The following is a 144,179-nucleotide window of genomic DNA, read 5'->3' as shown; positions in this document are numbered from 1 at the left end:
GAGAGATGCTATTCCTGGACAACATATTGATCTTGGTATGCTGAATATGCTAAACATTTGTCTAACAGAGGTGTTTTGAAATTGGTGACGGTAGCTCCCCAGAATACCAGGACTCGATCTGTGGGGGACAGCATTAAATTATACTTGTAATAAAGGATGCAGAATTTTTATAATCAAGCATTTAATCATTTGGTCCTTTACTTTTGTCACAAGCAATTACCATGTTAAATAAGTCCATGATTAAAATTTTTAATTCCCTTATTATTAATGTTTGCTTTTGTACTGAGCAGGTTTTAGAATGGCTTTTCTCCATTTCTCGCTGAGACATGTAATCTCCTCAGAGTGAATATATGTGTACACGCATCCTACACGCGCACACACACACACACACACACACACACACACACACACACACACACACACACACACACACACACACACACACACACACACACACACACACACACCATCACATCCTTTTTAAACATGAGATTCTTCTCCTTTTTTCTTTTTTTTTTTAAATCTCTGACTTCTGACCTTGTAGATTTTTAGCAGCATAGAAAACTTTACTTAGCATTTTATGTTTTGTATAGCACATAACTTGTGGGTGAGAGGTATATGTACATAAATCCATCGAGCAAATGTTTGGCTCTTCCAAAAGCACCTGTTCCAGCTGTCAGTCCTGTTGTATCAGCAAAATGTATAAAAACTGACGTTAAAGAGTGTTAAACAGTGAATGGTTCCTTTTTTTTTTACACAACGAGCATTGTATTCTAGCAATATGGACTCTTTTCACTAGTCAGAAGCTCTGCAAGGTAGCTTTTCTACAACTGATGTTAGACTTGTTGCATGTTGATTTCAGTGTTGCCAACTCTGTAGCCAGAGATTTGTCTGAAATCAGAGTGAAAATGTTCCTCAAGATCCAGGAGTGTGAAATCAAATGTCTTTAATATCAATTAAGTTACCTCCAGTTTCATCTGAATCCTTTAAAGAAAGTGCTTCAGATTGGCCAATGTGGCTTTGAGATTAAGGTTAAATCCCCACCAATTTGTTTATCATTCTTTTTACAGCATATTAAAAGTGAATGAAAAGAACAACCAGTTTAAAAATAGACAAACAAATTGCAAAAGAAATTGAATTAACAGATAAAAAATTCAACAGGTAGCAAAACATCTCCTGGATTACAAGCTAGAATTTATGCCATGTCTACACTTTCAATTTTCTATGTGGGACTCTAATCTGGTGCTGTTGCCTCCCAGTGGCTGATATTGCTGTGGCCAGTGTATCAAGGTACAAGCTCCAGAGTGTGCTGTGAGCATAATAGGGAAACACAGAAGGTATCTAACAGTTTTGGCCGGGACTGAGATGACCTTGGGTAGATTTTTACTTCCAAAATTATATAAATAAATAAAAAAATTCACATTTTTGAAATTATTCAAATTCTTATTAAGAATATGCATCTTTATAAGAAATGAACTGGACTTTTAAAGCTTTATTGCCTAATTTTTATGAGCTTTTTTAGTAACATATAAAAGCCAGATAGGCAGGCGGTAGGAAAAACTTTTGTCAGAATCAGAGTTAAGATTAAATGACTATAGCTACTTCTTGAAGGAAGTGCACACCAGAAATGCGAGAAAAGGTTTTGTCATTTACTTTACAGTATTCACAAAGTCACATACATATTTAAGAAAGCCAATGAAAAGGATTTCAGCTTTACCCCTTTTGTAAAGCACAACTAAATATGCAATCAGAAACATATCCTGTTATCAAGAACATAGATGTCCTAACTACTGAGTCATTGTAGGTTATATGTTAGCTGATCGGAGCACTGAGATTAACAAAACATAAACACAACATTAAGCTACCCACTGCAGTATTAACTGTGTTAATGGTGAACAAAAAGAGAGGACAAATTCTACTGAAGAGAACAAAATAATTCAGGTAATCAAGATTTAGCGAATGGACCCTTCAGTCAACTCGATTTTCCTAAATGGGTCAGAATCAAATATCTGCCAAAAAATGCACACTAACCACCCAGATCAGTGTGGCAGTACTTTGTCTACTAAGCCTTTGAGACGCATTTTTAGCTTTATAACTTTGAACTGTATCCAACTCAGAAATGTGCACAAATCGAGTGGAAATGGAAGCAAATTTGGAATAAATTGTAATGATCCCGTGTCAGTAGAAATATTGATAGGTATACCAAAATATTACTATTTATTTACTCAAATAAAACAATAATTTATTTAATTTGGCGGGACATAGCGGAAGTGCATTCTTCCTTTTTAATTAAAGTTCCAAAATTAAGTTGAATTTCAATGTCTAGAGTGACAGAAATCCATGCAGAATTGTAATTGCAGGATCTCTGTACTTTTATTTCTCTATCCTATCCCCCCCTCTCCTGTTTCATTATTCACTGTGCGTTCCAATGACTACACAATACAAACCGACCCGTCCCTCAACTAACATTATTGTCATGCAGCAGCTCCCAGTTCAGTCATATTCTCTCCTCACATCTCCAAACCAAAGCCCCCTCAAAAAGCCTTATAAAAATCTGTGCCCCGGGAGAGAGCAAACTGCAGAATACCAATGTGTGCCAGGTGCAGCATTTAAAAAAGCGTCACTCTGCTTAAACAGAGATGCATTATTTAAAAGACAACTGAGAGGCATAAATAGAGTAGATGCATGACAAGGCCCTACAATCTGTAGCCCCTAATAGGCCCCCAGTGGTCTTGGTGTGGTCTTCTTGTGTGAGATGAGTTGACTCGGTCCCCCTCTGGCTCAGGATAACATGCTGTTTGTCTTAGTTTGACCTTGAGCAGCTGTTTCTCAGTCAAACCACGATAATTTAGCCCAGTTGGACTGCTATGTGAAATCACAGAGAGTTTTGAATGACAGTAAAAGCTACAGCAGTTTTCTATTGTATTGTATTACTAAATGAGCTGAATGCCATGTTGCAGAGGAACTTTGTTCCTTTCCCTTCAAGACATCAAGGACAAGAAAACACACACACACACACACACCTATATATATATATATATATATATATATATATATATATATATATATATATATATATATATATATATATATATATATATATATATATATATATATATATATATATATATATATATATAGCAGTGTGTGTGTCTCAGTCTGTCTGTTTTTGTTTGCACCAATTATATGAATTATTCTTTTTTTATCCAACAAACATTCCTTCATTAACATGTGCAGAATCGTTTAAACCTCCATTTAAACTGTTCAGCATCTCTTGTACTGTACCTCCCAACAGTTCCTGGCTGCCATCTCTTTATCATGTGACACAGACAATCCAACAGCAGCTATGCCAAGCTGCAAACACATGGCACAAATGAATTGCTCAGATTCTGCCATGTGGTAGGCAAATGCCTAACTAGATGCAACAGAAAAGAAAGCATAGGCTGAGTTACAGACACTGTGCACTGTGAGTCACAATCCACTTTGAACCATATCGAGTTTGGACAGAAAACCAAAATGACCAACAAACACATGCTAATAAATTAGGGGTTATACCTGATTAACTTTTTTTTGTTGTCGTTGTTGTTTATTGTGCAAAAGGGAAAATCTGGAAGTGCTAATTTTCAGGAGTTATGCCTAAATCAATTAGGTTAGTGGATTTGCTATAGTTGATGAAGCCAGTGCTGCATTTTAAGCACTGGAAGGCTTTTCTCTAACACTTAACTAAGGCCTTATACCTCTCTAGGCTCTAGTGAGCAATCTTCACAGATCGCTGGAGTGCAGGTGTGCCACAGAGACTCAAATCTCATTAAAACGTGCATTACCCCCTTCCTGTCTTCTTTTCTCCAATCCTACCCAACCCTGCTGTAACCATATGGACCCCATACTGACTCTCATTATACGACATGAAGTGAATTCATTCCCAGGAAGACAAGGAAGGGGCAGAAGTGTTTGTGTGGTTAGGGTGCCATGTTTATAATCTGATCCACATCTGCGGATGGAAAGGCTGTTATGCTGGCTCATTAATTCACGTCTAAAAAGAGGATGGTATTTCTTATTATAGGGAGGTGGAATGTGTGGAGGCACAGATTACCTTACACTAGAGCCACACAAAGTAACCGTTATTAGGTTATTCTATTGCGTTACAATATTCTGCACTGGGAGTTGTTAATGGTGGAAATTTCAGTACCACTTTCACTGTTGCCATGAATATCATGACTGAAAAAACAACAACATTTTGCTTGTGGTCTCAATTTAAACAAAGGAACTCTGAAAAAAAAAACTAGACAAAAAAGGACAAAAAACAAGCAAACCCATCAAGCATAAATTGCCTTAAATAATTTGGGAATTCAATTTGATTTTTCCCAGGCAAAATCATGCAAGGGTTCAAACTAATATTATGATCTATCTATCTATCTATCTATCTATCTATCTATCTATCTATCTATCTATCTATCTATCTATCTATCTATCTATCTATCTATCTATCTATCTATCTATCTATCTATCTATCTATCTATCTATCTATCTATCTATCTATCTATCTATCTATAATAGAATCAACAGAATAGGTCCTCATCTTTAACATTTGGTAAATGTCTGGAAACTGAGAAGACAAGTTGCTGGACTTGCAAGAGAAATGTGGTGCTGAAAACAGGCCAAATGATTCTGAAGGTCACATCCATCCTACCTTTGTCAAGATCTTTGGACTTGATCCTTGCACACAGAGATTTCTTCAGATTCACTGAAGCCTTTGATTATGAGATATTTAAAGTCTTTGTATAGCTCCAGTCACTTTACCTTTTCTTGCCCAACTTCTTTGAGACCTCTCACTACTATCAAATTCAAAATGCCACTTTAAACATTTCATATGTTTACTATGTTCCATTGTTAATCAAATATGGGCTTTTGACAATTGCAAATCATTGCATTCTGTTTTACCCATATTTTATACAGCTTTCCAGCTTTTCTAGAACAGTGGTTGTAATCTAACAGTATATTTACATTTTTTACTTACATTCTTAAGTAAAACATATACTTGCAAGATGTGTGTAAACAAATTAAAGAAAGTCACTCGTGGACATATAGCACTCAGTCCACCCTCCTTTTAATCCATTATACACACTCAGAAGGGGTATATTGAAGCACTCTCAACCACCGTCATTAACCCCCTTTCCATCCGCTGACATAACAAAGTGAACAACCCCATAATCAGATGACAAGTGATGGAAAGAAATTAAGCAGGAGGAACAGGGAGGGTGGTGGAGAAGATTTCCTAAGCTTTCCTTAAAAGACAGCATGCAGGAAATTGGGGTGTCAGCTAGCTGTCAGGGTGCATTGGCCTAACAGGCGATGGTGTGCCGGGCAGCTGTCGTTGACATGTCAATCTTTCTCTCAACCAATCAATCTTTGACAGAAAGCAGAATAGTGGGGTAAAGAAGAAACTGCCAAAGCAATCTGCCACTGATCCAATTATGCACGTTTAAAATACTGTCAATTTCTAAAATAAACTTTATTTACATTTACTTTTAAAACACAAAGATAAGGCTTAGCTCTTGACACACAAGTGAAAAAAAAAAGTTGATCCTTTTCCTTCTTTTTTGTCTCACCTACCAACCCCTGTTGTCATCCAAGGTCGAGCAAGTGTTTGGGAATGTCTGTGTTGGTGCATCAGAGGAGAACTGCTGCATGTGTTCAGTGCCAGCTCTGTCTGGGTGACCACCAAGCTGCCCATCTCCCCCTACTGCTTCTGCTTCCCTCTGCCTGGGCATGTCAACTTTCTGGGGCAGAGCAGCCTGGCTCCCCAGGGAGGGGAGACACAGCAGACCAAAGGGGGTGGGGAGGGTGGTGGGAGTTGGTTAGGGCATAAATAAAATAACACTTGTGTTTCACCTTGACGAGGCCAGTTGCCTGTTGTTGTTTTCCGCTATGCAGATTTAAGTCCAAAAAAATGAATATCCAGAGGAAATGTGACACCCTCCCTTGGGCTTACATGTCTTCAAACCATGTTTTGGTCAATGTTTAGAAGTTTTGCATTGTGACTGACAAGTTATTAACTTCTAATTGGTAACATTTTTCACAGTTCACATGGAAGCTTGCTAATTGAATTTTCATGGCAATCACAGAGAGCAAAGGGGCATTCTTAGTGGAAGTGCCTGACTTTAATGTGCGTTTTCAAACTAATCGCCATGCAAATGTTAGCATAAACCTGATAGCATGTTCACTATCAATATGATAATTAGCACTAAACCGAAGTATCGCTGAGTCTAATAGAATGTTACTCTTTGCTGTTAAAGATAATTAAAGTTATTAGAATGAATTAAAATAGAGGCATTAATGTCAGTTCCACACCAATCTGCCAAAACATCTAAATAAAAATAAAAGTGTCAACCTCAGGTTTGTTCTCAATGCCAAAAACAGACTTTAAAGAATTATATATTTACACATAGGGGATCCGTGTGATATGTTGCAATTTGTACAGCAAGCTATAATAAAAAGTGTTATTTGCCTTATTTCCACTTTCAGTATTTGAAAAACACAGATGATTTGCATTCTCTAAATTATCAACATTCTTTGAGCTAGTTTTGACAGATGGCTCATGTTTTTTCAGATCATTAAACTTTTCTTTTTCAGTGAACATATGCGGTGGTGGTGCAGAAGCAGTTGTTGTAAGCTGATCGTTAAGCATGCCGAGTGTTAAATATTGATGTAGAAACTATAGAACTTGATAGAAACAGGTTAATCTTTTCCAAATTATTTTAACAGGAAACCACTTTAGTTTGTGGTTTTATGAATTAAACTGGTAGCACGGTGGCAGATCACTGGGCTGGCAGGGTCACATAACAGATTCTGGCAACTCCTGTCTAAACCAAATCATACAAGTTTAATGTTGTATGTTGCCAAGGGCTACCATGTATAATTAAGCTGTTTCTGTGTGTCCCCCACCCACTCCAAAAATATCCAGTACCTGGTAGACAGATTGGTATTTAGGATGATAGAGTGTTTTTCTGTAAAAGTGGAAATGTGTTCTGATAGGAGGCAAACAATAAAACAAACGTATTGGAATTTATGAAATAAACTAGTTTGTATGTGGTCAGATAACTGATTTTTAACATGTATATAGTGGTATTCAAAGCTTTAGGAATGTCTGCGCTCTTTAAGAAGTCATTGTCCCAGTATTACTCTGTGGTTAGTATGTCAGAGTAGCAGAGGCGACCTTGATGATTCTGCCACTCTGCAAAATCCAGTGATGATGGGGGCCATCCAGCACATCAATTATGTGAAGCATTTGTTGAGGTAATGTGCTGCACGCAAGGCAATGGGCGGGGGTGGACGAGACCTGCTGCACTATTCATGTCACCATCTGCTTCCTTTCACAAAGTCTTGCTCTACAGGTCTGTGGGCTCTAGAATCAGGCTTGGAGCCACTGCACAAACATGTGATTTAGACCAGCCAGTGCTGTTGCCCTCATTGTTTTGGTGTCAGCTATACTACTGCAATACAAACAGTCAGGAAGAACACCCGTGTGTGGGAATCTGCTGGAACAGGGAGAGAAAGGAGTTAACTTATGCAGCAGGAGACTTCCATAGAATTAACTATAAAGAAGGGCCAAAAGGGTCATAATGTAAGTTCCCAAAGCCAACACAAGAAATATGTATAGTACTGAAAAAGACCTGATTTCTTCTTGGAATTAATTGGCAATGACCAAATGTCTATTGTGTTAATTCAGTGTTAAACTTTAATATAAGTCATGTCTTATGGCAACATGACCAAATTTGTTGTGAAGATGATTAAGACCTGGCAATGGCTTAATTGAAAGCCTTAGTTGGCACTTCTCCGAGTATGTTTGTAAAGTAAATCCATGCTCTGATTAAACGTAATATCCACAATGAGTATCTATGAGCCAGAGCTATTTAATCTGATGGAGGCATCTTATCAGTATGCAAATTGAACAGCTCACTTTGCTCATTATATTAAATGAGCCATGACTGAATGAGTTTGTCTCAATTATTTCAAAGTTGTGCTGGGCGCCTGTTTCACGTAGTGGTATTTTAGCTTCATATTAGAGTTTCGGTCTAAAATTCAAGGCTAAATAGGGCTTGTCAGGCTCTACATTTGGGAAGCCTGGGGTACAGACCACACACACACATACACGCACCACACAGACTAAATATTGGCCACCCTGTGGGGTGTCAGCTATAAAAGATGACTTAGCTAGGCAATGATATCATTAAAGACTAAAGCAGAAAATGCATGAGGACACAAAAGGCCAACCTTCACATTGCTCTGTGTGCTGCTGCATAATCTGTTGGTGGGGGGTATGAATAAGCTCACTGCAAGGACGGCAGAGGTTTTGGAAAAGGGTAACTGTGACACACATCCATGTACTAATGGATATTATAGATTTAAAGCAATAACTGGCAAGTGTTTTTGATTTCTTTGCACACAGAAAAACATTTGATCGATGCGATTTTATATGGTTAAATTATTAATGTATATTTGATGTAAAAACAATATAATATGCATAAATGTATAAATAAAGACCTGTCATATACAAGTACTGCATAGATATATTTAAGCATACTTCTTAAAAATAAGCAAGTTTAACTTTTATTGTAATTGTATGCTGATTACAGTTTTTATCATATGTGAATTATGGGCTAGAACACCTATAAGTCAGCAGTAATGTGTCAGTAATGACAACATGAAGCATTACTAATGAATGTATGCTTATTCAATTCATTTACTTGTTTCTTGATTCAAATTTGCATTTTTTAAGACAAATGTGGTAGACAAAAATCATTTTTGCATTTATAAGATAATAAAACTGTCATATCATTAAAAGGTAGTTTAAAATATATCGACTCGTCTTTCCCAGGAGTAAGACTGATATAAAACATACCTGCTGAGATGTTGAATGAATACAAAAAGGCACACTTGCATATGATAAATGTCGTGGTTTTTACCTATATACTATTGTATTATCAAATAATATGGCAAATTTGAATGTACACATTACCATTGTATGCTGATACTACGCAGAAATATGGAATGTCAGATATTAGCTGACTATAATGATCCAGCAGTGATCAGAATATGGTTGCCGATGATAGAAGTGCTTGAGATCATTAGCTTTCTACAGCTCTTAAACAGAGCGATTACTGGAAAACACTGGTATTAATGTCACACCAATTCACATAATTGATCTCTTACATGAATTAATACTACAGAAGGAGTTATGCTGTTTTGTGTGTTTTAAGTTTGTATGAACAAATGAGCAATGCCATTATATACCACTCACTTCTTTTACTTGGCCATTGACAGTGTATATAATTCATGTTCAATTTATATGATCCATCATGGATATTTTTTTCCATCTTGAATAATTCTGCACTGAATTTCATGAAATTATGAGATAAATCGCACAGAGAGCAAAATGTCTCCTGGACCTTTTCAATCTTGTTTTGGAAAACTTTGTCTCATAGTTTTTGCTTCAACACTGCCCCCAAGTGATAGGAGACAGAATAGTATTAGGTACCAAACTGCTCAGAGAAGCCTTTGTTTTCTTTTCACAAGTGAAAAGTTTGCTATGGAAATAGAAAATTTCAACTGAGCACCTAAACCTAAGCAAAAGAGTAGAAACAGAGCATGCTATTCAAAATTCAAAATGTAGATTTTGCTTTTACTGATTTTAAAATTTACATTGTTGAAAGTCTGTTTCATTTTCTTTATTAGAGTAAAAGATGGACATCAACTACACTGTATTTAATGTTCTCAGAGAGACCTGCACACTGTAGATCCAAAACTCAGCTGCTTCATCTTTAAGTTGATGACTGCCTTTCTCCTTGGGTGATGTGACAGGCAGGTCTGGTGCACCATATGAAATATAAAACAGGATGGGGACACCGTTGACAGCCATGTCACAAAGTATCAGTGAGGATGACAGCACCAAAGACCCTGGTCTACTATGCTGACAGCTCTGCAGCTAATCGGAAGGTACAGGTCCTCGCAGCTGCCGGACCAAAAGATGGAGAGTGGGTCAATAATTTAACAGGTGCAATATGTTGAGGCTAGTCTACCGCTAAGGTCGCCATATCCTTCTCCTGCACTCACTGTCTCACTGACATTTTGGCACATTTTGTGAACAAAGATTCATCACCTGCCATGTAGAGCTTTACATTAAACAGCATGTCACAGGTTTAGAACTTGATTCTCATCAAGCAATTCTAGTACCCAGGGTCGTACTCCTACCTTAGCCTGTGGTTATGTGGAAATTTTATACGTTATAAAAATATAATTATTTATAACTTTTCTTTAGTACAGTAACCAGAAAATCAATATTAGCATGATTTTACAGGTACATGACAACTATTTGTAAATTTCAGTAAATATTTGATTAAAACAGCCAAATTCAAATAATGATATAGTTAGTGGTTGTTTGTAACAATAACCACTAGTTATTGGAGTTTAGAATCTGTTTATAAGAATATTTATTAAACATGTGGTGTTGCCACTGGAGGTGTACTCAAGATAATCTGATGCGGCTGTGGGGGTACATCAGTCAAAAGGGGATGGGAACTACTCCTTTGTTAGGCTGCAAACAATGTAATACTTTTAGATGTCAGGAAAATTAAGGTACGCAATATAATAATATATATTATAATATTTAACATACAAAATTTAAAAAGTGGTTTCACTGTCTATATATTGTAAAGTCATCACTCGTTTTATTTAAAATCTTCAAGAATTCTGCATTTTCTCTGCTCATGTGCTCTGTTGCCATAGCAACCAAGGTGAACCAAGTTTTCTGGCAGGTATCACTTTTGCTGACATTAAAGTGTCACTGGTTCATATCTTCTGACTGGAACAGTAACTCGACTGGAAAGATGGCAATGGGTTGAAAGTGAGGGGAACAAAAGAGGACATGAGATGGAGAAAATAAGAATGGTGGGCCAACTCACTGGCCCTCTAGGACCTGGAGCTGCCCTAATGAGAGATGCCACCAGTGTTCTGTATATACTTTCTGTCAGTGATTCCCGGAATACCGTTTACATGAGTTAAAATCATAGCTGGCGTAAAAAGGATATTTGGGCCAGGATTTGGAAGTTGTTGGCCTTCTGATAGGAGAGCTTTTGAATGATCACCTAATGTGTCACAAAGGAATCTGCTGTGATGGTAATGATACTGCAGCAACTTATCAGAGATGTGCGAAGTGCTGAAAGAGGAATGTATTTTTACAAATTGTGTTATTAAAGTGTTTATTCATCGTAAGGATTCAGACTGTTCCTGCAGTTTCCCACAAATTTTGTTGGTTTATTCCCTACACTCAGGTTGAGGGGTCATATGATGATGATGATGAAGCTTTGATTGCACAATTCCAAGAGATGATGCATAAAATAGATATCAGCTGTTAATAATTTCCCGATTGCATAGCTGTTGTGAGGGCTGTACTCGTACTTGTGGGGACTGTGAGTGCTGTTTGTATAGTCGCTCATAAAGATCATGCTGAACAGTAATAACTGTTCTCTCCTACCTGTCAGCACATTGTGTTTTTCCACCTATAGCTAAATAAAAAAAATACTTCAAGTAGGACACCTATTATTAACAGCTGATATCTGTCCAGGTGGAGGCTAACCATTGGTGGAAGAGGGAATGAGGCCAGCTACAAATTGGGACCTGACTGGGCCGGCAGCCCCTCCTACTACTTCCTGTTTCCAGTGAGCTGCGCGTTTGGGGCCCTTCGTGGCGTGTGACAGAGCTGGGCTGCAGTAAAAACAGTTTAGAGAGTCGTATCTGGACATGGTAGCTGTAGGGGTGGGAAGCCGTTTCTTTTTCAACCTTTTTCTCCTGTTTCGGGTAGGGAGACAGGTTAGAGGTTTGTATTTTCTTTTGGGGTTGATTCACTATAGGTAAGTTAGGTCTGATTCATTTCCAGTGTGTTTTGTTTGTTGTTTTGGCCATGCCCACCCTGACGCTCGCTACCTGTCAAGTTAATAAAACGACTAGTCATTGTAAAGCTGTGGCTGTGTGATTAACTTCTTTTTATTATTTTTCTTGTGTTGCACTCCAGCCCCCCCCCCCCCCAGGCCGGTGTGTAACAGAGATATACCAGTTGTTGGATTTAGAGTGTCCCTTTCCCCGCACAAATAAACCAGTATATCCCCTTTGCATAAATTGCAAAGGGGATATACTAAGATTTGTGGCAGACAAGTTGAGTAAGAAGCCATGTCATTAGTGCTGTGACTGTTAGTTTATTTGGAACGGCCAGAATTACTAACAGTTTTAAGCACAATGCCAGAGCTTTGTGGTTCACTTCTACAGGAGCATTTTACTGACCTTATTAATCATCTGAAATATAAAGAACAAAGCACCAAATATTTCTGGCAGAATGAATGAATGCACCTCCATTACTGTTATCTATAAGCCAGTTGTTGATCAGGATTCCATCATGGTCCTGTCAGGGATGAGGGGGCGGGAGGATGATGGACAGAACTAGCACACCTAAATGTATAGTGAGGGTGCACTGGGAACCTGTGGCAACTTCCACCTCTGCCAGAGCTTCAACTGCATTCCAAGGGAGGTCCGAGAAATTTAGTCCAAGTGGACCATGTTCTGCACCTCCATCGATGAGACTGTTGCAAGGAGCTGTGGCTGCAAGGTTGTTGGTGCCTGTTGTGGCCAAAAATACAGAACCAGTTGCTAAAGACCAGAGGGAGTTGTCAGGAATCTTATCAGGCTTGGTTAGCCTGTGGGACTCAAGAGGCAGCTGACAGGTAAAGGCAGGGCAAGCACAATGTTGCTCTGGCAGTGGGTGAAGCATAAACACAGGTGTGGGAAGAGACCATGGAACAGGAATTTTGGTCAGCCTGAAAGTGGTTCTACCGAACTGTCAGACAACTTATGAGGGGGAAGAAGTATTCCACACACACTGTCTACAGCTGCGGTGGAACGCTGCTGACCTTGACTGAGGATACAGTAAGACGGTGGAACACTTTGAGGATCTCCTCAGTCCCATACTGAAACGTTCTATCATGGAAGCAAAGCAGAGCATGAGAAGGAAGGGGGATTACTCTCCCATCACTGGTTGCAAAGTCACTAATGTGGTTAAACAACTACACAGTGGCAGGGCCCCTAGGATGGATCAGATTTGCCTTGAGTTCCTGAAAGTTCTTAATCTTGTAGGGCTGTCCTGACTGACATGTCTCTGCAAAGTTGCATTGAGGTCTGGAGCACTGGCAGACTGGGGTGGTGGGGTGGTGGTGGTTTCCTTGTTTAAAAAGATTTAGGAGGAACAAAGCAGTTTTTAAGAGGAACAATGAAGTTTTTAAGAGGAGCAATGGAACACTGGACCAGCTCTTTATCCTCTCAAGGATATTCAAGGGTGCATGGGAGTTTGCCCAGCCAGTCTACATGTGTTTTGTGGACTTGGAGAAGGCATTCGACTGTGTCCCTCGGGGTGTCCTGTGGGAGGTGCTACTGGAGTATGGGGTGTCTGGCCCATTGCTACGGGCCATTCGATCCCTATACAACCGTTGCAAGAGCTTGGTTCGCATTGCCGGCAATAAGTCGGATTCGTTCCCGGTGGGTGATGGGCTCCGCCAGGGCTGCCCTTTGTCACCGATTCTGTTCATAATTTTTATGGACAGGATTTCTAGGCCGGAGGCAGCTGACGGGTATCGACAGGCCAAGCGGAATGCGGCTCGGGCAGTGGCTGAAGCAAAAACTCGGGTGTGGGATGAGTTCGGAGAGGCCATGGAAAAAGACTTTCGGACTGCCTCGAAGAGATTCTGGCAAACCGTCAGGCGTCTCAGGAGGGGAAAGCGGTGCTCTACCTGCACTGTGTATAGTGCTGGCGGAGCGCTGCTGACGTCGACTGAGAAAATTGTCAGGCGGTGGAAGGAATACTTCGAGGACCTCGTTAATCCCACTGACACGTCTTCCGAGGAGGAAGCAGAGTCTGGGGATGAGGGGAACGACCCGCCAATTTCTGGGGGTGAGGTCACTGAGGCAGTTAAACAACTCCTTGGTGGCAGAGCCCCTGGTGTTGATGAGGTCCGCCCCGAGTTCCTGAAGGCTCTGGACGTTGTAGGGTTGTCCTGGTTGACACGCCTCTGCAATGTTGCATGGAGATCAGGGGCAGTACCTGTGGACTGGCAGACCGGGGTGGTGGTCCCCATCTTTAAGAAGGGGGACCGGAGGGTGTGTTCCAACTACAGGGGGATCACATTCCTCAGCCTCCCTGGGAAAGTCTATGCCAGGGTGCTGGAAAGGAGAGTTCGTCCGCTAGTCGAACCTCGGATACAGGAGGAACAATGCGGTTTTCGTCCTGGTCGCGGAACACTGGACCAGCTCTTTATCCTCTCGAGGATACTTGAGGGTGCATGGGAGTTTGCCCAACCAGTCTACATGTGTTTTGTGGACTTGCAGAAGGCATTCGACCGTGTCCCTCGGAGTGTCCTGTGGGAGGTGTTGCGGGAGTATGGGGTGTCTGGCCCATTGCTACGGGCCATTCGATCCCTATACAACCGTTGCAAGAGCTTGGTTCGCATTGCCGGCAATAAGTCGGACTCGTTCCCGGTGGGTGATTGGCTCCGCCAGGGCTGCCCTTTGTCTCTGGTTCTGTTCATAATTTTTATGGACAGGATTTCTAGGCGCAGCCAACTGGCGGAGGGCTTTCGCTTTGGTGGCCTCAGAATCTCATCTCTGATTTTTGCAGATGATGTGGTTCTGTTGGCTTCATCGGGTGAAGGCCTCCAGCTCGCACTGGAACGGTTCGCAGCCGAGTGTGAAGCAGCGGGAATGAGGATCAGCACCTCCAAATCTGAGGCCATGGTTTCTCAGCTGGAAAAGGGTGGAGTGCCCACTCCGGGTCGGGGATGAGTTCCTGCCCCAAGTGGAGGAGTTCAAGTATCTCGGGGTCTTGTTCACGAGTGATGGGAGAAGGGAGCCGGAGATCGACAGACGGATTGGGGCTGCAGCTGCAGTAATGCAGACGCTGCACCGGTCCGTCGTGGTGAAGAGGGAGCTGAGTGTAAAAGCGAAGCTCTCAATTTACCGATCTATGTCCCTACCCTCACCTATGGCCACGAGCTGTGGATAGTGACCGAAAGAACGAGATCGCGGATACAAGCGGCGGAAATGAGCTTCCTCCGAAGGGTGGCTGGCCTCTCCCTTAGAGATAGGGTGAGAAGTTCAGCCATCCGGGAGGGGCTCAGAGTAGAGCCGCTGCTGCTCCACATTGAAAGGAGCCAGCCGAGGTGGTTCGGGCATCTGACAAGGATGCCCCCTGGGCGCCTCCTGGGTGAGGTGTTCCGGGCATGTCCCACCGGGAGGAGGCCCCGGGGCAGACCCAGGACACGCTGGAGAGATTATATCTCTCGGCTGACCTGGGAATGCCTTGGTGTTCCCCCGGATAAGCTGGAGGAGGTGGCTGGGGAGAGGGAGGTCTGGGCCTCTTTGCATAGGCTGCTGCCCCCGCGACCCGGCCTCGGATAAAGTGGATGAAGATGGATGGATGGATTTCTAGGCGGAGCCAAGTGGCAGAGGGCTTTCACTTCAGTGGCCTCAGAATCTCATCTCTGCTTTTCGCGGATGATGTGGTTCTGTTGGCTTCATCGGGTGAAGGCCTCCAGCTCGCACTGGAGTGGTTCGCAGCCGAGTGTGAAGCAGCGGGAATGAGGATTAGCACTTCCAAATCTGAGGCCATGGTTCTCAGCTGGAAAACGGTGGAGTGCCCACTCCGGGTTGGGGATGAGTTCCCGCCACAAGTGGAGGACTTCAAGTATCTCGGGGTCTTGTTCGCGAGTGATGGGAGAAGGGAGCTGCAGATTGACAGATGGATTGGTGTGGCGGCTGCAGTGATACGGACGCTGCACCGGTCCGTCGTGGTGAAGAGGGAGCTGAGTGTAAAAGCGAAGCTCTCAATTTACCAATCTATGTCCCTACCCTCACCTATGGCCACGAGCTGTGGATAGTGACCGAAAGAACGAGATCGCGGATACAAGCGGCGGAAATGAGCTTCCTCCGAAGGGTGGCTGGCCTCTCCCTTAGAGATAGGGTGAGAAGTTCAGCCATCCGGGAGGGGCTCAGAGTAGAGCTGCTGTTCCTCCACATTGAAAGGAGCCAGCTGAGGTGGTTCGAGTATCTGACAAGGATGCCTCCTGGGCGCCTCCTGGGTTGGTGTTCCGGGCATGTCCCACTGGGAGGAGGCCCCGGGGCAGACCCAGGACACGCTGGAGAGATTATATCTCTCGGCTGGCCTGGGAATGCCTTGGTGTTCCCCCGGATAAGCTGGAGGAGGTGGCTGGGGAGAGGGAGGTCTGGGCTTCTCTGCTTTGGCTGCTGCCCCCGCGACCCGGCCCCGGATAAAGCGGATGAAGATGGATGGATGGATGGATGGATGGGTGGCATCATAATGCCATAGTTGATGCCAATAAGATGGTTCCCATAATGAAACTAGCCTAGACTTTAAATTAAAGTCATCTGATCTTATCTTAAACTTATCTACAACAAGGTATAAGACCTGTTGTTGCAAATTCAATGCCAGGCCTGGAATGGGCCTAAAAAAAGTGGCCCTGGTATTGTTGATCCAGGTGACAAACCATGATTGTTGATCCAGGTGACAAACCGTGATTATTTAAAAACCAAACAAACAAACGGACAAAAAAAAGACAAAAATTATATTGACCCATCAGCCCAGATTACCAGTCCAACACTGGTTCATGCATTATCACCGTGGTATTTAAATCAGTTTTCTACTTAGAAAATAGGATGTTCTTATCACCTTATCTAAATAATTAGAACAATCTGACACTTAATTTAGGCACACCAGTAGAAACAACACATACTTGGTGAAAGACATTTTCTCATTGTTCCACTTTCTGAAGACAGTTCCCAGTTTGGGAACTATTCATTCTGATGATATTTCTACATCATTCGGAATGAAGCTGCTGAAAGAGAAGAGATCGTGTCTGAGACTGATTGATGTATCCCCTTTTTTAGGGTTTAACATTGTCTATGCTATTGTACTCAATGGATATAACCCCCCCCCCCAATAATTATGAAATGTGAGTGAAGTACTGCAGCTCATCCCACCCACAAGGGAAAGGAAAAATAAAAATGTATCATTACTTTATCTTAGGACCACCATTATCATGAGATGTATTTATTTAAAACATTGTGACTAAATATTATGAGTGGGTAATGACTATTTATTACAAAAGAACATATTCTGTGTGTAGAGTACATTACACTTTAAGTTGCAAGTATTCAGATGACGTGTGAAGTGTATTTACATGTCAATCTATTATGTAAATATAAACAAAATATTATGTCAAAAATGACAAAGAACATTTTCAGTTTTTAAAATAAGCTTTATTTGAATTTTAAAGATTCATTTGAAGTCATATTTCCGGGATTTACAGCTTAGAGTTTGCATGGATAGCGATGAAGGGGTCCTCATCTTTGCCACTGATCGAGAAGGTGGCACGGCCATCACTACCAACACTGACCTGCTTCCCAGTGCATCTGCTTCCTTCCTTCTGACCAGAAATGACATCACAGTAGGTGCCACCAGGCAAGCCTGTGTTCAGGGTGACATTCAGGTCCCTGAAAGCGAAAATAAAGTCGTAAGAGTGCCATAATTAAACTTCATTGCCTTCTTGTATTTATTCTGCTTTCAAGACAAAAAAATAAAATAAAGCAATATAATACCACCTGGGCAAAGGAAGGCATTACATATCTGGTAAAAAAAAAAAAAAAAGAAAGAAAAGAAAACATAAATAAAAAGGGATGCAGTTCATTTTTCTCATTCTCTGTTGAGAGAGTTTTACTGACTCAGCAGTCCAATCTGCTACCAAAATAATACAGTGCTGGTGTGGAGTAACAGCAAAAGTGTACTTTAAAGACATTTCATTTCCAGATGTCTTTTGTGGATAATATGATAATTCTATAGATCCTATAATAATAATTATATAATAACTAAAATTATATAATAATACTTATTATTAATATTATTATTATTATTATTATTGTAGTAGTAGTGTAGTAGTTGTTGTAGTAGTTTTTATTTATTTTTATATATAATTAATAGTGCTCTTTATGAAACAGAGTTCCCTTTCTAATAAAATAAATAAAGGCTTGAAAAACTACAGACATTTTTGAACTAAGCTTTTTTAAATTACACACACACAAACAAAGAGAACATAATCCTTACCAGTTCTCATTGTTAAAAACGATGAAACCACGGTTACCACGCCCAAAGGCAACCTGGTTGCCCTGGTTGTCCCACCAGTTGGAGTGAGGCTGTCCATTGACCACATTACGGAAAGTGACCATGTTACTAAATAGGAGAAAGGACAAATTACAATCATAATACATGATATCTACAGTTTTGATGGTCTAGCTGACAAAGCAGAACAATGTGAATTTGCATAAGGTCAGTGTGCTTTCTCCTGATTTCTGTGGACTTACGTGATCTGACGCCATCTATGCTCACAAACCCATCCATTCCCACAGGTCTGGTCAGAGTTGATAGTAACAGGCTTGGTTGACCCATCACCATTGCTGGGGGGTCCAATCCAGTCATTCTTATCCTATTATACAAGCATTAATGAACGCATTCAACAAAAAAGCATCTAATACACACTAGATATTGCATTATACTTGTGAACATACTTGTCCGTTTACAATGTTGCGGTCCCACCGATAGCTAGACATGACCCTGGTTACACCGTAAGGGTGGGCAAGCATGTAAGCAACAGCCATCTTGTAGAGCCTGGGGTCCCAGAATGTAAGGATGGATGCACCGCCAGCACCATGGCCTCTTTGGTTATCATGGTTGTCAGTGAAGACGAGAGCATTCCCGTTAGCCATGAAACCCCATCCTTCTCCCCAGTTCCTAAACACAGCAAAGAAAAAAAGAAATGTATTTTATTATATATATATTTTTAAATTATAGCTGATCATTACAAAGTCTTTGTTCAGACCAGTACTTAAGATAGAGTTTGCACTGGTTACTCTAACTACACTCCTGTAAAATTCTCATTCTCAAAAAGTCAACATATGATGGATGTGAAATTGACTTTGACAACCAATTTGTCGGACCCTGCACCTTTATAGTAGTTTTTATCTGTTTGTTTTTCCTTTACAAAGAGTATTGTTAACAATGACATATCTCTGTTATATCTTTAAAGAAATCTTTTATATTAAATTGTGTAATATTTTCCTTAGATATACCAGTAGAAACAACACATACTTAGTGTAGGAAAGCTTCTGGTTGTTCCACTTTCTGAAGACCTCTCCCAGTTTGGCACCATATTTAAACTCAGTCACTCTTCCAAGGCCGACGTACTCATTAGCTGTAATGGCCTCACCTCCCAGATCAATAACCTAGAGTGAAAAGCGCGAAATTCATACCCCAGGAAGCTGATTCAGTTCAAAATGTATATCATCCATAATCTGTAAATTAGAAAGGGTTTAAATAAATAAAATCACTTTGCTTCTCTTTCTTTCTGTCATTACCCTAATCTTCATTTTGTATACCATTATGTGCTTTTGTTTTCTTGCCAAATAGTAGTTACTTTAATGTTCTCCTTGAATGTTTGTATTTGTAAATGCTTCTCTTCCATCCTGTTTGATGGCTGCTCTAGATACAGTTTGTCCAGAAAAACTGACCTCCTGATAGATGAAAGGTCTGGCGCCACCGGGGAACCACTGGGTGTTAAGGTTGTTCAGACGACCATAGACAGCACTCAGATCACCAGGCCACATGTGCTTGCAGGCATCCACTCTGAATCCAGCCACACCCATGTTAATCAGCTTGTTCATGAACTCGGCCACTTTGCCCCTAACATAGTCTTTCTCCAGGGCAAGATCCAGCAGACCCACCAGACGGCAGTCACGTACCTACAGCAGTTCATATTTATTCAGATTGTGGAGCTAAGAAGCAAGACATTGTACACTGTGCTGGAATTGATATGTTTCTACTATAGTATTCTCAATTAGAACGTTTAGCGAAATCAATGTAGTCATTCTAAAAGAAAGATGAGAAGGTAGAGACAAATGTCTCTTCTCTAACTAAAGATGACTTTTTTTTCCAACTTTGCCTGTTTTGAAAATTTAGTTCAAATTAGGAAATTCAATGAACAACAAGGAATATGCTCTGGTTGTGTTTAGCATCTGAAAGTATAGACTATATTATTAGAATATTTGGTAATAGAAAAATCAAGTATAAAATATATGCTTTAAAATTTCGCAATTTATTTGATCTTAATAAGATTTGCTATTTCAAAACAGCATGTTTAATAAACTAAAGCTTCAGTCTTCCTGGTGTTGTTTACTCCCTTTTTCTAAAAAAAAAACCAAAAAGTCAGTAATGACTAAAATTAAAATGCTATCATAACCGTATGTGTATTTTAAGGCTTATCTTACAAATACATTTTTAAAAATGTATCATTTTTTTCATGCTATTGTTTTCCTTGGTCTTGTCATGTGAAAAGTCAGACAACAGGGATATTATTTGCTGTTTATATAATTACATAGACAACAAAAAATTTGGATCCCCTACAATGGTCAGGTCCTACTCGTTTATATAATTATTATTATTTTTGTAAGGTGATTGCCAAGCAATGTGATGGCATCATAATAATCATAAATTATTATATTCATGTTTTTATTGACACAATTAAGATGCTAAATTGTTCATTTTAGCCTGTTAAAGGTAACTGCTAGACAACATAATTACGTCTAAAAAATTGTCTAAAAAATTAAATTAAAGAAATTAAAGAAAATTTCAAGAGTTTAAGATGTATCAGTGTATATAATTTACTTCCTCCTCTCCTGATTCTGTAGGTAGACTTTGCCAACAGTCAAAAAAGGAATTTGGTGTAAAACAGCCAGAAAGGTCAAAATAATAGAAATCAGTATGAAGAGCTTAAGTCAATGTTTAAATGAGTAAACTTTTAAAATAAAGTTTGACTTGTCTGTGTGACATTTCTTACCTGATATATATCACCATAGTTCTCAATTTCACCACTCCCAGTCTTGCATTTATTGTCATTGAAGTCCAAGTTAGAATACGGGACACTGGGGAAGTCTTCTTTGCCAGCATCAAACCAGCTTCCACATGAAGAGTGGGTTCCTGCTCCGCCACCAGATCCACACATGTGGTTGATAACAGCATCCACATAGATGTTAACCTGTTAGTTAACATAACTAGGTCAGTTTTATTCATTTTCTTTGCATGGTCATTTCAAATCATGCTAATTCGTTAAATTGTTGATCTTCATGAATTTATTCTAGCCCACCAGGTACTGTGTCTATAATGTTGTTCTAAAATTCTCATAAAAGGAATCTGGTATTAACTTGTTGTCAAATGACGTCTGTCAAATGAAGAAGTCTGAAATACCTAACATTAAATGTCAACTGTAATTTAGTTTACCCCAACATTGTTGCAGCGGGAGATCATGTCTTTCAGTTCTGCCTCACTGCCAGATCTTGAGCAGAGTTTGTAGCTGATTGGCTGGTATCTCTGCCACCAGGGCCTGAAGGGATTGTTCACCAGAATGTGTTCATTTGGAGGAGAGATCTGAGGAGCGCAAAGGAGAAAAAAAAACAACAAGTGTTGTTGTTATTTGGCGCTACAGTCAGGACTTCCTTGCAAAAAAAAAAAATTCTCAGTGCTAGTGAGTCAAAACATTAGTAAAAGATAGTTTAGACGTCATTCTAATGAGAAAGTAAAAAGCATAGTTTGATAATATTGATAATAGTTTTGATAATAATAGCAAAAATAAACACACACAGACACATAACACACACGTGTCTGTGTATGAAACAGGAAAAGAAAGGATTGTCCAATGTGTCCCTTAATGCTCAGCTATACAGACCTGAACTCCGCCAAAGCCTTTGGGACCCAAGAAGCGTTCACACTCTTGAGCAATGTCAGTCCAACGCCATTCAAACAGGTGGACGATGGCAGTCCTTCCATTCTTAAATTGGGGGTTGTGCTGGGCAAGGCCAAGCCCGAACAGAGCCACCAAGACAAACAACTTCATGCTTTTGATCGATGAGAAAACCAAAAGCAGTCACACTCTGCCGCAGTGTTTTCAAAGTATTTATACTCACTTTTTCCTCTGCTGAACCAGTGAGAGAATGGCATATATCATTGGGTGTGGAAACCAAACAGGTGCATTTTTATCACACTTTCTTGCTTTTGTAAAACAAGCAAAAAGGGGGAAAATCCTTGAGGCAAGATTAGAAAGGCAAACATAAGGTACATAATATCCAACCATCCACCCATTTTTTTCCACTTATCTAAGTCAGGGTCAGAGGAGGTGCTGGAGCCTGTAGAGTGGGGGGCAGAGTATGTCATGAACATGTCACAAGTCTGTCACAGACAGACAAACATTAATGATCACATTCACATATGGTCATTTTAGAACTGCCAGTTAACCTACCCCCATCGTCATATTATGACATTGCTCAGCACGAACTTAATCATGCCTCAAAAGAAACACTTTTTTCTTTGCTTTATCTTGTGTTGTTATTGTTTTTATTTTGGTTTTCTTGTTCATGTATGTGTGTGTGTGTATGTGTGTGTCTTGTGATAGCAGTCATTTGTGGGAAAGTGAATCACTCTGAGCACTATTTACTCTGGGGTTTAAAAGTGGAAAAGTAAACAGGGATAATAGCGCCACTGTCCTTGAAAATTCGATAGATATGTTTAGCTGTGTTCAGCAGGAAAAATAGCAGACTGTGTTTTGCTCACATCCCCTTTTAAAAGGAATGAAAATGTATGAATTTTACTATGAAAATTAGAAGAGTACTTTGCTTTTCTCAAAAAATTAAGAAAAATATAATATTTAAAGATGAATATTACTCAGTAGTTGTGATGTTTTATCAAAAAATACTTTGATGCCATCTGTAAAACAGTCAGATTAAATGTAGATGAGGTAAGGTAGCAGTACCATTTTTAAGTAGATACTTCAAACATTTATGCATATATACGCTATTGTAAAACTTAGTGCAAAAATAGTTTTTGGTTATTTTTTTTTAGTATTTGTTCACCCAGTTCAGTAACCATGCTGCATACGGAAATCGAATTTTACTTACAAATCTGGAATCTTGGGATGAAGCAAAAAAAAAAGCACAGAAAGGGTTTTTTGGTAATAAAATACTATGACTGTCCTTGACAGTTTGATATTGTTAGTATTTAGCAGGAAAATTAATGTGGAGTCACGTTTGAGATCAAGCAAATAAAAAGCAGTGTGTGTGTGTGTGTGTGTGTGTGTGTGTGTGTGTGTGTGTGTGTGTGTGTGTGTGCGTGCGTGCGTGTGCGTGTGTGTGTGTGTTGATTTCCAAATGTGACTAACGTGCACTTCAAATATAGCCACAGCATTATAGCCCATTAAAGATTTTTTTTAACCACTTATTCTAGCTCAAGTGATTTTGTGAGATTTATCTTGCATTTGCTAAAATATGGTGACAAAGAAATTGTATTTTTAAAACTTCGATTTTTCTTCACTCAGGTCAATAACCAGATGTCATATCCACAAATTTAATTTTGGTTTTCAATCTGGAATCTCTTTCGGGATCAAGCAAATAAAAAGCGCAGAAAGGTGTGTGGAAAGGTGAATGGAAAATGCAGATTGGTAGAATTGCCTAGATATACAGTAAGTTTTCCACAGTAACAAAGTGTTTTACAAACTCAACAGTCTTATCTGAAGGAGTTACCAATAGAGTGTGGTTTCTTTGGGAGTAACAGCAAAACTGCAGTTTGTGGCATTTGCAGATGTCTTTTTTGCATTATATAGTAGCAATAATAATAAAATACAGTTAATAGTGCTCTTTGTGAAACAGTTTTCACTTTCTGAGTAATGAAAAACTAAATGCTTAAAAATATAGATGTTTTTCTTTTTACACTTTTTCATAATTGTAGAATAAGTTTGATTTGGAAATTGTTTGTCTTTTTGGTAGATTATCTGCATATCAACTATATTTTGATATATTCTCAAACAGTCTTCTTCTAAGACATTTAAGCAATTGCTTTATTTAGATGGGTGAAATTATTTTTATTGTAAAGCAGTAAAATATTCGGAAGCAGTCAGACACAAAGTCCTTAGAGAAGAAAATCCTTATCAGTCATCAATGTTAAAAATTATAAAACCACCTTTTCCTCATCCAAAGGTTGCTCTGGTTGTTCCATCAGTTGGAATGAGGCTGTCCATTAACTACATTACATAAAATGTTAGACAGGGGGATAGGACAAATTGCAAACATAACACATGATATCTGTAGCTTTAATAATTCAGCTGACACATGAAGAACTCTGATTTTAATTTGGATAAAATCAGCATGTTTTCTCTTGATTTCTGAGGACAGCATCTATGCTCATGAAAATCATTTTAAAAAATCGTTAAAATCATTAAATGGCAGCTGTAATTTAGTTTACCCCAACGTTTTTACATCAGGTGATCACGTCTTTCAGTTCTGTCTCACTGCCAGAGCCTGAGCAGAGCTTGTAGCTGATTGGCTGGTATCTCTGCCACCAGGGCCTGGAGGGATTGTTCACCAGAATGTGTTCATTTGGAGGAGAGATCTGAGGAGCACACAGGGAAAAATAAATACTGATTCTACTATTAGGGGGAAATCAAGTTAGTTTACAGAATTTACTATAAAAAGTGCTTTGGGCTTTTCGTTTTAAAAGTTTGGAAATGGTAACCTTGGCTATGTGACTTAACATTGTCCTTAAGGTATAAGTTTTTACTTAAAGACAAAGAATGTTTTTAAAGACTTTTAAATACTTTTTCTCTTGTGACAGTCAGCATTTTTTTAAATAGAAGTCAGTATTAGTGAGTCAAAACATTAGTAAAAGTGAAAAGAGTTAGTATACTTATAGTTAAACATAATTTCTTAGAATACTGAATGAGCAGTGTGATTAGATTTACATATTAAGTAAGTCCTGTAAATGTCATGCCAGAGGCAACACTGCCAGCATCTCCAATGGTAGGTTGCATTTTATTTTCTTATTTATATATACTTAGACACTGACGATGCAAATATTATTTAAATCTGCGAACAACAAATTAAAAATTACTATAAAATCACTTGACTCACCTTTTTCTACCCATCCTTGAGTCATCACACTGGGCTTCTCTGAGAAGTCAGAAATTTAGCAAGCATAACCTTTATCCATTAAAATGTATTTTATGTATAAACAATAAATATATTTTAGCATTAACAATAGCCAGCATACTGATGGATTAACTATTAGAGAAACAATTAACAGACACAAACACATAACATACACATTTATGTGTGTGACAAAGGAAATGAATTTTTAAAAGCTTCTTTTTCAGTCGCTTCAATATGCCATATACACAAATTAAATTTTGATTACCAATCTGGAATCTCTTTCTGGATCAAGAAAGTAAAAAGCCCAGATAGGTATAGGTTGTATTTGTGTGTGTGTGTGTGTGTGTGTGTTGTGGCAGATATTTGTGGGAAACAAATCACACTGTGCACTATTTACTTTGAGTTTAAAACGTGGAAAAGTAAACATCTGAGTAATAGCTTCACTGTCCTTGACAATTTAGTAAACTTATTTAGCTGTGTTCAAATAGCAGGTTGCATTATGTTCACATCTTTTTTTTATATAAAATCTAACTGTATGGATTAAAATAGAAGAGTGTCTTATATTTCTCACACACAAAAAATATATAATATTAAAGAGGAATTTTGTGACCGTACTTTAAAGGTGCAGCTTGGAACTTAAGTCTCTGTATCCACAATATAAATTATTATTTTCAATAGTTTTCATGTTTTATCAGAAAACACTTTCATGCCATCTGTAAAATAGTCACATTAGACAAAGATGAGGCATGTCAGCCCTGACATGAAGATGGAGGCTTGAATGGAGCATGAGTGATGTGTGGGGGAGAGGTGGTTTGCAGGAAGGCAACTGCATGGAAGAATGACAGATGTGCAGTGAGATTTAAAGTATGCCAGGTGAAGGCTGATTGGCCTGAAGAAGGCCAATGATTGGACTAGACCCATGATGTCACAATCAGCTTGACAGCATGGGAAAGTGGAAGTGATGCCAACACTTGGGAAGTAGACAGATGAGTGACTACAGATCTCCCTTATTAACCTTACACATAAGCTTATGCACAGGAAGTTACATGGTGTGTAATAGTGTCACTTTCGCTAAAATGTGATAGAGTTATTTAGTTGTGTCTAGCAGGAAAATAGCAGGTTGTAATTTTCTCACAACCCAGTGTCTGAATTTATGTGTGATAATTAGCACAGTGGCCGTGTTTCCAGCTTCCTAACTATAAATTTAAAATATTGTTGTATGTAAACTTTTTCGTTTCTCGCAAAGAAAAAATGAAAAAATTTAAATGTAAACCGCGAATAAATGGTGATCACACTTTAAGGGTTCAGACTAATAGCACTGTCAATAGTACTAACAATACTTTCATCCCTGAGGCAATATAGGCTACTAAAAATCTCAGATGAGTTTGGACTCGTGGACTCGACTTTGTCGGGCCACAGTAAAGTTATGGATAGAGTGCTGAATCTCCTTGATCAAATAATATGAGCAGGTCAAAAATTATGAAAAAAAAAAAATATATATATATATATATATATATAAAAATAATCTTCATTTGAATTTTAAAGATTTATTTGAAGAAATAATGGATTTACAGCTTAGAATCAGCATGAATAGCGATGAGGGGGTCCTCATCTTTGCTGCTTATCCAGAAGTGGGCACGGCCATCACTGCCTTCAGTGACCTGCTTCCCAGTGCATCTGCTTCCTTCCTTCTGACCAGAAATGATGTCACAGTAGGTGCCACCAGCCATGCCTGTGTTCAGGATGACATCCAGATCCCTGAGATGAAAAATAAAGATCAACCACATGTTAAAGCCACAACACTGCCACAATTAAACTGCAATCCCATCTTATTTTTAATTCTGTTTGCTACAAACGTAAAGCATTAAAATAACATGTTGGCAAACAAAGGCAATACTTATTTGGCAAGAAAAATAAAAAGAGAGAGAGATACAGTTATTAGCTCTATTTTGATATGTGCCTGCTTCTAAGATATTTAAGCAACTGCTTTATTTAGATTGGTGAAGTTATTTTTATTGTAAAACAATATTGTATTCGGCAGCAAACACACACAAACAAGGAGAACATAACCCTTACCAGTCCTCATTGTTAAAAACAATGAAACCACGATTACCACATTACGGAAAATGACCATGTTATTAAATAGAAGATAGGACAAATTACAGTCATAAAACGTGCTGTTCACAGTTTGTATGATCCAGATGACAAAGCAGAACTTTATGATTTTAATTTGGATAAGGTCAGTGTGCTTTACAAAACATGGGTTTGTATTTATGGAAGGGGGTGTTACGGCCCTAGCAGGACCTACTCCTGAAGTTGCATGTGTGGGCGTGTCCTATCGTCTCTCCTGCTACCTTTTTCTTTTGAACAGCTGACTCCCATCAGCATTTAAAGGTATTTACGGCCAGAGAAGGATGAGCTCTGGTGCCACAGAGCCATGTTGGAGGTTGCAGCTAGTGAGCTGTGTGTGTGTGTGTGTGTGTGTGTGTGTGTGTGTGTGTGTGTGTGTGTGTGTGTGTGTGTGTGTTTGGTGGTTTCAGGTAGTGAGCTGTATTTTGTGATTGTTTGCTCCTCGGTAGAGAGGAATTTGTTTGGTTACTAATCTCTTTTTGACGTACTTTTCAGTTTACTGACCAATGCTTGAGTTTTGTTTTGTTTCTTTAAATGATGATGGTAGCTTGTCCGTCTCTTTATTTGAGTTATTAATAGAAGCTTTAATAAAACTCTGTAATTTAACCATTTTGCCTCTCTGTCTCCTTTATCTGACCCAGACACTTTTTGTTATTTTCCCTAATCGCCTGGACCGTTTTGAGGGGAACGTAACAATGACATATTGTACACATCATATACAATACTTGATTTACGCACACTAGTAGAAATAACACATACTTAGTGTAGGAAATCTTCTCGTTGTTCCACTTTCTGAAGACAGTTCCCAGTTTGGCAACATATTTACACTCAGTCACTCTTCCAAGGCCGACGTACTCATTAGCTGTAATGGGCTCACCCATCAATAACCTAGAATGAAAAGATCAAAATTCCTACCATAAAAAGCTGATTCACTACTACATTCGTACCATCCAGTGGCTGTAAACTAGGAAGGTTTTAAATAAATCAAATCACTTTCCTGTTTGATGCTGTAGTGTATATATGCTGTTGAATTTCATGTGTTTCAGAAAGAAATAACATGATGCTAAAGTATGTCTAGGTGACATCTGTTACTGAAACTTTCTTTACTGTTTTGTTTGTTGCATACCTTAATCTTCAATATGGTAAATGCGAAATGGCCTGTATTTGTATAGCGCTTTACTAGTCCCTAAGGACCCCAAAGCGCTTTACACATCCAGTCATCCACCCATTCACACACTGGTGATGGCAGCTACATTGTAGCCACAGCCACCCTGGGGCGCACTGACAGAGGCGAGGTTGCCGGACACTGGCGCCACCGGGCCCTCTGACCACCGCCAGTAGGCAACGGGTGAAGTGTCTTGCCTAAGGACACAAAGATCGAGACTGTTCAAGTCGGGGCTCGAACCGGCAACCTTCCGATTACAAGGTGAACTCCCAACTCTTGAGCCACGATCGCCCCAATATTTTATACTATTATGTACTTTTGTTTGGCTTTGTTGCTTTAATGTTCACATATTCTCCCTGAATGTTTGAAAGCCTACCTCCTGATAGATGAAAGGTCTGGCGCCACCGGGAACCACTGGGTGTTAAGGTTGTTCAGACGACCATAGACAGCACTCAGATCACCAGGCCACATGTGTTTGCAGGCATCCACTCTGAATCCAGCCACACCCATGTTAATCAGCTTATTCATGTTCTTGGCCACTTTGCCCCTAACATAGTCTTTCTCCAGGGCAAGATCCAGCAGACGGCAGCAGACCCACGTACCTGCACATATAATACAGGTTGAGATATTATCCATAGAATTTTTACTTTGTTTTTGTTAAAGTTTCAAAAAAAAAAAAATTAGACATTGCTGAAAAGTTTAACCACCAGAGACACATATCTGGAGTCACTCTAAATGGATATATTTCCAAGAAAAATGAAAACAATAAATGTTGAAGGAAATATCTGTTATCCAGCTAAAAATACATTCCTTTACTTCCCCATGTTTAGAAAGATTGTAGAAACTATAGACTATGCAATACCGTAGTATTAGAGGGATAGAACAGTTATGGTAAAACATTTTACATAAATGTAAAATATTTTAGTACCTACAAAAAATGAAGATTTCTCATATTTAAAGAGGAATTCCTCAGGTACCACAAGGTTAAGTCCTGGACCCTAAACTGTTACTTTGTCATTTTTATTTATTTATCTATTTGATTACACAAATTCATGGTTCATTGGTCATGAATTCATTGGTGATGAATTTTGACAAAATGATAGTCAAGGATTTGTAATATTTGGTAACAGAGAAAAGATAAAGTCAAAAATCTTGATTAGTGATGTACTAGAGTATATTAAAGTTTATGGGCTATTGCAGTGTTGCATGAAACTAAAGATATCTCACTGCCTACTTTGTGGTAGCATAATGAAACGCATACACAACGCACAATAATCCAGTTTATGTGATTCCAAAGTGTGGGCTAAGGCCCCCTGGTGGGCCATTAAGATACTACAGGAACAGTAATAGAAATTCAGTTTGAAATTACTCACTCCCAGTCAAACGTTTGGACACACCTTCTCATTTAATGGATTTTCTTTATTTTTACTACTTTCTACATTGTAGATACTGAGGAAAACAAATTTATGAAGCAATGTATATGGAATTATGTAGCAAAGAAAAAAACTGATAAATAACTCCAAATATGTCTTATATTTTAGATTCCTGCAAGTAGACACCCTTTGCTTTGTTGATAGCACTGCAAACCCATCTCTCAATGAGCTTCATGATGTAGTCACCTGAAATGGTTTTCACTTCACATGTGTGCCTTGTCAGGGTTCATTTGTGCAATTTCTTGTCTTTTTAATGGAGTTGGGACCAGTTGTGTTGTGCAGAAATCAGGTTGATACACAGCTGACAACCCTATTTGACAATTGTTAGAATTCATACTATGGCAAGATGCCAATCAGCAAAGTAAAGAGAAATGACAGTCCACCATTACTTTAAGAACTGCCAGAACATCCTGCAGTGGCATGCCATCCCATCCGGTTTGCATTTAGTTGGACCATCATTTATTTTTCAACAGGACAATGACCCCAAACACGCCTCCAGGTTGTGTAAGGGCTATTTGACTCAGAAGGAATTTGATGGAGGCTGGGTTACTCCGGGTAGAGTGCCCACTCCGGGTCAGGAATGAGACCCTGCCCCAAGTGGAGGAGTTTAAGTATCTCGGGGTCTTGTTCACTCAATATAAAGATTGATGGCTCCGGCTATGAATTTCAGACAGATCAGGCCTTAACTTAACAAAAAAGTTATCAATAGTTCTTGTCATCTTTTCTCATTACCCACAGCTACATCCACTTCTGTTGGGCCTAGGCTACTCACTAGGGCTGGGTATCATCGCTGATTTCTATAATCCATTCGATTCGGATTCACAGGGTCCTGATTCGATTCGATTCAGTTTTGCCTCAGACAGTCAGAAATGTTATAATTCTGATCATTTATCATGTACTGATACATGTGAGACTTCATTTTCATTTTCATTTTCCTGGCCTGGCTTTTTATAGCAGATAACCTTAAAAATATTCTCCAATATAAAGTTTAAATTTCTTCAGTATTGAATAGCAGAAATTAGGCCTGTCCGAGGTCATTTAACCTCCTAAGACCCGAACTCTTCCACGGCATGCATTTTTAATTTCTCTTTGATATTTGGTCACATTGGGACCCGATGAATGTAAAAACAAAGAATTACCAGATTTTTTTTAACCTTATTTTTGTTTCTAAGAAAAATGAGAGCCACATATGAGGATATTTGTTTACAATTTTGATAGAACAGTAGCAGTATAATGTCCTCGTAAGTGGATATCAGGCCCTTCTACAGCAAAATTGAGTATTTTAGTCTAAATAACCCAAAATGTGATGTCCATATATGTGGACGCCAGGTCCTAGGAGGTTAAGTAAAAAAAAAAAAGAAAAAGAAAAAAGACAACGGGCGATAGCGCTGCAAACAACGGTAGACTGGTGGGTAATAAGCAAATGAATAATGCAGAAACAGAGATGTCAGACAGGAAACTGTTCTTGAAGTACACACACACACACACACACACACACACACAGAGCAGTGCATGAAGTGTGATTTTTATCGTGGTGGAAGCAAAACAGCAAAAGTAAGGGAATTCCTGAGGACATTTATCAAATGTGAAGCGTAGTTTGCTCCTTCTTTTGCTGCTGGTTCAGTGAATTTTGGTTGGAGAGAGACAAGAGCTGCTCAGAATCTAGGGCAAAAAAGACGTTAACACAGCGTGGAATTTATGTACATGGGAGATTGTTGGTCATATCAACAGGTTATATTGATTATACTGTTGAGGGACTTAACACGAAACTTTGTAAAGTTTGAAGTGATAACCCTGGGCATGTCACTTAATCTGAGGTCCATGTGCGAGCTACAAAGTTGTGTTTAAAGATACAAATTGTTATTATTATTTTATTTTTTCATGTGATAATGCATATGTTTTAAGACAAAATATGTCAATAGCAACAAGCAAGCCAAACATAAAAAAAGTGACTGAAAGCAAACTAAGAAAATGAAATTGTTTGTAGTGTGATGTGGGATTTGAAACTGTAGCCTTTCAAGTTATTCCCATGAATCATGTCACATTGCCAACATTATATACTTGTTATATATATGTTTTATTGTTTTATCTTAAAGCATTGTCAGCATATATTGCCTGCATTATTCTCCTTAGCAGAAGCTACATAAGACATTCAGCTAAACATACCTGAACACCACCAAAGCCTTTAGGACCCAAGAAACGATGCAAGCAATGTCAACCCAACGCTATTCAAACAGGTGGACAATGGATGTCCTTCCATACTTAAAGAGAGGGTTGTGTTGGGCAAGGAGAAGCCCAAACAGAGCCACTAGCATGAACAACTTCATGCTCTCAATCAATGAGAAAACAAAAGACAGGCACACTCTGCCAGTTTGGTGTACAATATTTATATGTAGTTTTTCTTCTGACAGGTCAATGAGAGACTGACATGTATCAGTGTGGAAACCAAACAGGTGCACTTTAATCACAGTTTTGTGCTTTTTCTTTTTATCAAACAAGCAAAACGGAGGAAAAGAATTCTTGAGACATGGTAGAAACACAGAAACATAAGGTTCACATCATTTCTTAATCATAAAAACACACTCAAATGTGCCATAATGATTGCAATGTGTTGCAATAAATTCAAATTTATTTGCAATACAGTAAAAACATAAGACTTGTGTGGTGTTCAAGCCTGTTGCAGCCATTTTCAGTGTTTATCAAAATAATAATTGTAATGTTTGTCATTGTTTCAACCTCAGATTCCTTGCTTTTGAGTCATTTTCTAGGTGCAACATATGAATTTATATAACACTTTTACTGTTTGGGTCCACTCATGCTTAACAAAAGTACTGACCTTCTGTGTCACTTTACTCTGTCTTTGACCAGATTTAACTCTGTGTGTGTCTGAGAGGTAGTGAGGGGGAATGAAGTTCAGTTTAGAGTCTTTAGCAGCAAGCAGGGGAGAACTATGGATGTCAAAAAAATGTGAAATTGATTGGCCTTCTTGCCCAAGGAATGAGGCGCTCTGCATGGCTGTTTTATGGCACAGTTATTCCCGTGCAGGACTTCACCATCAATCTCCAGAACCACAAACTTTGCTTGGTTCTTTTTAGGAACACCGTCTGCAGGTTTCCCAGTATAAACCTGAATGTTCCAGGCAGAACTTGTCCTGGGATCACATGTTGCCCATATCTTTATGCTATATTTAGACTGCTTGCTTGGGATATACTATCTGAACGGACAGAATCTCTTAAGGCAACTAGGTGCTCATCCATTGATCACTGCCAATTTGGCTTGTTGGCAATGGCATTGTCTTGTATTACAGTTGTTAAAGCGAATCACCTGTAACAACATTAACATTTCTGGAGTGAAACGATGGCCCACAAAATCAGCTGACCAGACTGCATCCCATGAACTGATTTGGTAAATCCATTTCTGGAACTGTACACACCACTTAAATCAAAAGACTCATATATGCTTTGATGTCTTTCTCAGTTAGCTCCTTCCAATTGTCTTTGTAAGTCTCCCCTCCAAGTGGGTCAAGTTTACCACTATGGTTTTGATTGACTCAGTCAACAACAGTTCAAAGCAGGATTTGATGTCATCAGTCCAGGACAGGGAACATTTTGTAGGCCCCATGATCATCCTGATAATAGTTTCAGCTGAAAGCCTACCTAGATTCTCAGGTGGGTATAGGTTTCCATGCTTTGACTAGAATTCAAGAGCAGCCTCAGATTGGCTCTTCATCACTGGATTCCTCTTCATCAGTCATATCTTGGTCTGGATTATTTTCTATGCCATCTTGAGCTGAAACAATGTTGCAGCTGTCTGTGAGAACTGCCAACACATACATATATACTAACATCAACTGATTTAAGGTTAAAGTATCATAGAAGGAAGAGAATCATCATCAAAAACACACTTTTTGTACACATTTGCACATCTAGTGACTGTATTAGATTCAGCTGCAGAAGAGAGCAGTGAGTGTGTATCCATAAAGTTTAGCCCCTAAATCCAAATAAAATGTGTGTACCTATTACACAGCAGGTGCTTTTCATTAAAAAAAAAAGGAAGTTAGGCATTATTGTGTGTTAAAGCTTTTGTAAATAAGGCATGCTTCTCTTTTCCTCATCGCACCTGCTTACTGTCTGGCCCAGCTCCTGGCCTTTCTGCCCCCACCTGCAGAGAGTGTGTCAAACAGACATCTGAGTTTCGTTCTGGGTCACTCCTCCCGATGAGACTGTGGGTCACAGGCATGTAAAAATGAAAAGGCCCTGGCATGTGTGTGGTGTAAACGCACCCTAATAACTCATTTTGCTGACACATAAGGACTTGAGTATGAAGATCAAATTTTTCAGTGCATATTTTAGTTCTCATACTGTGATGACCTTTGTTTGTGTTTTTCTGGTATTAGCCAAAACTGCAGTAATTGCAGAGAAATTGAATGGATTTGTTATACTATTAATCTTATTGAGCTGCACCTCTGTGAATCATTAAATATAAAATATAGGAATGTCTTTATATGTGTGGTGAGGTAAAGCTGTTTGTTTCTAGCCAAAGTAAGAGCTCTTTGTTTCTCTTAATTAATTAATTTAATACCTTTCAAATTAGTTTGTTTATTGATTTATTTATTTTCAGCTGTTGGGGTCAAAATTAAAACCAGCCACTTGAGGGCAGTAAAAAGAAAAATGTCACACAACAGTTTGAAAACAGATGTATGACCAGATGAAACACCAGTCTTAACCAGCTCCTGGGTTTGACTGTTTAGTTTCTAATTTTTAAAATATTTTCACAGGCTTGACTGTCCCCTTGTATGTCTCTTGTTTAGTATTGTAGCTCTTTAGCTTCAGCTTTAGTCTTCAGGTTCGATAAAAACATGGGTTTACTGTGCCAGTAATCTTCATCCTTTTGTTGTTGGATATGTTATCATAAAAATAACAATTAAAGCCACATTTTCTTTGAATTACTACCATGTGGTTGTACCTTATACTCAGAGGGAGGAGATTTCAGAGGGCCGGTTAAGGCCCAAAGTCACTCACATTTTCCCGTGAGCCCCCAAAATTCCATCAAGACCAAAATACTTTTCCTGTATAGACAACACAGGACATACCTCTGGAGAGGATGAAGGGTTTGGTGGACAAAGCTTTCTTTCAGTGCTCAAGCTGAGAAACCAGGTGAAGGGAGAGAAGTTGGTCATTTGATTCCCACCCTTGGTTTTGTCATGGGAAAGTGGAAGAAATGAACGGTGTTGCCAAGACTTAGACAAAGAAAGAGGGAGGGAATGGTGTCAACAGGTTACGTGAGAAAGGGAAAAAGAGAGCGATAAGTGAAAGGTAGTTGCGTGGTCTTGAAATCAACGATAAATGAACAAAGAAAGAGGAGTGAGAGTGTATGAGACAGTGAAGGGGCTGCCGCTGCGGTTCGGGGCAAATGAGGAAAAATGCAGAGGGGGTGAGTGGAAAAAGAGAAGGGAAGCTTAAAGCACAAAAAAGTTGAGGAAAGGGTAAGATGTATTTGCCTCATCTTCTTACACTTCAAGTTTCTCTTTTAGCTAGACAGCTCAGTTTAACAGCCATGGCGTTGGTAAATGCATACCACATAGCTTATTGGTTGAAATAGTCCACTCCACTGATTCAAATAATTCTGCGAAATTACATTTAAAACAAAACTTGTGGGCAGCATTCGATGATGTTAGAAGCATAAAAAACTCCACCATGCTGGATGAAGAGGTGTCAGATGACATTTTAACCACATTTATGGCACAGTAATCTGATTCAAGATTCAAGATTCAAAGCGTTTATTGCCATGTGTACAAGTATTTCTCTGTACAATGAAATTCTTTCTCTGATGTCCACACGCAGATGCTGGTTAATATGTTGTTACATCCCCACGAGGAGTGTGTGTGGGGACTGGTAACAAATAGGTCCAGAACGGAATGAAAGGAAAACAGAGACAGAGGTATTTAGTAAATAAAATAGTTTTTATTATAGATAATCTTAACATAAAGAGCCAGCAACGGCGTTTTTCCAATAACACTAGAAAAAGAAAAAACAACAAAGAACACAACAACCAAACAAAAAACTCCACACCACGAGGAGGCACTTCCAGGGGCCCACAGGTCCACCCTGTCACTAGCAGCAGCTAGCTTTACTGCTGCTGAGTCCCACAAGCCCACACTACTCACATGAAGCAGCTCCCCACTGCTTCCACAACTCCACACCATAGGACCTCTTCCGACATCTAGGACATAATATGTAGACACCAGAGAAAACCACCCTCTCTCATCCAGTTCATCCTTAGCTTATATGACCTCAGAGAAGTTATTGCTGACTGGGCCCAGGTGGTAAATGAGGCCAATGAACAGCATTGTGTCCCCTGTGTCCTGGGGAGAGAGAAGAGTGAGAGAGAGACACAGGGGTGGAGCAAGGGAGGAGGAGGTGGAGAGAGACCACACCCCCACAAGGGAATTTCAAGAAGAGGCCCTAGCCTCTTCAAGAAGAGGCCCTAACATATGTACCAATAGATAAGTATTCTGATGGAAAGCATCTACGGGCCATGCCTTACTGAACATGGTTTCTTAATTATCCACCAATGCCTTCATGTGTTACAACAAGCGTTTCTGCTCTGACAAGATATATGTCACCGCATTGTCCCGCATTATCGCTTAAATTTTTTCAGTAAATGAAATGTAGGTGTCCTCAACTAGAAGTGCACATTCCATTAAGGAAAAAGCCCTATAAATTAAAAAATCCCCATGTTCTTCCAATGGAAACTTTCAGTCTAGTATCCTTTTTTCCCCATGATGATATGTTGTGCAGATGTTGAGAAAATCTCTTTCCATCAAAGAATAACAGCAGCGACGGAAGTCCCCCAGGAGAGATTCACGTACTAAAACTTGCTAAAATGCACAGACACCCAAACACGTCAGCACCTTAATGTGAGTGTGCATACAAGCACAAAATGTATTTCTTTATGTTTCAGAACATTGTGCCAACATAACATAAGATTTCAAGGTTGAACTAATGATTCTTTTAAAGCATTCTTTCGCCATTGTTGTGGAAAAAAACAACGGGGACAATGCTTCAGACCAAATTTTACAAATTTACCAGAGAGTTCATCAAATTGAAACAGTGAGGAGTGACTGACTTTTTAGCAATTTCAGCCACATGTTGGGTCTTACATTTCCCATAACAACCACCAGCATCCTGTCTTCAGATTCTCCCTGCCCCCTGCCTGTATGTTCATGTCCTTTAAATACAACACCTCCAATGTGTCTCCATGCTGCCAGTTAACTCTTACATAACTGTATTAGAGTTTCAGTTAATATATAATATACATTTTATATTAGAGAGGAAATGTTATTTTACTCTAGATGCACAAAGGACAAACTGTTTTCACACAGTGAGTAGTGCTCTTCTTCATATATAATTAATTAACACTTATTTGTTTTATGCATAGATTAGGAAGATTGGTTAAACGCAGCAATCATGGTGAAGTGAGTTCAGATCTCACGTATGCCATGGTTTTGCATTTATCCCTCCACCTTTGTCCAATGTGGCCAAACTGACTCCTTTAAAACTTCAAAAAAATCGCATATATGAGACAGCTATTCATGAAAAGCTTCTCAGTGGTATGCTATGCAATGCATGCCTTTAAGTGAATTTTAATAGAACTTAATCTTCTCGAGCTGCCGGTAACTGGAAAGTTCACCATAAAAATTACAGATGGAGTCAATTTTAGGATCCTCTTTTCCAGTAGTCAGCGGGAAATCAGAGCTTTGCTTTCATGCTCATAAGCTGAGCAACAGTTTTACTGAGAAGAAAATTCCTGAGCTTCCCTTTAGTCACTTTGTTGAAATGTTTGTAGTTTACCCTCAATAGACATTTGTTACCTTTTATACTACAATAACAGGGAATTTAGGTGTGCAAACTTTCAGTTCCATGGTTTTTGGGAAACACTTGAATGCTCGTTTGCCTTCATTTCTGTGATTTTTATTTTTTTCGTCTGGTATTTAATGACATCTTAAGAAATGCAATACAACACTGTGATGAAACAAGGTTTTTGATTTTATGAACAATTTATCAGGGAAAGATACAGAGAGTATTTTATATGAATTTACCCTTAAGATACATCAGTATTGGTAAAACTCCAGGAATTCTAAGAGCTGCAGGAATCCCTTTGAGTGTTTTCCACTCTTGGCTAACGTTCAAGCTTTTCCATGATGTCACTGCAGGCTTCAAGATATAGAGAGGATCCTTTGTTTTCTAAAGATCTGCTCTCCTAAAGCAAGAAGAGAAAAATATGTGAGGAGGCTTAGTGGGGGAGTAGAAAAGGCAAGCATCTATCAAAGAACATAGTATCACACTTTCATTTTTTTTTCTTTTTTTATCTGACCTGTGCTGAATAAATCCTCAAATATCTCTTCGTTCTTTCACTGTTGGTTATCTGTTTATTTGTTTTTTGCCAGTTTAATTTTATCAGACAGCAGAATTGATTTAAATTAGGTTGAGAGCAAAGTGGCACTGCTGTGATATTTGCAAACATTTAGGTGAATGGAAATAAAAGGTGCTGGCAACTAGGAAGCACCTCTAAATGCTCACCACGTGATGAACACCTTTGCAACAATGTGTGGGACAGATGTCCATCTGTGGCACGGGACGTGGATTAGAGCACTGCAATGATCTTTTTTAAACACTTCAATCCTTTCCCTCAAGAAAAAATAGTAACAAGTCTTAAAAGGAAAAGATGCTGTGCTGTAGGTCTCAGGCACATATTTACAGAGGAATAATCACAGGCTGTGTTGCTGGCATGAAGCTGGCTGTAAATCTCAACCCGATCTAATGCTAATGAGGTTTTGTATAAAGACACTGAGCACCGGTTATTTGTTATGTACAGCCTTTAATTGTTTTCAGTTGTAAACTTTGGATCCGGGTTTACAAGATCTGTCCAAGTTCCTGTCTTCACCTGGCTGCTTTTGTACACACTGCCATAACAGTAGCAAAGTATTACCTCTGTGCAAGCACTGGCATAGATAGACTGACTGTGGAGTGGGAGATTGCAGGTAGATGGTGTGGGTCTGATGTTTCACAAAGGTATCGCTTTCAAACATCACACAGGAACAGAGAGACAGATAGCTAGCATTTTCATTATTTCCCCTCTTAGATCCATATTAACCCATGTGTTAACTGAGTATTCTTCAAAAGTGACTATATAACCCTCTACTTCACACAGAACACCCCCGGATATTTTCAAAGTGTAAATACTTGTAACTCATAATTAATGGCCTATGTGGGGAATATCTTCAGATATTAATCTTCCCTACACTGCACCGCCTTTAGTCGTCTGTGCTCTGAACACATGGTGTATTAATCAAATAATGCCCTCCTTTTCAGAGAGAGGAGGTTGATAGAAAGAGGGTGGAGTATTAAAGTGATAAAGCACATCGTTGCTTCATATTGTAATGTCGTCAAACACTGTTTGAATGAGTATGGTACACTTAAAACTGCAAGTGAATAAATGTATGTGCTTCCGCAAAGAACAAAGTTTAATCAGTATGAAAATTCAATGAACATCTTTTCATGGCCTTGGCAATCACTGACTCTCAACTCAACTGAACACCCGCGGGAAGTTTTGGAAGGATGTCAGCTCTCTCCACCACCATAATCAAAACCTTAAAAATATGGGAATGTACCTTAGAAGAATGGTGAAGAACTGCATAGCAATGGGAATTTATGACAAGAAAAATTGAAGCTGTTCTGTTTTTTAAGACACTAAATTTAGCTTTTTTTATTTTCGTATGTTATATCTTTAATTGATCATCCTGCTTGTATTTTAAAGTGAAAACCCAATGACTTTCTCTTGGGTGTTTAAGTGGAGTTTGTTAAGTTAAAGAAAGGTAATTATAAGGCAACTACTTGTTTAAAACTGCTTGTGGACCAGTTTTCAATCATTTAAATGTATTAAGGTATGCATTTAAATACGCTCTATCCTGAATTTCCTATCATTCAGTGTTAGCCACATATACAGCTTTTCAAATTTGAGGATCATTTGATGCGTCTGGTAAATTCATTATAAACTGAGGAAATACTATAGTTTTTTTCTTCTGCCACACAAAGTATTATAAAACCCGTTGGACTTCGTAAAAACAAAACAAAACATAATTACAAGGCTGAAAACAAGGCTATTTTTCTCAAACAAGTTTGAAGAAAGTTAACAATTTAGGCACTAACAGTGTGTGCATGTACTGGTTCACAAGAGTTTGGGTACTAAGTTTGTACTTAGGACCACTTGTCATTGTTTGCTTATACTGATTTGCTTTTCTTGCTTTTCTCTTCATACATGTTTGGAGTCATAGAGAAGTACTTTACAAGATAAACTACAGTTCAGAGAAATCCCCCAAAAACACAAGTTTAACTTTGAGTCTCAGAAACATCACAATCTTGCAACTCCCACAATTTTTGTTACTTCTAACATGTTACCTGGTTGCTACCTTATTGTTAATACATGCTTTCTAATCCCCTTTTTCTGTTTTCAACATGGATTTCTCTTTCTCTTTTTTCTAAAAACTGGGACAAATATCTTTCCACACAGAGCCATCATAAAGTTGGCCCATGTACTATTCTGGTATGAGAATAGCTATAGACACAGAGGTTGTGTAGATCATTCAGGAAGTTAATTTTGGAGAACTTCCATGAGGCGTTCTGGAAAGATTCACCACCAGTCAAATCAAATTAGAAGCTCCAGATTTGTGAGTGTTTGCAGCTGAATGAGATTCACCCCGTATGACTTGTCTCTTGGTGTGCATTTACAGTCTTTTCTCAGCTTAGAACAGTTTCAGTAAAAGGAGATCATCATGTCTGAGTGTACTTAGAAGTTTCTAACACTAGGGGTCTGTCTTAGGATTTGCTGAATGAGAGCGAAATTGCTCAGTAAACAAACCCACAATTAGAACACCCCTTGGTTCCAAATTAAGCTCACCTCATCAAGCACTGGTAGGGCAAGTAGCTAATCTAGCACCCATGACTCCATCAGTGCAGCTTGGAAGTGGGAAGCAGATTTAATGACTCTTTAAACTTACAATGGAGACTTACATTGAGATTATCCCTTTTCTCTCTTCTCTCTCCTTGCTCTGTTTCTGTTGTTTGTTTGTTTTTTGCCAGCTTATATTTTGAAAAACGGTGCAAACATGTATTAAGGAAATATAAAGGCTACTAAAAAAAGAAAATAAATAACAAGAAAAATTCTAAAGATTAGTGGGAATGTATTTGATCAGGACTGACACCTGATCTATATACACTTTTCAGCTACACTTCACTTTGTTTCAAAATGAAATACTGAACTATATTTACTTTGTAATTTACAATTCACTTTAATATTTCCCATACAAAAGATAAAATATGTACTATAAATTATGTGAGCAAAGGCTTTGGAATTCTGCAGGTCAAATTTTCATTATTTTCACTGATTTGGTTTATGACCCAAGCAGATAAATCAATTCCATCATCATCAGCTGTACATTGTTGCTTGGAGCTAAAAGCAAATGATATCAGGCTAAACTAGGCCTTAACACCAGCAGCCTCATTTGACGTTGGTAAATATGGAGCTGCTCAAAGCTAACCGCTGTAGACTTTTAGTCTTATTAGAGCATCCAGGATATAGAGAGTATAAGTGACATTTGACCTGCTGACACTATTATGGAAACTGAATTTGAAGACTGCACATTTATAGCTGCACCTAATTTCATGACTACGAACCAATATTTAACAAAACATTTCACCCAAAAAATTTAAATCCAACCTTTTGATACTGTAGAGAAGATAAATGGAGTTATAACTAAGTTTTGTGTGGTGGTAAATTGCGAACACTGCTGGCCCAAAATGCTGAATTTCACAATGCTTTTCTTTAAACCTACAAAGCATACTTCTTCCACCACAGCAATTCTCATGTCAAAGATTAAAAGCACCAGAATTAATGCTGGCACAATCAAAGCCTCGTGAATACTTCAATAGGTCAAGCCAAAACACAAAACTTTACAGAACCTTTTTATGAGAGAGCTCATTTCGCGCTGAGGTTGTTGTGCAAAACTTCACAGTCACTTATCAATTTTCAACTCATCATAACTTCCGTGTTGTTAGAAGCGCAATAAAACATTGCAATAAAAGTGGTCTGTCAGTTAGTTGTATTTGCTGCTTTATTGAGTGTGATCAAGCTTCAGCCAAATGTCTGGAGCCAAACTTAAGCCCGGACGATTATTAAGTGTATGTGTAGCACACATCTAGAGCTTGTCAAACAAAACCACCCAATATAAGGAAATGTGGGTGACAGCAACTTCTGTTAAACAGCTGCAGCTATAAGACACTGATGTGACATCAAGTTTTCAATTTTACTGACAATATGAGGGGCTGAAGAGTCCACTTGTCACATTTTTCAAAGCAGTAAGAGCTTTCTATGAAACCATTTTTTCCTTGCTGACAAACAGAACATTATTTCTTCAATATGTCCTATATATAAAAGCAGAAGATTCTTTGTATGTACATCACTTTTTTGTGTGTGCAAGTGCCCTTTTCCGTCATTTCAATCTCTTAGAAAGCCCTCAATCTTCGAATCTTATTTTAGCTTTTTCTCCTCGCAAACTTTTCTTAGAGACTGAACAAAGTGCCCACATTTCTCACCCACTTACACCTAAACAGGAACTTTGAAAGTATAGCCTGTAACTTTGTGTGTATATGTATGTGTGTCACGTGTGCATCTCCCTCCGCAAATGTAGTAGCACATGGGTGTGCGTTTGCTTCATAGTTTACGCGTATATGTGATTTTCTATGTTATATTTGTTCCAAAGTATCAATTTGGTGAGCAGGGCTTGACTTGGTGGCCAGTAATAAGCTTCTATTCCCGTGCTGCCTGTGCAGTGGTATTCACCACAGGCAACTATGTGGCTAGCCGCCCATGGCACCACAAGGGGAGCCATGGATTTGACTGGTATGAGTCAACTGCAACTCTCAGACACAGGGCCACAAAGGGGTGCATCAGGTTGTCAAGCTTCAAAGCAAATTTTGGTTTTAAGTGGAGGTGGTTTTAAGTTAAAGACATATCTTTCACAAACTTTAATGTCATAATATGACGTTACTGAACAGAGATCCATGGGGTTCATAGAGGGCAAGTCTAGTGTAATATCATCCTCGATTAGATCAGACACTGAATAAGCTGGGAATTTAGATTTTGTTTTTCAAAGCTTCTTTAGAGTAAGTAATATATTTAAGTGGTGAGGGAAACATAGCCAGAAAGATAAGTAATGTAGATAGGAGTATTGGGAGGCTATGCATATGGCAAAGAGAGAGGTGTCAGAGACAAAGGCTTATAGTGAGTCGTATGTGAGGCTGGACGTTAAAAACTTGTATCTATTGGCTAGGGAGAGAGATTGAGCTTGAATTTTTGTGCAGCAAGTTAGAGTGATTAAGAATTGAGATGGAAATGTGCTAATGTGTGAAGAAAGTGCGTTGAGAAGGTGGAAAGAGTACATTGAGGAGCTAATAAATAAAGAAAATGAGAGAGATGACAGTTAGTGAGTCAGGAAGCACAGAGAACTAATAAGAGGAAGAAGGGAACTGTCCAGATGACCTGTGGAGGTATGGAAATGTCTATAAGAGGGCAGTGAATGTTTTAAAGGTATTGTTTAATACAGTCTTGGAGAGTGAGAGGAGGCCTGAAGAATGAAGAAGTGTAGTGGTACCGATTTTTAAGAACACCCTTGTTCTTAAAAATCGGTACCACTACACTTCTTCATTGTGCAGAGTTGAAGTAACTACTGGGAGATGAAGTTGATGAGCCATACCACAAAGATATGGAAAATAGCTGTTGAAACTATATTAGGAAAAGAGGTGATAATCAATGAGCAGCAGTATGATTTCATGGAGAGAAAGAGCACTACAGGTGCACAAAAGAGATGAAAAAGAGAGTGTAGTCAGGGTAGAGTGGGTGGAGATGAGTGTCAGGGGTGATTTGTGACAGAAGGATAGGAACAAGAGTCAAAATAGAAGCTTTATAAGATTGTAGTAATATCGAATATGATGTGTGGTTTGGAGATGGTGATGCTGAAAAAATATCAGAGGCAGAAGTGGAGGTGGCAGAGCTGAAGATGTTAAGGTTTTTTTTTACTTGGAGTAGCCAGAATGGACAGGATTAGAAATGAGTACAACAGAGGGACAGCTCAGGTTGGCGTTTTGGAGACAATGTTGAAGAGCCAAGGCTGAGATAGTTTGAACATGTGCAGAGTAGGGATAGTGGATACACTGGACAAAAGATGTTGAATATGCAGCTGCCAGGCAGGAGGAAATGTATACGATCACAGAGATGATTCATAGATGTAGTGAAAGGGAACGTTGCAGGGGGCTGGTGTGACAGGGGAAGATGCTGGGTGTAGGGTGAGATAGAGGCTGATGATTTGTTGTGGCAACCCATTAAAGGGACCAGCCAAAAGAATAAGATGAACCAAGTATGTTTTCCTTGCTGAAAAACAGAACATTATTTCTTCGATATGTCCTATATATGAAAGCAGAGGATTCCTTTGTATGCACATGCATGTTACTGAGCTTTGACTGTCTGAAGATAGATTGAAAGTAGTCCTGATATTGGAATATTGAACATGGTATTAGTCTTTTTATGAATAAGAGAAATATACTAACTATGACATGATCCTACCAACATGGATCATTTCTGCTGATAGTTATTGGAAGTTCCCAGTGAACCAGAGTGAGAGGAAACCTGAGGAATGAAGAAGTGTACTGATCCCAATTTTTAGGAGAGAGTATGCTGTACTGAATGACAGATTTGTTACAATAAACACATGCGGTTTACGTCAAGTCAGATACACATACATATCCTGGAGTTGTAAATGCTCACTAGAACATCAAATCCATGACCAAAAGTACTGTTAGACAAATTCACACATTATTGCAAAACTTTTTAGGATTAAAATATTGAACTAAAAAAAAAAAGATCCTCAAAGGAAATCTAGCATTGGTTGATAAGGTGTTCAGAGGTTCTGTCATGGGATGTTTTTTATGAGTAACAAAATGAAAAGTGATCTAATAATTCAGAAAATATCAGCATTCGTTGTTGTATTGATCAGTTGCAGAGCTGTTGCTTAAATTTTATCTGCTTATTAAACTGTGTCATGTCATCAAAATTTCTCATAACCTACAAAACTTTGGATTATGTTTTTCTTTCTCAGTTTCACCAAACTGGGTCATCACAATAGTTACAGTATATCTTCAACGTGGATCCCATCCTTGCATTTTTGTGGCCTGCATAACTGATAGGAAGTATGAAAACAGTGGAAAAATGCTACCTGAATCATAGTGGAAGAAGGCTTTGGAAACAATGACAGTCCTGTTGGGAGGAGTGATTCCACATGTGGGAGTGAGTTCTCGCTCTGGTTAAATGATTCCAGACATGTTGCTTTTCTTATCAGATTGACTTGGATTCACAGGGAGCAAGCCAGCACGTGCAGGAGTATATCAAAAAATATACAGAAGCATGAATGCTCCCATCTCACCCACCCTCTACACAGAAAGATACATCAGATATAGCATAAGAATAATCAAACATACACCCAGCTGTTCTGTCCCTTCTGCTCAAAGTATAAGTACCTCCTCTGGAAAAGCGCTGGATCAGCATCACTCAAATATCTTCATACTGGTCTTTTATGTCATTGTATGTCCACCCAGCAGCCTTCTGCTCTTAAACCAATGAGTTGGCATTCTTAGACAGCCAGATGTTGTTGATGTGTTGAATAAAAACATGAAAAATCTTATTTGAAGTGGCTTAAAGTCAAACAGAGTTTTTGCATATAACTGAGTACATGACAGCGGTTAGTGGTAGCAACAAATCCAGTGAGAATTATGTCTAAAACCTGCAGTTTGCCTTAGCTCTGGGACATTTTAGCATTTTTGTGCTCGTTCTGGTATTTCCACTAGCTAATTTCCAAGCACTAAGCAGGAGGTAGACAAAGTTACTAAAGTATTTAGTAGTTAAATTAGAACTGGTTTAGGGCGTACGTATACAGAACCATGTGGTTTTAAGAGTTTCTGTATTAGAGTAGCTATCTGTACTGTACATCCACTATCATGGTTTGAGATTGCTCTGTACTCCTTACTCATTTTCATAAACTTATAAAATACTTATATTCAAGTTTTGCATTAATTAGTTTCAGGTTTTGTATTCTCTAGCGCATCTGAGTTTGTTATTTCTGGTTCTTATGTTAGTTCCCTTTCATATCCAGTATGTTCCTAGTCTCGTCTCTATGTCTTGTCATCAGAGATCATCCCTGTGTTTTTCGAGCTCTTCTGTCTAAGTCGCTCAGTGTGTGTGTGTGTGTTACTTCCTGTTTTATTTTGATAGTCTCCTGTCTCAAGCCAAGTCGAGGTAAGTCAAGTGGCTTTATTGTCATTTCAACCATGTGCAGTGGTACACTACACAGTGAAGCAAGACAGCGTTCCTCCAAGACCATGATGCTACATAAAACAGACAATCAACACAGGACTACATAAAGTGCAAGAACAACAACAGCAACAGAACAATGCAGACACAAGGCAGTGCAGACACAGTGCAATAAAAAAGTATCTGTGTTATTATGCAGTTATTCAGTTTGTATTATGTCCTGTTATTGTTTAGTTTTGTATTTACCTTCTAGTTTTTATGCCTTCCTTCAGTTGTGAATTTGAGTTTAGTTCCATTTTGGTAAATCCTGCAGTCCACACCCTTTTTACCAAACACCTGCTTACATGACAATACCAAACTGTAGTACAGTATAGTTTTATTTGAGCTGCTTTGAAATAACAGTTGTTCAATTTCTGAATTATGAGAAATGAAGCTAATGCACAAGTTCAAGAAGCAAGATGTATAAATACTCACCTGCCTGCTTTCCTGGGTGTTAGGGTGCATGAAACCATCTTCCCATGCTGTCAGTCTTCATGCTGACATCATTACTCTAGTCCAATCGTCTTCTTGCCTGTATTCTTTGAGCCAATCACACTTTCTGTGTTTGAAAGAAACTTAGAACATAAATAGCCAACATTACAACAAAGAAAAACTACATTTAAATACTAACAGAGGTTAAGGCTTAGACATTATGTCCAAAACATAATCCAAATGAATTCTGGGTCTATGTGTGTAAGGAGACTGCTTTTTGTTAACTTGTTCACTGCTTTACTTGTAAAAGTGATGCAGCATTTACTCATATATTGGCAACATCCCCATTATTGGAAACATTTAGCAATAAACGTGTAAATGTTAATTACTTAAGTTCAGTTATTTTTTTGACTGCAATTTTGTTTAAATAATACGTATAAAATAAATACTGTATCAGCAATATAGAGTTATGCTCAAGTGAAATAAAAACGAAACTTTTAATAAACTGATGGAAAACTCGTATGGTTCCTCTGCTCCCCACTCTTCCACTCCAGTTTTTAAGAATACAGAATTTTGATTGGCTTGTTAAAGAAGCTTGTGGATGGACGCACAATATTCAGCAGATTACAGGCACTGTGGAAACAGAGCTACATCCAGCTGGCAAGTTCTTTAACCCAAAACCACTATGATGGAAATCACCCAATGAATACACTGTGGGAGGTGACCGTGGAAAGTAGAAAGCTACTGCCGCTACTGCTTTTACCTTTTCCACTATAACTGTCTCTCTAAATATAATTAACAATCAGGATGGAGGAAATATATTAATAAAAAAAATATTGCTGTAAAGATGGATGACTTTGATGAAGGCTATCTTCCAAAATTACTCATCGACCAAATTTTATGGTATTTTCCTCCAGCCATGTATTGTTATAGTGCCATCAGTGGAAGATGTAGTCAGTGGAAACAAATGGCCCATTCATATTTTCAGCATTGTGGATGATATGAGTGATCTACTCTATAATCTGCTTCATTTGTTTTTCCATAATTGTAACCACAGTTGTCTCTTCGGCCCTCAGTGGAAGTATACACTGGTGAAGGCAAGGGCTTAGGCCAGTGTGGTTTGCGCTTTAGCCACTTCTTACCTTGAGGTACAGTGACATTGTATCTTGGCCACAAATTCATTCAGTGCTTCACATTTGAATCTTTTTGGTTTGATGGTGCAGCATTTAGCTATCTATGTGTATGACAAGGTTTTTTCATCAAAAAGGCCAAGAATAAAAGAACACCACTGAACTGATTCCAGAAACAGTAAGATTAGTAAAAGAAACCCGCAAAAAAATTGGGAGCATTATTTCAGCAATTTAATCCTTAATTTGCAACATTTTCCTAACACAATTATAGTTGGACAACCCTTCAAAATGTGACTAAGCAGAAAGAAATGCGGTCCAGTGTGTGCAACTTGGAAGCCAAAATCCCGATTTAAATTCTTGATACTTAAATTGCTCGTTTAGAGGTCAGATTCAAGTCTTGACTTCTGCTGTAATCCACATTTTTTGTACTTTTTTATTCATATTCAACTTCTTTTTCACATGTACTTGTATTTTGGGTGCTCAAATGTGTACTGGCAAAGATATCAACATGACTTACATGTAAAAATAAATAAAACAGCATGTGACAATTACATTTATTAGTCATGACAATAATAATTAGGCAGTGTTTAAAGTTGCATAAAAGATAATTAAAGAGACTAGTGAGAATGCCAGCCGGAGCTGCAAATACGTAATTACAACACAAAGCTCCTTAAGAGTTACTCAATTACAAGTTTATTGTATTTCCTTTTATGTTACTCTCCATTCAGTGAATAATCTAAGCACCTGGAACCTTGATCAAATCCTGAAGTTGTTTGATAAATAAACCACATTTTGAGACAGTTTAAATGCTGTTAATTTAGCAGACAAAGCTCTATAACTTATTTCTGTGCTTTCTTCTTGTTTATTTAGACAATAAAAATTATTCAGTCATAAGAAAAAACATACGAAGCTAGGGAAAGTGTTCAGCTTTATTTGAGAACACAGCTGGAACCCCAGTTGTTACTGGTTTCATTCCCAGGATTGAGTCCTGCAATGTCAAATTCTTTTCTAAGAACTTATGAGCATGCATCCAGAAACCTGCGACTGCTAAAAACCAAGTTAAAATGAATCATCAGGATGCAGTTCAGCACACAGCTGGGTTCAGTAAATGCCTATATGTATTTGAGTGCAAGTTTTATCTTAAAAAGTTGATGGCTGGTTGGAAAAGGAGTTTCCCTAGCGTCTGATTTTATGACTGGAAACCTACGTATGTACTCACTCATTAAGATGTCAGAGGGGATATACCTGCTGCAATAAAAAGCCAGCAGGCAAGCTTAGTCACTAATCTGTGAGAAACAAACTCTAACTCCAGCATTAAGTAGTATAAGAGCAGCCTTCAGCCAAACAATAGATAGAGTAGACCTCTAACACTTGCTTTGGGCTATCATGCTGTTTTTTTTGTTGTTGTTGTTTTTGAAGGGGAGGGTCAAGTGCATAACAGAAAAGAATTGATATTTCTGGGCACTTTTGCATTTTCTTTTGGTGCTGTTTGGAATTGGCCACTTATATTTTCAGGGCTGGACCAATCTTTATCTTTCTAGGTGTAGGAATAACTGTGATGTTTAATATTAGCAATTATGCTACAGTAAACACCTTAATGCAAATATACAGAATTGGTAAATATATATACACATGTGATATGTACAACAGATTTGTAATGAATTCTAAAGAGAGCACAAATAAACTGAAAACTGTAAACAAAAACGTTACAGTGCATTGATGCTGTTTTTTTATAAATGTACCAAATACTTACTAGTATAACTTTAAAGAATGCTGAATGTTGCTGATCTGCTGTTATATGCTTTGAAAGATTTATAGTGTATTCCCAGACCCCATCCCTCTCTAAAGACTGATCTACAATTGCAGACTGTTTATGAGAATAGTCTCAATCAAAACAGCTGCTATTGTAGAAATGTCAGAGTGAAACTGAATTCTGTAAATAAAAGTTTTAAGCAAAGGATCAAAGATGACTCGGAGATTTATGTTTGATCACAACAAACAAAAGTAATGAGAAACATTCATGGCCTATGAAAACAGCGACTCTAAGTGCTCTAAATCCAAAGAGATTCATGATTTCAAGCGTCTTCGTTGCACAAGCCATGTATGCACATGTGCCAAGTTCCCAGCAATGTCATTATTTTTGGCTCTTATTTCTTTTACTTTATTTCTCTTGTCTTTTCTCATCTTTTGCAGCATCGTTTCAGTTATTTTTGAGTGTGTCATTGGTTGTAGAAGTTTAAAAAGCCAAAAGTCAGTTGTTGCTAAATGAGCTAAGCGTTCATATTTTTATTTTCTTTCCCTTGAAGTATAATAAAAAGACATGACTTAGCAGTACAGTAGGGTTTTTTCCCATTGCCAAGCTACGATTATCAGCCTCTACATTCAGTGTCAGCCAGTTCCTCTCCTCTATCACTTTTTACTGCTGTCAGCCAGAGAAAGGCCTCCAGGAGACTTTTACTCATGAAATGTGAGCCACTTCAGGCATGTTTAGATTATTGCAGACCTCTCCACTTAACTAGCCATAACACTCTGTTGACTGCTGAAAGCAGCAAAAGCATTCATCACATTTAGTTGACAAGAAACATGAAAATAGGATGGCCTCTGTAAATATCGAGTAAACTTGTAGGTTGACTTCTGCAATAACTGGATAAGTCTAGAGTGCAACCCTTTTATCATGGTTTTTCCCTTTATACAGTAGATTATGATGCACATTTAATATGAGCTGCAAAAGGGTCAGTTTTACCGTCTCAGCAACTATGACTGATATTTTGCACAGTCTGTTTGTGGTTCCCGGTGGGTGATTACATTTTTTGCATAACACAACCAGCATTGTCTTATGTAGTAAAATTTCCTACATTCACTAGATTGGTACAAAAATGCACTTACACACACATGAAAGCCAATATGTAAATGACACTGGTGTCCCACAGAGAATTCCTCTTTGCTATCAGAGAAACTGTTATTTTAGCCGTTCTTCTGTGTGGTAATCATCCAGAAATCTGAAGATTTATTTTTAAGCATCATGTTTCTTCTCACAGTACTCCTGTACATTATCACCATGCAACTACAGCATAAAATTGCAACCTCAGCGTTTCTGCAGTAGACTTTTAAAATATTATTTTCGATTTGTACAGATGTTATGATCAGTATTGCTGATCTCCTTTTTAAAAGGTTTGCAGTAAGAGACACTATTAGCCTGTAATGACTTTGCAGTTTAAAATAGGTAACTTTACAACATTGGAAACTGAAAGTACACCTTCCCACAACTTGACAATCTCCCACTAGGTGAAGCCATCTGAATGCCACATGAAATTATAACAAACATGCTCAGACAAACATACATTCCACTGAGTGGTTATGTGGTTTTCAGCGTCTAGCATGCGTCCCTCACCACCCCCATCCAGCCAAAGAGGGCTTTCTAGCTGGATAATTTGTAGCAATGAGAGGCTTGACGTTACATCGACTTAGTCTGGTAGAGAAAATCTAAGATTGCTTCGTTCTTATTGCAGGTCATGGCTTACTTATGAAGGGAACTGTGATTCAAAGCCTCCTTGTCGCTCCAGGTGAAGTAACTCTGGGTACTCACTGAAGTTCTCCATGACATTTCCAGGACAGCACAAGATGTTTCATGCCTCCAAAGTGAAATTTGACTGTATGAAAGTATGTTAGGCCCTATTTAAATTGCTTTGTCATTAGATATCTGTATGTTTATAATCAAATGAACAGTAAGAAAAAAGTAGGTCATGGGGGGTTATTAGTGAGAAGGATTCCTTGGCCACTTTGGCTAGAAGTTACAGACTAGACCACAGAGAGCTTTCATAAGAAAATAGTTCCAGAGAAAACTATAAACACTGCAATGTGTGAATTTGCTGTGCTACAAACTAAATTCCTTTCACAGCCATCGTTTGGTAGAATTTCAGTTATATATCTTCTATTAAATCTACCTGTAGCTTCACAATGGTTCCAGTAACTTATAGGCTCTACATGATGTCTTACATCTTATCTAATTTTTTTATTGACCCAAATTACCTTGTAAGTTCCATCAACCTAGTAGCTGCAAATATTTTTGTGATTAGTTAACAAAAATGTGAAATTACATCAAATAATCTACTGTATTTGACAACTTAATGTGATTCTGTAGAGGTAACAATAAAAATAAAGTGCTCTGATTTAGGATAAAATTATACATAAAATCACAATGGCATGTCAGAACACACTGCGATGCACATAGAGCAGCATGTGGAATGTAGAAATGTTTGAGTTGATTTTTGAGAAAATGTATGCCATATCAAACTGCTAATGGTCATTTTATTGCAGTGTGTCATGGAGAGAACTTTGGCCCACGCCTTGGTTTCCTCACTTCTTCAGGCTGAGAACCCGTGAAAAAGGAGTTATTTTTCAGCAGTGCAGGAGCCTTTGCAAATCACGTGTCCTGATCCTTCAGTGTGTGGGTCTAAAGTTTTATACTTTATTAGTGAAGGTGTTGACAAACTTTGTGTTACCATAACTGGTACCACCCCATTTTGCATCATTTAAAAAGCGCATCTCATATGACTGTTTTTGTGGTCTTCATTATCTGCAAACCAGTTATGTGGAAATAACATTTTCCATCTTTAGTGTATGTTAGAGATTGCCCTCCAGTGCACACTGCCAGTGTTGGTTCACCGATTTTTCCAACATTACAGAGATGGTTTGATCTGTGTCTCTAATATTCCAAGCATCTCTAATAAAAGTGATGTTAATTTTTTTGCAGTGTATTTTGCAGTCGCTGAAATGTACATTTATTCAAAAACATCTAAAATGTGTATTTGAAATAGCTTTGATTCTTAGACTAGAACTCACTGGCTGAATATCTACTCAGAGCGGCGTCTTTCCAATCCTATCTGTTTCTGGAAAGCAGAAAGAATAATTTGAGTTTGAAACTTGAAAGTACTCTGATTAAAAGCTGCTTTTGATAGAAAAACAAAGCCACAGGGGAACATTTTCAAGACATTTTTGTTTTTATAGCTGCGTTGGGCTGAACCATGCAGAGCAGAGACTTATTATAGAATAATTATACAATGTCATCTTGGTACACACTGGTAGCATCAGTTGTAATAATATGGTTCCAGCTACAAAGAGGCAGCTCCAAGGCTAGGCCTTTCTGAAAATTGTAGACTGCCCAAGAAACTAGAACATATAAGGAGCAACTGGACGTCTCTCAGTACATTTTGTCGGCTGGCTGAGCCAGTCTGTTTGAAAAGCGAAGCTGAAGACATTAGTTTTGGTTGTACATGTTTTCAGTTCCAGTGGAGGGCTACACGAATTAAACCAAACATTTTGGGCTAGAGTCCCAGGAAGCAACATGAACAAGAGGTTAGAACATTCTCCACCAAACAAGTTGAAAGAAAAAAACAAGAGGAAAAAAAGGGCCAGCCATCTGCCTGAAACAAATATGCATAGCCTAGCAGGCTGCTTTCAAATAGGTTTTCTACTGCTGAGCAAGCACAAGGTCACAAGGCTATCAAGCTGGGTTATATTAAATTACAGTTAGGTTCATATATATATATATATATATATATATATATATATATATATATATATATATATATATACATATATATATATATATATATATATGGACACTGGAGCAAGGTTTTTTTGGGTTTCTTTTTTACCTGCTTACTTAAACAAATTCCAATTATAGTTATATAAAGGACATGGAAATTATGTGTAGTCTCTCAGCTTTCATTTTCTACAGTATCCACATTTAAACTGGATGAAGGGTTTAGCAGTTTCACCTCCCTAACATGTGCCACCCTCTTTTTAAAGGGACCAAAAGTAAATAACTCAGAGGCTATTTCCTGGGCAGGTGTGGGCAATTCCTCCATTATGTCATTATCAATTAAGCAGATAAAAGGCCTGTAGTTAATTTGAGGTTTGGTAGTTGCATTTGGATTATTTTTCCATAAACAGACAACATGCAGTCTAAAAGGCTCCCCTTGTGAAACAAGCCATCCTTAAGCTGTAAAAACAGAAAAAGCCCATCCGAGAAATTTCTACAATAGTAAGAATGGCAAAATTTACAGATTGTTACATCCTGAGAAAGAAAAAAAGCACTGCTGAACTCAGCAACACAAAAAAAGACTAGATGTCAATGGAAGACAACAGTGGTGGATGATCGCAGAATAATTTCAATGGCGACCCCCCTTCAACACAGCCAACCCAGTGAACAACACTCTCCATATCGATATCCAAGTCTACCATAAAGTGAAGACTGCATGAACAGAAGAGGTCGAATTAATTCTGAGGTGTTCAGAGACATACTGTCTGCTCAAATCCAGCTAAATGCTGCCAAATTGATTGGGTGGCATTTCATAATCTAGATGGACACTGACCCAAAACATACATACGAAGCAATCCACGAGTTTATTAAAGCAAAGGAGTGAAATATTCTTGAATGGTCAAGTATTAATCCAACTGATGATGCATTTTACTTGTTGAAGACTAAACTTTGGAGTGAAAGGCCCACACACATACAGCAGCTGAAAGCTGCTGCAGTAAAGGCCTAAAAAAAAGGTAAAAACCCAGAATCTGGCAATGTCCATGAGTTCAAGACTTCAGGCAAGATGTCATTGCCCGCAAAGGATTTTCAAGTATTAGAAATGAACATTTTATTTCCAGTTATTTCATTTGTCCAATCCATTTTATGCTATAATTAGCCACAGACCTAATTCAGTCAAATGTGACTGAATTAGGTCTGTGGCTGTTTATATTTCTTTACTGCTTATATTTCATTCTTGTAGGATAAGATTTACATTTTATGAAGGCTATTTCTAAGAATTTTCTTATTTTTTCATTCTTTAATTGATGGTTTATTTACTTTCTTGTACATTGTGCATTGGCACTTTGTTGCAATGTGCTTCTGACGGCTTGACTGAGATATGGCAGAGTGATTTATCATGAAGTTTGTTATTACTGTTCAGAACTACATCAGGTGCATGTTTGATACATACTTTTAATATTAAATTCTGTTTCATATTTCCCGGAGCTTAATGACACTGTTGATTTTTTGACTTTCAGAGAAGTCAGCAAGGCTTTTTTCTTTTTTCATAAAATATTTCAGCATCAACTAGGCAGGCATGAAAATTTAACTGAACCTTTAGGTACCTCCATAGATTTGATATTTTTTTATCGCAGTTTATTGTTTTGGTAATTGAAGGATTGCCATGGAATTTGGCACAGTAATTCCTGGGAACGTGAGGAAGAACTGGAATGATGTTACTAACCTTCCCATTTTTTAATTGTGCCTTTTAAAAGAACTACAATGGTGGTAGTGTTGGCTTAGGGAACATCTTAAATGCAATGCACATTCAAACACAGGATCCAGAAGGCCATTCCATGTATGGATAGATGAATACTTTTTTAGGATCCAGAAGACAGGGGTCAGTGTAGAGTGGACAGGTATGTGAATTACCCACAATTCCTTTTTTGCAAGAACAAAAAAGGCAGATGAGTCTGATCCAGAGGGAAAGCTCTTTGGCTGATAGGATGAAACTACTTGAAACCGAAAGAGATGATGTTGGCACAGGCAGCTTGCAAAATAACACAGACAAGCGCATTAGAGAGCCTGATTAGTGCAACCATAGACAACAAACTGGCAGAGAATAGTTGTTTGAGATGGTCTTTAAGTGCTGTTGAGTTATGATTAGATGAAAAACAGGTGCATCAGCTAAAGAGCAGAAAAACAGGTGGATCCAACAGCAGGCATAATCCAGGGTGGAACCTGCCCACTCCCACCTGAGAGGAAAGGAAAGATCAAATATATGAGCAGAGAGGGCTCTTTGCCTTGATCGATGTTAAAAAAAGGTTGAACAAGGTTTAAAAAAAGCAACCAGTCGTGAAAGACAACAAATAGATTTTTTTTTTAAATCCCATGTTTGTGGGACCTATTATCAGACCACTATTCCTGCAACCTAGAGTTTAGAAAACAAGCAAAAACACGAACATGCAAAAATGGTATGTGACCTCATTTTGAAAGGAATTTTAGTTGTGCTGCAATTGCTTTCTGCAGTTTTAATCCTAATTCCAGAAATACATTAACTAAGTTTGGTCACAACTGCAAATCCTGTGCAAAGCCATCTCTTCCCAGAACACTAAACATTCTCAGCCAATAGCTCTACTTCCTACATTGTGATAAGTAAATATTTGTGCTGACAAATATTATAAAATGTGGTTTCTTCAAGAATGGTTTCCATTGTACTGTTAAATCTGTCTGGCACACAAGAAAAAACAAATCAGGAGGGGAACTATAGTTGTGCTCCCATTCCTTGTTCCAGTCATCGTTTGCCATTAATTATCAGGCAGCAGGGGAAAAAAAAGAAAATCTAGGTGCTCTGGAGGAAACTCCTGGAGTCTGGAAAATATTCCATTTTGGCCACAGAAGCTTTTATATTAACCCTCTGATGCATAGTGGTCACTGGAGTGGACAGCTACTAAAACGTACATATCTCTTTAATGCATTGGTTTCTATGGTGGAACTGCATATTAGCCTCTAGAGTGCTCTCTGCTGCCATGCTCCATTGAGGTCAATTCAGTGTTCACTTAGTGCAACTGCAAGTAAATTTCCTCTGAATCAAAGATGGCAGACAAACTGTCACCCCTGCCGACCACTGCTGGCATATCCTGTCAATCCTTCTATGCTAAAAGAGCCCAACAGGTAAAAAAAATATGATGATATGCAGTAACATCTAGGGAAGGATATTATCTGTTTGGAATAAGAAATTGTTATGTCTAATATGTAGAAAACTACGATTAACCATGTGTCCACTGTAGTGGACATCATGCATTACCCACTATATTTTTTTAACATAAGTCATAAATTGTCTCACTGTTTTTTGGGACTGTTTTGGTTATAAGTAAGCATATAATTGTTACATTTATAAGCTACTCATTTAAAATGTATATTTCTGTGCAGATCAGCTGTAGTTTGAGTTACTATAATAATTATTTTATCATATTTTGTAGACTTCAAATGCAGCAAAGAATAAGGCAGCGTACAGAATAGTCCAGGAAATTCCATCCAGCTCCAGTGATGATGATTTCATTGATGAGTGCAGTGATGATGAGTTCAGTGATAAGTCCAGTGATGATGAGAGTGGCTGCCAGAGCAGAACAGAGACATAGGAGCTACGGACAGCCTAGGTGTGATGAACACAGAAGTGTTTGGAGATGCAGAGACTAAGATGTCAGTTTGTGTTTTCTTCCAGCATGCTACTAAGGGCTTGGTAATACTGTCCTGCATCGTTATAGAACTGTGTAGACTCAAAAATGTTTCTCTTGTTGGAGATAGTTTGCCATATTCAGGTGTAGGATTCACAGCTAGGACTGTTGATTGGTTTTGTTATTTACGTCTAAACATTGGGGCCTTATGAGTTGAAAGTTCCAAAAAAATTGCTGAGATGTTTTTCAAAGGATACAAGCAAACAAGTGTTTGTATATTTACAATAGAACACAAGGTAATTAATTTTTATAGTAAATTCACAGTATTTCATGCTAAGTGCTCAGGCGCATGTAGTCCACTGGAATGGACAAGTTTATAACTTTATAAAAAAACATATTTTTGGGGAAAAAAGAGTTGAACATTTTTTTTCATGTCCTGAGAAGAATAAAAGCACTTAAGAAAAAAATCTTGACCAAGGCTTTCATAATTCATGCATCAGAGGGTTAACCATTGGCCCATGCTGGAGCTATTCATACTCTTTTCACATTCTTTTGCTTTCAGGAAACGTCTAAAATAACAGCTCCACCCCACAGCTTCATTTGCATTTAGTGCCTCCACTTCTGTATCTCCTCTATCATTAATATAAGCTCTTTTCTTTCAGGTTAAAATTTAGGAAATGAGGGAATTCTCCTTATTTGCCGCTTTTTTTCTTCTTTTTTTCCATAACTCCATAAAGTACAGTCTTTAAGGATAGATGCTACTGAGACTGTCGGGCTGTAGTATCTCTAGGGCATGTACTGTCTTCTATAATTAGTTTGCACTGGGATGTAGTGATGCTCTACGTGCTGCTGTTTAGACCTCATCCAAAGCACAAGGGGCGGGCCCAGAGACAACTTTCCCAACTGGTGATTTGATGAAGGAAGGATTTTCCAGTGTCAGTATCTCAGAGCCGGTTCAGGTTCAGTGTTGCGGCGTTAGTCCAGCCTCCTCACGGTGCACAACTCTCAGGGAACGGAGTGGCTTGCGCTTTTTTCATGAAAGCCCTTTGCCACCAGTGCGAGAGCTGGGCTAAAGGGGAATCGGATCTGAAGGGCCCAGTCTGGCTGTAAGAAGCATCCTTGTACTTTCCCACATGGCGCTGTAGTATAAGCACATTTTTGTGGACTGTCGACGGGATCAAATTGTAAAGAAAGTCGCCCGTTTTCCGTATAGCTGGGGGCGCTCACCATGGAGATGCAAAGATGGACCACCAGGTGGAAAACGAAAAGGTGGCTATGGGATTCAACGCTAATCGTTACGGTCACAGTTATTTTAATTCTCCAGGCTGCCAATGTTAGAGCAGGTAAGATGCTGTTCCTATACACCTCAGTCACTGTGCCGGGTCTAGGGCATCCCTGACAGTTTGAAAGCGCCTCATGCTGGCAGGCAGCCCAGATGCCAGTAGGCTTAGTCGGTAGCTATAAACGGTCTCAGCTTTCATTTCAATTAATGCCCGGTGTCCCGGGCGCCATCACTTAAACTCACCTTAACTCAGTTTATATACATTTTTAGTTGCCAAGTAAACATTTTCCATCTCGTTGCCTGTTTTGTTATTTGTTTGTTTTTGTCAACGATATTATTTAAAAAACGTAAATACATTTATCAGAAGTATCATAAGAATTCCAAAGATTCTTCTTTTCATAAATGCTGACACCAAAATGAAGCTGTATCATGTGACTTTCCAACATATTCAAGATTTCAGAATCTTTAAGGTGGTCTTCCCGGTCACATGTGTCTGAACTTTGTATAATTATCTAAAGCTACATATAGAGAGTTATATAGTTTTGAAACGACTTTAAAGTCATCTAAAGCTATATATCATTCAAGAGCGCAAGTGCTATAGAGTTGATTCTTGGCACACATAGGCGAAGATGTCCCTTTCCTCTGAGTATGTGAGTGAGTGATGGATGCCATCCAGGTGTGGTCAGAGAGGGCTCTTAAATCCTTCTTCAGACAAAATAAACTGCAGGTTTTACGCAGAAATTTTACGCTCGACTTTAGGTAGTAATGACCAGGAGCCCACGGATAATGCTTTAAGTTTTTACAGCATAAATATGTAGCAAGAGTCCAATGCTTTAATCAAATCCACAAAATGGTTTAAATGTGGTGGAAAACTTTGGTTTTTTTGATTGAAAAGTTGTAGCCTACCATGTTTATTTCACAGTCTGACAGCTGTCAACGGAGTTTACAGTAGCACAGTATAATTTTAAACATATAGGTTTTGTGATGGGTTTTGTAAGTTTATATAATAACTGGGCACGAGACTGTGGAAATCTGGGAGGGAGACTCATATTCTGGCCTGAAGGATCACCATCTTTCCACATTATCTGGGCTCCTAGTCCAAGGAGGGGGGAAAAGAAGAGGGAGGGGAGGGAGGTGGAAAAAAGAAAGGAGTATTTTTCTTTGTTTTGAAAATACATATGTGGGTCATAAAAACGATGAAATTGAAGATCAAATGAAATCACATAGGTATTCATAGTGAACTGTGGCTTTTGCCAAGATAAATTTGTGTGTGTTTCAGAACTATGCATCTGTTTGGGTAGACTTATTTAAACACTTGTATTATTTTGATACCAGATATGTGATTATTGATCCTTTCAGATGGCGACAGAAAATAAAAATGTGTCTTAAGTGGCTATGCTAATCAGAAGATGATATATTGTAACACGTAATTTTGGCTAATTTATGCTAACTGGACAAGCCCACCACTGTCTAAATCCATCATCATTCATCATTGTTTTTTGTGTACTGTGATACACAACAAAGTGATTCAGCAGAGGGAAAATTGCAGAGAAGCAAAATGAAAAGATTATGAAAGCAAATATCTAAGTGGCACAGCTTTCGCACTGCCCATCTTCCTTCATTCTGACAGATATTTAAACTTACCATAATTGCATGATGTGCTAGCAAACATTTACAGGGTTTCCAGTGTACACTAATTGCTGCCTATGCTGCCAACTCTCAGTAGATGGCAGTGACACGAAAAAGACCGACAAGTCATCCCAAGATGCCGCTGCATGACCACAGAGCCACAAAAGACATTAAGTCAGAATGTCACAGATTAAGTTAATCACAAGTCTAAACTTAAACATCAAAATGTATTGCTCTGAGAAGTGTTGGGATGAGGAGAGTTGGACATTTTGCCAAAAAAAATGTATTTCATAGTGTTAGAGTCTGCTGGTTAAAATGCTTTAATGAATGTAACAGAGGTTTTTCATGTTACTGCACGCTTTATTGCCTGAGGAAGAATCACCAAAGTTTGTCATGTTAGTAGATCGTTAACATGGCAGATAGTATATCACAGGTCCCAGACAGCAAATAAGAAGATCTGTCATTAAAAATCATAGAGACCGACAAATTACCCCTCAGACTAGACTGTGGAGAGTCTGAAACTGCGTTGGTACCTTTAGCACGAGAGAACTGTCTTCTCTCTCTTGTGGTTTTACATCCTTATCATTAGAATATGGTTTATTTCTTTTTAGGGTGGAAAGATGGGAATCTTTTTTCAGTATACGCTATGTTGGCTCGACCTCCTTGGCAGGATGAAGCTGTGCCCACTCATTTGGGATCTTTAATGGTTTTGGGATATTGCCTGTTTTTCAGGGCTTCTGTGAAAGAATGGTTGTGGAAGGAAAGGAGCTGAAAAGTTTGGGGGAGGACAGGGGGGTGATGGGATGCTGGTGGGTGGGTCTGTGGGGGGTTCCTGGCCAATTCAGCACATCTGGAATATATGAGGCCTTGAGGTATGCAGTAATGCAGAAAGGCATTCTGAAACTCACAAAGAGACCTTTAGTCCAAGCTTGACTTTTTTCAAGAACCAGTAGCTCTGTACTTGGGACAATACTCAGAAGAGCCACAGACTGTATTGCTTTTTATGAGGCATTTTTTGTGAGGTTTAAAACCTGGCAGTCAGTTCCTCTCTTTTTTTTTTAAGTCTGTCTGTGTTTGAGTCAGAAGTCGCTCCGTCTGTTAAACAGCTTTTTGTGCAGTGTCAGCAAAAAAAAAAAAAGCCTTAAAAAATAGATTCTTAGTAGAGCAGCTTGCCTAACACATGCTCAACAAATGAAATTCAAGAATTGTGCACTGTGGCACCAGATTATCTGGAGCAATATCAGCATAAATGCCTCGAGGAGCAGATCTGGAAAGCTTCGCGTGATCTAAAATTTCAGACCCGACCCCTGAGCATGAGCGGGTTGATTCTCCACTCAAGTTGTTATTTTTCTGGTCACGGGAGAAGTAGCTACAGGGATGGGGCCTTCTCACTTTAGTCTCGTGTATGTTTTAGTTAGGGGGGGGGCTACAGGGAGTGGTGCCAGTATAAAAAGCCATAATGGTTTCAGCATGTCAACTTATAGCACCACCCATTAGACCTTTTCTTGGTTCCTAAAAGTGAACAGGAGCTGCTACATCAGCACTTCCTGTCTTTTTGTGCCACATGACTAAAAAAATGGAAAATGTACAGCTGAATATTTATATATTAATTCCTTCAGCATTATGTTTTTATGTTTTGAGAAAAGACACAATCTAAAGGTATGGTGAAAGGCCAATTCAAATTAGGCTGTGGTTTGCCTAAAAAAAACCCCAAAAAAAACCCCAAATGGTTGTTTTTATGAAACTTTACATTAAAGTTATTGAAATATGATGTATGTGCAATTTTGATCTTTACTTCATATGTTTTAACCAAATTTCCCTCCCATGTCATAGAGTTTAGCTGAGTAGTGTAAGTTCAATGAGGAGACTTTCGGCACTGTAAACTTCATGAAAGGCTTTTGTCTGATCCCCTTTAATAATTTTCCCACAAAGTTTTCTTGCCAGTATCAAACACATTAATCTAGGCTTTTTTCCTGGCAAGGGAGAGTTCCCTTTAAGCCTATTATCTCCCTTTCTTTAAAGTCCTTCTGGTCCCTGTGAGATTTTAAGCTGACCATTCAGACATTGTTTATCATTACTGGGCCTTTGAAGACTCATTCACTCACTCATCCTTGACTCATTCAAAAGACAAATGTGTTGTGTGATATCTGGACACAGTTGTCCTGGTTTTTATTTCTGTGGTTTCTGTAGCTGTTAAAGGAAAATAAATACTTGGTTTGTAATGGCGGTTGAACTGCGCTGAACCCAAGTTTAAAGGAGACCTATTTTGCTTATTTCAACCTATGCGCTTTTATTCATAGAGTCTACCAACTATCATTGCATGATTCACAATTTGCTTAATTTATTCAGTATCTGAAACAATCTGTTTGAGCTCCCTTATACTTCCTTAGACCAGCTCTTCTTCGTCTGATTGGTTGGCCCTTCCAAGGTGTGTTCAGCAGAAGTTTGGGGCATCTGTGCTAACAGCAAAAAACTGTGCACCTGAAATGACCATATTAGGCAAATCTGCCCAGAGTAGAAAGAAACCCGTATGAAATGGAGCTCCTGGAAGGTTGTGCTTTTGGCTCATAGGGATTACTTGCAAATACCTCATTGTAACACCCACTATAACAATACACACAAGACCGAAAATAAGCAAAAGCACGATAGTCCCCATTGAAAATTAAATATCCACTTTTAATGTTTCATTAAGATTTGGTTAAAAACATGTTTCTCGCCAATACTGCAGAACATTTGTAGCGCTCAAGTTTTAATTTGTCTCAGTAAACTAACATTTACTATGCAGAGATTATATAACATTTGGTGTGCGTCATTAAAAAAGCTAAATTATGGGAAGTGTTTGATATTTAAATTTTTGTGAAATGCTTGTATATTATTAGCAACTAAAATTTCAAACGTAGCGCTAACAAACAAAAATCAATCATAGCTTTATTATTGACTTCTTATATAAAGCCAGGCTATGTAACTTTTGAAAGAAAACGACATATTTAGGACTGAAACATTAAAGCTGTTCCACTACTTTCGGGGGTTTTGTTGTTGCTGTTATGGTATTACCAGTAGCTTGTGGTAGCTCATATTTATGTTAGCTAATATTACCTTCAAATAGCTTCTGTGTAACTGGTTTGCACCTGCATTTGAAATTTGAGCTGTCCATTACTAGCACAAGATTGATGAAGTCAGGGTGTGATGGTAAGGGTAATATTAGCTTTTTGTAGATACGACTTAAGTTTTGTGTGTCAGTCTAAAATACACTATGTAAGCCAGCCTTAAAAACACATATCGTTGTTTTAATACGGTCAGAAAGTAATGTTGCAGTATTGAATGTCTGTAAAATGAATAGACTGCATTGGTGATTGCTGATAGGCCTACACATTTCTTCCATTTACTTTCCCATGCAAGACAGCACTCATAATTATCTTTGAATGCTGACTTATTCTTACTGTATATTTTTAAGCAAATGCAGCCTCGGGCAGATATGCATTAATCAACAAATTACGTTCTTCTGGACGTCAACCCTTCCGTATATACACAAACCTTAAAGATAGACTATTAGGCTACCTAAATCCCCTGTAATTACAGTGTAACTAATGATGTGCCTCAAGATAGGGTTTTAAGAAGAAAAACTGTTTGAGAAGGAGACATGCAAAAAAAAGACTAGGTTGGAGTAAGCGTTTGATAATTGGAGGAGAGAGAGCAAATGGGAAATAGTTTTTATAGCTGTTCTGTGCAGTTTCACCTCTGACTTTCAGATCCATTGATAGAAAAGAGCTTAGTAGTGTTAAGAAGCTTGTAAAGCTACCCCTTGCTGTGTTCTCCTTATTCCAAAGACCCTGTGATCAGCAGCAATGATTTTTATCATCCCATAGATGCTGTGGCTTTTAGCTGTGGGGGTAACCGGGGAGGTAAGGAGGGGGGCAATTATGTCTGCTGGTTCCTAACATTTTTATTGCTCCTCTGCCAAGGCAGCTCATAAAGCAACAACTGGTTGAACTGACAGGTTTGGCCAAGAAAAAGCTTGAAAAAGCAAGGGGTGTAATGAGTGTAAATGCTGATTTATCATCAAAATGCCAAGTTGGATTAGACTTTCTGTTAACTATGCTTATAGTGTACTGTAAAGTTACATGCAACATAGACACTAAAAACATAATAAAATAAAAATTAAATTAATCAATAAATCAGCTCAGCTTTCATTTTGTTCAACTGGTATTTTATTTAACTACTTATATTTACATAGCAGCAGCACTTAGTATAGGTTTAGCAATTGGCGATATGGTCATTCAGACTGAGGACTCACTTATTCACTCAACTTTTAAGAGTTGCAACTTTGTAACAGTATCTCATTTACAGGGCTTCTCATCATGGAAGTAGTTTTATTTACAACTACTAAAATTTACAACTGTACATGAAAATCTGACATAAATTTTGAGTCTTAATAAAGTAATGATTTTATTTTTTGTGGTGGCAAAAATTGTGTTTTAGTGCATTACTAATTGTTGTATAAGAAAAATTGTTGATGATTTTTATCAATTCATTGTTCTCTCTCTCTACAGCTGAACCCGTGGATGTACTGAAGGTGCTGGACTTTCAGAGCTCTCCTGAAGGAATAAGGAAAACAGCAGGCTTCTGCACAGTGCGGAGAGGATCCAAACCCGACGTAGCTTATCGAGTGGGAAAAAGGACTCAGCTCAGTGCTCCGACTAAGCAGCTTTTCCCAGGTAAACTCCTCACTTCTCAGTATTTACACTGGAACTGAAACAGTAGTACAATAGTAGGTCTTCCATAAAGCAGATAAACAAACAAACACTCCCAATTTTAAATGCTAGAGACCATAGAATGATTATAAAATGAGTCTTGAGGATTACACAAGTTGTTGAGAACTTTATTTATTGATCACATATGTTTGTGGTAGTGTGGAATATGCACTTTAATTTGACTGTTTTTACATAATTTGACCAGTTCATTTCAGATATTAGTAATGGAAATTGCCATCATGTTGCATAAAAACTTAAGCACTTAAAATAGCCTTCCTGTAAGATAAGCTACAACTAACATTGTACAACAATACTAGAAACTTTGTGAGGCTTTCTAGACAACTGCTAATATATCCATTGTAAAATTATTGCAATTGAAGGCATCAGGTGATGTAAAGTGTAATGTTAATGTTAAGTAAGGTTGAGTAAGTAAGGTTGATTTAAAAAGTTTTGGTGCTTTTAGGTCAAAGACATTGTAATTCTGACTCAATTTGGGGGTGAAACGTTGCCAAATTAGCAGTTTTTAGAATTCATCCAACGTGGAAAATAAATGAATGTATTATGGAACTTCATCCAATGCTGGCATAGAGATTTTAGCTGAGAAAAAAGTGTTAGGGTGGCAGATATCGGTGAAGCTATGGTGCTTGCATGGCTGCTCAAGCCAATTGTTGTTTGGATTAAAGTATGATGATTAAGTTTTATTTTCTTGAACCACTGAATAATAAAGTTTTAAAAAAGAGTTAAAGATGATTGTATTTCACAAAAAATAACAAAGAATGATTTGATAAATGACTCATAAAATCCTTTAGTGTTAAAGTCTGTCATTTAAAATCCAGTGCAGACTTTCCAGAATCATTTTCTAGAGGATGCCAATGAATTTCAGTTTGCTCCAAGAACCCATAGGGGATGGTAATCTACAATGGTGCGTGTAAACACATGGCTAAAGTAAGCGGAGCAGCACCAGATTTTTGTTATTTGATATTTTGGTAAAACTGACAAATCTGTTACAAAAAAAACAACAAAAGCATGTCTATTGTTTTGTACACTGATCTTGTCCAACAAAGTGTCTTTCCTCAAGTTTAATTGCTGGCAGATGTGGATGCTCAGTCTGTGGTTAAGGTAGTGAAATTTAGAAGGGTTTTTCATATTGTACTGTATGTGCATTTGGAGTGTGTTGCCCTTCTGTTTTTGAGAGGCCACATTTATTTTATTAGGCTGTTTTTGAGAACTTAATCCATATTTATTTTATTAGGAAGTAGATTTTAAACAAAACTCGGCAAATCCCAATTTCAGTAATCAATTGCAGAGAACAAAACCTATTATCTACTAACAGAAGCAAATTTGCCAAATGTCAAATTTTTAGTTGATTTTTTAAGTCTGAAATATTAGAAAATCATGGTGTTCCTGTAAAACATAGGGCAACCTATGGGAGAGAGAAGACAAAATGTATTCACATGCAGGAGTGACCTTTAAAAGTATGGAGAGTGATAAGGGGAAGCGGAAATGCTCAGTGTATCATAGGAAGTTCCCCAGCAGCCTGAGCTTATAGCAGCAAAACTAATATGTGTGTTCTAGTTTCCCCATCTGCAGGTTTGCTAGGCCTCTCTTGGGTCTGAGTGTCATAAATGTTGTCATCAGTTGGTGAACAGGAAGCTCTAAGCAGACATCCATGTGCCTGCCACTTTTTGTAACCATGTGGACTTGTTCAAAGAGACTTTACAATGCACCAACCTACACCCTGTCACAGGGAAGTGAAAGGAGTCAGATAGGAATGAATCTGGGCTAGGGCCACAGTGTCTGTTTCCACAATAGAGTATCTTCAATGAAGGGATCGTTCACCTGATTTAGACCTAACTATATCCTTTATCAAAAAGCAAAATTTAAACTGACTTTCAGAAGTAGAAAGGAAGTCTGTTTTTCAAACCCAAACTGGAAGCTTGGTGCAGGAGAACCATATGTTGAAGCATCTGCCTCCCAATCTACCTTTTGCAAGCTTGAGGAACCACAAGTAGAGCTGCACACTGAGACCTCTGGTTTTAACAGGGAGGCAGTGAGGAGAAGCTAATCTGGAAAAAAAATATGAGATCTCTTTCTAGTCCCCCAAATTATAATATACCACTGCTGCTTGCATGGCTGCTCAAACAAATCATGCCTCCCTTTGCGGCCTGTTATTCATTTACTACTAGGGCAAAGTTTAGAAATGGTCCCCAGTTGCTTACTTACTCAAAATGGACTTCCAGCAAAGTGAGAGAAATTTATTAAGGATTCATTGCTGTGAAATGAAATGTCCCAGTCAGTGCAGTGTGTGTTACTCTTTTTGAATCTGGCTACATTTCAAAGAGCAAAAAGAAAGACTAAAATGCAGTAATTGAAGGAATTAGAAAATAAGCCTGTGTAATTTTTGGCTTAACTGGACAGCATGCTCATGTTCACTAATGGAAACTTGAGTAATATAAGTGAGCCTGAGAGGTGAGGTGTTGGAGGTGTCATGAAGTAAAGTGTCAAAATGTCCTCAGTCAGAATAATTGGACTTTTATTTGGCTAGTATTAGTTATTTTTTCATTGAACCAAACTATTATGTTCACAAAAATATGACATTTGTTTGAGTTGCTGTATTTATAGCCCTTATAAAGTTAATACGGCTGCATCACCACTACCAAGGCCTTTCAGGACATGCCAAGGTTTCGTTTAACTTCCCCAGTAAAACGGACTCGCGTCCAGTAGTCTAGACTTTGTGGGTTAATCTGAGGAGAGAAAGTTGGAGCAAAAGCAGTTCTCTCTACTAATTACAATACAATTGCCCTAGTTATAACATCAGAAGAAGGTTTGTAAGACAGGGCACAAGGTAAAAGGAAGTCTCCAATAGCACAAATGCTTCTTAAGGGAGGACAGTTTGAAAGTTTTTAATTATTACAAGCAAAATACACACTCTGTGCCCGTGAGCAAGTAAAAACGCTGACATGTTTGTTAATTTATCATGTCCTTCTGTTTATGTTCATTATATCATTGTACACAGTGAGATGGCAAAAAGAAGTGTTGATAAACACCAAACAAATGAAATAATAAAGTTCCCATAAGAGATATTTTTTATTAAACTATTAAATCTATCTTGGTTCTGCTATGTAGCTTTCATGTCTGCTGTTTTATCATTACATTGCTCTTAATCAGAATATTGGTGTAAAACATGTTCATTTCAGCAATTTTAGGACTATATAAACTCTATATTCATCTTTACTAATGTGACAGCCCAATATTTCTCTTACGTGTTCCACCTTTAGGGGGGGTATTCCCAGAGGATTTCTCTATAGTGTTTACCATCAAGCCCAAGGCTGGTCTCCAGTCCTTCCTGCTTTCTGTGTACAACCAGCAAGGCGTGCAGCAGCTTGGAGTAGAGGTGGGCCGTTCCCCTATCTTCCAATATGAGGACCAGCATGGCAAGCCTGTCCCAGACGAGTACCCTTTGTTCCGTTCCGTCAAACTTTCTGATGGCAAGTAAGTGACGGAGCGCTTTAACACACTAGAAGAGAAAATGTAGATGAAAGACTTTTGTGTCCCCTAAATAGTACATTTTCTATGCCACGTGCAGTTATCCCATTATCTCAGCAATATCTCAAAATCTGGAGTTTGTTTGTTATGGAAATTGTGAGGTTAGCTCACAAGCAGTACATTTAGGGTAATTTTTTTCTATTTTAAAAGATTCAGGTTATATTTTGTGCTAAGCAGAACCGCTCTGTTAGTATTTTCTCAGGCACTCAGTGCATACTTAACTCTTCCAGCCTGGTAAACTGACACGCAGCTCTGCACATTTATTATCATCATATGTTGTTCAGTCATTAACACCATATGGAACAACTCAGACAGTAATGGCAAATAAATTGCTGGCAACAATTTAATGACAGCCTTTCTAAATTATTTACAGCTACACTGCTATACACTGATATGCAGTAAAGGACAGGATTCTCATAGCTGTCCAATGAAGCTGAAACAAATCATTGTTAAAAGTTGCCAGCAATCTTTCATATAAATGCCAACAGAAATGCCTTGCAGCGATTTCATGAGTTGTTCTTTGTTGGTGATAAATAGTGAAAATATACAGCTCAATCAATGTGGATCCATTCATAGGACTAGTCCAACTAGTTTGAAAATACTCACATGCTCTTCTGGCAAAAACTGAAGAATACTTTCATAGTTAACAAAAAAACAACTTTTGCATGTACTTCTTGGAAATTTATGCATAGCTCTCCAGATGCCACAGGGCAAATAGCACTGTGCCAGTGCAAGCTGGTACATTGATGCCAGGCTAGCTGTTTTATCCTTCTACACATTAGACTAAGTTAAGCTAAGCTACATACGCTCATTGGCCACTTTGTTCAGTGGACCAGCTCAACTGCTTTTGAACTTCAGCTAATCCTGATAAGCTGTTGAAGTTTAAAATAAGCATAAGAATGGAGAAAAAAGGCAATTTAAGTGACTTTGAGTGTGGTTGTAGGTACCAGGTGGGCTGGTTTGAATATTTTAGCAACTGTTGATCTAGTGGTATTTCCCTATATACAATAATCTATAGGGTTTACAGAGAATGGCCTTTGATCTGATTGGAAGCAGCAGCATCATTTACAAGTGTTGTTGCTGACCATGAGTATCCCTTTATGATCAATGTGTATGCATCTTCCGATGGCTGCTTCTAGCAGGATAGTGTGTCACATCACAAAGTTCAAATAATCTCAAATGATTTCTTGAACAAGTGAATAAGTTCACTGTACTGACCTAAAGATCTTAGTCCGATAGAGCATGTTTGGGATGTAGTGAAATGTGAGATACATATGATGGATGCTGTCCTAGCAATATGGACCAAAATCTCTGTTTTCAGTACCTTGTCAAATTTGTGCCTCAAAAGAATTAAGGCAGTTTTGAAGGCAAACGGAGGTCTAAACCAGTACTAGCTTGATCTAGCTAATAAGTCCTGTGACTGTATTTACCAGTATAATCATATAGAGCTTCATATCCAACTCCAGATGTGATAGCAAATACTGGTAAGCGTTTCCACTTCCTAAACTAAATGTTAACTATTCCCTTAGCCGTGGACTGAAGCAGTTTTCCCAAAACTCAGAGGGTCATTGTTGTATTTCTGATGTCCTTCTTTGTTAAACAGATGGCATCGTGTAGCTATCAGTGTGGAGAAGAAGAGCGTTACCATCATTGTGGACTGTAAGAAAAAGGTGACAAGACCACTCGCCAGAAGTGACCATGCCATTATCAGCACAGAGGGCATCACAGTCTTTGGCACCCGAATCCTAGATGAAGAGGTCTTTGAGGTATGACGGCCATATTGAATATCTTCTCACCTGAAGTATTTTCTCTGTGTGGTTGGTGGTGTTTATGTTGTGAAATTATTTTAAAGACCGTTGTCAAATTTGGGACTAATTTGTTTTACAGCAAGCTAGGTGATAAGACAAGAGAAACTTATACCATGTGGTGTGTGAATAGCTGCAAGCCTGTTGCAGTCATATTGTTGCTTTATTGCTTTCCTAGGCTGCATCTGGGCAGAAGACTTGAATACAGTTTTTTTTAGAGTATGATCATTTTTATGGAGTTATGGGTGTACAAAGTTTGCAAAGATTCAGTGCTATACAGGTAAAAACCTGCTTACACATAATTGCAACAGGAATGTCTTACATATGTGTAATGCAGACATTCACCAATAGATTGCATTCATTAAGCCTTGAAACTATTACAGAAAACTGACCTAGATGCCAACAATTTCTCTTTTCTGTTTAAGCTTAATTGCACGCACATTGTGAGTATTATTCTCAATGATTTCCATTTAACACTGTGACAATTGTAGTTTGTAATACTTAGAGTCCAAAAGCTTTAAGGCCAGACATTTTATTTGCCTTTCATTCTGTGTGCATATATATAATAGGGAATTTTATTGGCCAGAACAACAATATTGGCTTTGTATACTTGGCAAGAGCCATAGGCAATGTTATTATGAAGGCTACTTGCACAGTGTGCTACTCAATGTGTTTTTTTTTCTCTCAGCACTAATTTGGATATTTAACTACAAAGGAAATAAAGGGGTCTGTTCGATGTCGACTGCCTAAACTATATTATGTTTTTTTATGAATTAATTGTGTCACAATTGATCAGTAACTGTGAGAAGCAGAATCAAAATTAAGAGGACAGTGATAAAATGGTTCTGGGAACTGGTAACTTTGTGCTCAGCAGCAGATGTGAAATAAATGATGGCATGAAACGCATTAGGCTTGCTTGGAGGCTAGCTGAATGTAGAATGCTTGCTAAGTTCGGCAGTCAGCAAAAAGTTTGCTTCTAGGTCAGAGATGCCTTTCCACAGTGAAACCACTTGAAATTGTGATGTTGCTTCTCTTCACTTATATGTTTTTTCCCCATGTCGATTTACAGCTTTATTTTTATGCATATGTCATTAACTATAATGAAATAAATTAGTTTTAGGTCATAATGAATGAATGAATTCCAAAGTGATTTCTGGTTAATATAATTAAGGTGAATAAGATTAAAGGGGATAAAGTGAAAACTTACCACAGTCATTCTTTTCTGTTTTTAAGTCTGATTTAATAGTTCTCATTTGGCTTGCGTGAGTGTTCTTTGTTTCAAAATACAATAAGCTAAATGATATTAAATTACAGAGCAATGTAGGATGCGCTCTTTGTAAAACCTAGAAAGAAGAAAATGATTCCTTGTGTTCCAAGACGTTTTTTATGATTTGCAAGGTGTTTTTGATCAGTGCATCACACAGTAAGCTCCAGCTAGAATTGTATCTTAAGCTGTAATTATTTCCACTTCAAGTGTAATAACACAAGACGTGTTGATTTTAAAATTGCTACTTGTGGGCAAGCTGCACTGTTTTTGGAAAAAATTCTTACTGGCCACAAAGTTGTTTGTTAGCATATTCTTATAGATAAAAGCGTGTTTGAAAGTATATGAAAGCCATGTGCTATGTTTAGAGTTTGCTCATTAAGTTATGCATTGGGATTCTTTGTAAATTTACAGCTGTTATAGGCATATCACAGAAGGTACCGCAGAAGGCTGCGGAAACTTTCCGGACTATCTCGATAAATGTATTGTGAAAATTTGAAACAGCTTTGCAATCAGCAGACCAGTTCTTTCATAGTCTTTTATATATAAAATGTACTCATGTTAAAAATTTGTGGAGGTACACCAAAAATGATGTTTTCACTCTAAAATGTTGAATTCATTTCAGTTGGATTTCTATCTGACTTGATTACATAGCTGGTGGAGAAGACATTGTGTTTTTTAAAAAATGCTTTCAGTCTAAGAGGTGCCTGATAACATTCATGCCTGTATACTGAATACAGAGCTATGAGTCATTCACCTTAGTGTAGCGTGACGGCTGGGAGTAAGAGTTACGCCTGACTTGCTTTGAAGTTTTAAAGGATGCCTACCAAATCCTCTAAAGCTTCAGATATAGATAAATTCATTAATTAACTTTCTCGAAGTTGCTCCACGTGTTTTAAATAGATCATTTGTTCATAAAGAAACAGAATGTAATTTGTTTCCATTTATTTAAAGTTCTATTAAGCTATGGTGTCCACGTTTTGGTCTCACACTCACAAAAAGTGGACACCATAGACTTAGTTTACTTAGTTTACCTGCAGCAAACCTTCAGATAGGTTAACAGATTTGATAATGTGCAATTCTAAGAAACAATCTTCTTAGACTGAACAGTCTTCTTCAATCTAAAATACTAATTGTGGCTGGTGAGCAAAAAAAGCTTGTGTTTATGTGTAATTACACTATGATGCTTTCTCATTCCAGTTGCTGTGAGTAGGTTACCTTACTGCAGTAGATTGCATAAGCAGGTGTCAAAGCTGGAAGCGCACCGAAGAGTGAACGCTAGGGGAAAATATGATCAGTGTGTGCTTAGTCTTGGCTAGGATTGCACAGCTGTTTAAGAGATATGCTCACTGACCGGGTCTCCAAATGCCTTTCCCCCCCTCTTTCTTCTTTGAAATAAAAGCCACAAGATATTCAAAGTAAAATCATCTCCTCTTCTTGTTTTTACGCAAATCGACTTTTCAGACTTTAAAGGATTCTTTGTTTGTGCCAGATGTCTGTCTCTGTGTTTACGTTTGTGTTGTTTTGTGCGAAAAAGTGTGAGCGTCCATGTGTGTATGTCGGAGAGAGAGAGGCGGAGATGGTTTGTGTATGTGTCTGTCATTGCTGCACAGGGACAGTGTTTCATTCCAAAACACTGTCCCTCAAGCAGGACAGTCCTTGGCAGGGGAATATAACAAGAGTCTGATGTGCTCTTAGCCTTAAAGTGAATCATTGTTTATGATTGGCTTGAGAGAAGTTAAGCGCTGTGAGTGTTTCTCATCTGCCTCAGTCATTTTCACCCTCTAATATCTGTCACAAAATGTTTTGGTAAAGATTGTGTAATAGGAATGTTCGTATTTAATGTCAAGGTTGATGAGAATGTCATCAGTCACTGCTTATGTTTTTTGTTCACTGTGATTTGTAAATGAGAACATTTTTGTTCTGTAGCATTTTCCCTATAAATTAGCCCTAGTTACATATATAATTGCATATAGTTCAGTCCCACCATTTGTTACCTTTGTATTTTGAGCAAAGTAATAAAAAAGAACTGCCTGATAGAAAAGAGCAGATCAAGGAAAAAGTGACAGAGAAAGAAGTGAGGAAAGTGTGGGCAGACAGGCAAACAGATGGTTCAAATAGTTCAACAGTTTTGTGAGCTACTGGCAGGCCAAATGTTTTAATATTTGAAGGGTGCAAGACATTTGTATGCCCCCAGTGCTTGAGAAGAAACGTTATCCCTGCGCTGACCACAGTGGCTGCATTTGATGAAATACTGTAAGAAATCTGGAGTGTATTATACACTTTTCCTCCTTTGTGCTACTTGGTTAATTGTTGTACTTGTACAGTTTTGAAATTCCATCTGTGTATTGGCTCTTTCAAGATGTATTCCCTCCCCAGAGTTTGGAAAAATAGGCGTTGCATATGATCAGTATGCCAAGCTTGTTCAGAGGTATGTGTGAGAAGTTAAGTAAAGAAAATACTCGAGTGAATTACTGTGAGAAAAAATAAAATAATTATATGCAGTGTCTATTTAAAATGCTTTTTTTAATTTAAAAAGCTAAAACATCTGCAATAACACCTATGCACGATGGACATGGTGCCCTCAGAGGTTCACCTGCTGTTTTATTGAAGTTTTATTTATTTTATTCTACAAAGTAATTCCAGTGAAAAGTTTTATTGGCTCAGTGAAATATTTGGAGCACCCCAAATTTTATGTTAAGTAAGGCTAGCTGTTAGCTTACATAGTGTTTTCATAACTATGTGTTCTCTGTGTATTAATTTTCCCTCCACAAGTTAAAACTACCTGGTATACCTGTCCACAGGCAGTAACATTTAGTGCCATATTTACCTACTTAGTTGCTGTCATAGAGGAAACTATGGATCATGTCTTAGCACGCTTACAAGGTCAAGTCTTTTTGTGTAAGTGATTGAGCATATGGTGGCAAATTCCGTTTTCTTGGTCAGTCATTCTCAATCCCAAAGACAAAGAAAAATAACCTGTCGTTATATTGACTAATCAGAACAGATACCAGACTACATCACACTACATTCACATCTTTATAGGACAGGTCTTTTTCTCTGGCAATAACTCATAAATTAAGTTGAATTAAGTCTATGTTTTAGGATTGCAGTTCATTCTAGTTTTCATATTTTTAAATACTTTAAATACAAACAGATTTCTCTTAGAAACTGTGGACATCCACCTTGAATTTAATATCCTGCACAGCCTGACTCAATGTCATTTTATTTAACCAATTGCAGATATACACAGTCTGCAGGAACAAAAATCAAGGCAGTATTACGGTTAAGAGTAAAAGTCTTCACAGTCTTAAAAATATATGTGAAATGAGAATGAATAATGTCTAAAAGGATGCACAATGAAATTAAATAAATAATGAATGTTGAGACTTATGGATGAAGAAATGTGTGCTAATTATCAAATATCATCACAATCAACACCATACCTGTGTTAAAAACAACGTGCTTTATGAAAAAAGACAAGATATTATACAAAAGAGTAACAGTTTAAAACTTCAAAGCAGGGTAAAGCATTAACATAAACAATTAAAAACAAAAAAGATTTCTGAGGCAACATAAAAGGGGCACACTGATTAAAAACATTTTAAATAATGCAGCTAATATTACAACTAATTGATACAAACCCATACAATAAAGCTGAGGTTTAAAAGGGACTGGAAAGAGGCCAATCTTTAGCAGGAGATAATTCAAGATGTATCTGTAGCACCAAACTTTATGGGGAAATATAGGTGGGTGTCATCTGCATAGCAAAGAAAGTCAGTTTTAAGGGCTAACATTTCTAGGAAAAGTAAATATTTCATAACAAAAAAAAGTAAGGATGGGTTTTATAGATAAGAAACAAACCGTCCGCCTGCATGTAATTTTCCATGTGCAGTTCTTTTTCCTTGTTAGCAAGGGCGACTACTTGCAGCAGATGTTAGAATTCCCTGGTCATAGACCCTAGGACATCTAAGAGTGTCTGTCTTCTGTTTTATCCCTCTTTGCTTAAAATCAAATGTGAAATGTGCACATTTAAGAAACAAAACAGCCCACATTTATTTTCCTTACTCTTGTGTAAATATTTAGTGAATTAAATGGTTTTCCTGTGCATTAAAGATAAATTTGCAGAGCTTTTCTTTGATTAGTGGCTCATCCTTTTTATGTCCTGCTCTTTGGTTAAAGTTTGCTGTGAAAGCAGGAGATGAGAGATGACAGTTAACATGTGTCGAGGCTGTTGTTTTACACACATGCACATTGTCCGCGGATCCATTCATTGATTTATTCTAGTGTGGCTTAGACAGATGATTCATCCCATTATGTCCATGCCAACTCTGAGGAGATCCACACCATTGCTGTGGATCATTCCTATAACTCTGAGGAAGAACTAAAAAATGCCAGAGAGCTGTGCAATGCAATACAGACACTAACATCAACAAATGCACCAAGATGAAGACAAGGAATAAATCCAGGGTGGGGTAGAGCAGGAGGGCAAGGAATGAGAAGCTGATTGTGGAATTTGGGGGTGACTGAATCACTGTCAGGCTTCATAAATGGGCCAAGTGTGTGTGGTCTTTTGAAAATCCCTGGGTGACATTTTTGGACTCATGCATATTTTCTTGTTATAGTAAATATATTGTTGCCTTGTCCAGTGCCAAACTATGCTTAAGTGAAGGAACTGGAAAAGCATGAAATTGAAAAGTTACTGTCTACTCATAGAAGAAAGAGGAAACAGAAAGAAGTTCTGCTAAAATCAGTATGTCTGTGTTATTAACGGTTCTATCTTCTACCATTGAGTTTGGATACATTTGTAGTAAATTATAAAAAGAACAAGCAAGCAGCTAGAGTATTAGTTTGAGGGGGGACTTGTCATTGTAGCTTTTGTTGTTCCTTTCAGTCAGTGTTACAGCAGGTGCAGGTAATCTCTTTCTTTCCTATTGCTTTACCAACATTTACCACCAGCACCTTCTTTCTCTAGACAGGTTATAGTCTTTACATGGAAAATCTATGTATGCATATGGAAAGATGGATTTTCAAATGAGTCATAGGCAAACATAATTATGATAATTGTAGAATAAATGGCACATATGCCATTAACATCCTTTCATTAAGCCATATGTCAAATTTATTTACGTATGTTAGTTGTTGTTTTGGTTGTTTAATAGGCTGTTGAAATATACTGGTCACATATGATGGGAGCACAGGGCGGTTAGTCTCTAATGTGTTCCAGAGATCTAAGCTTATACAGATGTTGCCTCTTGTAATTTAATGCAATGTGCATGTATGTGCTTCCTCTTTAGGGGCCACCCTGTTTGTGGCCTCTCTTCACCTTCATGCAGCACTCAGGTTATGTTCCTTGTTTGTTTGTCCACTGAATTTCTTAGTCCATGTGGATTCTGAAAAAGTCAGCTGAGGTGCCCATATGGTAGATGGGTATAGATAGAATGCTTCATATCAGTAGTAAAGCAGTTCCTGGTTTAGAAATTCCTTCGGAGACGATCATGGAAAAAGAGCCTTTGGCTGATGAAACAGTTGGGAGCGGGGATCTAATTTCCTTTTCCAAAAGCTCATGAAAAACAGACAGCCTTAGATAAGTACAGGCCTTGGTTATTTATCTGCTGTGTAAGGGGACTTGCCGTCCCTCACGGCTGAGTTGGGGGGGAACTGTACAATAGCTCTTTTTAAAAGCTTACAGACTCCCCTAAAGCCTTAATTAATAGTCAAGAGACTACTGCCTCTGGTACTGCACAACATCTGCCTTGTTGTTTTATTGTCACATTTTATTATCACTGTGCTGGTGTAAAGCTGAAGAAATAGGTGTATGCTACATGGGCGTTAACATTTGGTTTCTATTTGTAATTGTGGGGAAAAAAAGACAAGAGAAAGAAACGTTAGTGGTGTCTGCAAAGAAGACTCTCTGAAAGATTTGACATTAAATTTGTTTTTCTTTCCTTTTTTTCAATAAGCTTTATGTGATTGACAAAAACAAATGACTGAAAGAAAAGGGATTATTGATTGAAAAGGTCCAAGATGTAATCCTGCAATGGGAAATGTGAAAAGCAAAATCTTAAATGCAAACCCCATGGAACATTAATTTATTTAAATTCTCTTCTGTGCTGTTTAGAGACCTGGACAATACAGTTAAACTTAGTGGGCTGGATTCTGGATTAAATGAAGATAGATTAGGCTACTGTGCTAAGCTTTTTGTTTCCAGCTGCAGATGGGAAGTGGTCTGTTCAGCTCTTTTTCATGCCCCTGACTAGCTTCTACTCAGCAGTGTCTGAGGCTTCCTGGTATTGGAGCTATTTGCCAAACCAAACTAGAAAAAAGCTGCTTTCGCAGAAACTACACTGAACTAAATAGCACTACTGACCAACTCATATAGTATTGTGAATTAACAATCAACAGAACGTTTATGTTGAGGGATACGCAGAATAAAAAAAAAAGTCTGGTAATTGAATTTGCAGCAGGGAAACATGCATCCTAATTCGTGCCTCTGTCATCTTAAAACTTTGTTGACTTGTCTTTCGCTGAAAGTCTTCTTCTCCTCCATTTCCAGGGTGACATCCAGCAGCTGCTGATAGTGGCAGACCCCAGGGCAGCCTATGACTACTGTGAACACTACAGCCCCGACTGTGAAACCCCCAACCATCAAGACACCCCACAGGCTCAGGAACCTGAGTATGAGGTCAGTACTGGGGTAGCTTTAGAAACAGAGATCAGGTGGGAGCACTATCTCCTGCTTAACTGAAGCAAAAAAGAAAAAGAAAGCTGGGAGAGAGGAGGGGGAAGTAGGGAGGATTTTATAGAGAAGAGGCAGGCAGAGAGAAATATTTGTGGTAAGCGAAAGAATTAAGGAAACAGGAAGGGAGGAAATATGTTAGTAGTAGCAGGAATTTAGAAACAGGGTTTTATTCTTTGATGTTTTTAATAAGAGAGTCAAAGATGAGTTAAAAGGACAAAAAAGGAGACTGGGATAAATGACATTTAAATTTGTAAAATGGGAAGAATTGAAAGGCTGGGTGTAAGGTGTAATTACATACCAGGTGTCTGTGCAGTTTTGTATACTTGCCCTGGTTTAATGTAGCTCAGTTTCAGTCTCTGAGAAATAAACCAAAAATAATAATAATAATAATAATTTCAGCAATTTGTGTGGAAACTTTTTACAAACAGTCCTCCATGAATAAGAACGTACGTGCACGGGTTTCTGTGTCAACTCTAAATCTGTCATTTTCTCCACTTTGTGTTTTACTAGTGGAAACATGCTGACATATCAAAATACATGGTTTAGTTTGAAATGCAAGTTTTATTACCACTGGCTCCCAAATACCACTTGTTGTTTCTTTAGCCATATTTCTTAATTGAAATACAGTGCTTTGTGTCAGGACTTCTTTTTTTTCCATCTTCATTTTTTTGTTATTTTGCTAGTTCAAGCTGTTCTGCCGGCTGACATTTTCCTTCAGTATTTCACTAAATAACTGATGAGCTCACACTGGAAACCTTTCTTTTTTCTCTGCCACAAAGTCTGAGCCCACTTTGGAGTGGCCCCGTGATTTATATCACTAACGAGTTCTGCAGGCTCTGCCCAAACTCCCAGGGAAATTTAAGCTATCCCTTCCCCAGCTAGACTTCCAGTACCTGGAAAAGTCGACTTTAGATTCTTGGTTTTTAAGAAAAAAAAATCAGGAGCTGGTTCTCTATTCAGAAATATTGGCTGTAGAGTGGGTATGGGTCTTGGAAAATGTTGCTTCATCATCAGGTTAGTTCTCGGCAGCAACACAAGGAGCTTGTCAATTCAAATAGACAGCAGGGAATGTTTTGGCTTTAAAAACCTTGTAAATCTGGTTTATTCATTGTTGGTTTCTGTACACTTATAACAAGAATGTTCTTCCTTCATTCCAGATCAGTATTTTAAAAAAAGTTATGTACTCATGCACAACTGAAAAACATTTCCTGAAAATGACAAATCACTGTTGAAAAGGATATTTTTGTGATCTTTTAGCCCAAACTGTTACATTTACCTTTGTTAGGTGAAATGATTTTGTCCTGAAGCAAGTGGTCATGAACCACATGTTACCAGCTTGGTTAAAAGAGCAAGCGGAGTGATGGAGAAGGAAGCTGGGGGGAGTGCTCTTTTTTATAAGCACCCCTTAGTATTTACGTCTTTCATCCATGCCTGTGGTGAAGGCCTTCAGCTCAGCCAAGCACTTCAACACCATAAATCTTTATAAATTATTTCTTCATTCTCTATCTCTCCCTCTCTTTCTCTCCCTCCCTATTTCCATCTAACCCTGTCCCCCCCCCCCCCCCCCCCCCCCCCTCTCTCTCTCTCTCTCTCTCTCTCTCTCTCTCTCTCCCTCTCTCTCCCTCTCCCTCTCCCTTTCCCTCTCTGCCATTTCAGTCAGTCTGGCCAGAACTTCTCTCTTCTGTGACCTCTCCCTCTCTGGGCCGCTGAACGGACGCCAGGCCAGCCTTGCAGCAGGCCGTGGCTCTTTTATTGTTTTTATGAGCTTAGCAGTTGTCCAGGGACTAATATTTATTCCTGCGCATAGAGTGTAGCATTAGGGGCTGGTCTGGTAACTTAATCTACTTTGCCTCTGTTTTGACAGTGTTAGGACAACTAAAAGTTTTCTTTTTTTTTCTTTTAAAGGACTACAGTGACTCATTTGCATAACACTTTGTTGGTTATGGGCAGTATCACAATAAATGCCCATTAAATGGTGATTTTAAGTATTTAAACATATAATACACATCTGCTTTCTTTGGTCTAGGGTTAGATGAGAAGAAGCTAGAAGTAGATAGAAGTCTGCTCTTTTTACTGTAAATATGAAGTTAAAGCCAAAAGATGATGAGCATAATACATTTTAAAGATAATTTAGACCATATGATTTATTGATTTGTCTTAAGTCAGCCAAGATAAAAATGTTTCCTTGTTCCTTGAGTGTTTCTCCTAAGCTAAGGCAATTTTCTCCAGGCTGCAGCTTGATATTTAATGACAAGCTTTAAGAGTGGCGCTCATCTGCTCCTCTACCTCATCTTAAGGAGAATAAGATAAATTTGACTCAGTCTTGCAGAGTGTATATTATGATATTTCCTCAGGTTCAGGTCAGGGCAGGTTGAATTAATGTTTAAAATGTATATAAACAGCAACATAATGCACACATCACCATTATCACCATCTGAAGTTGATGAGCACACATTGTTCAGATAAATGCATTGTTTTCACGATGACTATTCCAATACCCCAGTGGGTGTGTGAGTGTTTTTCTTTTTATAGGAGTCAGGTTTTAAAATAGAGGAACAATGGTTTTATCCCCTGCTGCTCTATCCTGTATGCTCCCCATAATTTACCGTCTTGCGGTGATTCTGTACAGCTTGAGTTTTGTCTTTTAAAGAGCCACTAATGAAAGCCGCCAGCAATTGTTGGCATTCAAATTAAGCGGCAGAAGCAGATACATTTTCACTGGCATTGCATTAACCTATTAACCTCCTGTCAGCAGCAAACAGGAATTTTAATTGTTGTTTGCTTGCTTATGTTCAGGAGGGTCTCTCAGAGGAAGGGGAAGGATAAAGGAATGTTCCATTCATCCATGTGCTAAAGGATTTCATTTCCTCATATGGATGTAAAATCTCCCCTAACATCAACCAGCCATTGCTATTTTTAAAATAGCAAGAAGCTATATATTTAATGTTTTGTGTGGTTTAAGTTTGGATTTTAACCAGTTTTGAGAAGCATGAACGCTTACTTGCCATGTAAATGAAGTACATTGTCTGTAAATGAAGACATCGTGCTGCTTTATTTACATGATCGCACCAACTAATTGATTGTGGATGCCTCTTCTTTTTCCTTTTTTTTTTTTTTTTAACAGTACCCTAACTATGATGTCTATGACTACAGTGAGGGAGAGATAACCACTGACCCTTCCCCTACTGAAGCAGCCAAAACTCAGGTAAAACTTGACAAGCAGTTATTATGGGTGTCACCAAGAACGACATATATGTATGGTTTCCTTTTTTCCCTTATTTTTAGTTTTTCATCGTCTCATTTTTGCCCTCTCTGTCTCTGTTGGTTGTATTTCTTGGCTACATTTCTTTTATTGGAGCAATTGTTAGTTGCTTTTATTGCTCATTATGATACATATTCTGGATATACTTAATTCTGTAGCAATAATTTTCACATGTCTATTACAATCATAATTATAAAATTAGCTCTCTTTGTGTTTCTTTGTTTGAGAAAGGGTGTGCTAGAGGCAGATGAAGACATCTACATCACCAAGATTGGTGATAATTACTGTATTTTACCCGTTACAAACCTTCCCTGTGTTGTTCTTGCTCCAATTTCAGACAAATGTGGGTGGAGACTATTATACAGGTGAGTATGACTACACCGTAGTGGATGGAAGTCAACCTGAGAATCCCACTGATACTGCAGGACAAGGCGAGGTAACTTTTTAAAACTGCTTATTTTTAAAACCCTGAGATTTTAAAGATGTTTGATAACTAAGCTATGGGAAAATGTCCTGAGGTCTATATCTTATAAAATTACTTTAATTCTATAACCATGTTTGATCACCATCAGGAGGTACAGGCACAGTGAAAGTTATTTCTGGATACACACATGTCAAATATGGTCATTCCACACAATATGATGCTAGTTATGCAAAATGTTTATTGTGCTGTACTTTTTGCTTTTAAGAGCAATCAGCAGGTTTTAACGAGGAACCTTGGAAAGATTACCATAGATTGTGGTGAAGAGCTATTAGAAACTTCTGGGAACTATCACGGATTTCTACGTAAACTTGTTTGTGACTGTACATAATTAGTGGTTGGTTGATAATCTCATTAGGATATTAAATTTAGTGTTACCTTAAATTTTGGTTTTATTAAATTAGATCAATTTCATAACCATGAAAGTGTTTGTTAAAATAAGCCCTGCAGGATAAACGTCCTCTGAATGTAGAAAATTATCTGTGTGTCATTGATTTGAAATTTAACATCTGGATTCCAGTTTTGTTTCAATTCCTGGTAAATGGGTTTAAAATGAAATGCTAGTAAAACCGTAAGGCATCACTGGCAACAAGACAGATTTTTATGATCATCTTTGGAGGTCACAATCCAACACGGCATCATTAACATCAAACAGCCTACTCCACTACTTGATTTCCATGAGAAACAGCCTCCATCAAACAGAGTTTGAATAAAGACAAAAGCAGGAAAAGTTTGTCATTTAATGAACTGTAACCAATGGAAAATCACTACACAGGCACATCCCCTATATTTCTTCCATAGTCTGAATTTGGCAGATCCTGTTTTAATTTGTGCTAAACCATCACACAAAACACAAGATAATGAGGAACATTTGGGGGTTCAACCAAAACAATATGATACTGTTCTCTGGCAGCCAAATGATCGCTGATTGCTTTGTGTGTACCTTAAGATAGACAATGCAGCTTCAATTAGCTCAGGACTCAGGTTAATTTAAAATGATGGGATGGTGGAGTATCCGAGGGAAAAAAAATATTTTGTAGGAATGCATGCCTAAATACTGAGGACAGCGGTGTAGTCGACAGACAATGCTAAAGTACAAAAGCGTATTGGTGGAAACTCCTGTGCTTATGAGATGCTTGGATATTTTCCCATTGTGTTTGACTGTGACTGACATCAGTGCAGTGCTTCAGTTTCTGCGCTTACATTACTTTTTACTGTTTTAGTCCTGAGTTATTCTTCATCGGATCAAAGTTCTTCAAAATATTTGTATATACGCATTTGCATTATTATTATTAATTGGATTAAATTATTGTTTTTGTTGTCTAAATTACCCCCTTTTTTGTTTTGTTGTTTTGTTGTTTCAGCTTTTAGTTTGAATCATATTGTGCCTATGTGATTGGTTTTTAAAAAAAATATATCAGTTTGAAATTACTCCAGCTGTTTTGCAAGGAATAAATAATTGCTATATTGATGATATATAATGTAAAATATTGGTATATTGATGTGATTACAGATGTTAATCTTAGTAACATTGCTTACTAACAATACACATGTGGATTTGTACATTTAGCTGTACCAAATTAGACATGTGTGTAGAACTAACTAGAAAATTAGTTGCCATATAGTACTTTTGCTCAAACAGAGTGCTTATTACTGTTTTGACTTTGTAAAACACATGAATAATTGTCATTGGTCCCATGGTTTCATTTCACTAACCAAACCTTGTTGTTCCTTCTGTTTGCATTGCCTTGAATGATCCCAGGCGTACGTAGAGGAAATAGTGGATGATTACATCACTGGTGTGGAACAGGTCGGGGTAGATCCCACTACTGGTGTGGAAACTGCTGCCCCAGTGGACACCCAGGAGAAGGTGGATCCAGGGACTGACGTGTATGAGTTTAAGGAATACGACCTGAATGCATATGGCGACAAAGAGTTTACAGAGAAGCAATATAATTATGAAAGCTATGATGAATTCGACTACAACGCCAAGCCTACATCTGTACCACATGAGGAACATGTTGGCCCTGGTGCTCCAGCTGAAACAGATATCAAAGAGAGCAGTGTAAGTGCTGGACTGCTTAGGAGTCATGCTGAGAGGGATGGGGGTCGGGCATGGAGGGGGTAGAGGTGGTGTTCAGGAATGTGGAAGGATGGAGAACATGTTGATAGCATTTGTTTGATGGAGTATTCTCGGTGCCCTTTGTGTTTGTTGTTTCTAATGTTAGCTTGGATCGCTCTGCCTACTCAGGGACAAAACTTAAATACACAAGTAGAGCACAAACACACACCTTGTCTTTTACACATAAGCAGATGTTGACCTTCTATGACCTCTTGAACTCAGTGACCTTGAATGTTTACCAAAGATGCTTTACACTAGTTGTCACACCAATTTTGATTTTAGATCATACTGTGTAGTCAGTCAAAATCTACAAATATGTCTTTTCTTCATTAAATCCGTCTAGATCAAACTATAAAGCCAGACAGAAATTGCTGACCTAGTGTCTATTGTTACTTGTTTCCAGCCCTGTACTTTGCCTCAGGATTCTCAGTATCAGGAAGTGACACAGGCTCTGTCTGGATCTTGGCTTGGGATCTGTCTCCTTAGGTTCAGTCTTAACTGCTCAGTTTTTGCTTTCCACTGCACAGTCTCAGCCTTTCTCTATGACTTTCTCATTAAGTACTGGTTTCCTCTTTAGGTTGAACTGTACAATCTTGTGGGTTTTGGAAACACTGTGGTTGTTTCTTTGTGAATTCTTCTCATGTTAAGTCATTGTATGGATAGTGTCAGTTAACGACCTCTACATTCATGCTCAGTAGGGTCTTTTTGGGCAGTTCCTGGCTTTTGGGATAACTAATAAGTAGTAGTCAGACCATATCTTAAATTATAGCTTTTTGCAAAATGACATTTGATATTTTTTTTCCAGTAGAAAAAAACACCTTTTTTTGCCTTGAAAAAATATGCAGGACACTAGTCATCATTTTGGTAAAGTTTTACTTTTTATGGGCAATTTTGTCACTATTTTAAGTATAGGAGGCTTCAGGCAAGACATCTGCTGTTCATTGATATCACAATTTGCATTTTTGTTCTTTAAACCACTGATGGTCTGTCTTTAGAAACAAAAAGTCAAGCTTTTGTTTCTATTTTGTAAAGAAATTCACCTGGTATGTCCTATGTCTTTAGGTGCATGGAGGTCAAAGGTACCTGGGAGAAAAAGGAGAGAAGGGCGAACCTGCTGTCATAGAGCCCGTAAGTGAAAAGTCTTTCTCATCTTTCTCTTATTGAGAATAAACCTTTCCATTAAAGGTTCAAGTTAAATAAATAGGTACATACTAACTGAGTAAAATATTTAAGAAACAAACATATTGCTAAGAATAATTTAATTGTAGAGATCCTAATACTCTAATACTCTACACTGGTCTGTGTCTGGTACACTATATTTTCTTTGTTATTCTAACCAACATATTTTTCAGACAAGTAGCACATTTTCATAATTATTCTCAGCCTACTTTCATATCTATTCACTATGTTACTTGCACGCAGTGATTTATATGTCACAATCAAATTATTTTGCATAAACATCTTTCAGACTTGATTTACTCTTGTCTGTGCCTTAATTTACTTCAGTGCAAAGTAACTTTAGCTGTTTGATTTTACTTAGGGCAGTGGCAGCCATGGGTAGCTTGCCTTCTGGAGAGATTTACATATAGGCTGTATATACAACCACAGTCACATAAAGAAGTCCCTCAACCTATACAGTTTAAACAGGCTAAACAGTGTCCAAAATAGCAGCAGTAGTTAACATCTCTCTTCCCATACTGTTTGTACCACCAAAGGCTCCCATTCAAATATTTTGACCACACACACACATTTAGAAGTATCAGATAACTAGAGCACTGGTCATTTAGCTATGAGTAAGATCCTCAACATCAAACAAGCATGTCTCCTATTTTTTGCTTCACTCTCCATTGCCTGTGGGCAACAACTTACAGGATGCCCTATAATGCTACTGCATCCACTTTTTCCTTTTTCAGGGGATGCTTGTAGAAGGACCCCCAGGAGCCCCTGGCCCAGCAGTGAGTATCACGTTCTCCCACACTCCTGTCTGGCTTCCACAGATGGAGAACAGCTAAAGAAGGAAAAAATGTCTTTATGGAAAGAGCGTCAGTCCTGATCGCCAGTGAAGCTTGAGCTGGGAGAGACTGTCAGAATGTGTACTTGTGCATGAATGTGTGTATGTCTGTGTCTGTGAAATGCAAGGGGAGGAAGGGGGTATGAGGCTGTTTCATTTTGAGGCTTATGTCTTTCAAACCAGTGTCTTTGCTTCTGTCTTTGTTGGCTTATACATATAAAGCGTTGGATAGACTGACTGTGGTGGGAATGCTGGTTAGCAGTAGCTTGGATAAAATGCTAAGTGTATCCACGTCTGGTTTCAGGGTGTTACTGGTAACCCAGGATTGCAAGGTTCCCCAGGTCCACCAGGAGACCCTGGTCAGAGGGTGAGTGAAGGTTGCAATAATTGTACAACTAATTAAAGATGTATTTGAAAAGCTTTTGTTTTCTCCTTGTTATAAAACCTTAAAATACACTTGTTGTTAAATTAAAGATAACATATCTGCACCTTTGACTAGTTATTTACAGAGACGTTGTTATAAAAATATTTAAATTTATTACTTTATTTATGTTACATTGTGAAAATATGGTAATCTAAGCTCTAGATAGCCATTAATTCTTCATGCGGGATAATTGGGTTCAGTACAATAAAAAATGTCCCTGTGTTTGTTATCCTTCTCTGTTCTTCTCTACTGGAAAGCTGTGGAGCATAGTTTCAGTGCCATGGAATGAATAATACCATTGGACACAGCTTGCTACTGCGGCAGTAGGAGGGATTAGTGAGGAGTGGTGCAGGGAAATGAGATGCCCATAAACTGTCAATATAGCAACAAAGAAAGGTTCTGAGAAGTAGGCCTGGTATGCTTAAGGATTGGTGAGAAATGCAAGGAATTGGCTGTAAAATATATAGAAGCATAAATTATCCCCAAACATTTCTTTTCTCAGCCATGTGGCTCATTTATTTGATTGATTGGCTGCAACATAATAAGTGTCTGTCCCCTCCAGAAAGCTGGAGCTCAGCTTGCATTTTTCCAAATGTGATGAATGCTCTGCAGCCCCCCTTTCATCTGCCTTTTAGCACATCTACTCTCTCACTAGAGATTAACCATATAATTGTCAACATAAAAATACACCAACACGCCTCCGTCAGTATGGCCAGTACAAAAAGGCCTTTTGTTCCATTGACTAACAGTGATCAAAAATATTTTGTTAGTCCAGAAGTCCTGTCCCCCTCCCTTAACAACCCCATGAGAAACGGTCTTGCTTAAGATTGACAGGGGCATTAAAAGTGACTTGTTTCTTAAGTCTGGTGGTTTTCCGTTGCGTAGGATCTGCCTGCACTCAGCGTTTGATCTGCTCATTTTTTTCATGATCCACCTCCCTAATTTCCACTGAAACATTTTCCCAGCCATATAGGACTTTCATTAACACTAGAGGCCACTATGCTTACAATAATGGTAATGGATGAAGCATATTCACAGGAACTGAGAAAATGCAGATCAGAGCACGGGGAACACATGGCATCAATTTAAGTAGTCTGAGATTGTCGTGCATGACTAGACTGCAAAGTCGATGCTGGTTTCCTGAGAAGCAGGAGATACTATTTAGGCTTGATCTTATTTTAGATTATTTCTTTGTTTTGCTTTTCTTTCATCAAAAATATGTAAAAAATTGACACTTCTGTTCATACTGTTATCTTTTATGCCGATATTTTTTTTTTTTACATATTGTGTTTACAATACAGAAAAATTTGGCACAGATGCTGACAAATCTTAATCAAATTTGTAGTGACAATAGTAGTGATTTTGCAAGCTTACACCATAACTTTCCATGCTTGTCGGTGGCATCTGAATATAGCAAGGTAGGAGTATTACAATGCAAAGCTGAAGTGTGCATGTTGGTGCCTAAGCTGAAGCAGACAGTATGTGGATATGAAAGAGATGGAGCTAAAGGCTGACCAAACTCAGTCTTAAATTAACAATGTCAGTTTGGCCAATGGCATTAAAAGAATCTATCCCTTTCAAATTATGTATTTCCTCAGATTCTACCCGTTGGCCACAAATATTCTTTCTCTCTTGGGGTGAACTTTAAAATTAGCAAAACACTCTCCATTTTTCATTCAATGAAGAAATTTTAAATCCCTCTAATTTAATGAGCCTTATTCCTCTCAAGGCCACGACTGTGGATATTTAGTCTTGGTAAAGTCAGTGATAATAATAAATAAATACTTTAGTTGTGGTTGAATTAATCTTAGTAGGATTAGTCAATTTTTGTTTTCAGAATAAAGAACAACAATACAGAAAGAAGACTTTGGCTTTGAAGTGATTGTTGGAGATAAACAGGGGTTTACTGTGAACAGAGATTTCTTTAGTTTCTGCCTTGTAATTATTGCAGATGTTATTTATTAGGAGTTTTCTCTTATTATTATTATTTGGACTTTGCTTCAGCCCCTTCAGGATATGGGATTAACTTTGGGATAAGTAAAGTACTGCATATCTTATCTTAACCACATATTAATTATTCATAACAATGTTACATGCTTGCTTACAAATTAACTGAAGCACTGGCTGATTTGAATTCAATAATTTGGGGGGTGTTAGTTAACTGGACTCCTGTATATTAAAATCTTTTGAATTACAGTTTTGCAGTTAATTGGTATTCTGTTACTTTAGCTTGATTGTTGATTTCTCCTCTCTCGTGTGGTTCTCCAGGGCTCTCCTGGGCGTCCTGGTATTCCTGGTTCAGATGGTGTTCCTGGGCCTCCAGGGACGATTCTGATGCTTCCAGTAAGTCTTCCTGCTTTCAGAGCTGGTCATATTGCACTCCTTTCATCTCAGGCACTAGCCTGTGAACTTGCTACATTTAGTAAGTTTACCTCATTGCATCAACAGTAGGCCAAAGGATTGCAGCCTTATTTTCTTTGGGTTACAAATCACCTACCTTGTAAATGTCAGCCAGTGCAATGGAGTAGAACCAGTGACTGAGGCCATAAAGGCTAGGTGACAGATATTTGACTGTGGTGTGTGTAAGACGCTTTACCAGAACACAGTGCAGATTTGAACACACTCACCGGGGATGACCATTGGACGTGTCACACTGTAAAAACAACATAAGTCAGTTTGTTTTTAATCATGTTGCTTTCTTCCTTTTGTGGCTAACAGTTCCGCGCAGGTGGTGAAGCACACAAAGGACCTGTGATTACAGCCCAGGAAGCTCAGGCTCAAGCCATTCTGTCTCAGGCTAGGGTGAGTATCATTGGTAAATATGAGCCCAGAGTTACTAAAATTAACTTGAAAAAAATATTTAGAAGGAAAGGAAAAGCTTATGATCTGTGACATACTGCACCATCTAGCCAACATGATGGAGACAAAGTTATAGCAAACTTTGCCGCGGCTGCCACTGCTTCTTGGCTAGTAGTGATTTTTGATGATGTCACTGCTGATAGAAGTAGTAAGATGAATACTGAAATGTACAGGGCTAAAGCCTCTGCACACCACATATGACCCAACGTATCCTGCAAAAGCAGTCCAAGAGTTTCTCTAAGCAAAGAAATGAAATATTTTTCATTTACTAAGTCAGTCACCTGATCTCAGCACAATAGAGCATCATTCGTTGTTACTAAAAAGAGAATTGGAGGCAGAAAGACCCATAAACAAGGAGCAGCTGCAGTGAAGACCTAGCAGAGTTGCAGAGTATCTCAAGGGTGAAGTATTTAGTGATCTCCGTGCCGTCTAGACTTTACTGACTTGCTTCACTGATTCTAGAGTTTGGACTTGAATGAAGGATTTTCATTCAACAATTAAAAACAATCCTTGTATTTATAATAATTTTATTATGTTTAGTTATTTTTGAGCATCTGAAAATAGGGCACTATGTATAAAAATGGCTGTAATAGCTAAACAGTTAGTCCAATAATTTTGTTAAATGTGAAAGTCTGCACTCCAATCACACCTTGATTGGTTGATATTGTGAACGAAGTAGCTTATAGGTGTATGTATGGGTCAACTGGAAGGGCACTGACTGTTGTGGCAAACGGTACGTTTTCAAGGATGACAGAAGTAGGTTACATAGAACTGATACAGTAACGTCATGTAGACCATGAAAATGACCATTAAATAACAGAAATTATAGTAAAAAATACCAGAAGGAATCATTATTCATAAATCCTGAACTCCAAGATATGGACCTGTGTCATGTTTGGTAGTATATAAATCCAGCACAGATGTTCACACCCACTCAGGGATCCAGACAACCATAACACTGTTGAAAAACAGGTTGAACACATGGAGTTCATTAAGTATTGCACAAATACTATATATTAACACATTCTGTGGAGTTGGAGGGCTACCAACACTGGAGTTTAGTAATGTCTAGAAAGCACTTGTCACCTTTCTATATTTGTCTATTATGCCAAAGGTTTGGTCTGATGGAGGAAATAAACAAAAAGGCCCAGAATGTTCTGAGCGTGAATTATTTTCACAAATTTTAATTATTCAGGGCCGATTCTTAACCCTCTCAGGCTCAAATTAAGTTTTTTGTTGCTAATGCGCAACCAAGTCCTGCAGTGGTACTTCTGAGTAAAAAAAAAACTCATAAAATATGTATGTGGGGTAATCAGGTTGTTCGTTTTTAACTCATTCACTGCCAGCCATTGGCAGTGAATGAGTTAAACCCATTGACTCATTCACTGCAATTGACGGCTATAGACGTCAATGGCAGTGAATGAGTTAACTGTTGCAAATCGGCAACGTCTGCCTTGAGAAGGTTAAAGGTGAAGTGCTCTTCAGTGCTTCTGTATTTAGTTGTTTTCCTGAAAATACACATAAGTTAACAAATTTCATGATTCAGTCTTGGTATAGCATACTAGTATAGCTAGCATTCTTTAAATTAGCAATTTATTTCATTCAGTAGTCACACTGCAAATAAACTCCAGACATCATTTTTGGCAGTACAATGCTGTGGTCAACCATGAGCCGAGTGGCAAACCATGAACAAGAACAAAGTAAAGTTTGCACTCTGTAAGGTTCCATGTCCGACAGAGGCTAAAAGAAAGAGTTCTTATTAGCGTTTTCTTTAATAGTTGCAGAACTGTTATGGTGCCAAGATAAATTCACGCTTTAGTACAGGTATTTTTTTTTTGCATGCAAAGCCGATTCAATATAAATATTTGAAACAAAGCACTTCAAGCTCTTCTAGATAGCTAAATAGACAAATGTGGATGCAAGAGTGCCTTTGCAGTTGGTGACAAGCTGTTTATAGGTTGCTTCTGTCTGATCCACAGCTGACAATGAGAGGTCCTCCAGGGCCAGTGGGCATGGCAGGAAGATCTGGGCCTGTGGTAAGTGCTGTTTAACACACATTTGCACATTTTAAGCTTGAGAAATACAGTCAATAATTTGAACTTCTTATTGTCTACCATTCTCCTTAAATCCTTTATTGCTTCCTTCCACACTCGCCGATAATGTATCGACTCACTCATACCCACACACTACCACCAGTTTTGATTTAATTTCATCGATCTTTATCCATTTTAAATGATTGCAAATGACTTGCTTGTGATTTTTTTTTTATGTCTTGGTTGTGTCTTGGAAACGACCAGTGCTGTCATCCAGATGTTACATTTTGTGTGTTTACATCCACATTAGTTTCCATTCCAACCGGGATTATACTGATTTCCCAGTGAAATAATGAAATGACAAAATGTCTGGCATCACTGAAGATGTGTTCATTCACTAAAACAATCTTGGTGTGTGTTTTTGTATCTGTATTTTTTATTTTTCATTCTAAATAGGGTGGACCTGGTGCTCCTGGACTTAAAGGTGACAGTGGTGATACTGGGCCACAGGTAGGATGAAAATGCTTTGTTATATTATCTTTTCTTTAATTTTGTTATTGCTTGATTGAAATATTTATATATCTTTTCCATAGGGACCCAGAGGTCTACAAGGCCCAACTGGTCCACCAGGAAAATCAGGAAAAAGGGTAAGAGTACTTTCCCTAAGGTCTTAGGTCTCTATACTGTCAAGTTTTTAATGGTTAATCTTCTCCAGAACAATGTTGCATTATAATAGAAGAATATGTTTAAATTCCTCATATTTAATAAAATATGAACAGCACATACAGTTTCCAGAGAGAAAAGTCTGTTTCGTTTCAGGCATGGCTCCATTTCAAATAATTCAGCTGCACCCAATAATTGTCTGTTTAAACTAAAAGTTGTGTTTATTTAACCATGAAGTAGTTAAAAAATTTAAAGCATCATCACTTTGTTTATTTTCAGCAAATATCTGCAGTAACTGAATATTTTTCGAATAAGATTTCTGTAGAACTTTACGTGATATCTGCATGTTCTCCAGGGTCGAAATGGAGCTGACGGTGCACGAGGAATGCCAGGAGAAGCGGGAGGCAAGGTAAACTGGCTACGTTTGAAGCATTGTTTGGGCTTCGCTGTGTCTTCAAAGTGATACCTGTCATACTGATTGATACGCCTTACCAATTCTTGCCGTGCCTTTTCAGGGCGATCGAGGTTTTGATGGTCTCCCTGGTCTTCCCGGAGAGAAGGGACATAGAGTAAGTATCAAAGGAGCAAATCTGTCTCTTGTTAAATGCATAAAGTCAGAGGACAGACATCACAGAAGACTTATATTTGACTCCAAAAATAAAAATCCCAGAGTCCCAAAGTCATCTTTAGGCCCAAACACTTATTGCCCTTGAACGACGCATCGGTGCTGATTTGTCATTTAACGGCCACTCCATCCAAGTCATGTGCACCCCAGTGCTGACAGACATAACTTCTGAACCAGTGGAACTCATTAGGGCGTTTGACCCAGTTATGAAAGATGGGGTTAACTCAAAAACCACTTGGGCTGAGTTTAACCGGTCCTGGTGGTAGATGAAGACTGCTGATTTTAGTGTTTGTGTAACATGGGCTATATGGAGAGCCCAGAAAGAAAGGACAAAGATCACAGAGAGGTATTTCTAGACAGGGTTTCATGTCTTATCCTATACTAAGTAATTACAAGGCCAATCCCTTAACAGTATATAAATAGTGCAAACCATATAGGTCCATGCCAGTTGTGGTAACCGTGCTTACTGTAGATTAAAGGCAGCTTTGTTGCTGATTTTTTTTTTTTAACAGCATTTTCTGTGTTTTCTCAATTTTTGGCTCGTGTTACGCCTTTTTAATTAAAGGATTGTTTCTTTTTTTTTTCTTAGTTACAGAGATTCTTTCTTGACCCTAACATCCTAATGTTTTTTGATATCTCTCTTCTGTGATTGTTTTCCCCAGGGAGACCAGGGCTCGACAGGTCCTCCAGGACCCCCAGGAGAAGATGGCCCAAGAGTAAGACTCTAGCACTTTATTCAAAATCTAGCTAGTCATGTTGACATTTTTCTTCAAAATTACATAACATCTGTTAATAATCTACTATTTTCTTTTCTGACAAAAGGGTGAAGATGGCCAGGTTGGACAGAGAGGTGTGGCCGGAGAGATGGTAAGTGCATTTATTAGCTGTCAAAACAAGATTAAACCACCATGTCAAACATCAGAATTTGCTGAAAATATAACCATGTGCTCAATTTTCATACTAACACAGGTCTCATTCATCAACTTTCTTCTTTTCTTTTCTTGTTTAACTGATATAAACCTATAGCTCTGCAATCCTCTCTTTACTCCAGCTATAATGACGTTCCTCTCTGGGAAGGACCATTACCATTGTATTCTCGACCTTGCCATGGCAGAAAGGCTTTACATAACAGATCAGAAAATAGAACCATGAATGTGTTTTTCAGTCATTACTTTCCAGAAACTGACATATTCTGCCCAGTGCTCTTCAAATGGAGCATAGAGTTGCAATAGAAATAGTTTGCTCCCTGGTATACCCAAAAATAGCACAATCTTTTTAAAGGGCCAGTTGTGCAGAATTTCATCATCCACTGTCAATAGATGAAAGACTAAGTGCGCTCATTCTAAGTGTATAATTTTAGGCTTTTGACATGAGAAATTGCTCTCATGCGTATTCTGTGCAGTAGTTTTCATAGATGACCACATGAGGTCAGCATTTCACATGTGTGGGAAGTCATAGAACATTGATGCCATAATTTAGGCATTTAATCTGCACAGATACACTGGAAATGCAAAAGCAAACAAATAAACAATCAGTATAAGAACTTTGTGTTTATGCATTAGTTTATACAGTTTTCTTCAGTTTATATTTGTCTTAAAATACAGGGTCCTAGAGGTTTGCTTGGCCCCAGAGGGTCTTCTGGCCCCGCAGGACAGCGTGTAAGTATAGTAAATCCTCATCACTTAATCTCCAAACTGTTTATCATGTCCTATTTCTTCTTAAACAACATCAAAAACTGATCTCTTTAGGGTCTTCCTGGTCTTGATGGGCAACCTGGTCCTAAAGGAAATATGGTAAGAAATGTTTTCTTCATATTAAAGATCAATGAATATGTACAGAACCAACTAAGCAGTTTGAGGTTTTTTTTCTTTTTCTGCTGTATAACATGTCATTGGCTTTTAACCCCTGTTTACTCTAACAGGAATCAGGCCCTTTTAGTCATCAGATAATAGTTAAATCATGCTCCTCAGAGTTTCTGCCGTACTTTCTGCGCACTCAAGGGTTTAAATGGAAAAGTCTGTATGTCAATGGTCCCATCATGGATTTATCTTCCTGTAGGGTCTCAGTGGGATGTGTGAGTGAGGTTTGCAGATCAATGGTCAAGACAGTGAAACAAGCCCACATACTGTCTGTGGTCACTGAGTCGGCAAGTCAAAGAAACAACCAGCTGAAGAGGAGTATAGAACAATAGGCATTCAGTGTGTTTCTCATTAACGTCTTAAAGTTGGTGTTGAGCTCAACATTCCAAAAAACAAGAAACCTAAAATTACCACTACGATAGGACTTCCAGGAGGGTTTCTAAACAATTATGGCACACACAAAATTCTCCACCATATGGGGGTTTTTAGAGCACCTTTTACCGGAGGAACATAAGAACAGTGGGTGAATCTATTTAAATGCACTGTCAGGGAACCTGGAACACTGTGAATAGAGCCTCTTTATTTTGTTTGTTGTAACAGCTGGAGTAGATTTCACATGGGTCTCTTCTTTTGTTTTTTATGTATTTGCGTTGTGACATACTGAATCCCAACAGAAATGCCAAACAACTCATCACCATTCCGATTAGTTTTATACCTCATCACTTTCTCCATTTCGTACTTTGAGTGAATCAGATTGTTGTTTGACTGTTTTCAGTATGAAGTATCCAATTTCCCCTGGACTAGTTATTCTTCCATTGATAGTCGTGCGTAACAAAGCATACAGTTGGGAAAAAAATGCATTCATTGCGATCACTGGAGATATTTGCAACTTCATTTTTGTTTTCTTTCTTAAATGCAGGGTCCACAAGGAGAGGCAGGGCCTCCTGGGCAACAGGGTATGCCTGGTCCAAATGTAAGTTTTTTTCTTTGCTTTCTTGTTTTCTGTATCTGTCTCTTTATTTAAAACTTTACTGATCAGTCAGTCTCTCTGACTGCTTCTCCAACTGTCTCCTTTTCTCTCTCTCATCCTCCTTTTGCTCCCTTCCTTTTAATGCTCTATCCTCTCTCTGCCATATCCACTGTGCAGCAGGGAACCCGATGACCTCAAATGATCAGTTGCACCTCTGCTTTTTCAATCAAAAGTCCATAGATGTGTTTTTTTCTTTTCCTTCCTCTCGCTTCTCCCTCTATGACGTTCATTTCTTTAGCTGCTGTAATTCTGACAGAAAACTCACACTGAGGAAGAGTGAAAGATTTCCAATAACACTGTTTTGTTATTTCCACAAAAAAGAGCATCTCTTGTGTCCAGTTAAGATTGGACATGTTGTACTCATTTGACAGAACTTAACCTAATTACAATGTCCAGTTGGTGAAAAATATTCCATTATTGAGTCATATTTAATACAAAACAGTGCTCTCGGTATTTTATCCAGGGCTAAATGGCCATTGCCAGGTAAGATTTGCAGTCCTGCTGACACTTGCAGCCTGAACAGGATGACGTCATTCTCTTGGAAAGTATTAGTAGGAACCTGTCCTGATGGTATACAGGTTGAATAAATAACTCTTTCTTTTTAGTTAATACCTGGCTAAAGTCAAACTGATGCCTTCCAGTGAAAGCATTGGCCCCTTGAAAAATAACACAGCTTGCTTCTAAGAAAAACTGCTATTAACATTTTATTCTTTGCTGGTTGAATTGTCAAGAAGTCTCCAAGAAGTGTGGCTTTAAAATCACTGCAGAAAATAATAAACCATTTATAGAGCTGAATAAATAGATCTGAACTTGTTGGAAAAGGTAAAATGATTGGAATAATGAAAGGGGAAAAAAGAAAATCTGTTACAACCAAGCAAGTGACGCATAGCACACCATAAAATAGGGTATATGTTTCCCCAAATGGACATATCAGGTGTTTGTTTTTATTCAAAATGAATCACTTCTTTTCCCACATCATTTAAGCCTTCTTAAATATGATCTGCATTACCTTTCAGGGTCTCATTGGTCCTCAAGGTCCAATCGGGCCTCCTGGTGAAAAAGTAAGTAAAGCCAGTTCCCTCTTAGTCCTCCCCCACAACTGCAAATGTTTCAGTCAGGACCTCTTAAGTGATTTTGCAGACATACTGCTGAGCTATAGGCCTTACTCGCCTCTCTAAAAGTAGCTATCTGTGTGTCTGTATCTCCCCCTCTATCTGCTTCTCTTTCTATCTGTTTCCTTTCTCTTTGTAGGGACCTCAAGGGAAGCAAGGTCTGCATGGCCTAGCTGGTGCCGATGGCCCTCCTGTGAGTAACACATCTGATTACTTTTTCATTTTTTCTGTCATCTTGACAAAATCCTAAAGACCAACTGTTGAAAATCTCTAAACATCCTTCCGTAGGGTCACCCAGGAAAAGAGGGTCCTCCAGGCGAGAAAGGAGCAGCTGTAAGTATGATGCAAGTTGGTGCTAATTTAGTGTTACAGAGAAGTGTCTCATTACAGCTGTTCCTAAAATGTATCAAAAGTAGCACAACAAAGGAAGGGAGGTCTGGCAGTCTTGTCAGATGCAGTTTAGTCTGCATAGTGCGCCTCAAGGTTAAATGTAGGCAGGCAATTCAGATGCTATCACGTAAATTGCCTCTGAAAATACCAGACCCACACATAGTGGCTTGTGATTAGTCACTTTGTTCTGTGTTACAAACCACAGTAAGCTGGCATTAACATACTCAGAGTTTTTATTGAGTGAGTAAAGAGGTTTTACAGTATTATTTCATGTATTTTTAAACACTAAATACTCTCATTTTAGATAGCATGATAAAAACTGAATAAAAGACTGAATAAAAGATACAGTATTACTATTCTTTATAAGTATTAATAATAGTGTAATATGTTAATAATACGGTATTATCAGTGTTAATATTGAAATTGTGCTATTATATGCAATTTGCAGTTTAACTTGTGAAATGTCTTTTCTTTCCTATCCTGTCAAATTAGCATTGTTAGCTTTTATTTATTAACCTAAATATCTACAGAGTTACAGAATTTTCTCATTTTTTCCTGTTTTATTTCTTTAAATCGTTAGGGTCATCCAGGTCCTATGGGATCTATCGGCTACCCTGGGCCTCGCGGTGTGAAAGTATGTGCCATTGCAGACATACAATACCACTCTGCCATGAAAAGTTTCCCTAAAGTTTTCCCTAAACTTCTTTTTTTTTTTTCACTTTTTTCAGGGCGCTGAGGGAATTAGAGGCCTTAAAGGTGACAAAGGAGAAAAGGTAAACACTGCTCCAGCCTCTTTTTTTACCCACCCTTGTTGACAGATGTCATTCTTTTGAAAATGGACCCATCAGAGTAGTAATTTCTTCCCAAATGAGGCTTTCTTCGAATCCAGCAAGTGGAAAAACTCTTAAAGGCCCATCACACTGGCAGTTAAACCCTCGTGCTACTGAGCTGTAATGGAGTGTGGAACATTAAACTAGAATGAGGCTGCTTTGTAGAGCGGTCTCAGTGCAGATGGATCTGTTTCCATTCTTTCCTGAGATTGCATTGGTTGAACTTATCCCATTGCTCGCTCTGTGTAAGTTTTAGGGTCTTTTGTCAGATTATTAAATCCCATTTTCCCATCACTTTAAAATTCATAGCATGTTCTTAGAAAATCATCTACTTTCATGCTTCTGCCTTAATAAAATCCAGTGGCATAGCTCTTCTTACCCATGCAAAGTTACGATTTGACTTAGTTGTGATTTATTAGTATTTGGTTTAGTGGTTTCATGCATCGTGATATCTCTGAATACTGACATCAGTAGCGGAAGCAAAGAATAAAAACGACAAAATATTGAAAACTGCTTTCTCAAGTTGAACCACCAGGTGTCAGCAAAATAACTTCAAAACTCCCTGTGTCAATGCTTCATTTAAACGACCACTAGATGTCACTATAAATCTTTCTTATAGAGTCCTGACACTCTTCAACATGTAACTTTCATACACAAAGCCTTTTGTGGTAAACTGTCACTGTGATTTTGTCACTTAAATAACAATACAGCTAAGTGGGTTTTTTTTCCACTATACATATCTTAGCTACTTATAGCTAACATAGCTTAGCTGTCATATGATATATTATATTTGATCAATTTTGTATCTTAAACTCTTAGTTTTAAACATGAGTGCTTGGCGTCTTTTGTCTTTAGGGAGAAGATGGATTTCCAGGATTTAAAGGTGACATGGGGCTCAAAGGTGACAAGGTAAACCATCATCTCCAAAATGACAGCTGAGGTTTGCAGTTACAGAGTCTGACAGGACAATTAAAAAACATTTTTTACTTTTGTTTTGGCTGTCTTTAGGGTGAAAATGGCGTACTAGGGCTCAGAGGAGAGGATGGCCCTGAGGGTCCTAAGGGAAAGTCAGGACCGACTGGGGAGTCTGGCCCTATGGGGTCAGCTGGAGAGAAGGTAAGGAGCCAATACCTACAGGAACTAAAATATAAAATCTCAGATTCCTGTTTAATGTTTTTTGTTGTGCTGAAGTTGAAGTTCATCTATAACTGTGTAAGATAAAGTTGTGCGAGTGCAATTTTATAACTTTTCATTATAACACATATTACATAAATACTTTATTATCCAGTCTTCAGACTTTATTACTTTGCAGCCACCTGTCTTCAGCACTAGAACAGTCCTATCCATGAACTTTCTTCATGGAGCTGTCATCTTTCTTACGTCATACTTTAGTCTAACACACTCTTATTGACATAACAAGTAAATAACACTATAACTATAACAAGATTTACATCACAGTTGTGTATCCTAAAGTAGGTGGGCACTCTTTCATACTAGCCATATTCTAATGAAAAATACAGTAATAAACTTGATCAAGAGCTTATCTGTAAATATTAAAAAGTTATCTTTACCTCCTAGGACCTGGCGTCCACATATGTGGACATCACATTTTCTGTTATTTAGACCAAAATACTCAAGGGCCTGATATCCACTTACGAGGACATTATACTGCCACTGTTATATTGAAATTTGAAACAAATATCCTCATATGTGGCTCTCATTTTTCTTAGAAACAAAAATCAGGTTAAACATTTTTTTTAAAAGCATGTGGGATAGTTGCATCAGATTCTGTGTAAATCTTAATGACCATACGCCATCTGAGATGACCAGATTGGACCAAAGTGAATTCACAATTAGCAGAAAAGCCTCTGCATGGATCATGTCAGTTTCATAAATGTGGGATTGAAAACCTTCACATGCCAGAAATAAAATTTTATATTTTACAATGCTTCTGTGAATTTCAATGAAGTTTACAGGTCTGACTGCCAGTGTTTGTAAATGTCAATTGATTCCCTTTATGTTGTTTTTTCTTCTTTTTTTTAGGGAAAACTTGGAGTTCCTGGATTGCCTGGTTACCCTGGAAGACAAGGGCCAAAGGTGTGTGACATAGATTTTCCCTTTTTATCCAATACTGAAGATAATTTCCAGCTTTTGGTGTTCAGTGTCTTGGTCAAGGGCAGTGTAGATGGTTGACAACACAGCATGACTGTCACTGTGTTTACTCACTATTCAGCTTCAGTATCAAGCTGTTTGTATGTGTGTATCTGTGCACAGACTCCATGTGTTTACATATATGAATGTACAGAAATCTATATTGATTTTCTCTATGACTTCACAACATTTTGTTGGCTGATCAGCACTGACCCATATCTAAACCTCTTACCACGTGCCTTTCAAAAACCTGATGACTCACACATTCATAAACACAAATCCAAGCAGACACCTACTGTACACTCTCCAGGCCTCTTTTAGAAGCCGTAACTGGCACGATCACCTGCTGTAGTCATCAGCTGTCCGCCCTCCTTAAAATCCAGGAATACTCCAACAGCTGACCATTGTGCCACGGCATCACTATCACAATGTGCTGCTGCAGCTGGTTCCTCTCTGCTGCTGTCAGCACTGACACCCTCGCACTGATACGATGGGTCAGATACAACTTGTCTTAGAGCATCCATTTAGGAACTGCTCTGTTAATGTCAGCAAAATGTGAGCTGTGGATATTCCTGAAATTGAGTAAGCTACAAAATACATTTGAAATTTCTAAACTGTATATTTCGGTAATTTGTATTTACTTTTTTAAATCATTTACTGTCTATGCTAACTAGAATGGAGCTTTTCAAGATTTGACATTTTACAATTGTGTAATAGACAGAGTACAGTAAAGGTTATTCAGTGCTAGTAATCATAGCAAAACCAACAAATATAGTCCTCAAAGGATAATAAAGACATCCTGACTTTTCAAATACATAGACTAAATATTTTTAAATAATTTTTTAATATATATTTGTCTGGAACCCAACCGTCCTTTTTGGACTTCCATAGTTCCCAAAAAGTAAATTCTGTTCCCAAAATAGATCATGTGCTGTATGAGACAGAACCTGCTCGTCCCATGTTTCCATTGCAAAGTATCAACAGTGTTATAAAATGTCAAATCGTCCTCAGGAGTATGTTCAGGGTCAAAGTCTTGGCCCATTAACAGCCTTTATCCCCCTCAATCAGCCTGTGCATGAATCCCTCCAATGGCTGTGTTTTTGGCTGCTGCACCCCATCACTCTCTGTTAACAGCTTTCCCACACTGTTAATTCTGGATGCCATTTGCAAGAGCTTCAGTAGTCTTATCTCCATGGTGCAAGTCGTGCTTGTCCAGTACCAGCTCTCCTTTCAGTTTACCATAACTGCACCTCTGTGAAAAACAAATTAAGCACCATAGATGTCCCTTTCCTGCTGTCTCCACAATGTTGAGCTGTTTACTTCTTGCGTTTCTGCCCACGCTGCCCTGTTGTGGCGCCCTTGCCCATACTGCACAGAATTATTCCTTGTATACATATGCATGTGTGCAATAATGAGCACTATGGATACCGCATAGTGCATCATACTGTGCATCAGAGAGCGTTTTAAACTCAACACACCCATACATGCCCGTGACCTTGGAGCACAGCTGGGTCAGAGAAATGTTTAACTTAAATTGGTTGAACGTATAATTATGCTGCCTAATTCTGCATGAAGGGAAGCTATATTGGTAAGCTGCTTGGTACTCCTGTTAATTCATCCAACAGTGATTACACTCCTAGTATTTGTTTGACTGGCACCATTCTCATTATCAGACAGCACAGCCTGCAAAAGTCCACTAACTAAATTGCTGATGGGTAACAAAGAGAATCCACCGTTTCCGTTTTCTTTGTCTTTATTTACTCACACTGCCAGTTTTATCTTCCTCCTCACTAGACACTTTGCTAACAACCTAACAACACCTTTGTCTGTCTGTCTGTGTGTCAGAAAGTGTCAAAGTGACCGGGTTCTTTTGATGCCTTAAAAAGAAGGTGTTCATTTTTCTAAGGGGATGACAAACTATAAACTGCACACCCACTGATATGAATCGGCTGGCAAGTTAGTCTTTTATGTGGAAGGACTGTACAGTTTCTTATTAATTAGCCCTGTTCAGTAAAGTGCAAAAGGACTGCTGCTACTTCTTCTATAGTCTCACTGACATTGTTACAGGGCAGAGTGTTATTTTATGCTCTCGAATATGTGAATGTATTTCTCCTTTTGCTCACTCAGTCCTTCTCTCTGACTTTTTTTCTCTACTTGCCCTGCAGGGCTCCAATGGCTTTCCTGGATTCCCTGGGGCAAACGGCGAGAAAGGAACAAGGGTGAGGAAAAAAAAAAATTAAATACATGCATACAGAGTCACTCAGCTTTCCTACTGATCAAGGGGCATCTTACATCTTAAAAGGACACACATACGATTAAACTTTGACACTGCTAGCCTGGATATGGTAGAAAACAAATAAATAGATCTGCCTACTCTACTGTGTGTGTTAAAAAAATCCCAACTTGATTCCAATACATTCAAATTAACTCTGAAATTTGTACAAAAATATGTACATGACCATCGGCTTCCAAAACAATCAATCTGCTGCTGTAAGAGCCTTCTGATATTGACTTGATGCATGCTCAATCATCCAGGTGAGTGAATCCCAAAATGTTTATTCTGTTCATCTGGACATCTGGCCATCCAACTGACTTCTTCAGTCTCAGGTGACTGCAGGTTTCCCCAACCTTATAAACAGTACATTTGCACAATAACTGAACCTAGCCTACCAAAGGGTCTGATTTTGACTCTTATAGCAATTTACTTTCTTTTAGCCACAGGATCAGTGAGGACTGTCATCCTATTTTATAACAAAGCTGTTGGAATGTCTTTGAGGTCAAGGCTCAGTGCAGGCTTTCAACACTAACTCTGTCGCGCTACAAAGGCCGTACCCAGAAGACTGCTTTAAAGATCTACTGTAGGTCTTCATGGAGGACTGACAACTATATTCAGCAGTGTGAATGAAACTAGTGAGTGTTTGAGCCAAAGGGATGAGAGTGAGGGTTTCAGAATGAAGCTGGTTATTATTGACAAGAGAAACTGCGCTCATACAGACATTGAGAAGCAGACATGCTCGGCCCCAGCATGCTAGAACCGACAGCTAGTTCAAACTGTCGAGTGTCTATGGGTAACCACTTACAGCATCAATTTGTTTATTTATTTTTGTCCTAAAGTGCTGTTTCCCTGACTCAAACTCCTGGAACAGTTGCTTCTGTCTGATGATGGCTCAGCTAAAACTTCCCAAACAGGATATTAAGAAGTATTAAATTAGGTGATGCATGGTTTTTGTCCTAAATCAAAACTTTTGTTTTTCTGTTTTCAGGGAATTGCTGGCAAATCTGGCCCTAGAGGGCAACGTGGCCCAACGGTAGGCAATTCATCTGTCTGCCAGCTCAGCCTGAGCTCTCCACATAAATGATGTATTGTGTTTAAATGAAAATCTCATCCTTTAAAGGGCTGTCTATGGGGTTTATGTGTTTTTTGTTTTCTGAAAAAGATATGCAGTAGGTAGAGAATTTTAGAGAGGGGCAGGGATGGCAATTGCCCTTAAATAAAATTATTCTTAGGATTTGCTTCTTATTGTTTTACGCTTTCTAAAACTGAACTTATTATTTCTGTAAATATATTTAATGAATTTAGGGTCCACGCGGTGGCCGTGGTGCTAGAGGACCAACAGGAAAGCCGGGTGCTAAGGTAAGTGCCCATTTCAGGTTTTTAAAGGCAGTTTGCCTGATATAAAATATCTCTTTATGTTTATGTTTTTGAATGGGGCATGATTAAAATCAGTAGTTTGGTACAGCTGCTATGTGAAATACATGTTACTGTGCTCACGTATTATACATAAGTTATTATACATAGTACTGTATGTGTGTCTGTTGAAAGTCTTACATAAATATAGAGCTACCTAAATATAAAATTATAGTGTATCAACATTATAAAACATAGTTCCCCTTTGGTAAATAAATGTGCATGCATGCACACCTTGACTTGATGTGTAACCTCAGTATCAATGATTTGCATGAATTTGATTCATATTTCACACTACTTGTGTTGATGAAGTTCACAAAATTGCTCTGTACCCTGTCTATCTCCTCAGGGCAACTCAGGCAATGATGGACCTCCCGGCCTGCCAGGGGAGCGGGTTAGTATTAGATTTTGTTTGATCAGCCACTCTTGTTTTGCACACAGACTCTGTGACACCAAAAGTATATCAGGTGGATTGAACTTAAACTTGAACTCAGAGTAAATTGTAACTTTTTGTAATTTCAGTGAAGCGCTTAGATTTTAAATCCTTCGGCTAGTTAATTTTAAATGAGCAACCTTATACTTATTTGTGTAACTTAATTTGTGTCACAAAAAGCCAGCAAATTCATAATGAACGAGGCAGTGCTATTTATTTCTTGACAGCAACAGTGAAACAGCTAGGTTTCTCAGTGTGAATCTAATTATATTCCATTTACATGTTGTGGTTGTCATTCGCTATTCTGACTGCTTGATTTATTTTCTTTTCATTTCAGGGACCTCAAGGACCACAGGGACCTGTCGGTTTCCCTGGACCCAAAGGACCTAATGTAAGTAGCTGCTGTCAAGCTGTCAGTGAGCTGGCACCATCCACAACCATGTTGATGCTTTTCATGCAAGCTTTTCAAATATTAATACACACCTGATATCTTGATTCTTATGAACTATCCACCTGTTCAACTCCAGGGCCCACCAGGGAAAGACGGGCTACCTGGTCATCCTGGACAGCGGGGAGAAACGGTTAGTGGGTAGTTTTGTACATTAACACCTTGTGTTGTGATGTTGTGAAGTCACGTATTGCGTCTTTCAGCCTCTCAAATAGCTACAGTTAGTGTATTTCAATGATGTTGAAGTAAAGATTGGGGTCTTTTTACTTTTAATGAATACTTTTTTAAATGTTTTTTTTTACAAAAGGTAAACAAGTAACATCGCTAGGAGTAGCAGAAATAGGATATTGGCATGACAACGAGCTGATTAAGTGCAGCATCTGTAATGCTGAAGTCCACTCATTATCTTTTCTTGCTTCTTTAGTGGTATACAGTCCTGTGTTGTCTAATTGGTTTTGTGTTTACATCTCCATAATTTGCTGTATTATGAGAGTCAGCACCTCTGATATTTTTAAGCATTACATTTTGTATGCATAAGGACTTCTTCTGCTTCTGAAGAAAGAACAACCAAACTTGGATCTTGTTTACTGCACAGGTTTTACAGGCACTTCATACTGAAAAAGCAAGTGACTGTCTATGTGTGTTTTTTTTAGCCTTCACTGAATAGTACTTTAAGTATTACTATGCAAGCACTTTTACAGTGGTATTAAAAAGGTTTGAAAAAGTCAAGATTTAACTTGCTTATACCTGCAGGTGCCAGATTTAGGGTGTGAGAAATATTTTGTCAGCTTAACTATACATTACAGTGTAGTGTAGTTAAAACTGACTTTCTTTATGACCTAATGTTTACCTATTGTACAACACAAAGATGTCAGTAAATCAAATATTAAAATTTGTCCAGTAATATCTTTGATATCTCTGACATCTTCCTCAGGGCTTCCAAGGGAAGACTGGACCTCCGGGGCCTGGAGGAGTGGTTGGACCACAGGTAGATATTCAGCGAATGTCATCATTACCTCCTCTGTTGTGCACATATATTCTGTGTCTCTAGTTTAGGAGTTATGGATTACAGAAATCTAGGTATATATCAGTAATAATAGCTTATCCTAAAAATAGTAATTAGAATGCATTAGATGGTGTTGCTGATCATCAATTTGGAGTTACTATGAAGACCCTGGAATTATAGGAATTATATTTTACATACATTTTATAGTTGATTAACCTTAATGTGTTGTGTTTGTCCTTGAAAGGGACCAACTGGAGAGACAGGACCAAGTGGAGAGCGAGGACACCCTGGCTCTCCTGGTCCACCTGGTGAACAAGGTCTACCTGGAGCTGCTGGAAAAGAGGGTGGAAAGGTAAATGACCATGCATTCAAATTCAAATAAATATAGGTCAAAACTTCTTTGATTATACAGAAAGCCTTGTTAAACAGTGCATCTGTCTACTTTAGTGTTATTTAAAATTATTGTTCTTTTAGCAACTTACAGAATTCATTTTTGTTCTTAACATGCTTTTTTCACCCCAGTTTAACAGCTTTGTAACCGACATATATTGGTATAATAGTGTGTAGGTAAACTGAAATGCACTGATAAAACTATTTAACAACCACATGTTTCTTTTTTTGGGGTGGGGGGGTTGTTCAATATCCAGTCTGTGCTAGTCTTAATTATTCTTTGGATAGCTCTATGTTTACTGGCCTACATTTTCTTTTTTTGCCATTACATTTTAATCACTTGCTATTGTTCCCGCATAATTACGTATAATTTTAGCTGTTATCACGAGATCAATCTTTTTTTTTCTGTCATTCTCACAGATTGAGCTCTTCTTTGTTTTCACATAAAGGAACTCTGCCTTTCATGATTACCCAATGTCAGTTAACTGACTTATTCTCTTTCCCTCTGTAGGGTGATCCAGGTCTTCAGGGTCCTAGCGGCAAGCCAGGACCTGCTGGCCTGAGAGGTTTCCAAGGTGCAAGAGGTCTTCCAGGGGCCATGGTAACACAGAGACCTCCCACAGATTAATACATTAACGCAAACATACTTAACATGTCCACATGAAACTGTGCCATCCCACATCCTGAGCATCCACCCAGCTGAATTTAGCTCCAAACTCCAATTACCAGGCTAACAACCTGCTGTTAAACCAAATGTCACACTTGGCAGTGGACCTGACTGAACGTTACAGAATGGGCTTTCATAGAACTGAGAGGATTCAGTAATACACAGATTGATATATTTTATCATTACTGGTGTCAGCAATTTTAAAAATATGTTTTGTTTTTTTCCAATGTGGCTATGACATAAAGAATGTCCCTCTAATCAGCACTATGCTGCATGTCGTAGGCATGAATTTCCTCATTTAGAATTGCACTAGTGGAGCTTATAAGGAATTCGTGTTTAGTTTTCTATCGAAGAATGAGTCAGATCCCTTTGATTCTGATTCAAAGCCACAACTTACTGACTGCATCTCATGCACTCTAGCCTTCTGCATAACCTGAATTAATTCTCAATAAGAGTGGGTGTGAGTGAGAAAAAGTTCAAGGTCAGGGAGGATGCTGACTGAGGATCAACTTGAGGAACTGTGGTTGAAGCTCATTTCAAGGCTGACCATTAAGAGAGCGCATGACAGCACTGCTCAGACTTATTGCAGCCGTTATGTTTGTCCCATGTGTGCTAAGGAATGGCTTTCCTTTTATAACGAGAGTACACATATACTGTGTGGAAAAAAAAACTCACACAACCTCCCACTCTGTCAAAGTGATTTCATCCACACACAGAAACAGACACACATGGATATGTGCACTTCTTGTATTAGTGAAAATAAAAGCATAAATCTTCAATTCAGTTCAGTTTTATTTATATAGTGTTAAACCACATCAACAGTTGCCTCAAGGCACTTTATATTGTAAGGTAAAGATCCTACAATAATACACAGAAAACAGAGAAAACCCCAGCAATCATATGACCCCCTATTAGTAAGCATCAGTGGGAAGAAAAAACTCCCTTTTAACAGGAAGAAACCTCCGGAAGAACCAGGCTCAGGGAGGGGCGGCATCATCCGCGACTGGTTGGAAGTGAGGGGAGGAAGACAGGAGAAAGGCATGCTGTGGAAGAGAGCCAGAGATTAATAATAACTAATAATTAAATGCAGAGAGGTGTATAAATGCATAGTGAGTCAAAAAGGTGACTGAAGAAGAAACACCCAGTGCATCATGGGAATCCCCCAGCAACCTACACCTATTAGAGCACATAAGGAAGGATTCAGGGTTACCTGATCCAACGCTAACTATATGATTTATCAAAAAGGAAAGTTTGAAGCCTAATATTAAAAATAGAGAGGGTGTCTGTCTCTTGAATCCTAAATGGAAGCTGGTTTCACAGAAGAGGGGCCTGAAAGCTGAAAGCTTTGCCTCCCATTATACTTTTAAATACTCTAGGAACCCCAAGTAAGACTGCAGTCTGAAAGTGTAGTGCTCTAATGGGGTGATGCGGTACTATAAAGTCATTAAGATAAAATGGGGCCTGATTATTCAAAACCTTTTATTTGAGGAGCAGGATTTTAAATTTGATTCTGGATTTAATAGGGAGCCAGTTAAGGGAAGCCAATATAGGAGAAATATGCTCTCTCTTTCTAGTCCCTGTCAGTACTCCTGCCACAGATAAACTCAAGGCTTTTCAGGAAGTTTTTTTTTTTTTTAGGACATCCTAATAATAATGAATTACAGCAGTCCAGCCTAGAAGTAATAAATGCATGAACTAGTTTTTCAGCGTCATTCTGAGACATGACATATCATTTCTCAATATTGTACAATATGGAAAAAAGCAATCCTACATATTTATTTAATATGCACATTGAAGGACATATTCTTATCAAAAATGACTCCAAAGTTCCTCACAATGTTACAAGATTCAAAGATAATGCCATCCAGAGTAAGCATCTGGTTAGATGCCATATTTGTAAGACTTTTTGGACAGAGTACAATAACCTCAATTTTATCTGAATTTAGAAACATAAAATTAGAGGTAATCCAGGTCTTTATGTCTGTAAGAAATTCCAAGTTTACCTAATTGGTGTGTGTTATCTGGCTTAATAGGAAGATAAAGTTGTGTGTCACCTGCATAGTAGGGAAAAATTATGCTATACCTTCTGATGCCTAAGAGAAGCATGTTAAATGTAAACACAATTGGTTCTAGCACATAACCCTGTGGAACTCCAAAATTAACCTCAGCGTGTAAAGAGGACTCTCCATTTATATGAATAAATTGGAGCCTATTAGATAGATATGATTCAAACCACTGCAGTGCAGTACCTTTAATACCTACAGGATGCTCTAATGCTCTAAAATGTTATGGTCAACAATGCTGAATGGTGCACTGAGGTCTAGCAGGACAAGCACTGAGATGTGTCCACTGTAGGAGGCCATAAAAAGATCATATGTAACCTTCACATACTGTTTTACAGCTAGTTTTTCAAGAATTTTTGAGATAAAAGGAAGGTTGGAGACTGGCCTATAATTACCTAAGACAGCTGGGTGAAGCGATAGCTGTTTAAGTAACGGTTTAAGTATTGCCAGCTTGAAGGCCTCTGGTACATTAGAGATAGGTTGATCATTTTTAAGACTGAAACATTCGTTATTGGTAGGACCTCTTTGAAATGACTGAAATTAACTCAGAAAGATCAGTTTGAGAAAAAGAGTTTAAATCTTTTTCCTTTTGCAGAGTAAGTGTAGACAGACACACACCACACACACGCACACACATACAAATATACATATTGCCACTGAGCACACACAGTTTATTTTTCTTTTTTTATGGGCATAGAGACACACACACACACACACACACACACACACACACACACACACACACACACACACACACACACACTCTTCATCACATCGCTCAGTCTTAAAGAAAGGCATAGTGACGATATATGAGCCAATAAATAACTTTTTGTCTGTCCAGCAAAGAAAGATCCTTCCAGTCTTCTAATGCACCGTGGTGAAATGTGGAAGTGGAGAGCCTGCTTGGCAGCCTCTGCACCCCCTGGCTCTGTTGAAGCTTGTAAATTAGTTATTATAATGAAAGTCTTTACAGCCTCTGGTGAACTGTGTTTTCCATAAGCAGTCTCAGCCTCCTGGCGCTGTGATTCAGCACAGGATTTGACATTCAAGGACCAAGATCTTGAAGAGATGACAAAATGCCAGAGATAAATGGACTATACCTGAACTTGTAGCCCACCTTGGCCTCGTTTTTTTTTTTTTTCTCTTTTTCATTTTCTCTGATGCTTCTTGAAATTATTCCTGTTATATTAATAATGTAAATATGCCTACAGAAGAAGCTGTATCACGAATTATTAACTAAGAGATACATTTTCTCTGGTGGAGAACTGAACTTAAGTAAAAGTTTCGTGCTATAATGAATTAATTTAATCAGTTCCTTTTTTTAGCATGGATTTCAGGCAAATCTCCTCACTAACTGTTACTCCTTCCAAATAATCATTAACAGGATGTAAATTACCACCAGGCTGAAAATGCCCTTTCTGATTGAAGTTTCATACCACTTTTACTGAGTGTCATTAAGTTTTGTTTTTTCACGGGTATTCATTTGCTTTATTAAAGCTTTTTGAAAGAAAACCTTTAAAAGACTCTAAAATTGAGGATTAAAAACATGCACAATTAGCCAAAACTGGCTACTATTTGGTAGTCAATTCAATCAAAGCATCCCATAACTAAAATGTACAAACAGATACTGAATTAGTAAATAGTTGTTTCATCCTTACTTGATTATTTATGATTCAATTTTTCTCCTAATTGCCAGTTATGCTATGATTTTTCTAGAGCCAAGCCCTCCTTATGTGCGTGCTCATACACAGTTCAAGCATGCGTATCTACTTACATGCATACATCCACACAGTAATGTTCAGAGGCCCATTTGACAGCTGTGATTACTGCTCTTTGAATAGCATTGAGTGGCAGCCTGCAGTGAGTGAGATCTAACCCTCTCCTGTCCTCTGCTTTCAGGGTCCAGGTGGCTTAAAGGGAGGAGAAGGGCCTCAGGGTCCCCCTGGCCCCATCGTAAGTAGCCTGTTACTATGGTTACCTCATCTCTCTTGCTACAGAGATTGCAGCGAAAAGTAGCTGGTGCTATTGGAGAATGGAGTCACACATGCTGTGCACAGCTCCGTACTTTGGTCATCCAGCAGCACGTGCTATATAAGCTGCAGTGTGGAGGGTGGTAGAACCAAGTGGGGTGGTACGATCGAATTCTGTGACATCATTGCTTAAATGATGAAGTACATATTCAATATGAATTCAATTCAATATTCAGGGCCAAATGGCATTTTTAATTTCTGTTTTCTTTGTTTAGTTTATTTTATGGCTAAGAAAGAAGTAAAGCTACTTCTTTTGTCATAAACTGGATGGTAAAAAGTCTCTGTCCTAAGTTACGCTATAGAGTATATATGTCTTTGCTAATGCTGTTCTTTCTTCTCACTGCATTTCACGCCTCAGACTGGTGTTTATTGTTCAGTATAAAAATAATAATTTTTTAAATTTATGTAGCATATAAATCTCTGTACCACAATTTGAGAAAAAAAACTCTGCTTGATTTATAGTGTTTTGTCCAACACCTTTGCTTGAATAATGATCTAACCATTGCCTAATTGCTTAATCGAACAGCAATTCATCCCTGTTACTCGATTGGTCACAAATGTCTCCCTCTAATACTTATTCGTTGCTATAGCAACTGCCGTTGCACAGTTTTCACTCAAATGACAATTCCAAGAAAAGAAACAAAGTTTATCTTTCTGTAATGAACTCATTTTTTTTCATTCAGCATCGATCACAGTAAAGAATCATATACACTATAGCAGGAATGTCATCGCACTTGCTCATACATACTTTGTGGCCCTGAAAAGAAGCAAAATTGGGTGGGTAATCTAAAAAAAAAGTAGGGCACTTTTACTCTGCCTTTGTCTCTAAGCCCCTCAGTTTGCGATATATGCAATGAAAAGCCTCAGGAGCTCCAGCGGTGATTTTGTACAGAAAGCTGACTGACAGGCTGCTTTGAACTGGCTGACATTTTGTTCAAGCGTTAAACGTGGGCTCCCGATAATTGCCCCTGCTCACCAGCGACAGAGCAACACCAGATTAGATGACAGCGGATATGCAGAGCACTGATGAAAAGATGATGAAAGTGAGAAGAGGGGCGTTCTCTGAAGGAGTGAAACCATTTCCACAGCGAAATGAGATAGTTTTCTTAAATTGGCTTGAAAGCAAGCCATTGGATGGAAACGTGTGATAGAGTGTTTTGGTAGATTTCAAAAAAACTCCTTAAAAGGAGTCCAGTGTGCAATGCCCACGCACACAAGAGATGTGATATTTTCCTTCATCGATTTCCTGCCAGAGTTTGAGCTGCTGTTGTTCTGTGGGAACGTGTGTGAGTTCCGTGTGTGCGTTTCTTTTCTCGTCTGTGTGTTTGAAAGAGACTGATCAGGAAAGAATAGCACAGGAAAAAAAGAAAGGATGAATGCGACAAGTCACAAACTTTACGAGAAAAACATGGGTGAAATGAAAGGGCGGGAAATGGACTGAAAAAGTATAAAGTTATTTGAGTCAAAGGAATGTGTGTGTGCTTGTTTGTGCATGTGTGTCATCGTGGCCAAGTTGGCAGGCTGTGGATGACAGTTTGGAGCTTGGAGTGTGTCACCAGCAATGTCTATCATGAAACGGGCCAGGCATATGAGTGCCAGGTGGCATCTCACATCAGCAGCTGAATCAGAGTGTGTGTTTTTCGTGTGAATCAGTCCGAAGCTTTGGCCTGTACACATGCACATTTAATTTTATTTGAAAGCGGCTCTACCCAGACCTTCCCTGGGTAAGGGAATGCCAAAAAGACCTCGTGATCAACAATGTAGTTGCAGTTCATGTGATTTGGGGTACCTACACAGTGATGAGCACCCACCTGGGAATAGTGAAGAGCAGGGTAATAAGGCATGCTGATGTGGGGAAAATGGTGAGACCTTCCAAAAGGCCTTGGCTGGGGAAAGCAGCTCCGGCCTATTAAATAGATAAGAGTGTTCATCAGTGGCTCCCTTCATAGGTAAGCTTTGAGGCTGTCAGCAGGGTCAGTGTAATTTTAGAATGGTTATCAGTTAATGGCTATATTTCTAGCATGTCACAGCTTATAGTAATGCTGCGGTTAGTTACTGTGGTTAGTACTTCTAACAATGAAATAAAAACTTAAATATTTGCACCAGACTGCAAATGCTACCATCGTCTTGAGGGAAAACTTAGTTGTTGTATGTGCACAGATAATAGGCTTTTATGTTTGTGATGTTTTTCATTCAAATCTTCTTCACATTATCGTGACAATATTCTCCAGGAATCCTATTCCTTCAAAATTTCTTTAAAGTAAACTAACAGGCTAGAGCTAATCCAGTTAAAAAAAAACATGGCGTTTAAATGTCTTGACTCTTTTTTTGTCATTTGTGGGTCTCGTAATAGGGACAGAAAGCGACAATAATATAACCGGCAACTGTGAAATGGCTGTAACGTAATCTGACAGAGGAGTCCAGCAGGCTGAGATTGTTATTCTAAGTGTCTGAGATTGCTTTTTGACATTATCCTGTCATGCACGTCATGCATGTCATGCATGTCGCATATACTGATGCCACGTCAACAAAATAGCTTTAGCTAATAATATTATCTCTACTCTGTCTACAAAGGGTCTCTTTATTCTTAGAACCAAATGTGTTTTTGTTGGAGTTTTTTTATTTTACTTTTTTCGCCTGTTTGACAGGTAGTAATCATTTCAGTCAAAAGGGTCATAGTGGTCTACTAGTCCCAGGGTTGTCAGATAGGAATGTTTCCATCCATTTGTCCATCCACAAGTAGACACAAGTGAAAACCTTAAAATATATTGGGAATCAGTATATTGCCAACCACGCACAAACATGAACTGTGATTTAACATTTTTAATATCTATCTATCTCACATAACACACGTAAGATTTCTTTTTGCTCTCTAACTCTATAACAGAACTCTAACTGTCTTATTTAGACAGCTCTCTCAAACTATCACTCGGGTTTATACCATTGTCTTTCTATAGCAATTAGCCTCTTACAATATTTCTGATGCCTGACTCTGAAGGAGTCCCTTACATTCTGCTTTTAGAGAACAGTCTAAACATGTCTTATATGCAGCCAATCCAGTCAAAAGTATTGTGTTTTTTGCTTAATAAGAGACAGATTTCAAGTATTGCTCTCTTTGATACTTTAGACATGAAAATGTGCCTTGAAGTTTAAAATACCAGAATTTTCTTTCTAGGCAGACTTTCAAATCAATTTACCCTTTTAAGCTTAAGTCTGGACAAAACACACTTGCTTTTTGCTCAACTGTTTCTTAGCTTTACTGTAGCAAATTGCATTTTTGAGTAAGACAGCAGTGACTGATGAGTGTTTGTTTACAGGGTTCTCCTGGAGAGAGAGGTCCTGCTGGCTCCGGAGGTCCCATTGGTCCCACAGGACGCAATGGTCCTCAAGGACCACCTGGCCCTGCTGGAGAAAAAGGGGGTCCTGTGAGTTTTTTTTCTCAATTTTACTTGGTGAAATACCTATTTAAGTTCAATATATCAAGATTTTACAATATTGTGCAAATTATGTTTTAGGGAGAGAAAGGTCCCATGGGTCCTGCTGGCCGTGATGGCATTCAAGGTCCTATTGGTCTTCCTGGTCCAGCTGGTCCACAGGGTCCTCCTGGTGAAGATGGTGACAAGGTGGAGCAAAGTTTTAATACCTTAAAACCTAGAGTTGATTGATCTTTATATTTGCTACAGGGAGTTATAATGTTTTGTTTGTTAAAAACAAAAGCTTTTAAGTTCTTGGTTAAAGATAAAAACAGAGAAATGAAAAAAAAAACTATCATTTTATAACCTCAAAGAGAGCTGTCAGCTTCAACTATGAACTCCTCTTTATTCTAAAGTATTCTTGTATCAATGTGAGGCCAGCTGTCCGACAGCTAAAACTTGGCCAAAAGTGGGTCATGCAGCAGGGCAATGATGCCAAGCACAGCAGAAAATCTCCACAGAATGGCTGAAAAAGGGAAAAAATCAAATTGTTACAGTGGCACAGTCAAAGTCCAGACCTCAGCCTGAAATGTAACCTTAAGAAAACTGTGCATAAATGAATGCTCACAAAAATCAGTGAACTGAAGCAAGTTTGTAAAGAAAACAGAGACACAGTTCCTCCAAAACAATGTGAGAGACTGATAAAGTCATACAGAAAATGAATATTTGAAGTTATTCCTGCTAAAGGTGCTACAAGCTATTAAATCTGTTCACAGGACTATATTTATTCATTTATTTATTTTTTTTAACTATACTTAACCACAAGCTTGTTATGACAGCAATTACTCCCGATAGAATCTTACATTAAGTAAACAAAATAAGCACACACTAACGGCTTTAGAAATCTTCTTAAATGCAAATAGACAAACAAATCCATGTACTGAAATAGCCAGTTGTTTACACATCCTGTGTACCCTGAGGCCAGCAAATCCCACATCCACACTTGATACACTGAACCAGAAATTTGCATTTTTACATTTGTAACCATGACACCCTCTTCAATCCCAGTCACGTCTTCTGCCACAGCATTTTGTCAATCATAGAGCCAATGGGGTTAGACAGGGAGCCAATCAATTAATTACAAACACTCACCCAAGGTCTTTGTGGGCCAATCAAATTAGATTCTCTTGAGAAATATTTACTGCCTAATCATGGTAAAGGTGACACTTTAAGATATTAGACTTTGACTAAACATGGAGGAGAGAGATTTGAGCTCTGCTTTGTCTGTATGTGCTTGTTACACTGCAGGGAGAAGTTGGTGGACCTGGACAGAAAGGAAGTAAAGGAGACAAGGGTGAACTTGTGAGTCTTTTTCTTTCCCTCTCGCTCTCTTTTAATGAAGTTTTATGTCACAGATTCATTCAAATCAGTGAGTTTTATTACAATTCATGTTAAATAACCAAAGATGCTGATTTCACCACTGAATTGAGTAGAACAAAAGGAATAGATTGCTAGAAAATGTTTCTTATTTTGCCCTAAAAAGTCTGCAGCATATAAAATACTAGCTGAAGTGCTGCTATGTTTACAAAATGGTTACTTAGTTTGTAATAAGAATTGCAGCGTGTTCTGTCCTCATCTTAAACGCTTGTATTTTTTCAGTTGACTTTTGTTTGTCCTCACACGCATCACGTCAAATACATTCCAGATTGAATTAGATTTTTCAAATGTCATTATTCCAGGTAGACAGTGTGTGATGGAGATCAGGTTTAGCAGGCAACTGCCCTATATTTCATTGCTCGATTCAGATGGCGTGTCTATCATGTACATCTTAATAATCAGCTTCCTCCTGTTTGTAGGGTCCACCAGGCCCAACTGGTCTCCAGGGTGTAGTTGGAGCTCCTGGTCCAGCTGTGAGTATCTCATCCTCTGACCATCTAATGTCAAAGTTTATTCTCTGAAGTATTTTCATACACCGATAAGAATGTAATCCTAAAACATTAAAAGTTACACGAATACCCATTTATACTGTACTAAAATCCACTCCGAATATTGCTTTCTGTTTTCACAAAACTTTCCAACCTTTATTTCACCTTTCGTGAATTTTTAAAGACTTTCTTACCATCATTTGTGATGCCTACAGAAGTAAGTGCTGTCTTCTTAATGTCATCTCTTCATTACCATACTGGCTTCTGGGTAAGAACGGTGAAATGGGAAATCAGATTTTAAAAACATTTTTTTTCAAAACAAGCCCCCATGAAGACAGGGAGGGTGTAATAAGACCAAAAGGCTGCCGGCTGAAACTTGTTATCTCCAGACCTGCAGTCCAATAATGACGTGCCATTGAATCGTGTCTCGTTTTGAAGGACGACACCTTTTTATTGATTCATCATCAGCAACACTCTGATATGAGCAAAAGTTACTCTATGCAGGTTTTTGCTTAACCATTTTTTGCCGATTGTATGATAATCAGTTAAATGGGTTGTTTAAGTGTTTAGATATATTTAAAAACTGGACACTTGAGTCATAATTGTGCTTGCTTGGAGACCCTTGGTTTAATAAACAATATTTCATTTCCCAGATGGACAGAAATTAACAACTGTTCAGGCAGGTCAGGGCCATATTATGCAAGCACTATTATTTTTTTTACTCTTGCCTCTGCAGTCCAAAAACCTTTGGCTGCAGTCCCTGTTCATTTTAATATTCCCCATCCTTTTATCATTGTAATGCTGCACAAATTTCCTTTTAATTACAACTTTTAGTCCTGTATTAGAATCGGGGTACCAAAAAGACTTTTTCATAAAAGACAGCTTTTATCCCCCATCAATTAAAATGCAATTACAAATTTGGTATTTGTTATCCTGGAAACTCATGCAAAGCATTACGCTTGTGACCTTGCGTTTACAAAACAGGCTTGCACACAGCAATAATGTGCCAGTCAGTGCACCAGTCATTTCCTTATATTGAGTTCTATGGCACCAGACCTAGCTGAGAATACTGCCTTGTACGGTGCAGAACATCCTCTACTCTTCCATCTCATTAACACAACAGGGAAAGTCCTGTTTCTACAATAGCTGATGGCCCGAGGGCAACTAACAGCTCATTGCTGTAAATTATCAGGCCTTAACAACCATTCTAGCACAAATCCAGCATCTGCAGGGCTCTGTGGGGGCTAGAATAGACCTAGTGAGACGGATTGCCGTGAGCAGGTAGTGCTCCCGAGCTGCATAACAAATTATTTAACAGTTGTTTGTCCTGGTGAGTCAGTCTGCTCATGTGTATTCATATCTTCATAACTGAGTCCTGACTCGTGCTGTGTAGTTTTAACATCGTCTGCTCTGTTTTTATTATTGCATGTCTGAATGCTGTTATCACTTGTGGCTACACTATGTACCCCACTTTTCAATCCTGGAAAAATGCCAGTGTATGCTGGCAAAATGAACGATCCAATTTCCTTCTCTGCTAAGGCTTAACAAGATTTACAGCAGCTCAGTCACTGGTGCTGTTGTCTTCAAGATGCAACTGAGGTCAAGCATTCGTAATGAAACAGTCTATGGCAAAGCAGTATTGATCTTCATCAGGATGTGGTGAACATCCTGTCCTACAAATGTGCTCTTGTTTAGCAGCGGCTTATAAGAAGACAAAAAAATGAAGTTGACAAGAGCAATCTTGGAAATGTCACTTTTGAGAGGACAACACATTTTTAAGATATGAAAAAGCTTATTTCTAACATAATGTAAGGAAAACAAAAACCCCACAAGAGCCACTTAGATTTATTTCATGAACAATCTAAACATAAATTTTGCGAGATCCATTTCAGGTATGTCATAAATTACACCTCCCCGAGCATGCGTTTGGTGCCTGCAGATCTAAGCACAACCACAAGTAACTACACTCTAAAAAATATTTTGTTGCCTCAACTTAAAAAAGTAAGGTAACAATTTCCACTCAGCTTTTTAAGTTACAAATTTTGCATATTATTAAGTAAATTCAGCAAGTAATTTTTAGGTTTGGCTAACTCAACTTGTTTAACAAACCAACATGATTTACCTTGACCTCCACAAGCATAATTAAGTTTATTCAACCTAATATTAATTTAAAATTTCTGGTAAAATTAAGTTGAGAAATTACATTAGTTGAGTTACACCAACGAACTTTTTTACATATATCCTACTCACAATTATCCATGCCAATTAGTTTAGGTTTCTATAGTAGCTTTTCTAAAAATCACACAAAGCCATTTCACTTATTCCAATTGATTATTTTATTACAAAACATTTTCAAAGTAATACACTTCTGTGTCAATACAACATAAATGAAACATTACAGCAGCCCTTTAATTATAAATGACTAAAAAAAAAAGTACTTCATGTACATTAACATTAACATAAATTGGTATCAACTTGTTCAACTTGTCGCAGAATCAAGGAAATGACAAAAGATTTTAATGTTCAACAACAGAACAATCCAAAGCTAAGATTATATGTATTACAAACTTTTCTCAAAACTACACTCATCTGGGACTGCATACAAAAACGTAAGAGGCACATCGGAATACTACAGTCCAATTCACATTCTTTTCATGACAGAAGTTTGCACTTAACAGACATTACCCGTGGACTGGTTTAAGCCCATCAAGTTCCAGAAATACCTCTAGTGTTCTTTACTTGTTTTGGGTAGCTCAGATTGAGAGTGTATATAAGCCCCATCATTAAGGCACACACTCTGGGCACATCAAGGTCTTCCAGGACTGCTGTTCCTTCAATCACAATTTTAGCGACAGCTTTGAGAGACACTGCTGCACGTCTGGTGACTACAATCTTTACCACTTCTTCTGGGAACTGTTGTTCACCATCCTGGCAAGTAGGTAGTTTAAATGGAAACATGTCAGCATTTTATGTGCCATTTAAAAATAAAACACAAAAGAATGCGAGATTCACCTACCAGCTGTTCTCTGAAGAGATCCTCTTCCTTCTCTTTCAGATACACCTTCAGGCAACGGATTGCGACCTCTCTCTTCATTTCCACCGAACTCTGGAGAATAAAAAAAGCAAAACAAAACTTAAACTTACAGTTTATTAGGTGAAAAGTCAAAACTATTACATTTATGTGACTTGCATTGTGCCAAATATTGATTTTAAATATGTTTTTAAAAGAAATAAAGATTTAATCTTTGTAACTTCAATTTAAACTGTTACACACTGGCCTAGCAATAGGATAAAGTGACTAAAAGTAAATGTAACCTAAATTTCATCAACAGCACAATTGTGCTTTTGATGAATAGGACCTGAATCAGAGAATGACATGAACTATAACTGTAACTGTAACAACTAATTCATCAATACACCTGCGAGGTACATTATATATACTTTCCAGTTTTAGTAGTAGGTGGGCTAAATGTTTCTCAATTAAATTAGGCAATTCCCCAATTTCTTCATCCTCTTCATTTGCTACATCTTCACACAATGGATTTTCATTATGTTCCTCAAGAGGATCATCTCCTGCATTCAAACGACTGACACACCGCTGTATCAGCTCAGGCTTGAAGTCATCCAATGAGTGAGGAGTGTGTTTTCGGTTCCTATGAGAAGCATATGTTCAAATGAGCAGTTACAATCCCAGTACAGGCAAGGCATAAACAGTCCACCATGGCTATGTTTAAGCCTGTAATGCTTTAAGAGCTCATTCCTTCTTGATGTTTCAAACTTGCAAATTTTGCAAGTCCAATGCATTTTGAAATTTACTGCAACCTTTTGTAATGCAAAGAATTATTGAAGCTTTTGAGTTAACAAGCTATTTTAAGTATAAAACCTTCTCTAAAACACTACAATGCAATACTGAAAAAGATTAATCATAAAGACTGAACAAAATTGAATTTTAAAATTGACATCTACAGACTGCAGTTTAAACTTGTAATAAGGTGTCAAATCCAAATGTGCAAGAGAAATTTCTTTTAAACTATTTAAATACCACTGTGGACATGCCACAATCCCACACTTTACATTATGCTTACAATTACAGAAAGCAAATGCAAGTCGTATGCACACGCACACACACACACACACACACAATATTGTTTTTTGGGTTTTTTTTGCTAGGTCAACCAACTTTAATCTCAGGCAGAATTCCCAGTCGAGCTTAGAACATCAACACAATTGATAGAAATACTTTTAGTCAGGGATAAATTCACCACATTTTACTCTGTCAGTAATTAGTTACCTCACCCGAGACCATCTTGTGGAAACACGAATTTACTCTGACACCATGATAAAAATGCAGGCAGCTACTGACCGGTTAATTTGAACATATACGGGTTCAAATTGAACATGCTCTGCTGTCGACATAGTCTATCAGCTAACCAAATGTACCCTGACAAGTGACATGTTTTAATTGTATCTGTACTCTTTTATTTGTGAGGAACGTTTGCTAGCTAAAAGAAACGGCTAGCTAAACTTAAAAAAACAACAACAACTATACTCTGCTAAATTACGATTAAAACCATCAAATTTCAGTTTTTTTTAAATATGACATTTTAGAGTGTACAAATATAACTTGTAATTCATCTATTTAGAATTCAGTACTTACTTAACTCACCGAACACAGTCGAGGGCAAACACACCTCTTCTCCCACGAAGCCACAAGAATCCAGAAACTGTTGCGCACGATACGAACATATGCTACGGGGTTGCCCTTGTCTGTCTGAATGGTCTCAATTCAAACAGGAAGGATGTTGAAACTCATTTTTACATGTTACACAAACTTAATATTTTCTGTTGTTGATTGATGACAAAAGTATTTTATTCAATATACTCAAACATTTAAGTTAAGGAGCTGTTTTTTAATTTTTGTGTTGCACTGACTTCTAACATTGATTATTCAACTCACTGAAACGTGTACATGTAGGCAACTTACTTTTTTTAGCAGAAAAATGCTTTTTTGTTAAGTTCTACCGACAAACACAACGAATATTTTTTAGAGTGTATGCTGATTCATATCTCATTCAATTGCACCAGCTACACTTTTTACATTTAAACAGATCCATGCAAAAATTAGTACGGAGTCTTAAAAATATAAATGCTCTCAGCTAGCAGTTTTAGAGCACGTAATTATGCACCGACTTGTGCTGATTAAAGTCCTACCAAAGCATTTTTCTAATTAGGACTTCAGTGTGAACTGAAAATTTCAAGTTGTTTCTGACTGAGATCTTTAATTCAGAGAGCAGAGAGCAGTATGTAAGTTATGCTAAACATACTGTTACAGTTCATAGTTAGCTTTTGCATTTCTTTTCATAAATTACACTTCAAATAAAACTTTATTTATATACTAATTAATTAAGACTAGATGAAGGTCAATCCAAGGTAAAAGATGGACAGTACTTAAAGTGTCTCTGCAGACCTTTTTTATTTTTACAGCCCAGTTTTTCTGTTTAACTGGAAGGAAAAGTGGAGAGTTTCAACATAATATAGTATTCAGTAAAGGTTTATACTTGTTTTTATACTTGTATTAAGTACAATTGTACCCAAAAATTGCCATTTGTTTCATTGCTTATGATGAATTGACATAAGAAATTCACCAGTGTTGGACTGTTTTCACGTGACACAAGAAGTAAGCTTCATACTTAGATGGTGAGCTGTTATTGCGTTTTCTATCTGTTTTGGCAGGTCCGGATAGTTTCTTCCAGCAAAAGCCTCTATTGCTCTGATTCAAGGGCACGGATGGTGCCAACACATATACGGAGGTTGCAGGCTGTGCATGCAGTGTTACAATGAATAACAAATTATGTAGCAGTTGAGGTCAAGCACTCGACATAGAGACACAATTCTTTTCTAGTCTCCCCAAGGAGATGTTCAAACAGTTAGATTTGTGACTTTTTTTTTTCTTGAAGTCACTTTAACTTTAGTCCACCTCCTTGTAATCACCTAATATTTCCTTCTAAACTGTTCTGCATTCAGTACCATAGCCTGAAGCGTCCTACATGTCCCAGGGCTCAGTAAGAGCTCCTCAAGCACTTTCAAGTGCTGACATGCGTTTGAACTGAAAACTCCCAGTCTGTCAGCACTTCACTCTTTCCCCACAGTCTCTTATTTCCATCCTCCGTAGCTCTGTGCACCTCTGGCTTCAGAGATGAAGTCAGCATCTTTCACATACGCTGTTTACCATAACCCTTTGGCTATACTGTACTCCATCCTGCATTCCCTGATGAGAAGCTTTGGTAGGATGGCTGCTCCCCTGGTAGACGAGCAGCACAATGTATCAGTGTTTAGAACTGTTGTCTCTCTCTGGTCCATTCCTGTCGCAAGTTTAATTTTCCTCCTCACACAGTCCTCTGAAAAACCAAACAATCAAACTTCCACATGTTGGTTGACTGTGCATTTTAAATAGTCTGTGAGTGAAGTGAGATAGACCGTTGACCTGTCATGGGTGCATTCTAATCACTCCAAGAACCCTGGGGAACAATATGTTGGTTCTCAGCATTGATGGATTGATAAAACTGCAGTAAAATGTCCTTCAAAAAACCATTCAAGTACTGTAACTGTCCATCCTAATCTGTGATTGAATGTGCGTATCGACCCACCATCTCCCGTCTGAGCTTGGATATACTCTGTAACCATGAAATTGATTAGAAGAATGAGAAAAAAATCCCAGTTAATGATTGTAGAATTGCACTTGGTCAGTGGGAGTGAGAGTAAAGGTGTTTGCATGTCTTGCACTTTAACCTCTAACAGGGCAGTGATGGTGAAGCTGGACCGAGAGGACAGCAGGGTATGTTTGGTCAGAAAGGAGATGAAGGACCAAGAGGATTCCCAGGTTTACCCGGACCCATTGGACTGCAGGTATTCCCAAAATCTGAGGAAATCTGAAACTTTTATATCTATATTTTGACTGTCTAACTCTCGTTCTCTAAACGCATGACAACCAGGTCACGTTGAACAGTGCCTCATAGGTATGTTCATTTCTTTCCCTTGTCAAAGCCATCCAGAGCAGAATGACTTCTTCCACACCCCTAAAACCGACAACATTTCATCTCTCCTTACATCATTTACATTACATCAAAACAAAGCATAATTTATTAATGCAGCCTTGACTCCTAATAGCACTTTGTATTGCTCCTGGGCAAATAATGCTTTTTCCCCTTCAAGGACTTTTCTTAGCATAGACTGTGCTAAAAAATCCATCACCATTGTGAACATTTTTGCATTTGGCATTTTGCCGCAACATTAGTGGTGGAGGAGAGACTGCCATTGGTTTTTCCACTCAGGCTACATTATTATCATGTAGTAAACCGCTCCCCTCTAGTACTCTCAGGTCTAAGTAAGAGACCAGCTGCTGTGGTATTTGACCAAGTATTTAAATCAATGTACGGTAAATCCATTTATCTTTTGCAGATGTTTTTTTAATGGGCATATTACAGTAAAGATAAAATATTTGGTCCTTAGAAGATTCAGAAAAAAAGGACAGCAATTTGCTTTCAATGAGAATGTCAGGGGTGTTGTAGGACTTAGACCAGGGGGTTAAACATAAGGCCCGGGGACAGATGCAGCCCAGCAAACACACCAGTCCAGCTAATTGGACAGTATGGATGTTTTTTGCAGTGGGTTCATAGAGAAAAAAAGACAATTTTCACTTATTGACTGTAAACTTTATATTTTATAATTATGGGACACAGTGAACAATGAACTACCAGAACTTTTATTATGTAGTGTCACTGGTCTGGCCCGCTTAAGATGAAAGTAGCCAAAATGTGGCTCACAATGTAAAATGAGTTTGAATTGACACACTTCTTGTTTTGCATATATAACAAGTGACCTTACAAATTACTGGTGTGTCTGAAAATTGCTTTATAAAACTGGACTGGCATATTAAATATACTTATACATGACAGTAATATTTTAGGGCTTTTGTCAATAAGTAACCTTCATTTTTGGTTCCACCTCCATGCACGTTTACCTATGTCTACTTCTATTTTAAATTTAAAGCACAACCAACAAATAGCACCATTATTTGGTTTGATATGATCAGAAGTGATTAATGTTAGCTCAATTTATTTGGATATTGCACATGTGGATAGTTTAGTTTAGGCTAATTTGGTTTATTCAGAAGGTTAGCATTAAGGTTACCTTATCTTCTTAGTGGAAAACTTCAAGGGAACCATCAAGCTAGTTATAACTAAACATCGCGAGAAAAACATAACAAACCTGATCATTTTGAAGGCATTCGTCTCCAAGCATGCACTTCTTATTTATTAAATTACCAACAGCAAGTCTCACAAATAGCACCACGGTTATAAGCCCTTATAGCAAAATAGCAGGTAAAAATATCAGCATGTCACCTATAAAACATCATACAAATATGAAATAGTATAGTAATCAAGGATATAGTAATCCTTCACTATTGGTTGTTGTGCATTAAATTCTTTTTTAAAAAAAAACTTGTTCTTGTTAGTGTTGTAGCTGTAGATGAAGCCAAAGCTGTTTGTCGCTGAGGCAAAAGAGCCCTAATTACATTTGACCATAACAAGTAAACTTAAAAGTGAAGAAGTTTTTCCCATACATAACTGAGAGTTTGTAAGATCAAGAGTGTTCATGTTACTGTTGCACTGCTCTATTCAGTCCTCCCTTACTCAGAACTCCACAGAGTCAAAGGAAGAGCGAAGGGGTCAAGCGTTCGCTCATTTAACCCAGTGAACCGAAGTTTTGGGAACTTGCTTTGGTGGCAAAGAATAAAGAAACGGCACACTTTAGAATATCTCAAAGTCAATTATCCAAGGACTCACCGAGGATGAAATTAGAGCAAAACCCTGCTGGTCAATAGGGCCAGATAACGTTGTTATTAAGTGCAATTGGCTTTTAATTGGGCATAATGCACTCGATCTCAACTCTTTTAATTATGTTTGGCTAAACTGCCCTTCAATAGATGGCAGCAGCTGCTGCGAGCTCAGCTCTTCAATGCAATTATCTGTAGCATTAATGATTTTTGACTATGGGGAATGAATGGCTCCAGTCTGAAAGCCCTCCATCATTTGGGGCCATGTTTGCCGTGGAATATTGGAGTCCTCACTGAGCGCAAGAAATCTTCAGATTAAGAGGTTAAGATGGGAACATAGAGGAGAGTAAATATCAGATTTGATTATACCAGAGTGTGCTCATAGCTCAGGGCTAGTGTGGAAAATAAAAGGAAATGGCAGTCATAAGTAAATATTTATTGATTACATGTGTTTGAATGATGCTTGTTAATTCAATCCGGGCACCTATTTTGATATCAGTTCGAATATACAGTTTAGAAACAAGCCTGAAAGTCCGATATTGATCGACGCCTGTCACTTCAAAGCATTAGACATGGAATTGTTTGATGCTTGATTTATTTTCCCATTTGTACAACTCTTGTGCTTTATTACCATGTCTAAATCCCAGTCACGCTCTGTAATAAATAAGCCTTTCCTGTCATTACAAAGGTACAGTAAATCAACAAAATGGACTGAAACTACACGTATGTTTTTGCAGTGATCGATATGCATGTCATTTTCATTTTAGAGTAACTTATCATTACCGCTGCTTTCCACCCACCTTATGATTATGCATGCTCCATCACCGGAGTTAAACCAACACAACACATAATATCCATAATTATGCCAATACACAATAAGCTACAACAGCAAGTGAGAGCTTCTTCATTTCTGTTAAAGATCCTCCTTCCCAAGGTGTATTCATACTGTTTCAGTCAAGCATGATTGAATCCCAGAGCTGGATAATACGCATCGCCTCGGCTGTCCCCTTTGTTTCCACTTTCCTGTGGACGTAGATGGATGGCGTTTCCACCCTGCAATTTACACAGGCTGATTATACCCAAGCCTCCAATACCCTTTAATTACAATAGGTGTCCTTTTTGACTAATTGTGTGTTTACTCGCTGGGGTTCTGCTTGTATTAATGCATTCTCCATTGCGTTGCACACTACAACCCCACTATTCAATACACATCATCTGAAAGTACCTGTTAATGAGCAGCAAAATTGTATGTGTCTTTACGTTAGTGGATTTTCGAATGTGCAGTTTTGTCTCGAGTGCTGCCTCGCATGACCTTTTCTCTGAGTTTTGAAAAATTTGTCTGCTTTCCAGGGTTTGCCCGGCCCTCCTGGTGAGAAGGGAGAGAATGGAGACGTCGGACCAATGGTGAGTGCAGCTCTCTTTCGTATTGTTTTCACGAATAAGCCAGTGAAGTGAGAAATTGTGCTGATTGTTTAGAAGTTCTGGCTTGGAGCTGAGTCTGGCGGCTCCACCAGCTGCATAGCATATGTAAAAGAACCGAACATAAGCATTCCAAATATTTAAATTTGCGTGTGGTCTGTTTCTGTGCACTGTGTTTTGCATCGTGTTTTATCATGTATTATTTGTTCACTCTTTTAAGAGTCAGAACAAACAAGCTTTTGCATGAAGGGCTGTTTTAATCTCACACCAGCACTTACACACGATAAACACAGATGCAGAGCAGCTTAGTTTTTTCTCTCCCTGTCTGTGTCTGACACTGACAAGGCACAATAAAAAATGTGGTAAACTACAATAGTGGGTCTGACATGTCTGTTGATGTTGTTGCTACTGCATCTGCAAGTAAGACAGCAGCTATGACAATGCTATTATTAAAGTTACATCCTATAAAAGAAGAAAACAATGTGTTAGAGTGAAGAAGTGATCGCTGAAGGGGGCCGTTTATCCTTATTTTGAACTCCATATTTTTTATGTTAATTCTCCGAGAGTAGCTTTTACCTCAGTGCTGCCTCTCACTTCATACTCTTTTTGAAACAACGCGTTTTAATGCCCTTCTCTTGGGACACTCTTTCTTTCTTCTGATTGGTTGCCTCTCACCAACAAAAGGTTTGAACAGCAGTCGTATGCCCCAAGTTTACCTAATAAAGGACATACGCTCTCTCCTCGCCTTTTGACAGGGTCCACCTGGTCCTCCTGGCCCCAGAGGTCCTCAGGGTTCCGGTGGAGCCAGTGTAAGTTGATATTTGTTTTCTTTGTCCTCCATTAGGCTTCAGTTACAGTTAGCTTTTTTAAAAATTACAGCTTGTTAAACAATTTCTTTTCATAAGATTCTTGTACTCACTGCTGTCTCTGTGATTTATCTGCAGGGTGCACAAGGTCCTCCTGGGAGTATTGGTACAATGGGAGGTGTGGGTGAAAAGGTAAGAACCAAATATTGCTCATATCTTTTTCAGCTCCTAGAAATAAAATTCTATCTTTTTCTTTGGTAAGTTTTGCCTGAAATTATGTTCGTTATATTTGCCGTTTCTCTTTCCACTTCTCAAGGACACTGCTATTAAAACACAAACTGAAAAAACACTGAGTTGTCAGTTGATACGCTAATTAGCTGATAAAGCTGGACTGTTTGATGTCAGTGTGATAATAAACTTTTCACAAACTAATTCACATATCACTGTGACATCACAGGGAGAAACCGGCGAGGCTGGCAACCCAGGACCACCTGGGGAGCCTGGTATCGGAGTAAGTGCTCTTTCTTGTTTCAATCTAGACAGCGTTTTTAACATCAAAGCCATGAGAACTGACTACTTATACACATCTAAACAGAGATTGCCACACAGTCTAGCACTCTGCGTTCTTGTGCAACTGGGACTGTTTTAACAATCAACCTATAAATATTGCTTAGCACAGCTAATTAAGTTGTGTAATTAGATGACACTTCAGCTGTCAGCTGTTCTACGGTCCCTCTAAGTATTTTTTACCTCTGATTAATCTAGTTCAATGTGTAGATATGCTAGCAACCTGAGGGCTTTTAAGCAGATAATTAGCTCAGCCGTATTTGCTACGCTCCACCCTTGATTGTGTCATTCATCTACCATCACATGCTAGGCTGCAATAAGGGTAAAATTCTGAATATCTTATGTTCTGTGACAAAAGTATGACATTTGTTGATTACATTTTTATGGCGATTTCATTTACATAATATGCATAAAATGTGTTCTATGATGCAGCACCTTGTGTTCGCCCGCAAACAAGGTCTCAGCTTTCCTTTCTTACGGTATAAAAAAGGAAAAGTTTTCACAGTAGTCATCCCGAACATCTTAGATCAGAGCTTTGCCATCAATCCAGACTAAGCCACTGCTTCTGTAAAGCAAGGGACACCTCACCTTGAGTCTGTCAGGATGTATTGACGTATCCGGTTGCTGCCTCGCTTCTGTGTACAGTGACAGATAGACTCCAGCGCTGCACGTCACAATGAGGTCAACTTTAAAGATGCCATGCTGGCATTTGCTCCAGCATTGCTCAGCTCTAGTGGACCAGTTAATGATTCTGGGCTTGTAATTATGCTTCAACTGCTGCTCTGAGTCATAGCCAATGCTTAAAGATTGCTATTACTACAGTCAGACACTATGCTGGACTAATTTGCTTTATCATCTGCTGGATAAAATAGAAATTTTCATTTGAAATAGATGCTCAAAGTTCAGTCAGTTGGGCTTTTTTTCAGTTTTCTCCTCTTCTGGGCAGTTTTGTGAAAGTTTTGATGGTAGTTGGAGTGACAGCTTTAATAACATGTTTGACTTGTTCCATATTTAGTATCCTATTGTCAAAGTAGTATGGATGGCTCTTATGTGGTCTTCATGGTGACAAGACATTGATTTATATTTCCTTAGGGCCCGAAAGGAGAGACGGGTGAGAAGGGAGAAACTGGGCCCCCAGGAGCTGCTGGACCCGCCGGTGCACGTGGACCCCCTGGAGATGATGGTCCCAAGGGTAACCCTGTATGTCAGCTGCACAAAAACACATACACGCATCCATGACTGATGCACTATTAGAGCTGCCAGCGACAGCGTCATTGTGTCATATTTCTCAGTCGAGCTTTCTTCTGCCACAGCTGTTGTTGACACAATGTCAAATATGTGAAGCAAGCTCACTTTTTTCAATGCCTCGATGTGTCTGCAGGGTCCTGTCGGCTTCCCAGGAGACCCTGGCCCCCCTGGTGAGCCTGGTGCTGCTGTAAGTGCTGCATTTATCCCTCAATCAGTGGCTTCATGTTTGCAGTATCACAGAATTTGATGTATATGCATCATAATAATTATGGCTATGAGTTAGTGGATTTTAATGATTGTCAGTTAACTCGAAAACAAAGAAAATATGATCAGTTTTTCAGTATTATAACTTTACCTTTTCTTTTTATCTGTGAAAATTCTTTTTGATATTATAATATTGTGTCTCAGGACTATAATTGATTAATGGTGTTTTGTCTGCCTCATTTGTGTATTTTGTTTAGGGTCTGGATGGTTTGCCTGGAGACAGAGGAGATGATGGAGAGGCTGGGCAGCCAGTAAGTCCAACATTATCATATTACTGTAAATGTGAGAGAACGGAGCAGGATTTACTCTTTCATTAGTTAGTCGCAGTCTTTCTTAGAGTTTAACATTAAAAATAACAGTAATGGAAAAATGAAGATAAAATTTCTAATAGTGTCTATTACAAACAATTTCAATTTACTTCTGCTGTAATATATACAGTTTACAATGAGGAAGCTCTAGTAATAACACAGTGAAGTGAGTGTAAAAGAGACCAAAAAACTGTTTCATATCCATCCTTTAAAACTGGGTATCTCTTTTTACAGATGTAGAGATATCTCATTATGTAACATCACCCTCCATTTTTATGAAGTGGAGTTAAGTGTTCTGTCTATTCTACTTTAGGGCCCTCCAGGTCCATCTGGTGAAGCTGGAGTACCAGGACCTCCTGGCAAAAGGGTGAGTACATTTCAAAAATGATGCATGCGATGATACTTTGATTCGAGGCACAGCATTCTTAACATGCTTAGTGCTACTTTACTATCCACGGCACGGTGATACATATTTATGATCACATACTCGGGTCTTTAATTGATCCATGGTTTCACAGGAAATTTGTTCCGTTAGTTAAATCCTAGAGTAACCAGTAATTTCCATGAGCAGTCATACTGCAGGACAGTATTGGCGTATTGTGAATTTGACTGGCAGCAAGAGTGAAAGAGTAGGACTGCTGCTGCTGCTAATGTCAGTAAATGAACTTGTCACTATAATTTCAGGCACTCTGCACCCTTTCATTCACACCAGAATTCAGCTGAGATTATTTCATTTCACTTGGGCTGCTTTTTTTATGATGCCTTTCAATTACGGTAATAATGTTTTACAATTATCAATAAAGCATGTTGTTAATGTACCATATTAAAAGCTGCCACAGTGTGACAAGAGAGAAGGACACTTTCATATTTCAAGTTCTTTGGGGTTTTTTGTTTGGTTTTTTGCCAGCAGTGTGGTGCCAGTGAATATGCCCAATCAAGCACCGATTCCACACATTTCCAATTCAATTTTATTTATAAAGCACCAAATCACAAGGTACTTTATATTGTAAGGTACAGACCCTATAATGATACAGAAAAAACGCCAAAACTCATATGATAGAGGATTTGGCATAAAAATATTGTGGCACCACAAAATTGACTCCCTCAAAGCTGTAACAACTGACCTCAGTGCCTACGAGATGGGCTGTAGGACAAAATATACCAATGATTAGGAGATAGCACTTGCTTTTATGGAAATTTCCAGAGTGTTTCATAGTAATGTTACATAATATTTGTTAGGTGGTTCTGAAAAAGGCACCAAGTCAGGACTAATTGAATGCCAGCATCACCACTGGCACAGATTAGTGGCAGAAAAAAGTATATTTATATCTACAGCTAAGGACCTCGAGGAATAACTTTTGCTTTAAAATGAGCAGTCTGATATTGTCACAGGGGAGAAACATATCTCAGTGCCATTTTTCTGTACTCTTTTTTTGAGCAGTATTTTGACTGCAGGAATTGTGATTAAAAAGCTCTGATATGGCTTAAACACATTCATTTCTCAGTCCTATCAGCAACAAAGGGCTTGTGTGGAGATATTGTACAGCCCTGTGGGTTCTTGGACAGAAAAATGATCACTGGATAGATATTGCAGCATTATCTGAGATTGAGGGTTCCAAAAACTATATCTACCTGTGGTGGTGGTGCTTTACTGCTAGAAATGTTATTCGTTAGGCATCAGGCGCAGTAGTTTGGATGTTTTAGATGCGATTCTGTGTCTTGGGATAAAATGGATGCGCGTGCATTTTAAAAACGTTGGCCTGGTAAACATTTTTTATCCAGAGAATTTGTATTCAAAGGGGTAGTTTGGTGGTGGCAGAGGCTGGAGAACAAATTAGACCCCAGTTGCATGTCCATATTAATAGACTTAGCGATATGATTTTTCATCCTTCTCCAAGGTAATTCTGCGTTAGTTTCTTGCCCAATATCTCCTCGAAATTGACTCAGGTTCGGTGCTCAATGATGCATGTGGCTGCTTGCCTACATTAGCACACATACGCACGGGTGCACACACACACATGGCCGCATCCACACAGTCAGACACACATTCACTAATGCACATACGCAGTTGCCAGTGCTTGTAACCTACATTGAGGACTGGTGGCTTTTGTTTGGTCTATTTGATTATGGGTTGTAATGGCAAATGTCAGCCCACTTACAAGGTTTTGACCAGAGGCTGTTTGGTGAAAATGCTGGTGCATTTTTATCTCAGTATGTTTGGAATGTAGGACAATTTTCTTGCAATGATGTTGCCTGGTACTGCGTAACTCAAGGTCAGAGCATGCTTCAGATAAATAATTAGTATGTATATGAAACTGCTGTGTGTTTTGCAAATGTTTGATCATTTTACTTTTAGGGACAAAGTCAGTTGGTGTGTGCTTTTTAGCAGGTTTTACAATGATTTGTTTTCCAAGTATGTGCTTACAAAATCCTCATATTGTTTAAACTTTGTTTTTCCCAGGGACCCGCTGGACCAGCAGGTCAGGCAGGCAGACAAGGAGAAAAGGGATCTAAGGTAAGTTAGAGAAAGTAGGATTTTGTAAATTATAATCGTGTTTTGAACGGTGTTAATATATACTGTTTAATTTTTTTAAAAGTTTGGGTAATTATAACTATATTACAGCATTTAACCTAACTTATGAATATAATAAACGTGTTGATCCTATGAAGTATGAAAGCTATTTCTCTTACTGATGAACAAAGATTTGTCATCTTAATCTTCACCTTCAGCTTATATAGTGATTTTCAACTTTTTTGAGTACAGTAATTTGATTATGTTAATATGTCAAAATGTTAGCATGATTTCAGTTGATTTCACTAAAAAAGGCTAAAAAAATCCATTGTTCACGACCACATGGCAGATAGACAAATCTACTGAATAGCTACTGAACATAGTGGACCATTTAAAGAGTAAGATATTTCAGTCAGAATTTGGCAGAGACCAAAAACAGCCAAGGGATTTGCTAGTAAAAAAAGGACTCCACATGAGTAATAAGGCTGCTCCAAAACTGCTGGATGTGTCATAAGCAACTGTGAGCCAACAAGATTGTCACAATTCCTTAATGTCTTTCTTTGCATGTTGAAATAAAATGCCAAATTTTTAAAATATTTGCAAAAATGTTTTCCAGCAAAAAGAAATGTCTAGAAATTCTGGAAAGAACAAGCTACATCCATTCAAAGCTTTTGCTCTAACATTTTCTTCAGCTGAATTGCACACAAATAGACAAATTAATAGCAACAACTTATTTCTGAGACTGTCAACAGATTTGATTGTTTTGTTAAAGTACACAATTTTCTGCACAATCAAAGATAATGATTGAAAGAGTTTAAAAATCATTGAAAGTTTTAAATTGTGTTGGGGTTTTTTTGTACACAAATCACACGGTTTAAAGAATTGCACAAACAGAAAACATGACAAATATCACTTCTTTTGTATTTTTGTCAGTCTCCATCTCTGACTTATTTTCAACACACGCACACACTCACAGACGGACATATGGACAAAGTGCACATTCTATCCACACTGAGGTAAAGGATTACACTTGATTTGACGGAGACAAGCCAAAGCCTGCGTGGTGATCCTTGAGTGTCAAATCCAGGCCTAATTAGTTGTCAGAACAATCTAATCCGCTCCGCCTATCATCCTAGTCAATATGACATCTCTGGAACTTCAATACATAAAAACCTGTCGTTCCTGCTCAGAGACAGCAGATGTGACCTGGTAACATTTGGTCTGTTTTGACGTCGCAAATCCTCAAATCCCTCCACTCTAAGCTTTTGCAGCAGAGAACATTCAGAATATCGAAATGTATGACTTTGAGATACAGGATTAGTTTAATTATCAAGTTGGACAGAGGTCATATAGTGTTGGTACCACAGGATTTTGCCTGTTAGAGCAGGGCGATATGACCAAAAATATTTATCACAATATACTTTTGAAAAGTTGCGATAACGATATAACTGACGATATAATTGACACTAGACAAAATACTTTACAACTCCTCAACTTTATTAGTGCAAAAAAACAAAACATCAATGTATTTTCACTTTAACGAGCAGCTTTTTTAAGTGCATTAAAGTTATATAAAAAATTAACAGTGCAAATGCAAATTCCTTGTTGACAGTTTAACGAAAAGGCATTTCCAGTGGAAATTGGCCGACATATCCTCAGCATAACCATGTATAAAATCCACAAAACTTAAAAAGAGGTTATACACACAATACGGTAATATTATGTTGAAGCACAGTACGTATCACTCCGCGAGGCACCTGTCTACCATAGCCGTAATGCTCCGACAATCCATCAAGCGGTGTGGCTTCGTAGCTTAGCAAAGACATACTGAAACATTTGACAGATTTTCAAGCGCCGTGTACCACATAAAATCGTTTCGAGGTCAGTAAACACAACCAGAATTCATACATAAGGCACATGGGATTATAAGGGGCACTGTCGATTTTCAGAAAAATCAAAGGATTGATTTTAAGTGTGCCGTATTTTCCAAAAAACACGGTAATAACGACGACCTGCTAGCATGCTCTACCAAAAATAGTGCTTTGTTGTGTATCTGACGGATGAAAGCTAAACCAGTTCCACACCACTGAAGTTGCAGCATTTTTACAAACCAATTCTGGTTCATCCGTTTCATTCAACGATCCACTTTCGCTCTTCTCATTCTGCGTCGCCGCCACGTGCGTATGTAAACAAAGGCACTGCGCATGCGTGTTTTACCCATATTCTATCGCGATATTTCATTTTCCTATCGTTGCCCAACATTACACCGGTATTACCGTGAACGGTATGATATAGCCTATTGCCTGTATTGCAAAGCAAAGGTCCCTGCAAAGTTTTGACAATTGCCAGAATAAATATGTGGGTTCTTGTTTTGTTTGGATCTGCTACCCATGGCTGTATATAAGTGTGCATAATATCCAAAGACCATCTGTTTTATACATTTGATGAGAAAGTTAAATACAGTTAACATGGATTTGTTTGTTTTCTTTTTCTTTCTTTTTTTTGCCTACAGAATCAGAATCAGAATCAGAATACTTTATTGATCCCTGGGGGAAATTATTTTTTGTTACAATGCTCCAGAAGTTTGCTTTTCAAACGGTACACTACTCGTGAATGACTTATGAAGATGATGATAAGGACTGATGTTACTTTGTTTTACAGGGAGAAGCTGGAGCAGAAGGACCTGTTGGGAAAACTGGACCTGTGGGACCCCAAGGTCCCCCTGGAAAGTCTGGTGCTGAGGGTCTTCGTGGAATCCCTGGCCCTGTTGTGAGTGGATCTTTGATAATCACATTTTCTGCACCATTATACATTTTATAAGCAAGTATTACTGGCAAATCTCCTAATAATTGTTTTATTTAATTATAAAAAATACTATTTTTTCTTATTTTCAGGGTGAGCAAGGACTCTCTGGTGCTTCCGGTCAAGATGGCCCTCCTGGTCCTATTGTAAGACATTTCCTTGCACCGCCCCCATATAATACTTTAATATCTGGAATATGAACTGCTTTCTAGTCATAATATTTATAAATCAGCCATTTTCAACAGGATTGTTATGACACAATAAAGTTTTTGGTGTGATCGTTAGTTTTGTAGCTCTGCAAAGAAGATACTGAATAGTAAACACAAATGCAGAGACCAGTGTCGGCTGTCATTGTAAGACAGTGTGAATTCATTTCACACTGACAGTTAGACTTGACAACCTGATTCTCTCTCCACAGGGACCACCTGGACTTCCTGGTATGAAAGGTGACTCTGGATACAAGGGAGAGAAGGCAAGACATTATTACGATGCTAATCTCAAATTGCTTTATTTTATATTTCTTGTGTCTGCTTATGCACCTTATCTGAAGCTCCCGAAGTAAGCAAATATCTCGGCCTGTCTCTTTGTTCACACTCCCAGTGAGAAGAAGAAAGGCTCTGATTTGTGAGGAGTCTTTCACACAGTGATTTAATGCAGTGAATGAATATGTATAAGCCCAATAATATCATCTTCGTAATGGTCATTGGTTTAATGCCAGCATGCAGTAGTCAGAAGCAGATGGTCATAACATTGCTCACCAGCAGGTGCTGAGACAGACCACCATTGTTAAATATGATGACTACAATAAACACACTAATTATTTATATGCAGAAATAAGACAGCGTTAAGGCCATCTTGCCAGTCATTGTGAACAAACTCACATATGAATTAGCATATTTACTTTTCTTGTTGGTCGTAAATGTACAAACATTAAAATATTGCCGATATGAAAATGATGTAACATAATTAGTAAAAATATCTTCTTTTTGAATTGATTTCGTGCCCCTTTAATATATTTTGATTTGGCTTCTTCTTCTGGCTCTAGGGTCACCCAGGTCTAATTGGTCTAATTGGACCTCCTGGTGAACCTGGAGAGAAGGGAGACAGAGGTCTTCCTGGACCCCAGGGAACTGCAGGTGGCAAGGGAGAGTCTGTAAGTATCCCATAGAGTCATTATATTAGCTTATACAGTAAATGTGAAGCCTGTTAAGTTACACTGAACATCAGTTTGTTTGTGTTCTAATAATTATTCTTGTACTGCCACTTTGTTGCAAATAATCAATAATGAAAATGGATTATCTGTCACTGCCTTTACTGCAAGACATTTTGAGTTGAATAGATACGACTTCATATCTTATTTTACACATCTATTCACTGCATGTTGATTGACATCATTTATTTTAAATTTTCAGGGCATTAATGGTCAATCGGGTCCTCTTGGCCCTCCTGGTCCTCCTGGAATTTCTGTAAGTTACAAATCTTGCCGAACAAACATGTTTTCCATCTTTGATTCAGTGTTGTTCACCTGTTAATATTGCCTTAATTCCCTTCAGGGTCCTCAAGGACAAAAGGGCGCAAAAGGATCAACTGTAAGTTGTAATCTTTCTTCTGCATTGTTTTTAAAAGAAGAGGCTTCCTTTAAATAAAATAAATCAATGATGACTTTTGTTTTCAGGGTTCAACTGGTCAGAAGGGAGACCCTGGATTGATTGGGCCACCCGGACCACCTGTGAGTTTATTGTCATTAAATTATACATTGTACCTAATGCTCATTAACATTACATTACATTAACAATAAAGATTGTTACTAAACAGTTTTTCACAAACTAAAATTAGTGAGTTGCTGGTTTAGTAAATCATGGGGATTAATCAGCAAATATTTTTCTAGTCTATTAATTACTGTGGTAATTTCTAAATAAAACATGATGGCATGGTTCCGGCTCCTTAATTGTAATTATTATTGTGAATGAAGTACTTTGGTTTTGAACAGTTGCCCACAGGTCATTTCTTCACCTTGTGATTTGTGAACTTTTTAGACTTTTGTACTGTTAGACAGAAAAGTGTAGTTTACAAAAATTCCACTTGACCTTTAACCTCTGTGCTGCAGGGTCCACCTGCTGATGTCATCCAGCCCCTGCCTATCCAGCAGTCTTCCCGAAAGACCAGAAGGCAAGCTGAGATGCAGGAAGATGAGCCACTGGCAGACTACGGCGTTGATGGCGTGGAGGGAATGGAGGATGTTTTTGGATCTCTCAACAACCTCAAACAGGACATTGAGCGCATGAAGTTCCCAATGGGCACCCAAGATAACCCAGCCAGGACCTGCAATGACCTGCATCTTAGCCAGCCTGATTTCCCAGATGGTAAAATTGAGATTTTAACATTTAGTTATATATTATAAGTGACTTATAGTAGAAAAAAATGTGTATTTCTACATAGTTAAGCAGTCTTTTTCAAGCTGTTCATCATACCACCTCCTTATGTATGTCCCTGTTTCTCTCTTAGGTGAATACTGGATTGATCCAAACCAGGGCTGTATAGGAGACACCATCAAAGTGTTCTGTAACTTCACAGCAGGTGGAGAAACCTGCATCTACCCAGACAAGAAATCCACAGGGGCAAGTGACATTGACACCTGATTATATACAGTTGAAGCCAACATATTATCCTTTTCTCGCAGTCAATCAACAATTGATCTGCTTTATTATAATAATAATAATCATAATAATAACACATTATAATTACATAGCCCTGTTCAGTAGGGTATTGACAAAGATTAGTGCTATTTGCAGTTATATGTTAAATGTCTGTTTACAGCAGTGGCAATACTAGCACTTTACTAGTTTGGTAATTCATTTAATTAATGTGTGATATTTATTGCAGGCTAGAATATCTAACTGGCCTAAGGAGTCTCCAGGTTCATGGTTCAGTGAATTTAAGCGTGGCAAAATCGTGAGTCAACCCGCACAGCTCTTATTTTCTTTTCTATTACCTCCCAGTAGACATTCACATCCTTTTCAGATAAGTTTTTCAATTTTGCTCCTCTATCATATTGTCTTGCTAACAGTTACTCTTTCCCACCAACATCTCTCCTTTCTTCCCCTGTTATACATCTCCCTCTCATATGCTTTGCATTTTACCTTTCCTCAATTTCCTTTTGTTCCTCCACTTGTTTCCTGTTACTTCATTTTTTCATTCCTGTCTCATACTATTTTTCAGCTTCACTCACCTCACTCCATCTCTCATTACCATAATTATATTTCTTCTTTCCAACTTTTACCACATCCTTTCTCCCTCTCTCAGATTTTTTCATTCTCTCCATGTTTCCCCAGTTAAGCTACGTTGATGCAGCAGACAACGCCATCAACCCAGTGCAGATGACCTTCCTGAAGCTGCTAAGCTCCTCAGCTCGGCAGAACTTCACCTACATTTGCCATCAGTCTGTGGCCTGGCACGATATAGATGCTGACAGCTATGACAAGGCACTGCGCTTCCTGGGCTCCAACGACGAGGAAATGTCTTATGACAATAATCCCTTCATCAGGCCGCTGATGGACGGCTGCTCGGTAAACACTAATTTTCTAACTTTCAGTTTGTAATTAAACTTTTTTTCTAAATCCCATGAAATCCTATTAATCCTCACAAATATGTAGACTGCTGTAGAGAAATCTTAAGTAATTTTTATCCTGGGGAGAATAGAGTAAGAGTGAGATCAAGTGCAAGGTTAATAGACTCAATGAGGGCATTTAAAAGTAGATACATGCTATAACTGGATCAGTTAGCACTGATCTTTAACTAAAACGAGAGCCTGTTTCAAAATGGTGATCAGTTTAACTGGATCCAATGAATTAATTCTTAGTGAAACACATTTTGCTGTGTGTATAGGAGGTCTACGGAGTGTCAGAGGCTACAGCATACATTGATTAACAAATTTATTAGACCACTGTCACAGAAACAGAAAAACACAACTATTTTACAAATCTGTCAAAAACTAAAGATCAGAGAGTTCACAGCGTACCGTTTTTATAGCATAACTTTCAACCACCAAAACAGATTAATAAACTTTAACTCGGCATCTTGATCAAAACGTAAGCATAAAAATTGATTTCTGTAATTACTGATATTGTTAATTTGGGACATAAACCTTACATTGGGTTAAATTTGGTAAGCACTGTATAAATATGTATTAGACTAAAAGGCAAATGTCACTTTAGGTTTCACTGGATGTAATCGATACTATAATTATAGAATTCAGTACGTGGGTACGAATTTTTGTAATATTACATGTAATGTGTTAGCTATTACAATTTAAACTATATTTTTTCCACTATTTTGGAGTTGCATTAATTTAATAAGGTTTTTATCAGGTAGCTTGAAGACTAGTTTGTTGATGTTGGTTGTTTTTTTTTGTTTGTTTTTTCGCAATGTTTGACTAATAGACTAATTAGCTATGAAATTATTATTTGTTGTTTGTTATTTAATCAGTCAGTTGTTTCAGGAGTATCGTGTGCCAAAACCATCTATATTTTAAATAATGTTATATTATTTAGTACCTTGCGCTAACATTCAATTCAATTCAATAAAACTTTATTGATCCTGAAGGTTGACCATGAAGGAAATTGGGTTAACATGGTTAGTTTACTTTACTTGAACCACCTTAACAAAATATCTGCCTCCCTGTGCGCCCTTTTGTGTTTGTAGGCGAAGCAGGGCTATTCAAAGACGGTGTTGGAGATCAACACTCCCCGCATCGACCAGTTGCCCATCATTGACGTCATGCTGAATGACTTTGGGAAATCCAACCAGAGGTTTGGCTTTGAGGTCGGACCTGTGTGTTTCCTTGGCTAGACACACCCCTGCTCCCCGCTGAAGGACAGGGTCAGAGGGTATATATTAACACCCACATGCTGAGATCTGACAACCTTCATCTTCTCTCCCCGCGAAGCGAAAGCCTGTCTTTTCTTTTGTTGCCAAGAAGATCCACTCCAACAAGGAGAAGAAGAGTCCCCCAGGCCCTGTCATGAAAGCGCTGACCAGGGGAAACTGCTCCTCGCCCTTGTAGGGCCAGAATCACATGACTTTAACTTACTAATGGGAATGACATCAGGAAAAGGACATTTGATGCCATGGTGGACGGTGGCACACTTACAGCAGCAGAGAGAGGCTCCACTCCCCCTAAGCCCAATCCTCCCTCGTCCTTCCCCTACAACCACGCCTCCCTCTCTCGATGCTCCCGGTGCTGCTCTGAATACAACCACAGATGTGCTTTTGTGCAGAATCACAAAACACTCAAGGTGCTACAAATTTTTTTTTGATTAAACTGTAATTATTATTATTATTATTTGTACAATACTGTTCCTTTATGAATCCACTCTAAAAACCTGCATGTGCCCCGCCTCTGAAATTTTCAATAAATATTTGGTAAACAGCATTAGAATAAAACCTATTTAATGTCTGTTAAGAACAAATCTGATGAGAATTATTTTTTATTTTATATTTGACAAGAGCAATTTGTAAGTATGACGTAATCTTTTTGTAAATAACACAACTTTCGGAACTTTTATGTGATTAAAAAGAAACTGGAACACCCAACACAAACACCATTTTTTATTTTTTTTGTTTATTAAAACTCAGTTTGGAAACCAAGCCATTAAAAACAATTAAACGGGAATATAAATATTACAAAAAATGGCTTATTCTTTAAGACAGAATTTATTCCGTTAGATGCCTCTGTTACAAATGTGGACACATTTGGCTCTTCAGCCTTGTTTATAATCAAGTTTGAATACTTGATTGTGGTTTCTAACTTTTACAAAGAAATAATTCCAAGAAAAGCCTTGTTCATGTTTTCTTTGTAACAATGGACAAAATGTTTTCATGTGCCTTGAATTGTTCATTTAAAAATATTAAAACTGGATTCTCAAAAATGTCTGTGTTGCTATTTGGGTGAAGAAATAAGTAGCGATCTTGTTGTGATTCTGCGCTGCCTTCTACATACTACCTTAACTTGGCCATTATAATTTAAGATTAGTGAGGATTAGTGGTTCCAAGAGTTTGGGTTCATGTGATTGATTCTGCCGAGCCCAGGCACTGTGATCTCTTCCAGCTTTTCTCTCTGACTCAGATTTGACTTTGATCAAGATCTGTTTGCCTCTCCACATCGTTAGCTTAAAGCTATGATAGCAAAGACTTCAGAACCGCTTTGAAACCTGTGTAATAGCAGTATGTTTACAACCTATGTACAACTGAAATAAATGTCTGGTGCTTTGCCAAATTCATGTTGCAATCATTTGGATCCACTTACAGATAAAACGTCATTTATAGAAAAATGAATTTATTAATTAATCCAACCAGTGTGTGTTGCTAAAATCCACGATTTTGCAGTGCATAAAATCGGAGATCTTGTCAACATTGAATGACAGTAGTTTCCTAACTGTACCACTGGCATCTATAGTAAATACTGAGGAAATGTTAAACACCAAAACGTTACAATACTTACCTAAAAAACAACATGCATTATCAAAAAATGGGAAAAAGAGAAAGCACATCTACGACCAAAGCTACATGTTTTGTCCAACAACATGCTGAGTCAAACCTTTAACCTCTTAAAACGGGCAGCAGATATGTTTTGAGAGTTTGATATTTCAATTTCTTATTTTTACTGTAAAATAAAACGCTCACAGAGATCACAAGGCTGCAATTTACAGCACAACCCGCATAATGTAGACATAATAATAGCTGAGGACTGCGTGCTGCTAAAGTGTCTACAACAAATGCAAATTGGCGATAATTATCTTTTCTTCCCAGGGAGTTTGTCATTTTAGCAGTGGTGAGTATGAAAGAACAGATTACATTTATGATAATGAAGCACCTAAACCATTGAATACGTTTCACAAAACCAATGTGACAGACCAAATATGACTTCCTATCTCACAGAAAACAGGAACAACAACACAAATGTGGTATGTTGTGCAGCTTCCCAAGTGGAAGGGTTTGTTACTAAAAGCGGTGCAGGTTAAGGTTGTGAAGTTACAGCACAGTAAAGAGGCAAAAACAGAATGATCTCATTTGTGATTCCAATTGTTTTCATTGGGCTGTTTTTTATTATTATTATTATTATTCACTTTATGACAGACTTTGGCACAACACATGTCCCTATTTATTTAAACGGCGTCTAAATGTTGCTTCTGCTAAAGTATATGCAAGCCATGTCAGCCATTTTTCCCTCTAAAGTAATTGGACACACTGACAAAAGACATTTTTATTTTTAAGTGTGATTAAAATTCCTTTGTAGTCAGTGACAGCCTGAAGTCTGGGACTGATGAATATTGCCAAATGCTGAGTTTCTTCTTTTAAGAAGCTTTGCCAGGCCCTTACAGCAGCTGCCTTCAATTACTGCTTGTTTGTAGACATTTCTGCCTTCAACTTTATCTTCAGTAAGGAAAAAATATATATACTCAACTGGGTTAGAGTCAGTGGGGTTTGCCATTTCATTTCTTTTCCTTGTCTTTCTTTTCCTCTTTGATTGCTTTCACTGTTTTCTGCCAGTTCCCATCTGTCCTGTACTGCAGCATTTGATTGAACAGAAAATATGCTATGAACTCCACCATGTATTGTTGACGTAGCTATTTCTAAAATTTCTCTCTGTAAAATCATTGGGGGGAGGGGGTCCGCCTAATCACAGCCTTCTTCCCTCGCATTGTCACCTTTCTGAACCTCATATTGAGAAGTCTAATGAACAGCTACCAAATGCAACAATTGAAATCAACTCAGAACCATTCGCCTCTGTAATTTTTCATGAAATAATGAGGGAACCAGCTACACCTGGAACTGAAGCTACTTATCAGTCGTTTTTCCAATTACCTTTGAGCGTGTGAAAATGAAGGGACCTTGTAAAAAGTGGCAGTAATTTCTGCACTTCAGTCACGTCTTGACTGCTTCATTCCAAGTTCATTCTCAGAGACAAAAGTATGAAAAGAAGAAAGGTGAAAGGAGTTAGGGTTAGGAAAAAATACTTAGTTGATCAGCTCGTTGAGATTTTACTCTTTAATCAGTCATGTGGAGAATAAAGAATCTAAAATCCACTTATTTTTTCTTAGTACACAAACTTCTGTCCCACAATATTGTTTTCAAAGTATTGTTTTTAACCATACAGAAAAGCTACAACACTTTTTAGAGGCCTGTTTTCGTTCTGCTGTGTGAATCATCAAATCTGTTTACAGAGCTTTCTGTGTACTTCTCAAATCTGAATGGCAAGTGGAAGCGCATATGGTGATGAGTCATCACCAAGTTTGTTTTCCTGACAATTTCACTTAGCTAATCATTTCACATTTTTTAAAAAACAATATAGGGTCACCTATTTTCCATTTTTAAACATATTTTCCTGTGAACTTCAAATGTCCAGTCAGAAAACTGTAGGCTGTTGCTGGGGTATGTGGGCTACTTAATCCCCCTGCCAAAGCCAGCTAGTCACAGCCAATCTGTTAGGATACCTACAGTGTAACGGTCAACATGCTGAAAACGTTCTGTCCAAACTCCAGAGCTGCTGTGGCCCTACGGTCATATTTGAAGAGGGAGAATGATGGAAGTGAATAAAGGAAAGGGATGTGTTGTCTATTCTGAGGAAGTGTTAAATTTTCCACCCACTATTCTTGTACATCCTCTCAGCCCATTTAATCCTTTCCAGGGTCATGAACAGCTGGACCTTATCACAGCATGAATTAAGCCTGAGGACAAGAAAAATTCTGCTCTGTCTGAGGACTAACACAGTGAGACACGCAGTCACATTTGAGGCAATTGACAAGTCAGAATCTCTGATTCACCTTAATTGTCTGGTTTAAAAAGAGAGTGAACAGCTCCAACAGACACAGATGCAAAAAACAAAAGAGTACACTCTGAGCCACATCAACACACTTATTATTGTTGCTGGTATATTTACTAACACAGTATACAGCAGTGATGGTAACCTTAGTGTGCTTCAGTAATTCAATACAAGTAGTTTATTCTAGTGTATAGATTTAGTTTTCCCCAACACTTTCATTTCCTAAAATACTGAATGTTTAAATCCAGAATCACTTAAAATCACTTACTTTAATTAATGAGTTTGATACTATTTCAAGAAATCATCTAAGATCATCTATACATCTGAAACTACTCTAGCTAGAAGACAGCTGTCTAAGTATTAGGTTAGTTACAGGACGAGTTGATTTCTCTCCATTAAATGATTTAATGATACTGGTGATTTTTCACATGTGGGACAATAAAATTATGATCTTATAAATACGACAATTTAGTGAAGTACTGTATTTAATTGATAAATATCACAAATAAACACTGAAGACAGCTATCAGTGACAGACAAGAGTAGCTACATATCATCTTGCTGCAACTCCTTACCAAAGATC

At 38.2% G+C, this 144,179-nt stretch overlaps 2 protein-coding genes across 2 annotated transcripts; one reads left to right on the top strand and one right to left on the bottom strand.

Moving 5' to 3' along the window:
* Nucleotides 1-17,351: 17,351 nt before the first annotated feature.
* Nucleotides 17,352-22,092, bottom strand: amy2a (amylase alpha 2A). Its single transcript, XM_024806169.2, has 9 exons — nucleotides 21,885-22,092; nucleotides 21,440-21,586; nucleotides 21,000-21,197; nucleotides 19,675-19,905; nucleotides 19,256-19,389; nucleotides 18,676-18,898; nucleotides 18,472-18,593; nucleotides 18,215-18,340; nucleotides 17,352-17,607 (listed from the first exon to the last, which is right to left on the bottom strand). Exons 1-9 carry the CDS (start codon nucleotides 22,050-22,052, stop codon nucleotides 17,418-17,420), a joined length of 1,539 nt encoding a protein of 512 aa, XP_024661937.2. The 5' UTR covers nucleotides 22,053-22,092; the 3' UTR covers nucleotides 17,352-17,417.
* Nucleotides 22,093-58,008: 35,916 nt separating this feature from the next.
* On the top strand, nucleotides 58,009-141,050 carry col11a1b (collagen, type XI, alpha 1b). The gene is made up of 67 exons (XM_004555290.4): nucleotides 58,009-58,423; nucleotides 64,542-64,706; nucleotides 68,021-68,234; nucleotides 69,892-70,054; nucleotides 77,914-78,042; nucleotides 81,224-81,304; nucleotides 81,699-81,797; nucleotides 83,605-83,907; nucleotides 85,027-85,092; nucleotides 85,878-85,919; nucleotides 86,280-86,342; nucleotides 88,668-88,742; nucleotides 89,118-89,201; nucleotides 91,238-91,294; nucleotides 91,748-91,801; nucleotides 91,885-91,938; nucleotides 92,310-92,363; nucleotides 92,470-92,523; nucleotides 93,242-93,295; nucleotides 93,402-93,446; nucleotides 94,184-94,237; nucleotides 94,328-94,372; nucleotides 95,358-95,411; nucleotides 96,485-96,529; nucleotides 96,720-96,773; nucleotides 96,869-96,913; nucleotides 97,551-97,604; nucleotides 97,699-97,743; nucleotides 98,656-98,709; nucleotides 98,809-98,916; nucleotides 99,844-99,897; nucleotides 102,117-102,170; nucleotides 103,215-103,259; nucleotides 103,532-103,585; nucleotides 103,989-104,033; nucleotides 104,410-104,463; nucleotides 104,600-104,653; nucleotides 105,455-105,508; nucleotides 105,771-105,878; nucleotides 106,428-106,517; nucleotides 110,546-110,599; nucleotides 113,994-114,101; nucleotides 114,192-114,299; nucleotides 115,398-115,451; nucleotides 115,946-115,999; nucleotides 122,813-122,920; nucleotides 126,201-126,254; nucleotides 127,025-127,078; nucleotides 127,214-127,267; nucleotides 127,533-127,586; nucleotides 128,735-128,842; nucleotides 129,024-129,077; nucleotides 129,352-129,405; nucleotides 129,776-129,829; nucleotides 131,924-131,977; nucleotides 134,636-134,743; nucleotides 134,869-134,922; nucleotides 135,195-135,248; nucleotides 135,822-135,929; nucleotides 136,189-136,242; nucleotides 136,330-136,365; nucleotides 136,452-136,505; nucleotides 136,884-137,139; nucleotides 137,282-137,394; nucleotides 137,660-137,728; nucleotides 138,109-138,342; nucleotides 139,478-141,050. Exons 1-67 carry the CDS (start codon nucleotides 58,309-58,311, stop codon nucleotides 139,622-139,624), a joined length of 5,454 nt encoding a protein of 1,817 aa, XP_004555347.1. The 5' UTR covers nucleotides 58,009-58,308; the 3' UTR covers nucleotides 139,625-141,050.
* Nucleotides 141,051-144,179: the final 3,129 nt, after the last annotated feature.

This window comes from Maylandia zebra, linkage group LG18 (genome assembly GCF_041146795.1).
Source record: "Maylandia zebra isolate NMK-2024a linkage group LG18, Mzebra_GT3a, whole genome shotgun sequence".
In the NCBI taxonomy this organism is placed as follows: Eukaryota; Metazoa; Chordata; class Actinopteri; order Cichliformes; family Cichlidae; genus Maylandia; species Maylandia zebra.
The sequence above is the reverse complement of the archived record's forward strand: the minus strand, read 5'-3'. Positions and strand labels throughout refer to the sequence as shown.

Coding starts and splice junctions, on each gene's coding strand:
- amy2a (XM_024806169.2), bottom strand. CDS start 22,052: ATGAAGTTGTTTGTCTTGGTGGCTCTGTTCGGGCTTGGCCTTGCCCAG. Junction 21,587..21,884: donor AAGGCTTTGGCGGAGTTCAG/GTCTGTATAGCT, acceptor TGCGCTCCTCAG/ATCTCTCCTCCAAATGAACA. Junction 18,341..18,471: donor CATAGATGGCGTCAGATCAC/GTAAGTCCACAG, acceptor TCTCCTATTTAG/TAACATGGTCACTTTCCGTA.
- col11a1b (XM_004555290.4), top strand. CDS start 58,309: ATGGAGATGCAAAGATGGACCACCAGGTGGAAAACGAAAAGGTGGCTA. Junction 129,078..129,351: donor CTGGTGAGCCTGGTGCTGCT/GTAAGTGCTGCA, acceptor TATTTTGTTTAG/GGTCTGGATGGTTTGCCTGG. Junction 131,978..134,635: donor AAGGAGAAAAGGGATCTAAG/GTAAGTTAGAGA, acceptor TTTGTTTTACAG/GGAGAAGCTGGAGCAGAAGG.